The following is a 121896-nucleotide window of genomic DNA, read 5'->3' on the forward strand; positions in this document are numbered from 1 at the left end:
CTGTAACTTTAATTTTTTCTTATGTTCCGAAAGTGTAAGATGGCTTTAAAGATGCTATGTCAGATTTTTGGCCACAAACATTAAACAATAGATTTGTTTGAGTGAATGGTATTTCAAAGAGTATCAGCCGCTTTAACGAAAACAAGTTTTTAACTTTTACTTTTAATGGTCAGGAACCATGACAACAATTTAAACGGTTCTTATAAAACACATGAGAATTTTTGAGCACTTTATTTCACTGCTACTAATAATTGGCGGACTTTTTCGAGCAATGGCTCAAATGAAAGCTTGTAACTTTCTCGACCCCCATCAAAATACCTATTGAATTTTAAATCAAATCGGCAAAAAATCTGACATAGCATCTTTAACCCAAACACCGATTTGTGTTAGCGCTGTATATTGTGTACTTTCCAGGGGAGATTCATTACCAAATGAATTCAAACCCACATTATGCTGCTTTCAATACTTGTCTTTGGTAAATATTTAGAACAAAAATGTTTGTTTGTAAAAAATTGACTTTGGATCTTTTCTGTTTATAATTCAATTGACCACCAAAAACACCCTACAATATAAATTCTTATTGACAAATGTTGTAATCTAAAAATTTAAACAAGCGATATACAAAAGTAAAGGAACTAGTAGTTAAATTGTGTTCATGGATATTGTTTGTCCCATGAATATAGTCTGTGTAGTTAACCATAAATAATACGCCTATTGACCTCGTGTTAGCGTAGTTTCAGCGGTTTAATATTTTTTTTATGGAAGATGCACTATTACAAATAAATTATTATTATTAATTTATTAGTTGGAGTAATTATTTATGTTGCAACAGTCACTCAGTAGCTGTGTAGTTGGGAAATAATTGTTGTGTTGCGTGAGTAAATAAGCGTAGCAGGATGCGGTGCATAATTGGCTAAACTTAACTACTTAATTGTCCTTTTGAACGAGTGCAGTAATAACCATTCCGTCTTGAAACGATTAACGTGTGCTCTAGGGCGATATCCAGTGCTTCCGTAGCTGTGTAATTGGGAAATAATTGCTGTGACATGTTGCGTGAGTAAAATAGCGTAGCAAGATGCGGTGCCTAATTGACTAAACTTAACCAAGTATTGCCCTTTTGAACGAGTGCAGTAATAATCATTGAGTGATAAAACGATTAACTATAGTAATAATAATGTACATTTATAGGACGCTCTATCCATTTAAAATGCTCCAAGGAAGCCATTATAATGAAAAAACAAGTATCGTGTGCTCTATGGCGTGCACGCATCACTGAATCTTTTGAGGAAAAAAAATTGTATTAATATGTTAAAGTAGCTTTTACATATAAAATAATAAAATTATCAGCCAGCAACGACTTAAAATTTAATTAACGTTTCTATGGTTACCGTTTTGTTGTCATCCAAAACACCAAATGACTTGCGTGGTTGGAAACAATCTGAAAAACAAACACTCTCTTTTTGCCAGTGTCACAGAGTGGATCAACTGAAACGGAGCTCCTGTTTAAACTTAATCTTGCTTCGCAGACGATTTGCATTGACGAAAACTTAAATATTGACAGCTTATGTGTTTAATAAGATAAGCAACTGTGACTGACAACATTACCAGCTTCTTTAGCAAAGTTCTCTATTTTCGTTTGGTATCCGAAACCTTTACTACGTACAAGTTCATCATGGGAGCTCTTGTCTTTGCTTCGTCTCTGTTACTCATGGTACTTTATGGTCAGAGTGAGAATCCACAGAGATTAATCTCAACCATGTATCAAGCTACCAACCGAGCCTTGGAGAATCATGTGTTTCAGTGGAAGACTGTATCTTCTCCTGTGATCTGTGGGCGAGACTGCTCTATGGATCCACAGTGTGTGTCGTTCAACTACCAACTATGTAGCCATGTTTGTGAATTCAACAATATCACCAGAGCAAACAGCCCTGATGACTTTATCGAATCGCAAGGAAGTGTATACTACGATGAAAAGGTTGACACTCTTTTATTTGGTATTCCGGACCTGAAGAGGTATAGCAGTTGGATGGAGTTGCATCAAGCCGGTTACTGTGTCAATGGCATATACACAATCTACCCTACAAGCCTAGCTGATGAATTACATGTCTACTGTGATATGAAGACAGATGAAGGAGGCTGGATCGTGTTCCAGAGGAGACAAGATGGCTCTGTTGACTTTTACCGTAACTGGACTGAATACCAATCTGGGTTTGGTGATCTAGAGAATGAGTTCTGGTTGGGGAATGATATCCTGCGTGACCTTACTGGATCGGGTGAATGGCGATTCACAGTAGATATTGAAGATTGGGAGTCCAACACAGCTTGGTCTTCTTATGGTGAGTTTGCTGTTACAGGTGACGAGTACACTCTCCGGGTTGGTTTATATGATGCTCAGAGTACAGCAGGTGATTCCTAGTCAGGTCATGACGGCTACCCATTCACAACAAAGGATCAGGACAATGATGTTAGGTCTAATGCCAATTGTGCTGAGCAATATGAAGGCGCCTGGTGGTTTAAAAGCTGCTTTCGGGCTCATCTGAATGGTAAATACTATCGACAGGGAAACGTGTCATATGGACATGGAATACAATGGTATGACTGGAAAGGATTTAAGTACTCCCTGAAGAAATGCAACATGAAAATACGCCAAGTCTTGTAACTCTCGACCATAGAGTTATATATAAGAACTAGAGGGCGCACGAGTGATGCTTCGTGCACAAACGCCACGGGACTGCAAGATGACAAGCGCGTCATTCTGCACGCGCGTTGAATATGAAATACACATTTCAGTTTTTTTTTATTGAACGCTCACGCGATGCTGTTTGTTCAACTTACAAAATGGCCGCACAAACACACGCTGTGAGATGCCATTTTCTTAGTTTCTGTAACTAATAAATGCTCCGAGACTCTCCATATGAACACACAGTTTAAGATAACAACAATGGTAAGCCATTTTAACCACGTTTAACATTATCAACTTAAAAAACAAACAAAGGAAGAAAACAAACTCGCTAAAGACTACAATTAAAACAAATTCCAAAAAAAATCATTGTGAAAGATCAACTAAAAAAAAAGATTTTAAATATGAAGGCTAAAATGTAGTTGACGAACGAACTGTCAACTGCTTGTTTGTGATGGAAGGGATATTACGGAACGTTCACATTGGTATATTTAACCATCATTCAACAACAAATTGACCGTTCAATCACAACAAAAGATCAGGACAATGATGATTAAAGTAGCTACAATTGTGCCGTGTATTATGAAGGCGCCTGGTGGTTTAAATAACGGAATCATTGTGTGATGAAGAGGTGTTCAACTAGTGGTTTAAACCCAACGAGGCCTGGTTCTTGATAATTTTACCGAGACGAGGTAAATTATCAAGAACTAGGCCTCGGCGGGTTTCAATCGATAGTTGAAAACCGATTCAACACACTTTGATTCCCGTTCCTAAATACCTTTTCGGTCAAGTGAAAGCTGTGCGCGTCGCGCATGTCGCATGATGTGACACAACTGTTCCAGCCGTTGTTCTCTTGAACACTATAACACTAACACTAACACTTGCTTGCTTGCTTGCTTGCTTGCTTGCTTGCTTGCTTGCTTGCTTGCTTGTTTGTTTGTTTGTTTGTTTGCTTGTTTGTTTGTTTGTTTGTTTGTTTGTTTGTTTGTTTGTTTTTTGTTTGTTTGTTTGTTTGTTTGTTTGTTTTGCTTGTTTTTTTTTGTTTTTTATATAAACTTTAATGATTTTTACTTACATTAAGGTTATTGTTTTATGTAGTATTGTGGTAATTCTTGTGCAATTTTACATTTTAATATTTTATATGTTGCTGTACAATAGGATTTTAAATTTCATGTATTTTTTAAATACTTCACGAAAAAACCATTCAATTCAATTCAACCTCTGCATTGTGTGTCCAATGCCACGCCCCAAGTTTGATTGAAGATAAATACGACCTCGTTGGATATGAGACGCTGCCGTCGATTTCACAAAGAGTTAGGACTCGTCTTATCTCGAGTTAGGACGAGTAACTTGTCCTAATTTAGGAATAATCTTCAAGTCTGCATGCTAAAGTGCAAGGTTGGGACTCGTCCTCAGTCCTTAGATTATTAGTCTTAAGTTAGGAAGAGTTTTGTGAAATCGGCGGCTGAAGTGCCAATTTTCCGTATTCCACTCGCGCTGGTGTGTTAATTTTTAATGTCATTGTCAAATAACTAGAGCACAAAAGGTACGAAAATAATTTATTAGTAACTTGGTTATAACATAGACACTCACCTGGAAAATATAGAAGAAGGACTAAGGACAAACCAGCCAGGAATCCCGTTCATTTCAATGCATTGTCCAGTTGTTTTTTACGTAAAGGATACAAATTAGATTTTCTGACTTTTTGGTGTCATTTGTAGTTGAATCCATAAGCTATCCATACATCTAAACATTTTACCCCATAATCATGTACTTTGTATTCGTCAACCATTTCAAAAGTGTATAGAACTTTTTTGAGACACGGTAAAAATTTCACGTTCGAAAGGCGACGCGCGGAAATGAAAACGGGATACAGGCCTTTGACGCGCTAAATGTCACGTGCTGACGGCAAAAAATCACGTGCTGACGGCAACGCACAGAAAATGTACACGGGAGATAGACAATGGCGGCCCCATGCCAGAACCCGCGTATGTATGCGCGGCCGATCTAGTTATTCTTTTCTATATTTAGGGCATGGCCATGCTGTAAACATAGAATAGGACAACTACGTTTAAATCGGCCGCGCGTACATACGCGGGTTCTGGCATGGGGGCTGCCATAGCCTATCTCCCATGTACATTTTCTGTGCGTTGCCGTCAGAACGTTACTTTTTGCCGTCAGCACGTAACATTTAGCGCGTCAAAGGCCTATCTCCCGTGTTCATTTTCGCGCGTAACCTTTCGAACGTGAAATCTTGACCGCCTCCATGGCGAACCAAAACTTGTTCTACACCATATAATATAACGAATTAAAAAAACTAGATCGGCCGCGCGTACATACGCACAATTGCCCGCGTCAATGTTTTTGATGCAGCTCGTTGGGAAGTTGGACGTTCTTGGACTTTGAATATTTTTCGAACTATTTTGTGCATACGTTGGCATACGTTCAGGCGATACGCCATGGTGTGACAGGGCCTTTAGCTGCATGTTTTCCGCGTAAACGTGAACGTCAGGATCTTGTGTCGTTAGTCTCACGTTTTTAGCGTACGTGAAGTAACCATTTTTCACGTTAGGTACGTACGTGCGCGCAGACGTTATACATGAGCATGCACAACCCCCGAAGTGGTGACGTCACCCAGAAACAAACAATATTTTGACGTTCACGTTCACTTTTTTGGCTGCGTAACGTGCAGCTTAACCGCGCTTTTTGGGGGCAGCAGGAATATTGGCAAGTACAATCACTTGTTTGCCAATTAATAGTGCCATAGCACTACAGAGCATCTAGGAAACAAAAGCTTCCCACGTGGACCCGCAACCCACGCCGCTGTGCTCTGCGCATGTGCCTATTGTCTGTGCAAAAAGCACTGCTTTTTCCGAAAATGTGTACTAAACATGTAACACGCAAAGTGTATAGTGTGTATTTAACTGCTGTGCGTAGATTTAATCACTCAGTGCAGGGAAGGAAGCTGTTGATCAACACAGATCAAAATCTCGCCTCAGTTTAAGATTCGCTGTCTGCATCTGTTGGTAAAATTGCTACTTTTTTTCAAAAGGATTCAGGAACTCTGACTGTCTCTGGTGAAACAGAGAGTTGTCGTCAGTGTAGAGGACAAGATGGGTCTCTTTCTATTCCTGGTTCTTGGTGGTGAGTCCATTGTTTGTTATTTTTTTTAATTTGTTTCTTCTGAAGTCACGACGGAATGTTCCTTCATCTGGAATTCAGTTTAATTTATCACAAAACTAATATTAATTGTATTACCTTTCCTTGTGACTCTATCTACCTTCGATATTATAACGAATGTAATTTGACTGCATTTACTCGAGACTTTTTTTTCTTGGGTTAAGTAAACTGAATGAGACCAACAAAAATGTAAAAAAAAAATATATATAGTTCCCAGATGTTAAGCGTTTAGAAATCTGAAGAGGGTTTGTTTCCATTCAAACGTTGTGTGCGCGATGTTTCGGATTGGAGCTCGATCCTAAAGTTATTGTAGGTGAAATAAAACATGTGATTGACATATTTGTATCTTTACTAATATTAGTAGGAAGCTGTGACTGTATAACAAACAAGTTCACTTATTCTAATTGCCGCGTACAATTTTCTCGAACCTTAATAAACCAAAATTCAAAATGCTGATACAAAATTGCGGGTTGTCAATCAGGTCAAACTGCTGTGCATCACTCGCAGTAGGGGCGTTGACAACAGTTCTGAGTGATTGGCTATTTTACAGCCGTAACATTTAATAACAGCTCCTTACACCCGCTTGCTATTCTTGTTATTTTGTAAATCTATTTGACACTCACTCACTCACTCAGTCGACCTAAGTTGTCGCGTTGCCGCATGTTTGAGTCGGGCTCTATGTCTGACACGCCACACAACTCTATCTTGCATACAGCTGAAAAGCTCCTCCTTGCCTACTCCTGCATCCTCGATCAGGGTCTTGAGCATGGTCTTGTTGGGTCTTCCGGGGCAACGCCTGCCGTGAGTGGGCTCCCACACGATGGCTTTATGGGCTGGTAGCTCTGGGTGCCGTAGACAGTGACCAGCAAGGCGCAAGCGGCGCTCCTTGATCTTGTCACTCAGTTGGGGGATGTTGCCATAGAGCTGCAGGTTCGTGCTGTGATCCCTCCGGAGACATTATGTGCCATCCGTAGCATCCAGGGGCCAATTTCATAGAGCTGCTTAAGCAAAAAAATTGCTTAAGCACGAAAATAGCTCGCTTATTTTACACATGTTACTGGCCAAAATTTCCTGCCATATACATTGCTTATGACTAGTATTATGCTGTTGTTTACTTAGCATTACAATTGAGTGGAGTCTTGGCCGGTAATCTGATTTTACTAGGCAATGAATTTTTTGCTTAAGCCAAATTTTTTGCTTAAGCAGCTCTATGAAATTGGGCCCTGGTGTAGCAACCATTGATGGATTTGGTCATTGCCTTTGTGAGAGTCCAAGACTCACACCCATACAGCAGGATGGTTTCTATTGCGGCATGAAAAAATCTCATCTTTAAACCCTTGGGGAGCTGAGATGTCCAGATCTTCTTCATGTCATGGAGGGCTTTCTCTGTACTCAGCATCCTGGAGCCGAGGTACTTGAAGTCGTCTACCTCCTTTAGTGATGAACCTATGTTGTAAACCATATACTCCGTCTTCTTGGCAATGAGATGGAGACCAACCTTCTCACACTCCGACTCAACTCTGCTGAGTAGCTCTTGTGCCTCTATGATGTTGTCAGACAGTAGGTCTATATCATCTGCGAAGTCTAGTTCGGAGAGGGTCATTGGGCCGATTCTTCTAGACTTTCTTGTGGTGATGGTGAAGCCTAGATCCTCGTGTTCTTTGAGGGCTTGTCTCAGGGCGAAGTCAAGTACAATGATGAATAAAAATGGAGCCAGCGTGTCGCCTTGCAGAACTCCTGCCACAATTTCGAACACATCGCTTTCTCCGTCCGGGGTGATGATTTTGGCAGTGGTATTGGTGTACATGGCTTCGATGGCTCGAAGAAGCCGGGGTGGGATTGCATACGCCTTCAAGATTTTGATCATGTTGCCTCTATTGATGGAGTCGTAGGCCTTTTTGAAATCTATAAAAGTCAGTACAGCCGGCGGTTTGTTGTTCTTTACTTCCTCGATAATACGGCGGAGGGCTAAGATTTGTGCGACAGTAGAACGTTTTTCTCTGAAACCGTTTTGATTGTACCGGTTATAGACTTTGGCCATGGTGTAGGTGAGACTGATTCCACGGTAGTTGTCTGGTGAGGACAGGTTTCCAGGTTTAGGGATTGGGATGATGTTGGACAGGGACCACTGGGTGGGCATGTTGTTCGCCATCAGGACCATATTGCAGAACAGCATTAATACATCAAGCTCACAGTTTCTCAACACTTCCGGGGGAATGTCATCTGGGTCTGCCCTTTTTCCCCTGCTTGAGGGAGCATTTGACTTTCCTTAGCTCTTCCATCGAGAGAAGGGGCCATCATCAATGCCAACGTTCGTGAGTACGTCTGCGATCTCCAAATCCTCACCAGTCACAGAAGGATGATCTCCCAGCAGATTTCTGAACTGGGTGAACCATGACTTTACGCGGTTTCTCCCTTGACTTGTCCTGCTTTTGACCTCCTCCTGCCACTGACCCCATTGACTATTCTCCATGCCTCATTGCTTGCCCTCAAGAGCTACCTCTACCTCCTCGATTCTAAATGCAAACTCTTCCTCGCTCAGCCTTTCATACACGTCCAATAGCTGTATATTCTTGCTCCGGATTTAGGCATCATGTTGTTCCTCAACTATCTTTCGTGCTGCAACAACTTCTGGGTGATCAGAATTGTGACTTCTTTTTACTCGATTCACCTTAGGCAAGCTCTTCTTTGCCTCTAAGTTGGCCACGATGAAGTGCTGGTAAGAAGTTGTTGCATCCTCCTCTCTTCTTAACTCTCCTCGCTCGTTCTCTTCCTCCCCTTCTCCTTCGTCTTCTCGTTTACTCCCAAGCACATGGAAGCGATTAAGCACTACCACTGTGTACTTTGCCTGTAGATCAGGACGGGAGGAAAATTCAAACAACCTTCTCCTTGAAGGCTGTGGTCTTGGGTTGTCTTAGGCTAAGCCTAACTTGCATCGACACAACCCTGTGATCGGAGGCCACTGTCCTGAAGCTGCTGTATGCCACAGCGTTAAGAATACTGTTGCGCCACTTTCGTCGAACAAGGATGAAGTCCAGTTGGCGACGGTCTTCTGTGGCTCTGTCTTCAAAAGTCCAGAGTTTGCCTCTTCGCTTCTGGAACAAGGTGTTGGCTGCAAGGAGGCTGTTTTCTTGGAGAAAACTGAATAGAAGTTGACCATTCCGGTTTGACCAATCCCCAAGCACAGCCAGCAAGTTGTGCGCTGGCACCTGCCCAACAGCAACTCGGAGATTGTTTAAGCATTGCTCGACATCTGTCTCGCTGCTGCAGTTGTGTGGAAAGTAGCATACAATAATTGTTGTAACAGGGTTGCCATCAAACTCTGCTACAAGAACTCGTGGACTAACAGAGTGTTTACCCTACCATTTCTGGTGTTCCTCCGGTCAGATGAGGTAATTAAGTCCATCCCGCCTGTCTTGCTATACCTGATGTCTTCATGGACATCAATACATCAATTCTCGCTACATGCTGCCATCTCCTCAGACCTTGACTCATCTCTTATTGTGAAGGCATTGAACATTGATAGAATTATCGACTTCTTGCACTTCAAAGGGTGCGCAGTAGCCTTGGCACCCTCATGGAGCCCAAAAGGGCCAGGACCTTGGCCAGCTGCTAATAAGTTCCTGCGGACTCCCGCCGCTGGAAGTATAGGTTTTGCAGTCGTGTGTGTATTCATCATGTTACCTTCAATGCTGTAGTAACCTGGGGTCGCCGTCCTCCAGGCCCACTGAGCCGTTGGGGTGGAGAAGAGCCTCATCCGCCCTAAAGACGCAAGTCACGCCTGCCGGAAAACCGCCCCGCCACGGTGTCACCATTTAACCCTTAGCTGGAGGGGATTGGCTAACGGGTTCCGCCTGCCGTTAATATTAGGTGAATGTGCTTACGAATGAAAATATTTGGCAATCGCTCATACTTCGCAACATTCGCCGTGTCTTCGTAAGCGTTCGTAACAAATTCGGAACGGTTACCCGTCACGCCCCATCTCCTTACGAAGATCGGTCAATTAACAAACCGGCTTGTTAATTTCAGCGAATGTTGCGAAGACGGTCATTCGCCTCGGCATTCGTTAGCGTTGATAAGCCATTGTTAACGTTTGTAAAGCATGCGTAACCGTTGGCAACGTTCGTAAAGGCACCTGTATTGCGTTTGTAATCTTCGCGGGTCCCCTTTCTTACAAAAGTGGTGTTGCTGTTTGTCAAACGAACAGGTGGCCAGAGCGAGATTCGCCCGGTATTGATAGCAATCGCGGCCGCGTAATCCATTGTTCGGAAATTAGTCAGAAAATGGCAAGACATTGGCAACGATGGTAAGACACTCGTAACATTCCTAAAAGCATTTTAACGTTTGTAAGCCATTTCGGCGTTCGAAAACATTCGCTAGCAATCACTTTATTTGTTTGAAATTGCTAGTAAGCTCAGTCGCGACGTGCGCAACGTTCGTTGCCTATTTGTAAGGCATTGGCTATAGCATTAACAAGCGTTGGTTACTATTCGACATTATTGTTAAGGAGAGGTCGAGGGCCAAGGACGACCGAAGGGTGACCAAAATTAAAATGTTCACCATCCAGTTGCAATTGTTTGACGAATTTACCGTGAATGTAAACGTTTTTATTCGCAAGAATTTATTCATAATCGCAAGAATATTCGCCACATTTTGATTTAGTGATCTTCGAAAAGAGGTGGAGAATGACAGTGAACGTTCCGAAATTGTTACCAACGCTTACGAAACACGGCGAATGTTGGGAAGTTTTAGCTAGCATATTTTCCCTAGTGTGAGAGTAGCATAAGCGTTTACACCATAACGACCTAATGCTACTCTCACACTAGGGATAAAATATGCTAGCGAATGGGCTTACAACACTTATAACTAAATTACAGATAATATAACAAATTACAAGAGTAAGAGGATTGGTTCACACAAGAGCTTCTAATGTTTTAACATAAACATCAACCACTACATGACATGTACAGTCTATCGCACATTTATGTTTTACTCATTATTTTCTCAGATCAATATCGCTTTTCAAGATTCTTGACTTTTCTGTTAAGCCCCAATGATTTATGAACTAGTGCTTCAGTAGCCTCAAATCACACGTCAGTAACGGTATCTTTTTGCTCCCTACACAATAAATGTTCTTTTCACTTTGTTTCACACACCTTCTCGTGATAAAAGTATCTTTCCTTTGATCAATATTCCTAGCCGTCATGGATGTTTTGCATGTTTCATATTTTTAATAGTTTTGTTGAATTCGTCGATAAGTCACCTTAAATTCGGCTTGGTATCCCCGATTTTCGGATTCAGCACCCCAAAATTGGGTAAATGCTGCTCACTCCATTAACAAGAGCCTTTTTGTTCTTAAATCTGGTCTAGACTATAGGTCTAACATCAATAAGTACCAATGAGTACAATTGAAAACGAACGCTTGAGCGATTATTAAAAATAAAAATAAATACACGAACATATTACAACTCTCTTTGGATGTTTCTGCGTTTGGCCTTGTTTTTAAAGAAGAAGAAAAAAGCTTTTCATTTAAACTAGAAAGAATAGCACATTAAAGTATTACCTCTCTCTTCAAATAAATCTGTAAAAACACAAATTTATTGTTTAATATAACAAAGTACAAAATATTTTTCAAGGAGTAAGTACGGATGTTGGCCCAATAGTCACTCCTGTTGCATCATAAACATCTACTGACAACCTGTAGATCAATACCACTCGTCAAGGTTCTTCACCATTCTAGATGTTATGTTCACTTGGCACCACTCGCTCCTCGCTTGATTAATTTGTCTCTCCGTGTATCAATATTTCTAGCCACAATTATTTAACAGTTGCATCAGTAGTTTTTTTTTTTTTTAATGACACGTCAGCATCGGGTTTTATAGTAAAACTGCTTAATACCTATACGAAGCCATAGCTTCAGGTACCGGAGATACTGAAAGCACTATAAACCCAGACCGGTTCCCAATTTACCTTTCTAGTCTGAACTTTTACAAGTCTAGAAATAAAATACTACTTTCCAACTAACTCTCTGCCAGATTGTGATACCTGATTTGAACCTTTGACTTTGGAATTGACATGAAGGTCCTTACCAACTTAGCTAATCAAGCAATTGTTGGTAGTCTAACTTCTTCGCCAATGTCGGTATTCCCGATTGAATAAATTCCACTTTACTTAATGTTCTTAAGCATTTACACCATAACGATTTAACTGCATGGGTACACTCAAATTGTCATTGTTACAAGTTTATTTGCAAACCACGTTAATGAGATTATCAACCCATGACTAAGTTGCCCAATTGATAGAACACATGTATGTAAGCCAGTTAGTTCCAGTTAGAAATCCCAATGAACTTTAGTCTGCTTGCATATTAATTTGTTTTATCTTCCAGTACGCGCTGATCCACCAATCAGATGCTCGAACTACTAGGGGGATAAATACATAATCTACGACCTCTGTTTTATATCCTACCTCCTCTGTTTTTATTACACAGTGCGTATTTCGGCTTCGTTGGATATGGGAAGCAGAAGCGCTATAATTTTCCGTATTTCGATCGCGCTTGTGTGTTAACTTATAATTATCTTCCACTACGCGCTAATCCACCAATCAGATGCTCGAACTACTAGAGAGTATTATATGTTTATAACTTTACTTCAGAAATCGCTTTTTGTTATGAAAGTCGTGTTCCATTAATATGCCCTTGTAGAACCAATATCTGTAAAAATCACACAGTACAATAACAGCAGCGTAAAGAATTATATAACAAATGATACAGGAGTTTGAAGATTGGTTTACCCAACAGCTTCTCATGTTTCAACATAGACATCAACCACTCTAATGTAAAGTCTTTTGCAAACATAGTATTTGACTCTTTCTTTTCCATGGTTTTAAGAACGGGATTTGAACCACTGACTTTCGGTTTGTCAGCCACAAATAAGTGACAGGTTCAAATTCCAAACTAGTTATCTTGTCACATATTCAACCAAGTGTTTCCCGGGTTGCATCAAATAAATTATACATCAACCGCTACCGGTAGATCAATATCGCTCTTCAAGATTCTTGACTTTTTTTGTTTGTTAATATCGCTTTGATGCACACACTCGTCGCATGCAAACTCTCTCACTTTTCTATCAATATTTCTTGCCCCAATGATTTCTGAACTAGTGCTTCAGTAGCCTCAAATTACACGTCAGTAACGGTATCTGTTTGCTCTCTACACAATAAATGTTCAATTTGATTCACACACCTTGGTTTGTTATTATTATTATTGGCTTATTAAAAGTCACAGCAAAACGTTGATTTGTATTTGGATTACAAACATTACAATAACTATGTTAAAAAATATAGACAATTGTTAAAGGCACAAATGCCACAAAAGACCTACGACAAAAACACGGAACACCAAGAAAACAATTATAATTAATATAGGTTACAAAAGAAATACAACAAGGTGTTACCGAGGTGTTATCAAGTCATTTGGGTTTAGAATCCAACACTGACATTTTACATTATATGTCTGGACACTGGAAACAAGCTAGCCTGGTCAGGGAAAGATTGTGTCTGGCCGTTTAAATAAAAATAAAAACATTGTAACTCCAACAGCTTTAAGCTACGAGGGAACGCTATACGAGGGAATACTTTCACAAAAACCTTTCAAATCGCTGATCTCGATTGATCATCAACTTCTGTCACATTCGATGTGCACTTGTGCCTTAATTGTAACTTTTTTAATTAAGATCTGCACTAGCCCTATATTGGATTCTTCCTCTGTACACAGATACAACACGAAAGTGTAAGGCCGCCAGGGCTAGATCCGCACCTATCAATAATTGTTGTGTAAGATTTCATTGTATTGGTGTTAATTGTATCGATATATTATTGGTAAAACAAATTTATCTGAGAGACCATTTAAAAAAAATAACTAACACATTTTATTCAAATTTTAAAACATGCATGCTGCGATTGATCAGTAAAATAATTAGAATTTCAAGATTTTTAGTAAAGAATCTCTTCAAACAAAAACAAAAAAAATCAGAAAGAGAGAAAAAAAAAAAAAACGAAATAGCCTTGACAAACGTTTTAAGTTTTACCAAATTGTTGGTAACAAGCTATTTTTTAAGAATGGTTTCTGATTTAAAGTGTTGTAATTTGATTGTAACTGATTTGAAAAGCTCCTAAAGTTGTACTAAATCATATGTTTAAATTAAGTGGTACTTGTCGTTAGTTATTTAATAAATTCAGTGGCTAGGACAATGGGGTGTGGGTTCAAATCCTGATCGCTTGGTATGTATGGTTAGATGAGAGATAATTCTGGTGACTGTTTGGAGTTTGATAGTGACTTAAGTGAGAACATGGACTGTTTGCTCTCCAGGGAGCTGAATTGGGTTATAGGGAATAAACAAAATGGGCCACAAAACTAATGGAAATTGACACCCAAAACAAAGTCAAACAGCCAACAATATTGGTGTCATGTAAAAAAAAGCATCAGACAAGAGTATCATCGCCACTTTCAAGAGTTGTTCCATATTGAAGTGTGATTTACAATTTATGTAAATTGTTTGCTGTTCCTTCTAGATGGATTGCAATACGCGTCATTTACCACCATCTTTGATGTAATAATACGTGCACTTGTCCCTTACAGGTCACAGCAAACTTGTGGTTTTAACAAAATTCAAAAATTCCTTTTTGGTTTAATCGAACAACAGATGGGGACAAGCAAGACAACATGCTACCAACAAGATATTCACAAGCGTATATCAAAATTTACATTTATTTGTGAAGACGACTACTGGTAAAAGGTAAAGACACATGAAGCTAATGAGCCTCAACTTGTACTTGTTTTATAGTTTGCTATGGTAAACAATGGAGTCCAATTACATCTGGTGACCCGGCAGGTCTTATCAATATCACATACGGTTTGTTCAAGTTTTGAATTATGAAAAAATCGCAATCAAAATATGGAATCAATAACTTTTCTTTATACAAGCTAGTTATTCAATAGCATTTCAAACATGTTCAACATTTGTTGAGTTATTATTCAATTATTTATCGGTGTATGTATTAATGATAATAAGATAATAATGTTGTAGTTGAAATCATTTTTAAATACTATGATTCTCTTTTGTTTAGATTAAACAAAACAAAAAAACAAAACGAAAAAGCAAACGATCTTGAAAATTGACAGGTTTGATTCTAATAGATTCTGTTATAAGTAAACAAGTAATGTATTTGAAAAACAAACAAAAAACGAAAAACAATTTGCAAAATGCATACAACATTTTTCTAAAAATGATGTTCCCAGAGTTCAAGCTTTAAGAATGATTTCTGTTTTTAGAACATCCTTTTTAACTGTAATTCTGTGTACAGCTCAACAAAAAAATATAAAAATTTTAACTTTTAAATTTAGAACGTGTAAGATTTTAAATCAATGGCAAGTTATGATTAAAGGTTTTTTTTTCACTGGCAGGATTCAAAGTATAGTTGCAAGAGTTGGTGGTGTGTTCGAACCCTGGTCGTCTCAAAAGTCTAATCGGCCAACACATAATGACCAGGGGAGTGGAGCTGTAAAATTTGACCGAAAAAAAATTGTTTAGGAATAATGGTACCACTAAACAACTAACAAGTAAGGGTCAAAACTGCTCTTTAACATTCAAAAAAAGGGACTGCTACTTCGGTGCGTTGTTAAAATATCAAAAACACTTGTCATTGCCACTTTTAAAATTTTACACTATGTGCCTCGATTGTGAGTTGTAGAGTAAAGTAAACTTGTTGGTAGTTACAAATATTATTACACTCTAAAATCTCCCGGGTCAGAATTGATCCGGATTTTGGTCTCAGGGGGGGGGTGGGGCCATACCCATTTCTGGGTCACTTTGACCCGGAATCCCTGTCAACGAGTCTCGGAATCCGAGTCAAAATCTCCGCTTTAACCAAATTTCTGGTCACAATGACACGGATTCCGGGTCACATTGAAACGGATTCCGGGTCACATTTAAACGGATTCCGGATCAAACAGACCCAGAAATGGGTCGAGCCCCCTGGAACCCAAATCCGAGTAATTTCTGACCCGTGAGTTTTTTACAGTGTAGACTGTGTAAGTCTCACGATGAAAAGGTCACTATTGAGCTTTCGGGTACCTGTGAGTCAAAAGCTATGATAATTACGCCTGAATGCAAGTTCGTAAAAGTTTAATGCTTTGGTCACATCACTGTTGCCATACCATGTAATGATAATCTCTAAATGAGTTTTGATGGTTCTGAAAAGAAACGTTGGTTTCACTGTTCAATACACAAAACTAAATTGTGGAATTATTTCTCTTTAAAACTTACAACGAATAATTGTTAAAATTAATGGTTGATAAATGTGTTCTTATTACGATAGGCCCTATTCAATGGAGGAATTTTATTATAACAACACGATACAATTACAAAAACAGTTCCTAATACACGCTGTAGCTGCTTTTCGAGGTTCCATAAATGTCAAATTCTCTCGAAGTCGACTTACACAGTCTATCGATATTATTTATGTTTAGTGGTATTGTTTGTACAATATGTAGTGTCTTGTTCAAAATTTAAATTAATATTCTGTCTTGTGCATTGCTGGGGTCTATTACTATTATAAAAACTGTTTGTTAAACCAAACCCATTACTAAAATCTATGAAGAATACGCCTTTGTTGAAATCAAAAGGGGTGTACGAAGTGTCTAAAATGTGAGAAAAAAAAATATCGTACTTAAGGAGAGTAATTAATAAAATAAATTGATGTCAAACAGACCTTCACCATTATTGAGGTTTGCAAATCCACGTATTATACGATAGAGAAATCTTACAAAATAACGTTCAATTGTTTAGCTTCGGTACAAAAATACCAACAGTTAAGAGGGCAAAAAAAAAAACATTTTTGGGGGGCTTTCGCTGTCATTTTGTTCTAAAAGATTTTTTAAATGAAAAACTTAATTTTCACTGACTAAACTAATAACTAATAACTAATACTAAAACTTGTTGGTTTAGCACTAACCATTGATAAACCTGCATGCGCGCCCCGGTTGTGTAAAACTAAAGAATTGTGTTAAATCGTCCATCACAAACACAACGTTTAAACCTCAGCAACTTTAAACTAGATTAAGTACCCGATGTTTGTTTTATCCGATGGGTCACTAAAAAATAGAACATTTCAGTGAAAATGTATTCACATGTTATCTTAAAGGAGGGTTTAAATAAATTACTTTTAGCTCCACTGGTAAAATGTCGAACTATTGCTATGTATTGTTGTAGAAAGAGGACATAAATAAAAGATGTAACATCAACTGCTAGTCTTAAAAATAGTACTTATTTCTTGCTGAAAACTGTTTATTGGTAAAAGGACCACACTCACAAGTAAATGTCTGTATCCCACCAACGAACTAATGAACAACATTCACTCTGTAATTCCCTTATTGCAAACTATGATGAATGACTTAATTACACATTTCTTGATTTACAACATTTGGCTGAAAATGAAAATAATTATGGGAACCTAATATTGGTATTCTTGCAGTTTCAACCCAAACAAACATTTACCATTAACCTGACCAAATTACATCGAAGATAAATGATCCTCTCTGTATAAACAACAGTTGTTGACCAAACTGTTGGTATCTAAAAGCTGAGTTCAAAACTGCACAAATAATTCTACAAAATTTATATTATTAACCAAAATAATAGGCAACGACAAGATATACCGCCATCAATAATTAAAGAAATTGAAGGTAGTTTTAACAGGCACAGTTACACGCTCGATGAGATTGTATGACGTCACTCACTAAACCACAATCCAAATCAACACTGGTTCATCTACAATTAATCCATTTAGCCACTTGTATACCGCTCAATACAAATACAAATGTAAAACCGACAGAGGGCGCTACGCAAATGTAACCCAACTAATTTCAAAGCGATCTGGCGTGCTATTCGCAATGCAGAAACAATTGCTATTTTTGAACTGCGTTTTAATTTGAGGTGACGTAAAGCGGAAAGTCTAAACAAAAAATGTTGAATGGAGTGGAAGGCCGTCTGATGAGGATAAATATTAATTGAAACATCGGGTGCTATGAATAAAAAGGAGTAATTACTAACAAGTGCTAGCAAAAAGTAAAAGCATAAACTTCCGAGTAGAAGCACTCAGCAAAAGCATCTTCTGGATTCCGTATGAATAAACTTATTCTTCAACAGGAAAGTATTCACTGAATACTTAGGATTACATACTTCTGATATCAAGCTGTCTGCCATTGCTGAATGGCTCTAACAAAATGGTTTCCTTTGAATTACAACTTCCATTCACACACACAGCCCAAGCAGCATTTGATTCAGCCATGATATTTTTGTTCTGACAACATCTTGATGAAGACGACTCATCTGGACCAGAATCAAAACGTTTTTGTTAAGCTTCTAAACTTCATAGTGACCAAAGCACAACAATTGAACTAAATGTTACGGTTCGAAAGGAGAATCTCGTCTCTGCTATATTAAAATATTAAACTTACCACAAAATCCATAAACACTTTGATAGCCAAGCATTGTAAGTCCTCCATTGTGAATTGGTCACCAACATTCATAAAATTGTTCGTCGTACTCCTGTTAAAAAAAAAAAATTAAACAACTTATTATTAATGTGATGCCAATATTAGTCATGACTGAACTTTCAACAGAGCCTGGCCGTAAGAAGTTCATTGTATAGTTGAATACTGAGGTGGGGGTCAGGGGTTAGTGACCTACCTGGACTCAAGGTCGTGGTTTTTGTAGCTAAGACATCTGTTCAGAAAGAGCAAACTTGACGAGGTAAGGATGAAGGTGATTGCGTACAAACTTGGTAGGAATGACGCAGTTATCATGGAGATACCAGCAACCTATCCACTCACTGTCACCACAGTCCTAGCGCCAAATCTCTCCTTTAGTGGCGTAGCTAAGACACATGTTCAGAAAGAGCAAACTTGTTATAGAACAAGGGTAAGGATGAAGGTGATTGCGTACAAACTTGGTAGGAATGACGCAGTTATCAGGGAGATACCAGCAACTTATCCACTCACTGTCACCACAGTCCTAGCGCCAAATCTCTCCTTTAGTGGCGTAGCTAGGATGCCCGTTAAAGACACTGGACCTTATTGGTAATTGTCAAAGACCAGTCTTCTCACTTGGTGTATCTCAACATAATTATGTACAAAGTAACAATCCTGTGAAAAATTGAGCTCAATCGCTCGTCGAAGTTGCAAGATAATAATGACAGACAAAAACACCCTTGTCACACGAAGTTGTGTGTGTTTAGATGGTTGATTTCGAGACTCAAAATATAAATCTGAGGTCTCGAAATCAAATTCGTGGAAAATTACTTCGCTCGAAAACTATGTCACTTCATAATGAGCCGTTTCTCACAATGTTTTATACCATCAACCTCTCTCCATTACTCGTCACCAAGTGGGGTTTTATGCTAATGATTATTTTGGGTTTGAAGGGTTAACACAGTAAGGTCACAATGTACATTATGACCGTTGCATAACAATACACATTGTGAAACAGGCTTGCATGTGTTGCCAAATACCAGATGTTCTTACAGGCCATCAAATATGTCATAACAAAAGTAACAGGTACTGGGTATAGAAAGAAATAGTTTAAAGCCATTTGACACTTCCGGTAAACAGTATTGTCCAAAGGCCCACACTTCGTGTATCACAACCTAATTATATGATAACAAACCTGTGAAAATCTAGTCTTATTAGTGATCATTCGTTTTACACGTTCAAAGCACCGTCGCACGTCCAGATCTTGCCAATGCCCAATCACAAGCTGGATACTGAAGGCTCCACCCTACTCGGACCGTTGTCTTTGTTAAACGCTATACATATTCATGTTATTCAGTAGAGCAGGAGAGCTGGAGGCATGTGTGTAAGCCCCAGGAAAGTTAACTTATTGTCTGCTCCTTGTAAAGCATGCAGGTAGCGGACAATCACTCACAAGGTGATGTTAGCATTCATTGCTAAGCAAGCAGTGTGTGTAAAAAACATGCAACAATAGCCTATACAGTATAATACCACTACTTGTGAGCTCAATCCAACATGTGCAAGTCCCTTTGGTTGTGCAGTTGGAGTCTAACAATGTAGGTGTGCTCAACTTGTAAAGAGAAAGTCTGCTGTTCACATTCAAATAAGATTACGTTCGTCTGTGATGAAATTCAGGTCGACTGTTCACATTCTAATAAGATTACGTTCATCTGTAATGATATTCAGGACTGCTGTTCACATTCAAATAAGATTACGTTCATCTGTAATGATATTCAGGACTGCTGTTCACATTCAAATAAGATAACGTTCATATGTAATGATATTCAGGACTGCTGTTCACATTCAAATAAGATTACGTTCATCTGTAATGATATTCAGGACTGCTGTTCACATTCAAATAAGATTACGTTCATCTGTAATGATATTCAGGACTGCTGTTCACATTCAAATAAGATAACGTTCATCTGTAATGATATTCAGGACTGCTGTTCACATTCAAATAAGATTTCGTTCATCTGTAATGATATTCAGGACTGCTGTTCACATTCAAATAAGATTACGTTCATCTGTAATGATATTCAGGACTGCTGTTCACATTCAAATAAGATTAGTTGGTCACTTACAAAATTATATTCCTTTTTTCTTCTCTTTTTAAACCTTACTTTGTGTGATCACTACTGGATTTTGGAGATTCAATCCAACATCTGAGTGATATGAATATGGTGTTAACATCTGAGTGATATGAATATGGTGTTTTTGTGTTTGCACATAATAACAGTAAGTAAAGGACGCTGGAGTATTAGCCCTATATAGGACTCTTTCTCTGTACACAGGAACAGAGTCCTAACTATTGAGGCCCGTTTCTGGGGCGGAAAAATTTCACAGCTTCATAACTTAAATCTTACCTGCAAGAAAGCACCAATTTCAACAGATTCACATTCCATGGCAGCATATGTTTTTCTGCGGTGGGTTTTGATCGTAAGTTATTCTTCATAAATCCGTCAATTTCATGAAATAATGCAGCTCCCAACGTTAAGGAATTCCCATTTTTGTTGTACTCCTCTCACAGTCTGCCGTGTGTAGGCAAGACACACGACGCACAAATTTTGAATTGTGTTGTATGTTAAAGTTGTGCAGTCAAGATACGGTGACCGAGAACTCATGCGTCTAGGCTTGCGTCATGCGTCTTGCACGCGAATGTATACGCGTACGCACGACAACAGCATCACTGTGAGAAAACGATCGAAACGGGAATTTTTTAACGTTGTAGCTGCATTATTTCACGAAAATGACAGATTTGTGAGGAATATATGAGGACCAATAACCACCGCAGAAAAATGTATGCCGCCATAGAATGTGAATCTGTTGAAACTAGTGGTTTCTTGCAGGTAAGATTTGAGTTATGAAGCTGTGAAAATTTTCCGCCCCAGAAATGTACCCTGATGTCCAGGACGTCACTGTAGTACAAAACGAAAGTGTAAAGGCCGGTTTATAGTCGGTCGCTGAGGTCTCGACGATGACTATAAACTATAAACCGACGTCGGTCGCGCGACGGTCGCGCGATAGAAATCTTGACGCGCGATCCTCAAAAACACAGTTTATAGTCATCGTCGAGACCTCAGCGATGCTTAGCAATGCTCAACGATGCGTCGCTGAAAGGCGCTGGCGACGTCGCTACAGAGTTCAACTAATTGAACTTTGACACGATCGCTGACCTCACTTTTTATCTGTGAACCAATAGAATCGTTGGATTACCGAGAAACGATGAATATGCAAATTTATCAAGAGGCCGCTTACAAAAAAAACAAAATGGACGACCGTAACTTTATTCGCTGAGCGGTGTCCTAAAAAGTTAGTTTTTTCTTGTTTACGTTCGATTTTTGGAGCTGGTAAAAGTTACGAACATGTCGACAGGAAGGAAACTGCATGGGCAATCTTTACAGTAACTTTGCAGTCAATGTGTAAGTATTTTAAACAGTAAAATTAACAAAAAAACGTCTACCGAGTGGGGCAGTTTTGGTGTATGCGTAGCCGTATGCACACAGAATACCGATCACACTAAAAACAAAAAACCTCAATACAAACACACACGTACCCCCACTACTACTATTCAAATGTATTGTAATACATTGTTTTTCATCGAACAAAACTGGGTGTTACTGTATGTCATACGATAGCTTTGGTTTATGCTGCATGTTCTTGCTTTACCCTTCTTATCTTAATTAAACTTTCTTTAGTCGAGTTGACTTGACTGATCTTACGGCTCATCACTTGACATTACTTTAACTTAGCAACAGCAGTACAACTTAGTTGTTTGATAATAAACACGAGTAGCTTGTTTGTAACATAGCAGAAACAGTGTAATCCAAATTTACAATTGAACACACAGACGGTCGGACGGTATCTTGAAACATATGTGACCCTCTCAAATATGGTAAGAGTCGTAACTAAAGGATAGAGAGGCTAACGGCAAGTTTTTATCTTTACAATCGGTGCACCATTTTATTTCCTGTTGTAGTGTAAGCAGACGAAGACAAATACATATGCTGCAAAATGTTATGTTACATAAAAAAAAATTGTTCCGTTCCAACCCAAGTCAAAACAACTCTTGGTACTTTACTGCTTAGTAATAGTAGTAGTAACTAGTATTTTGGTAAACAGGTAAATGTTCATTAAAAATGCTACATACATGTGATATACTGATTTTTCTGTCCATTGTTTTGGTCTACTTAAGGTAGTACTCGTTTTAGTTGTATGAAGTAATTTTACTAATTTAATTTCTGACCGCAACTCCCCCGAATAACTTTCGTCTGACTCTTGAAATGTTTTCTTCTTGTTGCCCATACCAAGACTAGAGCCCTTTTTGGAGTGAAATTGCACATTATTATTATTGTTTTTTTCTCAGTTTAGTGAGGAACAACTAGTGTTTTTAAAAAGTTAAAAGGGCCCCGACAGTGGAACAAAAAACAGTGTGCTGTTTTTATAAATTTTATACTGAATATGACTTGGATCCCATGTTTACCGATTCTAGTTCGTTTGCAGATTGTTAGGTATTACGGATACTTGTATTTTTCAAATTAATATAAAGCTAAATTTTACATGTTCAATTGTTAACTTTTGTATTTTGAACAGCATAAAGTGGCAAATGCTATGGGAGATTGATGTACACATCCCTTTGTGAAAAGGAGCAGGCCATCAGAGGTTCAGGGAAAACCAACAAGTATTGAGTTGCCAACTGATCAGCATCATATAGAAACAGGTATGATGGTTACATCCAGGGACAATGGCATTGCTTGATGTATTCTGGACACACAATTAGTAGAATATGCATAAAACAATTCCAACTCATACAATAATTGATTGTGTCGGTTTTCAGGGCTCGAAATCAACACTGGACCACAGGCCAAGTCCAGTGGTTATAGCGTTGGGCCAGTAAACTTACGACCGTACAAGTCCAGTGGTATTGTGTTTTTGAATTTGAATAGTAACACCTCATTGCATTTTAGTACACATATCTATTGAATGCCAATATATCTTCTTTTAGTGCTTGTTCCAACAGCAGTTTCAATGTAGTGTGTAGAAAGTGTTCTCCTCATATCGATCCCAGTCTTGTCAAATTCTCTGGTCCAGTATTAAAAGTCTTGTGATTTTTTCCCACAAATTGAGCCCTGGTTGTATTTTAAACCATGTAAACAAACTGTTGGAAAACTCTTCGTGAAGATAGGGCTATGTAACATAATGAATTTGTTTTTTTGCAAGTTTGCAGATGAAGTTTGTATTTTGTACAAGTCCCAATCTTAGGTCAAATTGAAAAAGAGTATTATGTTAACAATTGAAGGATTTTGTTACAATGTTTTTGTTTGTTTTTGTCTCCCTGTATTAGAACAGTGGGCATACTTTCTACACACAACAAAACTTCAAGTTTGCCAGCCACACTTGCAGCATCTGTGATGAAAACAAATGGACACAAGAAGGACATCCTTTGACACAGACATCTGATACATCAATGATAATAATGTTGAAGGAAAGCTGCGATGAAATCCTAAACTTTAAAACTTTACTTTAACAATGATAGCCCATCAATTTAAATTTCCTTTTGCAATGTGTTTACTACAAACATTTTACAGCTACTCAAGTCATTTTTGATGATTTAAGCATTTGCTTTTCTAAAAAAAAACATTATTTAAAATATAATCTGTAAAAATTGATTAATTTGCCGCTGCATTAGTTATGCAAAATTATAGCTTAATGTTCGTTGTCCTCTTCTGTACATAGTGTGACCCCTCTGACTGTATTCAAGATTGACACGGCTGTTCAGTTGTTAGCTTTCCCGTATTTTATTTACACTCATGAATCTGTTGACGAAGATAAATACGGTGTGATGAGATCTTCGTCTAAGGATCTTATGAACTTTTACAATACTAATTATGAATATTAAATTAACACTAATAAACAAACAAACAGTTCTCCCTGCGGTTCACGCCATAAATCTATGCGTCGTCCGCCATCTTGGAAATCAAAGGAAAATATAAACTAACAGTAAGCTGGATACAAAACAGAGCTTACTTAATAAATGCACTAAAGATATATTTACACTAAAGGGACTGACTTGTCCAGATGTAATTTACAAAACGAATACATAACTTGTCTTAAGGCATGAACATGACCTAAGGGTAACTCTCGTTTGACTCCGTTATACATGGCAAACAAGTCAACAAATCAAAGATTTAAACAGTAAATATATACAACTTAGACTCTGACGGTAAACGGAACATAGTGAATGATTTAGTTAAACAATATTAACGCAAAAGGTAAGCATTGAACAATATAAAAACATAATTACCTGTTGACGAAGATAAATACGGTGTGATGAGATCTTCGTCTAAGGATCTTATGAACTGAAAGCCCGCGAAAATGAGATCGCTGGAGGGCGCTATACGGAGGTATTACGTAAGAGGGTGAAGTTAAATTAAAAATAGACTGTGGGCATATGTAATAGTTCATGACCGTCACACAATGTATTTACTACAAACATTTTACAGCTACTCAAGTCATTTTTGATGATTTAAGCATTTGCTTTTCTAAAAAAAAAAATTATTTAAAATATAATCTGTTAAAATTGATTAATTTGCCGCTGCATTAATTATGCAAAATTATAGCTTAATGTTCGTTGTCCTCTTCTGTACATACTGATCACTCTCTTGCTCGCTATGTTTAATAAGTAAATTGTACATTTAATTTCATTATAAGTTGATTTGAAATAAATAAATGAACAAGTTAAAAAACAGTAGTCTGTTTCTTTTCTCTTGTTGAGTTCACAAAGTTCAATAGTTAAATTCTGGACACTTTATTGATTTGTGTGGCACGATCTTTTTCAAACCAATATTGACACAAAGTGATTCGGAAGCAGTGGTATGGCTATGACTTTTCATGGGGAGGGCTAGGGGTTAGTAGTTTTAACATGTGGGCAGGGGTTGCTTTGTTAGTCGGGAAGGAGTATGCTGTGCGGAGGGGGTGCTTATGGCATTTTGTGGCTGCGTGTGCATTTTCCCTTTTTCAGGGGGGGGGGGGTATTTTATTTGTTTGGGGTAACCACTCCCCCCTCCCTGCTGACTGCACCGCTGATTCGAGGTGTGGGAATTGTATTTGTAAAACCGAACAATTTAATGCATGTCATGTTTGAACAGAACAGCAATGGTTGAGAAAACATAACGGAATTGTTGCTATACAATATATAACGCTTCACATCGATGTTCCCTCAGAGAAAAGAAACCCAAACATGTTTTTCAAATAATACTATGCTGTTTCCAGAATACTAAGTAAACACTTAATTTCAAAATTCATTGAAACAACTTCCAAAACAATTCTTTGTATGCTCGCAGACTTAATAATTTGATATCTGATCTGGTTACGTGACATTATTGAGATTTTTTTCACAAACTTAACTTAATGAGTACGTGGCTGCAACGGGTTTTTCAGGTTTGTTATTTTATTAAATTGGTTGAATGTAAAAACATGGAATACAAAGCGAAAATGATGTGTTTTTGTTTATCCCCGAGTGAGTCCAGTCTAAAGGAAAATTCATATCAAATAAACTAAAATTCTTCGTTTTGGTTGTTCATAAAGTGATAACAATTTGAGAACGATGATTTTCTTTTAAACATAATTAATTGGGTATGTGTATACTGTACAAACTGCATCCCATCGTGCGACGACTATAAACTGTGCAAAAAATGCCAGCGTCCAGCGATCCTAAGCGTCCGACGATTTCCATCGCGCGACCGTCGCGCGACCGACTATAAACCGGCCTTTAGTTTCATTGCAACTTCGCGCACTTCGCGTACGCGCGCTAAAAATTGTATCAATTTTGAGTGCGCGCGTGTAACATGTGCGCGCGTATAAACTGACGCCGAGCTCATGCGCACGTTTTAATGCACAAGGAACAGCTATCGTCCAATTATTTGCCTCATTTGACCCCAGTGAAGGCGCTGAACAGATCATTATTTCAAAGAGTCACTGGTCTCAAAGATCAGTAATATGATTAACGCACGAAAGAGATGGGAACCATCAAAAGCTCAAATATGGCCCCTGAACATGTCTGGAAGTACCGCCGAGAGAAAAGTCACAAATTTTAGCCGTGCACTCAAAATTGATACATTTTCAGCGCGCGTACGCGAAGTGCGCGAAGTTGCAATAGACCTTTTCGCAAATACTGGGGCGCGCGCGTAAAGCTTGGAATTAGGTGCATTGTGGTCTAGCTGATTACAAATTTGATTCATATATATCCCACAATGCACCTCATTCAACAGTCTGCGCTTGCGCATTTGTATTTGCGAAAAGGTCTATGAAACTAACAGGGATATAAATAAGCGTGCGATACAGTGCAACGCCGAAGTTGACACAATGTATGCTGATTTAGTGGCCACTTATTCGCTATTTTCCAAAGCCGGTCTTTATACCACCGTTAACACTCCCACACGTGACCGGGTTTTGACCAATCAGAGACTTGAAACCGCCCAAGGTATTTATTAATACAAATTAGTAATGTGTACACATTTGCCTTACGTTTTAATGTGCGTACAGTGTCACAATTGGTTATAGACAATAACAACGATTATATATTATAAATAATATCTGAAATTGTGGTGCAACTAAGCCAAATGGGAAACTACTTTCATTTTTTACAGCAAACAAATTAGGGCATAAGTTTCATTGAATGATTTCCTCAAACATATTATTCGAAACCCAGTTAATGTACAGCTGTCTTAGCAATGTAATAATATAGGGGCAGATTTCACAGAACAATAAGGTTCACCGCAAGACATATTTTCAGACCATACTGATTTGTATTGTGACATCACACTTTACTTAGCAACAACGATTGATTTGCAGTGACCATCAATCTGAGATCTTTGTGAAATCGGCCCGGTCACACTTGCGTACAATCAATTGTGTTTTGTTTGTACGTATAGTTTTGTGTTTAAATGTGATCACATAATCAATGTCATGTATGCCTACTTGTCCCTACCTTTTGTTTTGGGGCATGGGAAATAGATTTCATGAAGGATTGCACAGCCTTTTGGTTATAGACAACAATCGGTTAAAGACAACAATGGGTTATAGACAAAAATGGGTTATAGACAACAATAGGTTAAAGAAAAAAAATTGGTTATATAATACCACAATGGGTTTTTAACCAGTCACACTTGCGAACAATCAATTTGACTGGTAAGCTTCTTTTTTGGGGGGGGGGGGGGGGGGTTGCATAAATTGGTGTTTTAGCGTGATCGCATAATCAATGTCATGTACTTGTCCATTCCTTTTGTTTTGGGGCATGGGAAATAGATTTCATGAAGGATTGCACAGCCTTTTGGTTATAGACAACAATAGGTTATAGACAACAATCGGTTTACAGACAGCAATGGGTTATAGACAAAAATGGGTTATATAGACAACAATGGGTTAAAGACACAATGAGTTATAGACAACAATAGGTTAAATAAATTAATTGGTTTTATAATACCACAATGGGTTTTAGACAACAAAGGAATATGGGATGCAGGTTTGGTAAAACGATAATATATGTTTTTGTGTCACCGCAATATGCTGGTGTTTGGCATAAGTGTAAATGAGTGAATTGCTTGATCAAAATGATTAATGGAAACCCAGTTATGTACGGCTGCTTTATAGCATTGTTCTCTTAAAAAAAGAGTAGGATACCAGTCACAAGCATGCGAACAATCATTTTACTTGCTACGGCGTTTCACATATCAAGGTTATCTGCTTGTTCGTAAGTTTGATTTTGGGCGTAATATATTTTAAGAATGATTGCATCAACATATGAATGTGTGCTGCTTCATCATTGGACTGCTGCTAATGTAACTTTGTACAATTCACCAAGAAACTTTGTTTAGCCAAGAGGTGGAGATTGGCGGCGTATTTTGATTTCAGTCTTTGCAATACGAGAACCATTCCATTCAGTAGCTCTAATAACTCGTTTGTATGGACCCATAGTATCACCAGGTTGGATATATTCAGCAATAAGGTTATTGTCTACACCAGGTATACCAGAGCATCTATTAAACCACCATCCTCCTTCACTATTCCGACTTGGGCAGTTTGTTTCGTCTTGGTTATTATCTGTGCGATGGTGAATGCTGAAGGCTTGATTGTTGGCAGTCTCAAGAATATCATCTGAAAAAGCAAAATGAATAGTGAATTATATAACTACTTCCAATCATTAATGGTAGTTTGTGTTCCGGCTGTTTTATATGACGAAGAAAACTAAAGTAAGTGTCTAAACGAAGCCCATGCATGTTCTTGTGTTAAAGGGAAGGTTAGGTATACACCTTCGGTAATTGTTAAAAACCAGTTGTCTCACTTGAGGTATCCCAACAAAAGCATAAAATAACAAGCCTTTTGGAAATTTGAGCTCAACTGGTCATTGAAGTTGCGAGAAAGTAATGAGAGAAACAACACCCTTGTTGGACGGATTTGTGTTCTTTCAGAAAGGAATAAAAGACTTCTAGCTAGAAGTCTGTTTATATTTTAGTGAGAAATAACATCTTTCTCAAAGTCTGGGCTACTTCAGAGGGAGCCGTTTCTCACAGTGTTTTATACTAACAACAGCTCTCCAATGCTCATTACCAAGTCAGTTTTTAAGTTAATATTTGTTTTGAGTAATTACCAAACGACCTTCCCTTTAAAGTGATGTGGATATACATCAGCACCAGTCTATGGCGCAATCGAACATCGTTTGAAACCTGTGGTCAGTTTCAGGGTGTTTACACATGTAGGCCTACATCTGTTCGTGTCTGTTGATCGTCAACAAGTTAAAACAATTAAAACAATGAGCCCCATCCAGAAATAAAGGTTTGATTTATAAACGAGTTCTTAACTTACTTCTGCACCCAATGAGTTCGATGCGCAGATCCTGATGCACGTAGTCGATTGATGTGATATGGATGAAACGTGCTCTGATTGGTTGCTCAAAGTTTATTGTTGTGGATTGATCAGTTTGAGCACGGAATATCTGTAAGATAATAAAGCAACACGATTATATTTTGTTTTATGAATCATTTACATTGAAAACAGTTGTGTTTATGTTTGGTCGAAAACAGTTGTGTTTATGTTTGGTCATGGCTATTGTTCCTCCTAGAGGAGTTTCTATCATTATTTTGTTCTGTTGGTTGAGTAGTAAAAGCTACTTAACTTAAAGTACATGTATAACATTGACAAACTAATTTTGTTATTTCAATGACGGAAACATTTACCTGAGGTTCTCCATCAGGTGCTCTCGTCTTGCTCACGCTGACCCAGATGACATTGTCAAGGCTGTATTCTACTTGAAATGACGTTTCATCACTACTTTGTGCTGCGACTCCCTCAACTAGAGTGACTACCAGTAGATCAATCTGAAGCCTTGACTCTTTGTCAGGAATGATATGGTCGTCCTTTTCAAGACGTTGTCCACATACCCAGTTGACTGTAAAAATAAAAACACAACATTGAATTTGATGCGTCGTTTGTTGTTATTGTGTTTAAAGGCACGGACACTATTGGTAATTGTCTGCAGTGACCTTCATCAGTAGACGATGGTACGATACTTTCAGCAAGGATACTACCATCTTCCATTCCAAGACTCTGACCACAAACTCTGTCAACTGAGAACACATTCAAAAATATGTACATCAGACATGTAAGGCACGCTGTGGTCATCATGTTAATCCACAAGTTTAGTTTGCAGTGCCCCATAAACAATGTTGAATTCTGTATCGTGTGAAGCTACAACTTTAGGTGATGAAGAAGAGAGCAAGCAGCATTTGAAACAATCTTATTGTGTCCCGACTAAATGGTATGTGTCATTTAGCCTGTTGTTTGAGAAAATATAGAGTGGGTAGCACCTGACATCACATAATTTGTACACTTTACTGTCATTACATACGATTTCTTTGGTCTAAACTTGAAATCACTCGCTTGAATGTTCCCGACCAAACACATTTCTGTCAAAAAGCTGGCAATGTTGCTTGGCCAATGATTTGGAACAATCTCCGTAATGTCATTAGGGAGTTGCTCGTATCTGCATTTCGTAAAGCCCTGAAGACTCACCTTTTTCCCTTGTTAATTGCTTTCTAGCGTAACCAACTGACTTGGAGTACCCAGTCAATTGTTTACGTAGTTATTTTAATTCACCGAATATCTTTCCTTATACTTCAATTTATAAAGAATACTTGCAGTTCGCTGAGGCGTTAAGGGGTGGCGCGATTACCATTGCACTTCCATCGACCAGCCCTGATTTCAAGGAGCATCCCCTGCCTGCGTAAAATGACACGCCTGATCCCTCTTAAAAATACACGCCCAGTCATACATTTCCGGCGTAACAATGTAAAATGATATACAGCGTCGTAAAAACTGTTTTTATTGTTTTCTTCAGTTATTCATAATAAGTGACCCTGTTAACAATTTTATGTCTGAAAATGCAAGTATTTTGATACCGCAATTATAAAATGGCAAAGCATTGATCGCCACCGACCTGCAGGGTCAGCAGATTGGAGAAAAACTAGCCCCCAAATTGGTCCAATTCACCCTGTATATCAAAGGTGCTATATATATATAGCACCTTTGATATACAATTATTCCGTGTTTTTGTTTTAAAGGAACACGTTGCCTTGGATCGGACGAGTTGGTCAAAACAAAAGCGTTTGTAACCGTTTTTTATAAAATGCATATGGTTGGAAAGATGTTTTAAAAGTAGAATACAATGATCCACACAAGTTTGCCTCGAAATTGCGTGGTTTTCCTTCTACTGTGCGAACTAACATGGTCGGCTATTTATGGGAGTCAAAATTTTGACCCCCATAAATGGCTGACGTGTTAGTCGACGAGGTAGAAGGAAAACCACGCAATTTCGAGGCATGTTTGTGTGGATCATTGTATTCTACTTTTACAACAGCTTTCTACCCATATGCATTTTATAAAAAACGGTTGCAAAGGCTTTTCAAAGACCAACTCGTCCGATCCAAGGCAACGTGTTCCTTTAAGATCAAAGGTGCTGGGGCCAAGGATACGGAGTGGATGGGTCTAGGGAAAAAAACATGACATTCACGGTACATTCTTACAGGTCTACCAGCATTCATCCATAATCAAGACAGCTTAACCCTTCAAACACACACAAGATTGTTCACTCATTTAGGCTTACTAAATTAATTTTGTCACCAAAGCGAAATCACAATGGCCGGCGGTGTGGGTTTTTTTCTTAAGCAAAATAAGTACACTATTATGTGATGTGCAATCCATAGAAAACTTGTGTTCAAATTCTCTCAGTTAACAATCCTTTATTTTTATTATTTTTAAATCATGGCTAATTAGTTGTTGGTGTCTCAGTCCCCATGCAGCTTGACCGTAACGTGGAGTAGCCAAACGCGCATATAACTATCCCTGCTTATCCGTGGAATATACGCTTGACGTAAGCGCGCTTTCGGCGTTTGCGATGACCAAAACGCTTTAGTGAAATCGACTCCTGAGCCATTAAATTTTGCCCTGCACATGCCTGGCGGAAACTTTGTGACTTTTTTTTTACGGATTTTTTTTTTCTTTCCTTTTTTACCGATTTTAAAATAACAAAAACAACTTCCACTTGAAAGCCTTACGACAGTGGCAATTTCGAAGTAGAGAAACAAAAATGCTGCCTGGAGATGGCGCGGTCTTTCATTCTGAAAAAAATAAATAAAATAAAACAATCACGCCACCCCCCCCCCCCCCCGTTTGGAAAAGCCTAGATCCGCCCCTGAATGCGCTATGATTTTAATGGAGTAGCGTATTTTGTTAATTGTTTGGTTATGAAAATCATATAACCACTCACCACGGCAGCCTAGGAGCTCAATACGTATGCCAGGTTCACTATACCAGTCGGTAGGTCTGATGCGGATGTACCGTGCTTGAATAGGCTGCTGGAATATATTGGTAACTGGGGTGTTTCTATCAGTGTTGCCAATGAAAGTCTGTCAATCAAACATAGGTGTATAGTATAAGTATAATGAAGAGTGTTTACATTGTTTCAAAATTGTTGTTGCACAGCAGCTTTATTGAAATGTCTTTGTTCGTAAGGAACACATGTTAGGTATGAGGGTGTCTTGCTGAGTACTCTTACCTGTGGAGAAGAGGCCCCATTCACGTACAGCCATGCAGTGCCATCAATGCTGTATTGTACCTGGTACTGTGTCACCCAGTAATAACCGTATGGATTGCCCTGTGTGATGACACCCTCAATATGCACGGGATTTATACCCATATCTATTTGAAGCCATGAATCAACAAATGATCCACTAGCTGGACACCAATTCCGGTTCAGGTCCAGTCGTGCATTACTCGGCTGAAAATCTGAACTCCGCTGACTAGATGCTGTAATTCTATCATCAGGAATACTTCTGTCTTCCATTCCTAGTTTATGCCCACAGTATCTGCCAACTGGCAACAAAACACAACGTTTAACCTTTAAGTAAGTGATGACAATGATTTAAGACACTGGACACTGTTGGCCGTTACTCAGGTAAAATAGTTTTGTCTCAGTTAAAAAAAAAAAAAACTTTCCCGAAGCATTATATTATGGATGCATCTGAAAACACACATTATTTGTTTTCTTCTTTTGTTTTCCCTTCATTTTTCTCTTGTAATTTCCATGACAGGCCCTAATTGATTTTTTTTTATATACAAGTTTGTTATGCATAATTATGTTGGGATACATCAATGAGAATGTTGGTCTTTGGCAATTGGCAATAGTGTCTAGTGCCTTCAGGATATTACAACAATTTTCTGTTGCCATAATTCAAAGGAAAACAATTCACTTAATTGTTGTTTGCAATAACTCGAATTTCACATCAAGCAAACAAGTTTTCTAAAATAAATTAATTGTCGACAGGCCTTTCAAACAGCGTGTGCAATTCATAATTAATGCTTACAAACTAATAATATTTTGAGGTGATATCAAAGGGTTCGCTGGTGGAGATTATGAAACCTATTGTTTACTTACCAGTTTGTTGTATCTCGGAGTGCTCCAGAAACATGGTGTAATCGACAGGTCCGACGTGAAACTGTGTCTTCAGCAAATGACCCGTGACGTTATCTTCATTGGTGAGGTCAAGACGGATTGTCCAGTTCCCTTTAGCATCAGTCAGGTTATGTAGAATCTCATTGCCAAGCCAGAACTCATCATCCATTGACCCAAAGCCTTTCGTGTATTCTGCCCAACTGCGGTTGAAATTGACTGATCCATCGTAACGCCGCTGGACGACCTTGCAGTAAGAAAACAATACAAATATACTGTAGTACTTTTGGACATAATGGTTCTCGTATAGGTTAATCTAAATTCATTAATTTTAATTTCATTCATTAAATTAGGTAAACAGGTTATTATTTCAAGACAAATCTAATTCTGACATAAGGTATTTTAAACTTGACTAAAATACGACCAAATAGGCCTATAGGCCAAAGCCTACACTTGTTGTTCAATATTGAAGTTCTGGTATAATTATGCAGACATCAAATAGCAATAATAAATAAATATGGGCAATGTTTGTGTCCTTCCAAGTAAACTACAGTTAACCAGTTAAACTTTTAAGTGGTGGATGACTCCAAGTCGAGTTTGCATCGCCGACTATTGCTAATTAGCATCAGAACCGGCGCTCCTATAAACAATTCTGGCAGGAAACTTGAATAATAGTTATCCGGTATTTGGAGGGTAACAGCTGAGGTATGCGTTTGTATCCCCATTTTTAGTTTGTAACGTCATTGATAATCTCAATGGACTAGTTTTGTAATAACTGCGGTAGAAATAAATGAAAGCAAAAAGAGAAAGCAAGAAATGGGTGAAAAAAGAGTAGATGGGTAACAGAAAGGGTGCTTGGGAAGGGGTTCTTTGACCACATAAGGTATGAGGTTGTTTAACAGACAAAACAATTACGGATAGTAAAAATGAAAGTTATTTTTTTTTAATGATTTAAATGATATTATATATATTTGTTAGGTTTTTTTTCTCTTTTTTTTGGGGGGGGGAGAAGACAAAAAAATGTGGTCGTCATTTGGGTATTTTATTGTTTTTAATCCTAAAACTAAATAGTAGTCCCAGCCAATGTTCTGCACCTTCCGCCCATGCAAGTTAAAAAGCAGGACAGTTCTTTTCAGAACTGAGAAGTCTCCCGAACATCCGATAAATCTACTCCGCGGTAAGTAGAATAAAGAAAGACAGTTCTCTTAGAACAAACTCTACCTGGCAAGTAGATACACACACGGTGTTACCTCGCCCCTAAAGAATAGTTCCCAGACGCGTGTCCATATGTTTGTACACAAAGTGCGGATTGGGTATCTTTTCTTCCCAGGACGAACGTGTGCAGATAATTGTACACGTTTGTCCTGGGAAAAAATTACGCGCACGGTCGGGGACAATCGGCATATCGGCATTTAGCGGTAAAAGAGCGGTAGTTGAGAACATTTTTACTCAAAATTCATTTGACTTTTGCTCAAAACCTGTGATGCCTATTTGAACAATTCCAAGTGTAGGGCTATCTGCAACTTCGGAAGCATTAGATCGGTAAGTTTTATGATGCAGATCGTTGCAGATGGTTTTAAAAAAAAAAAAAACCAAAGATTTTGATATCAGTGGTGCTGGGGCCAAGGATACGGAGTGTATTGGACCGATTTTTGGGGCTAGGTGTTACCGTAAACCAAATATAAACTTATTCATGTACTTACAATCCAGCCGGTCTGCTTCGTCATATCACAAAAGACTTTAATTCCTTTATCATACTGGTAGGGATAAATAGTGTAGATACCATTGTGTTTGTATCCAGCATCCAGCAAATTCTGACAGTCTGAATGAACAAAGAAATCATTATGCACTTTGAATATTGGATGCGTTCTTGTAGCTCCCCTGCGTCGACCCCACGGTGGTCACTCGGATGAGCCCCTGACAAGAGCTAATCGAACGATCACACTCGCCCTCTCGTGGTGACGGCATGCACCTCAGGTCACCCCTAAGTGACCAACTCCACAAGCAGGGCACTGGGGGCTGACCCGGGTGAGCCCCGTCAAAGCTATTCGAACGATCACTCATCCACCCCCTCGTGGTGACGTCATGCACCTGGGGCCAGTCCCAAGTGACCCGTTCCACAAGCAGGGTCTGGGTGAGCCCCTGGAATGACGTCCAAGTTATTCGAACGTACCGGCGGGCAGACCGGGGTCGACCCGGGGAAGCTTATGGAACGCACCCATTGTATAGTATGGAGTTACATGGTTTATAAACATTGTTATCAATGGGTGCGTTCGTTTAGCTTCCCTGGGTCGACCCCGGTCTTCCCCGGTACGTTCGAATAGCTTTGACGGGGCTCACCCGGGTCAGCCCCCAGTGCCCTGCTGGTGGAGTGGGTCACTTGGGGTGACCTGATGTGCATGCCGTCACCACGAGAGGGCGAGTGTGATCGTTCGATTAGCTCTTGTCAGGGGCTCACCCGAGTGAGCACTGCGGGGTCGGGGAAGCTTATCTAACGCACCCAATGATGGTGGGTCTTTTAAGCCACACTCTTTTTAGCGTAGTAAACGTAATATTTAACTAGAAGACACTAACTGAGAAGCGTTATAGCTGGAACGCTTTTCAGATTCGAGCTTTCGTAAATAAAAACATGGCATAGGAGCATCATGGTTATAAGCGTCTTGCTTATACGGACAAGTGTCATGGCTGGAAATCGAACCTACACTCTGCTGAACAGAAACATTGCTAAGTTTTTGAATCCGGTGTTCTTATTCGACCAGGCCATGACACGCCATGCTTTAATTTTAGTATACTTTTTGTTACACTACTTGTTATCATCACCGATCATTCTAATATGCAAAAGTCACACAAAGTCAGAGTTAATTTACCTTAAACAGCGGCTACAAAATGCTCAGAAATATAGTTGGGACTTTTTTTTTTGTATTATAGATGTAGTCCACGAGAAACAGAAAACTTCACGTTAAAACATGGTAAAAATGTTTTTTTTTTCTCTAAGTACTCCGAGCCAATATTATGAAAACGTGATGCCAAACAAGCCCGCGCGACAAAGGAATCGTGATGTCAGTGGCGGCTATTTGATGTGGACAATGGCACCCTCAGTTTGCCAACGCTGGAGAACTGTGTTCAAACCCAATTAGGGGAAAATCGTCACTGGCGTCAAGGGGACATTACAATAGATAAGCCGTTTTTGACTCTCGGCTGAAAAAGCCTCGCAGAGAGTTGCATTTTTGACTTGAATTATTTATTACCAAATGCAAATTTTAAGCGTAAAATGGTTATAAATCGGTATCTACGATGTCTGTTTGGCCAAAAAAAGGTAATAGTTAAAATATTGAGATTATCCTGTAGCCGCTGTTTAAGTCTTGAAGGAAACTTACCCTTGAAATGGCATTCATAATGATCATGTATCTCTTCTTGGTCATCAGTGAAGATTGGTTCATCAGTGTAGCTGGGTTTAGTCTTTCTCTTTGGAGCTACTTTAAACAGCCCTCCTGGTCGGATTGAGGTACAGGAACACATAACCTCAAATGGTTGGATCCATCGTAGTCGGTTTCCTTTATCTGGATCAGGTTCTTGGGTCAAGTAGCACACTTTAGTACCAGCTGCTTCACCAACATTCAGCAAATAAACTGCAACAAAAGGAACAAATCATCAATGTTAAGTTTCGATGTGGGTTTAAAGGCAGTGGACACTATTGGTAATTACTCAAAATAATTCATGGCATAAAACCTTACTTGGTAATGAGTAATGGGGAGAAGTTGATGATATAAAATATTGTGAGAAACCACTCCCTCTGAAGTGACGTAGTTTTCGAGAAAGAAGTAATTTTCCACGAATTTGATTTCGAGACCTCAAGTTTACAATTTGAGGTCTCGAAATCAAGCATCTGAAAGCACACAACTTCGTGTGACAAGGGTGTTTTTTCTTTCGTCGTTGTTATCTCGCAACTTCAGTGACCGATTGAGCTCATATTTTCACAGGTTTGTTATTTTATGCATATGTTGAGAAGACTGGTCTTTGACAATTACCAATAGTACCCACTGTCTTTAAGTCTTGTTTGGTTTTATGAACAGAGTTCCCAAGCCAAGGTAAGACACTGTTTCAAAATAGAGCTGTTTGGGAATCTAATAGCAGAAGCTGCTTCACTGGCACTCAGCAAATTATCTAGAACAAAATAAACCAATCATTAATATCATGTTATGCTGTTGGTTAAAGTCTTGTTTGGTTTTACGGACAGAGTTCCCAAGCCAAGGTAAGACACTGTTTCAAAATAGAGCTGTTTGGGATTCGGATACTTATAGTAGAAGCTGATTCACTGGCACTCAAAAAATTAAATTAGAACAAAAGAGGCAAATCATTAATATTTTGTCTTGTTTTGTTTATGGACAGAGATCATAATCATACCCAGCCAAAGTATATTCAGAATTTACCAAGCTTGAACTAAAAACGAAGTCTTATGGGTAGCACACGTACCACCAACGAGGTGATGAAGGCGCTTATAAAAACTTGAAGAAAAAAAGGTGATGGAAGTGAAGAAATTCTGATACCCAATTATGTAGCATAGTATAGGGGTTTACAATGTGATACGACGCATAGCAGCCACAGCCAAGAACACCTGGGCGAACCACCTTCTCTAAGCGATAAGTATTACTGGGATATTTTACGTACATTACACATCGCACGGGACCAATGGCTTTACGTCCCATCCGAAGGACGAAGTATCATGGTTAAGTGTGTGGCTGAAGAACACATGTGTCACGTGACGACTCTCGAACCCACACCATGCTTTAATATTCAACCCAGTGATCTTAACCGCTAACCATGACACACATATGAAATGCAATATTAAACAAATTCAATCATTTTTACTTACCGCAGACAGCCAGCGGGAGCAGAATGGGACCCATCATGTCACCTCCACTGGCAACAACTCCCTGTATCAGCTGAGACTAGAACCCCGTCAAAATAAGAAAAAATAATAATTTCAAAATATGTTCCGAAATTCCTGAGTCGACTTGATACAATGGGTGCGTTCGATCAGCTTCTCCGTGTCGACCCCGCGGTGCTCATTCGGGTGAGCCCCTGACAAGAGCTAATCGAAACGACCACTCACCCTCTCGTTGTGACGTCATGCACCTCGCGCCAGCCCCAAGTGACCCGTTCCACAAGCAAGGCACAGGGGGCCTACCTGGGTGAGCCCCTGGTATGACGTTAAAGCTATTCGAACGTACAGGTGGCAGATACCGGTGGCAGATCATGGTCGACCCAGGGAAGCTAATAGAACGCACCCAATATTGTACTTTGATTGTCTGTATATAGTTCAGACCAAATTTGAAAAGAAAAGAGCGGCATTTGTTAAGTGCAAGTTGGTATCGTAGGCTATACCCAATTAAACAAATGTTGGGTGCTGATTCCGAAAATGATGGATACCAATGCTATTTTGAATCTCTGTCGCTAAAAAATCACATCTAAAACAGTACATACAACCTGGGAGACGACAGTACTTTACATGCAAAAATATTCAGATGCTGTAGTTCCATACAGATGTAGTCAGGTTACCATACTTGTGTCTGAAAACTATACACTTTTGAAATGGCTGCCGAGTAAAAAAAATATAATTCTTGGGGGAAATGTTTAGTTGTATGAATAGCTTATGGATTCGACTTCCATATGACACCAACAATGCCGAAAATAATTGATGTTTGGGTAAGCAATGTCCGCTTTCGTGAAGGGTATGAAAATTAGGTTGCGCAGTAATAAGCCTTTCAATTTGTGAGTGGTATTAAAGTGCCTTTGTAGCTTATACATAGTTCACTCCTGGATGTCGGCTACTTATTCTTCAATGAGTCACCCAAGCATGAACTATTTTCGGACTTTTTGGTGTCATATAACAGTTGAATCCATAAGCTATTCATACATATGTAAATAATTGAACCCATAATCACAATTTTTTTATTCGGCAGCCATTTCAAAAGTGTTTCTAATTTTTTTTTTTTTTGAGACACGGTACAATCCAGGTATTCTGTTGGTAGAGTCCGGTTCAGAGTTTGAGTGTAATTCACACCATTCATTTACATTCGTTTACGTCCTTAACTGGCGCCCTTTTTAAAATCTGGTTTAGCCTAGTCCGTTATGCTTTACGATTGGTAACGACTCTAAAAAAAAATAAAAAAAAAACCGAAAAAACAAAAAACAAAACACGTAACTAATAGTTACCTTTCTAGAGCAGGCTTGTCGAAGGCGTCGAAAGTGTAATAGTTTTGGATCCGCTGAGTTAACCTTACACTCACGAGCCACCACCACAGCAGAATATTGTGCTCATCCAAACACTGACTTCAGTTGATATGACAAAACTGGGTTGTGCATCTACAGTTTAACTACGATCAAATTATAATCAAATTATATACAACTACAAACGAGCTGGTGTCGCGAGGCGGTTGTGACCAAATAGTTAATTCAATTATTGTGTTAAAGACACTGGAAACGTTCGGTAAAATGGCAAAGACCAGTATATAACACGCCTGTGAAACTTGGGGCTGAATTGGTCATCGAAGTTGCGAAGTTTTCAACAAAAATGTACTTTTAGGTGCATTGAAGCCGTTTAATATTCGTGAATACAACATTTTCTCAAAAACTATGTTTTTCATTCATAGGGAGCCGTTTCTCACAATGTTGTATACAATCGTCAGCTCTCTATTGCTCATTAATTACCCAAATAATACGATTGTATGCTAACAATTTTGAGTAATTACCAATAGTGTCCTGTGCCTTTAACAGTGTAAGTTTCGTATACGGGGCTTGCTTCATTGTTAGTGAATACATCTTCCAAGGTAAACGGGCGGGGGAAACAATTAATTGAAAATTTTATCCAGTCACTGGCGAAACGTTAACTATCGGCGTGTGTGAGTAGGCCTACATGTAGAAGGTACATGTTGTATAACGCCTGTGGGAGTTAATTGACTACCATCGGCAAGATCTCGAACGTGACTCTCAAACACAATTTACAACAGAGAACTGTTGCATTATTGGTCTTGTTTCTGTTTAGCCTTTTAGTTGTTATTGTTAGGCGCATAGAGGAATTTTTTTATTCATAATGCGCCTTATAAATGTTGTTTATTATTATTATTTATTATTAAGTTTCGTAAATGCCAAGGTGACTCCAATTCGTATGCCTAGTATACAAATATTGACTGCTTCGAGTGCTATGGTTAAAACTATGACTCTACGGGAAAATAGAACGCTACGGGGATCACCGAGGGAGTCCTAGTTTTTAACCATTGCACGAGTAAAAGCAGTCAATATTTGTTTTATAACACCCAAACATTTCTAAATACTGTACTTTTATTATTAAGTTACAGACCTGAATGCTACAATCCACGGACGACGCGAATACAGATTGCATACACTTTTACAAACTGTGTTGCATGTAGTGTCGTGCAATCCGAAGTGGTTACAGACTATTAATTTTTATAACACCCCTTGCAGGTATTGTGCCTGCTCATTGGTTTAGAGCGCGTCACATGACATGTCTTAGTTTTGCTAGACGACGGCCGTGTGATAGAGCGTCGGTTTGCCATGCGCTAGTCCGAAGACTAGCACATGGCGCCGTGCGCTAGTCCGACAGACTAGCACACGGCGTGCAGTACCCAGACGTCCGTTGCGTGTACGAGGATGATAAATTAATAGTCTGTAACCATTTCGGATTGTCCGACACTACATGCAACACAGTAGGTAAAAGTGTTTGCAATCTGTGTTCGCGTCGTCCGTGGAATGTAGCATTCAGGTCTGTAACTTAATAATAATAATACAGGTTTTAGAAATGTTTGGGGTGTTATAAAACAAATATTGACTGCTTTTACTCGTGCAATGGTTAAAAACTATGACTCCCTCGGTGATCCCCGGAGCGTTCTATTTTCCCTCGGCTTCGCCTCGGGAAAATAGAACGCTCCGTGGATCACCTCGGGAGTCATAGTTTTAACCATAGCACTCGAAGCAGTCAATATTTGTATAATAACTCTCGTACACGCACAGGACGTCTTGGTACTGCACGCCATGTGCTAGTCTGTCGGACTAGCGCATGGCAAACCGACGCTCTATCACACGGCCGTCGTCTGGCAAAACTAAGACATGTCATGTGACGCGCTCTAAAACAATGAGCAGGCAGAATACTTGCAAGGGGTGTTATAATACGATATACTGTATAGCGAGACTACCAAGCTTGTAATACCTCAACATATTAGGATAAGATAAGAACTTTATTATCCCACACTGGGGAAACTATAAAACTGGCCATGATTCAAACAGCACAGAAAAAAAACAATAAAACATGTATAACAATAAACATACAGATCAAAACATTAATTAAGAATATCATGTATACAAATATGTGATTATTGAGTGTGTCACGTGACTCTTAAAGACACTGGACACTTTTGGTAATTGTCAAAGACCAGTCTTCTCACTTGGTGTAACGTATGTAAAAAATAACAAACCTGTGAAAATTTGAACTCAATTGGTCGTCGAAGTTGCGAGATAATAATGGAAGAAAAAACACACTGTCACACAAAGTTGTGTGCTTTCAAATGGTTGATTTCGACACCTCAAAACCTAATTCTGAGGTCTCGAAATCAAATTCGAATATTTTAGTGGAAAGTTACTTCTTTCTCGAAAACTTACTTCGGAGGGAGTCGTTTCTGACAATGTGTTGTACAATCAACAGCTCTCCATTGCTTGTTACCAAGTGAGTTTTTTTATGCTAGCAATTATTTGGAGTAATTACCAATAGTGTTCAGGGCCTTTAAGTGGTGCTCTCCGCATTTCCATTTTCTAATTGAAGTGCGGCACACTATTTAACCATAATAAGTTTTACACCTGTTATAGATTCATTCTATTTTCCACACTTTTGCGGTGTGAAAATTTCTTGAGTTTGACACACCAAAGGTGTGATATTTAACGCAGGCACTCCGATTGACGGTCAGTTTTTCACAACTTGCAGAGTTTTGTTCATTCATTTGGGTATCTTAAAATCTGCCCATGGTGTTTCCCCAGTGGATTAGCGCACTTTCAAAGAGTTTACCCAGTAGTGAAATTTATGCAAGGAGTATTGGAATGTACTCAAAGACGAGGCAAATCATATTCTCACGTATTTATTATGCTTTATGCAAGCCATCAACGTTTGCATGTGTGATTTTCTATGCATGCTAGTAAGGTATGCATGATGAGTAGTACCGGTATTTGTGTAGGACAACCTGAGTTTATTGGGTCAAGCAACATTTGGCCTTTAACTCGACTCACGGATCAGCATTACAAACATTATTTTGGTGGTGGCACTACAACTGGTCTGCTTTCATAATCATTTTTTTTATTTTTATTTTTCTACTAAAGCAGGAACTGTCGGTAAAACCAGTTGATAAAACGTACACAAACCTTCCAGTTGCTTTCAAATAATTAATTGAAAGGATTGTGCTGTCTGCTTGAACGTCTCAATTTGGAAGGCAATTTTGAAATTCAAAGGCAAAGATATTGATGTTGCTGTCCAAGCCATCAACTCAGGTTGGGAAGTGAAGGCGAATGATGGTAAAAGATAAACACCTTCGCACAACGTTGGCCAAGATTTGGGTCAAATCATCAGAACTGGTAAAGAGAGTATACAAAAAACAACTCTCGGTCAAGGTTTCCAACTGACAAAGGAGTATGAGTCTAGAGTCGTTACAACTGAATTTTGTATATCGTTTTATGATGAGCGGGAGTCAAAAACAGTGTCCATTACTGAGCGTGTTTAGTTGTTATGGATTAAACCTTAAAAGAAAAAGAGTAGACTCAATTATTTTTAAATTTTATCCGGTCACTGACGACAAATTTGCTGGTGGAGTAGGCCTACGTGTAGAATGTAACAAGTCGTATCACGCCTCTGGGTTTTAATTGACTACCAAGGCAAGATCTCGAACGTGACTCTCAAACACAGTTTACAACAGAGAACTGTTGCATTATTAAGTTTCGTAAATGCCAAGGTGACTCCAATTCGTATGCCTAGTACGATATACTGAACAGCGAGACTACCAAGCTTGTAATACCTCAACATATTAGGATAAGATAAGAACTTTATTATCCCACACTGGGGACATTAAAACTGGCCATAATTCAAACATTACAGACAAAACACAATAAAAACTGTGTAACAATAAACATACAGATCAAAACATTAATTAAGAATATCATGTATACAAATATGTGATTATTGAGTGTGTCACGTGACTCTTAAATACACTGGACACCTTTGGTAATTGTCAAAGACCAGTCTTCTCACTTGGTGTAACGTATGCACAAAATAACAATCCTCAATTGAACTCAATTGGTCGTCGAAGTAGCGAGATGACAATGGAAGAAAAAACACACTGTCACATGAAGTTGTGTGCTTTCAATGGTTGATTTTGACACCTCAAAACCTAATTCTGAGGTCTCGAAAACAAATTCGATTATTTTAGTGGAAAGTTACTTCTTTCTCGAAAACTACGTTACTTCGGAGGGAGTCGTTTCTCACAATGTATTATACTATCAACAGCTCTCCATTGCTCTCCGCATTCCCATTTTCTAATTGTGAATGATACAAAAACAAACAAAAAATTACCTTCGGCTCGGGCCTTTATCACACAGCCACGAAAATGCCGGTATTAAGGCCGAGTTACAGCCGGTTTATAACTCGGCCTTCACGCTGCAGCGGTAACGACAACGATAACGATCACGACGCAAAAAAAAAACACCGCGCGTTGTATTGGTTGAATTGCTCCACGCAGAATACGTCCACGCTCATTCAGCCAATCGAGGGCGTGCATTTTTATCGTTCTCGTTTTCGTTCTCGTTATCGAGACCTGTGTGACCTGGCCTTTTAAAAGGCCGGTTGCAACAGACCATCACCGATGATTAAATGTCTCTTTGGCATTCCAAAGAACGTGTGGTGCAATTTATGAAACCGTTTTCGAATAATGTATTTGTGCGCGCATTGCATCCTCGTATCCATGGGCTAAAATGGCGCGGCGAGATCCATCACTCCCCACAATGTGAACGAGGTTTTGGGTTAACCCGCACAAACGGTTTAAAAAACAACCGGTTTAAAACAGCCCCACAAATAGGAATAGCAAAACTGCCTGGGTATTATTTTATGAATACGTACTTATTTAGTGATATACATGTCAAACAAATTTGTTTTAAAATATGTTAATAGAAGCCAACGTGCGAAATAAGACCAAACAGTACCATGCCAGCTATAATGTTTACTCGACATTTGTTGACATTATGCGAGGGGTTCAAGTTTAGATATCAGCGATGAAGGCTTGCTGTCTTTAAAGACACAGGACGTCATTGGAAATTGTCAAAGACCACTCTTCTCACATGATCTCAACAATATGCACAAAATAACGAACCTAAGCAAATTTTAGCTCGATCGGTCGTCGAAGTTGCGAGGTAATAATGACAGAAAAAAAACACCATTGTCACACGAAGTAGTATGCTTTCAGATGCTTGATTTCGAGACCTCAATTCTAAATCTGAGGTTTCGAAAACAAAATAATTCGTGGAAAATTACTTCTTTCTCGAAAATGATGTCACTTCAGAGGGAGTTGTTTCTCACAATGTTGTATATTATCAACAACTCCCCAATACTCGTCACCAAGTAAGATTTTATGCTAATAATCATTTTGAGTATTTACCAATAGTGCCTTTAACACACATAGCTTTGTCAAATGTTATGATCAGTTTAGAGCTTGGCTCTACCGTGCGTCGGAAGTAAAATGTTTAGATAAGAAACACCATCTTGTAAAGATTCACAGTCCTTCAGCGTGCTATTTTCATCTCTTAACCATTTAGCCACTGGACCGCCCAGCCACCTTAAGCGATACACTGTATTATGTGGTAGGAGGAAACCTCGCTATAGCTTTTGTTTGTAGAAAATTAGAAACATCAAAATAAAACTATAGGTAGTCAATAGTATGCCTACGCATTGGTGAATCCATCTAGTTGTTTTTATATCATTATTCATTTTTCTCTTCACAGTTGACTTGACGAAGCTATTGATGATGAAATAATTTAGCACTTACCCAACAAAACGCTTATTAATAAACACAAAGGAAACTGTATTTATCATTCATGGTGATATTTTCGAAAACTTATGCCTTCGCAAATAATCAGCATTGAGCCAGATAAAAGCCTTGAAAAGCTATTGTATCCATTTTATCATTATACAAAAATAATCGCCATAAATATTAACGTTGGGGGTTTTTATTGTTCCCCAATGAGGACTTGTACAAATATTACCGAAAGGGTCAAAAATTGTGCGTTTAACTATAAATAATAAGCCTTGGCTATCTTTAAAAAATTTGAACTACGATTTCAGTAAAGTTACTGCAAGAATCTTGAAAAGAAAAACAAAATTATTTCGGCAAACTCGGGCGGTGCAGGGACTAGAGGGTTAATTAAAAGTGGCAACAGACTGCCATATAGCTTGAACATCCGACGTCATACTCAGGCTCAAGAATCACGCCATTATAGTTGCCTCGAGCCTAGGTCAATATATTGACGGTGATGTGCCGTTCATCTTGCCTTCATTCCGCAGTCAAATTCTACGAACATGTTTGTTTGTTAAAAAAACATTATATGAATGTACATGTATTGTAATACATGTTCGTTGTGTCCAATGATATGATTTGCAACTTAAACCACGATTCGGTTTAGTTACTGTTCGAATCTTAAAAACTAGACATCTTTTCAGCGACAAATATCCGTACCTAAAGGTATTCGGACAATGATCTAGTACCAAGGAGTAGACTACATATACCCTGTGTTGGCATTCAATAGACTGGTGAGTCTCGCTTCATGGCACCCATCAGCTATTGGTAGATACATTTGGGTGCAGTTTTTGTTCCCAACTCAATCATAATGTTTGAATTATTGTTAAACAACACTGGAAACCCTTGGTAATAATTGTCAAATATCAGTCTTCTCTTTTGGTGTAGCTCAACATCATGCATGACAAACCTGTGAAAATTTTAACTCAAATAATCATCGAAGTTGCGAGATAATAATGGAAGAAAAAACACCCTTGTCACGGGAAGTTGTGTGCGTTTAGATGGTTGATTTCGAGACCTCAAATTCTAAATATTGTGAGGTCTCGAAATCAAATTCAACTATTGTAGTGGAAAACTTCTTTCTCGAAAACTAAACGTTACTTCAGAGGGAGCCGTTTCTCAAAATGTTTTAATATACTATCATCAACTCTCGATCTCCGTTGCTTGTCAAGTAAGTTTTTATGCTAACAATTATTTTGAGTAATTAGCAATAGTGTCCATGCAGTGCCTGTTATACCAAAATTGTCATGTACAACTTAAATAACATTTAGATACTTATAAAAATGAAGATATCAAGCTCAACAACCATTAAAGCATAGACGTGACGAGTCGTTTGTCAGTGTGCAAGTGTTCTCTAGCGCTGCTTAATACAGGCGCCATGCACCCCGTATACACAATCCCGGCTGTTCATGGAACAGTCGCAGTACGTTACATACACATGTAACGGTCGTAGGTAGCGCGTGGCATGGCCATGCTGTAAACATAGAATAGACCTTTCTTTTGTTGATAAACAAACCGCCTTGGTTGGCATGGTCGGCCGAATGTTAGTTAAATACCCAATCGTAAAAACAGATGTTTTAACCAAATTCAGCATTTTCTGCAAACTTTCAATTAAAAAAAATACCTCTCACAATTATTTGTTTTGTTTTTAACAAAATCAACAAGTTTTGTTACATTGTTACCAAAAATAGCGATCTTTTCTCAATTTGCACTTACGTCTTTCCATAGTTTTCCAATCTGGGTTGGCAAAAACTCGGGCTGTGACGTTGCAAAAGAAAGGTCTATAGGACAACTTAGTCTGGTTCCCAGACCCCAAAATCTCCGACTAGGCTCTGTCGAATCTAGGGTCCGGTATCACCCAAAATCACGTGACCAAAAAGAAGGAATTCCTCCTCTTTCGAAGTTATCCGAAATGTTCCGAACGTGTTTTCGTTAACATTCGGACGGTATCGTCGATGTTCGGTACGGACTCGTAATGTCAGTCCTGTCGGCCGTAGATCCAGGAGTTTTTATGTCAGTTATTGCCAATGCAGGCGTTGTGCCTAAATAAAGCGTTTGCAAAGCGATGCGACAAGTTCAAAATATATAAACCTGGGAAATCGCTCCGGGATCTGTGAAGTTTTTGTCCTTTTCTTCAAAAATATTTTTTCAAAGGTGTTTTGACTTGTGAGTGTTCATTAGACATTGCTTGAGGATTAAGTTTCATGACTTTTAAAAGTGGTAAAAATGGGGCAAAATCTGGTGAATAGCTGTCGAAATTATACGTGTTGAACCAGATTGTAATTAATTGACGATCAAAATAATCTCGTAACCCTCCGGCCTGGCGGCCGTTGGGAGGAGGGTTACATTATCGCAACTAGTAGTACGTGCAGACATGGTTTCCCTGGAGATGACCCCCGACCCTGACAAGTTGCGTCATGGTGTGATAGTTAACGCAGGCACTCCAATTGACGGTCAGTTTTTCACAACTTGCAGAGTTTTGTTCATTTATTTGGGTATCTTAAAATCTGCCCATGGTGTTTCCCCAGTGGATTAGTGCACTTTCAAAGAGTTTACCCAGTAGTGAAATTTATGGAAGGAGTATTGGAATGTACTCAAAGACGAGGCAAATAATATTCTCATGTATTTATTATGTTTTATGCAAACCATCAAAGTTTGGCCAAGAATTGAGTCAAATCATCAGAACTGGTAAAGAGAGTATACAAACAACAACTCTCGGTCAAGGTTTCCAACTGACAAAGGAGTATTAGTCTAGAGTCGTGACAACTGAATTTTATATATCGTTTTATGATGAGCGGGAGTCAAAAACAGTGTCCATTACTGAGCGTGTTTAGTTGTTATGGAGTAAACCTTAAAAGAAAAGGAGTAGACTCAATTATTTTTAAATTTTATCCGGTCACTGACGACAAATTTGCTGGTGGAGTAGGCCTACGTGTAGAAGTAACAAGTCGTATCACGCCTCTGGGTTTTAATTGACTACCAAGGCAAGATCTCGAACGTGACTCTCAAACACAGTTTACAACAGAGAACTTTTGCATTATTAAGTTTCGTAAATGCCAAGGTGACTCCAATTCGTATGCCTAGTACGATATACTGTATAGCGAGACTACCTAGCTTGTAATACCTCAACATATTAGGATAAGATAAGAACTTTATTATCCCACACTGGGGAAATTAAAACTGGACATGATTCAAACATTACAGACAAAAAACAATAAAAACTGTGTAACAATAAACATACAGATCAAAACATTAATTAAGAATATCATGTATACAAATATGTGATTAATGAGTGTGTCACGTGACTCTTAAAGCCACTGGACACCTTTGGTCTTTGTCAAAGACCAGTCTTCTCACTTGGTGTAACGTATGTAAAAAATAACAAACCTGTGAAAATTTGAACTCAATTGGTCGTCGAAGTTGCGAGATAATAATGGAAGAAAAAACACTGTCACACGAAGTTGTGTGCTTTCAAATGGTTGATTTCGACACCTCAAAACCTAATTCTGAGGTCTCGAAAACAAATTCGACTATTTTAGTGGAAAGTTACTTCTTTCTCGAAAACTACTTTACTTCGGAGTCAGTCGTTTATCACAATGTATTGTACTATCAACAGCTTTCCATTGCTCTCCGCATTCCCATTTTCTAATTGTGAATGATACAAAAACAAACAAAAATTACCTACGGCTCGGGCCTTTATCACACAGCCACGAAAATGCCGGTATTAAGGCCGAGTTACAGCCGGTTTATAACTCGGCCTTCACGCTGCAGCGGTAACGACAACGATAACGATCTTGACGCAAACAAAATAAACCGCGCGTTGTATTGGTTGAATTGCTCCACGCAGAATACGCCCACGCTCACTCAGCCAATCGAGGGTGTGCATTTTTATCGTTCTCGTTTTCGTTCTCTTTATCGAGACCTGTGCGACATGGCCTTTTAAAAAGCCGGTTGCAACAGACCATCCTCGATGATTAAATGCCTCTTTGGCGTTCCATAGAACGTGTGGTGCAATTTATGGAACCGTTTTCGAATAATGTATTTGTGCGCGCATTGCATCCTCGTATCCATGGGCTAAAATGGCGCGGCGAGATCCTACACTCCCCACACTGTGAACGAGGTTTTGGGTTAACCCGCACAAACGGTTTAAAAAACAACCGGTTTAAAACAGCCCCACAAACAGGAATAGCAAAACTGCCTAGGTATTATTTTATGAAACCGTACTTTAGTGATGTACATGTCAAACAAATTTGTTTTAAAATTTGTTAATAGAAGCCAACGTGCAAAATAAGACCAAACAGTACCATGCCAGCTATACTCGAAGCAATCAATATTTGTTGACATTATGCGAGGGGTTCAAGTTTAGATATCAGCGATGAAGGCTTGCTGTCTTTAAAGACACAGGACACCATTGGAAATTGTCAAAGACCACTCTTCTCACATGATCTCAACAATATGCACAAAATAACAAACCTATGCAAACTTTAGCTCGATCGGTTGTCGAAGTTGCGAGATAATAATGACAGAAAAAAACACCATTGTCACACGAAGTAGTAAGCTTTCAGATGCTTGATTTCGAGACCTCAATTCTAAATCTGAGGTCTCGCAAAACAAATTCGTGGAAAATTACTTCTTTCTCGAAAATGATGTCACTTCAGAGAAAGTTGTTTCTCACAATGTTGTATATTATCAACAACTCCCCAATACTCGTCACCAAGTAAGATTTTATGCTAATAATCATTTTGAGTAATTACCAATAGTGCCTTTAACACACATAGCTTTGTCAAATGTTATGATCAGTTTAGAGCTTGGCTCTACCGTGCGTCGGAAGTAAAATGTTTAGATAAGAAACACCATCTTGTAAAGATTCACAGTCCTTCAGCGTGCTATTTTCATCTCTTAATTAAAAGTGGCAACAGACAGCCTTGGCAGTTATTAAACCTGCTTAAGAAATACTCATTTTTATTCTTAGATGTATGACACCTCTCGGGTGACATGTTTTAGCGTTTGATGAAAAGAGGTGTTACTGCTGATTAATGTTGCTAATATTCTTTAAATGATTAAAGAACTATTACATAATTGGTTTAGCAAGCAAACAAAATGCAGGCAGTGTAAGCACTTTATGTAATCCACCGTATACATAAACTGACAAACCTGTAGAAGTTCGAGTTCGATCGGCCATCTGGGTCACGGGAGAAAAGTGAAAAACCGATTACAAACTTTGCATTGCATCGACGCCAAAACAAAAAAAATGAACAAAACGCTCATCTATTTCTCATCAAATATGAAATTTCAGACAGAAATATTCTAAAGGAACGTTTTCTACTGTCATCATCATGATACCGTGTAAGTTTTGTGTGAATCTGTGATCTCCACCAATTCTGTAACGTTCATTTATTTGCAAAAAACTCATGAACAGTTAACAGTCAAGTTTTAGTTTTAGCTGCTATTAAAAGTCAATCTACGTCGAAGTTTTAGGACTTGGTAAATAGTCGTGCAAAGGCTGGATAAATTACCTGTGTAATTGATTAAATCGCTTATTGACTGTTCCTAATGATTCACACTTCTGGACCAGAATTAATTTGTTATCCAACGGCATCATTCATGAAAAGTACGATAACTCTACGTTAAAATATCAAGCCTATGTATATTTTGAAATGAATTTAAACCACGTTTCTTGCAATTTACTGCAAGAGTCTAGAAAATTAGGACGACAATTTTCACAGGTTTGTTACTTATGCATATGATTGTTGAGATACCCCAAGTGAGATGACTAGTCTTTGACAATTACCAATAGTGTCCATGGTCTTTAACTGGCACTAGTACCGCGTGGGGGATCGGAGCTAGTCAAACCAACATCACCAACCAATCATTACGTTGTTATCAAACATAACCATTTCGGCCCTTGAATTATAAAGCCAAGACTGCCATATAGCTTGAACATCTGACGTCATACTCAGGCTCAAGAATCACGCCATTATAGTTGCCTCGAGCCTAGGTCAATATATTGACGGTGAAGTACCGTTCATCTTGCCTTCATTCCGCAGTCAAATTCTACGAACATGTTTGCTTGTTAAAAAAACATTATATGAATGTACATGTATTGTAATACATGTTCGTTGTGTCCAATGATATGATTTGCAACTTAAACCACGATTCGGTTTAGTTACTGTTCGAATCTTAAAAACTAGACATCTTTTCAGCGACAAATATCCGTACCTAAAGGTATTCGGACAATGATTTAGTACCGAGGAGTAGACTACATATACCCTGTGTTGGCATTCAATAGACTGGTGAGTCTCGCTTCATGGCACCCATCAGCTATTGGTAGATACATTTGGGTGCAGTTTTTGTTCCCAACTCAATCATAATGTTTGAATTATTGTTAAACAACACTGGAAACCCTTGGTAATAATTGTCAAATATCAGTCTTCTCTTTTGGTGTAGCTCAACATCATGCATGACAAACCTGTGAAAATTTTAACTCAAATAATCATCGAAGTTGCGAGATAATAATGGAAGAAAAAACACCCTTGTCACGGGAAGTTGTGTGCGTTTAGATGGTTGATTTCGAGACCTCAAATTCTAATTATTGTGAGGTCTCGAAATCAAATTCAACTATTGTAGTGGACAACTTCTTTCTCGAAAACTATACGTTACTTCAGAGGGAGCCGTTTCTCAAAATGTTTTAATATACTATCATCAACTCTCGATCTCCGTTGCTTGTCAAGTAAGTTTTTATGCTAACAATTATTTTGAGTAATTAGCAATAGTGTCCATGCAGTGCCTATTATACAAAAATTGTCATGTACAACTTAAATAACATTTAGATACTTATAAAAATGAAGATATCAAGCTCAACAACCATTAAAGCATAGACGTGACGAGTCGTTTGTCAGTGTGCAAGTGTTCTCTAGCGCTGCTTAATACAGGCGCCATGCACCCCGTATACACAATCCCGGCTGTTCATGGAACAGTCGCAGTACGTTACATACACATGCAACGGTCGTAGGTAGCGCGTGGCATGGCCATGCTGTAAACATAGAATAGGACAACTACGTTTAAATAGGCCGCGCGTACATACGCGGGTTCTGGCATCGGGGCCGCCATAGCCTATCTCCCATGTACATTTTCTGTGCGTTGCCGTCAGCACGTGACTTTTTGCCGCCAGCACGTGACATTTAGCGCGTCAAATGCCTATCTCCCGTGTTCATTTTCGCGCGTAACCTTTCAAACGTGAAATTTTTACCGCGTCCATGGCGAACCAAAACTTGTTCTACACCAAAGATATAGAATTAAAAGAACTAGATCGGCCGCGCGTACATACGCACCATTGCCTGCGTCAAAGTTTTGTATGCAACTCGTTGGGAAGTCTTTTGCAATTCAAGTGCAAATCATTTCCGCCCAAAAGGGACTTTTTTGCCAATTAATAGTGCCCTAGCACTACAGAGCATTGAATAATGTCTTTTGCAATTCAGGTGCAATTTTTTGTTGTATACACCACTTAAAGCAAATCCCGCCCAAAAGGGACTTATGTGCCAAATAGTATCATAGTATCTTTCATAGCACCACGAGCATCTAGGAAACAAAAGCTTCCCACGTGGACCCGCAACCAACGCCGTTGTGCTCTGCGCATGCGCCTATTGTCTGTGCAAAAAGCACTATTTTTTTCTTCTTTTTTTCGGAAATGTGTACATGAACATGTAACACGCAAAGTGTATAGTGAGTACTTAACTGCTGTGCGTAGCTTAAATCACTCAGTGCAGGGAAGGAAGCTGTCGATTAACACTGATCAAAATCTCGCCTCAGTTTTAGATTCGCTGTCTGCATCTGTTGGTAAAATTGCTACTTTGTTTCAAAAGGATTCAGGAACTCTGACCGTCTCTGGTGCTACAGAGAGTTGTCGTCAGTGGAGAGGACATAATGGGTCCATTTCTATTCCTGGTTCTTGGAGGTAAGTGACAAGTTTTTGTCCTCTGCATATCAGTCTAGGTAAACATTTGTCAACTGTTGCAGCCTGTTCCGTCATCCATAATGCAGTTGACTTGACCCTTAGATATTTTGATTTTTCGTAATCTCAAACTGAAAAAAGGAAATGCCTCCTGAAAAAAAAAAATACGGTCTACCAAATTGCAAAACAGGCTATATTAACATCACAATTTGTATAAGTTGCCAGTTGGGTGTTGGGAGTGTTTTAAAACTGGAGAGAATGGTGCAGATTTATTTTAAGATGAACAATCATTTCAGATCAATTTACTGATGCCTTTATAATCCTGGAGAAAGTTTAAATGTTTCCAATGGTTTCATATCTATAAAGAGCGCGCGTGTCAGTAAAACAAAAAGGCCACAGACCTGCTTTAGTCATTAGTTAACTGCCTTCTTAAGTCGATCACTGTTGCTGTATTTCCTTTTTGTTTTCAGGTGTGTATTTGTCGTCTTTGTAGAAATAAAAACTTAGTAGGCAGCTGTTATTTGCTTAATGAAACAAGTCCGCTAGTTTTTGGTTCCGCGTAAAACTTTTTGAATATGTGCTAATCGAAAAACCTGCTCATATAAAATTGCGTGTTGTCAATCAGGTCAAGCTACTGTGCATCACTCGCAGTAGGGGCGTTGGCAACATTCCTGAGTGATTGGCTACTTTTTAGCCGTAACATCAAATAACAGCTTCCTACAGTTGTTGCTAATATTGAATGTTTGTAAAAAATATGTTATGATTTGTCTAATAAATGTTGTGTTTTACAAACAAACAAGATTTGTATTATTGAACCGGCAAAGAAACCAGAGAGGGACTAGGGGACGGGATTCAATAGTTCAAATACACTTTATTACCACTGAATATGTTACTTCCCAACTGTTTAAAGACAGTGGACACTATTGGTTATGGTCAAAGACCAGCCTTCTCACCTGGTGTATCTCAACATTTGCATAAAATATCAAACTTGTGAAAATTTGATCTCAATTGGTCGTCGAGGTCGCGAGATAATAATGAAAGAAAAAAAGACATCCTTTGTCACACGAAGTTGTGTGCTTTTAGATGGTTGATTTCGAGACCTCAAAATTCTCAATCTGAGGTCTCAAAATCAAATTCGTTGAAAACTTACTTCTTTCTCAAATAACTATGTCACTTCAAAGGGAGCCGTTTCTCACAATGTTTTATACTTTCAACCTCTCCCCATTTCTCGTCACCAAGTAAGGTGTATAATAATAATAATAAATATTTTGAGTAATTACCAATAGTGTCCACTGCCTTTAATATGACATAATATGCAGTTAACCGCGGATTTTCTGATTTTGTATTTACATGGGACATTTTTGAGGATCGCTTTTTGAAAAGAAATTTTCATGGAATTTGCAAGTAAGAATCGTATTGTACAAAATTAACATTTATTTATAGGATTACATTAATATGTATATCAAAGTATTGAGTTCACCTTTCATATTGACTTGTATACGAGCCATTTCGCATATATACGTCATCATGTTTACCATTGCACATTTCTCACATGTAATAACCTTTTACTCAAAATGTTGTAAAGACCATTTTGGACTGTAAATCTGGATGAAACTGGAGCGCGTATGTACACTGCACGTGTAGGTTACAGTTCGTAAAGGTGTAGAGCTGTATGACGACATGCATAGCTTCTACAATGTAGTTTAGAGCTGTATGACGACATGCATAGCTTCTACAATGTATTGTTGCTCAGGCAAACATATTTATTTAATTTTAGAAAAAATGTAAAACCTTCTGAACCACACACTGGATTCCCACAATTCTAAAAGGTTTCAAGAACATTTTGTGATTCCTTTGGACCTTGGGTTCTGGTTCAAACTGGACGTTGAAACCCAATTGTTCAAAAACTTATAATTTCTGAACCATACATTGGAGATTCACAATTTGTACACCACATATTTGCAACTTAAGAACCAAAACACATAATTTGACCCCATTAACCTTGACTGCTGATACAAACCATTCCATGAATTTTGCTATGCAGTCGTGCAGTGCAGAAGTGCTCACTGTTATTTTATTGTGTTCGTTTTATTGTTCTGTTATTTTTGTGCTTGTTCTCTGTTTTTGGAAGAGCTTTACAAATTTCAAACAACCACTTCCCTCAAACTCTGGTGTTCTGATCATCAATTGTCGTTTCATCAGAAACAAACTGATCGAAATCTTGAACATTTTGCATACCGCCAAACCCTGCATTGTCATTTTAGCAGAATCATGGTTAAATCCCAAATTGTAAATAAAATCGACACTTTCCCGACTAATTAAATTAGACATTGAGGTGTTTGAGGGACAGATCATTACAGTCGTGGTGGAGTCGCCATTGGCTTAGAACATGGACTTGAATAAACATTGCTCCTGGCAGCCAAAGATTGTTGTCTTTTTTTTTGGAGATCGATATGGAATACAGTAGTAATAGCCAAAAAGCAACCCGGTGAATCAATAATTGGTGGCGCTGTATACCCCCACCCCCCCAACAGGGGTAAACACATTTTTGGGTGAAGGGTGATTGAGCCACTTCTAAAGCATGTAATGTCCCATTATGATCAGCGTCTCAAATAGCCTCTCCTTATTAAAACACATACTGCCCGGTTTCACGTGCCGATCCATGTTTAGAACTGTGGGCAGAGGTGACAGTGTGATAGCCCCGGTCAGCTGGAGCTCGTTATTATCCATGGAACCAAGTTCACCTCTCAGACAGTAGCCCTGATTACAAACTCAGGTGGGGCTCGAGGTCTTGGTTGGTAACCCACTCTGCCTGATAGGATGGTCTCGTGCTGAAATCCAGTTTGTTTCTGGTCACCAATTCCAGTCAAAGTTATTCATAGCTCGGCAGCAGGGGCTGGAAGCTACATTACTGACACGACCACGTTGGAGTGTTCCGGGGGAATGTAGCCGTCCGACAAATGGATGAGAAGGACAACTCTGATGTCAAACCCCAGCTCATACTGTGGAACTCTGCCTAATACTGTTACAATGAAAACGGGTCTGGAATCAGCAGATTTTAAGTTGGGGGTTAGAAAGGCTTGGGAAACCAAAGTGATTTGAGGACATCATTCTACCTCAGCAAGTAAGCACTGTTGAAATCCAGTTTGTTTCTGGTCACCAAGCAATTCCAGTCACAGTTGTACATGTCAGCTCGGATGCATGGGCTGGCTAGCTGGCTGCTACATTACTGGCGTACGGATGTCGGTAACTCAGTATGTTGGATGGCACTCCTGGAGCTCCGTAATGGCATGCCTGGAACGCCTATCTTGCCGAGCAATGAAGGCCCCTTCATTGGAGTGTTGGACTTCTGTGTGTTCCAGGTGTAGCCTTCCGACAAGTAGATGAAACTTTTATTTATTAACAGATGGCGGTCATCAAGCATAGTTGAATTGCTACTGCGGGACAACCTTCTCTCATCCTAACTGTCGATGGTGTGTGCTTCGCATGTCCCATGGACAAGCATCCGCTCACAATGCTTTGCTCCGGCGTTCGGCGACCATGATGGTACAACCTACTCAGATTCAGTTACCGGCAACTCATGGTCGTCCAATGAAGGGGCCTTCGTTGCTCGGCAAGATAGGCGTTCCAGGCAGGCGCATCTGGGTCGCCATCTTGCTAGTGCCTCCATAGTTTTACCTTGCTGGTATATACCTTCCCAATATTATTAGTACAAACTCGCAATCTTCTTCCCTAAGGCATGCAACAATCATTTGCTTGAATTAACTTGACTTGGCATCGGTGTTTCTGCCCTCGGCGAGACGTGGCTCACTGGATGTGGCTTAATCCGGGAGGCTAAGTTTAACTTTTTTCGGAGTAGTTACCTTAATGCCTCATGTCCTTCCAGATGTGTCTAAGTCGCGGATTTATTACCATCATTTCTGCCTACGCTCCTTATTATGACATCTGCTTTGGAGTCTCAGGATGAATTCTACCGACAGCATCCCAGCTGGTGACAGCATTGCCCTTATAGGGGATTTCAATTATTGCATTGACTCTGACTGCAATGTGGGGTGATTGGAACTTATGGTCTGGGAAAAAAATTAACAACATTGGTCAACGGTTTCTCGAGCTCTGTGCTGGTCTCCACCTCGGAATTGCTAGCACCTTCTTTGCTTGCAGGCTCATCTTGATACAAGGTCACCTAGATGCACCATCACTCGCTTTGAAGTGGTTTTTAAGTCTTTTCTGTCCAGTAGATCACAACGTGTGCACATCAATCAAGAGTTCTCTGCACCACAGCACTTGCAATTCGGGTTTTCTCATGGATCAGCACTCGGTCCACTCTTGTTTTTTACTCTACCACTAAGTCACATCATCCACAGGCATGACATGGAGCTGCACATGTTCGCTGACGACACACAGATCTACATCTCAATCTGCTCTGTTACACCTGATGAGGTCTCACAGGGTGTGTCTAGAGTAGAGGGTTGTATCATAGATGTACATGACTGGATGCCCCTCAAACTTAATCAAACTAAACGCTGACAAGACAGAGGTATTGGTGGTTGGTTTCAGGGCTCAACTTGCCAAGTTCAACCTGTCATCTCTTCAAGTTGCTGAAACTGATGTCCCTGTCCAAGCTAAACCAGTTAGGAATATTGGGTTCATGTTTAACTCTTGATTGACTATGTCTCCTCAGGTGTCAGGTATCATCCACCTAATCAACACTAGTAGGGCCCGTAAGCTGCTGACTGTGGAGGCAACCGAGTCAGCAGTACACACTCTGGTGACATCCCGATTGGACGATTGTAACACTCTGCTGATTGCTGCACATACAATGCTCTTGTTCGGTGTAAGCTGCGAATGCTCGCTAAACGATTCCACCAAGCTCAGCCGAGCCCTTCACCTGCAATTGGAGGAGATGGAGACAGCTTTGGGATGGCAATCATTGCCGTAGCGTGCACTCTGCTGATTGCTGCACAGACCATGCTCTTGTTTGTTTTATGCTTTAGTTGAATGAGAGAAGTGGGCAGGGTTGGTAACTATTGCCAAACATGCACAGACCAAGCCTGTTCGCTCTGAGCTGATATTGCTCTCTAAATGGTTCCACCAAGCTCAGCCGAGCCCTTCACCTGATATCGCCACTGCTGTTACTAAGGACATACTCCGCGTTGCCCAGTTGGTCATTGGTTAATTCAGCTCTTCCTCTTTGCCAAATAGCTCTGAAGATGCTAAGACCATGTTCCACTCTGAAGTCAGGGACAGCTAGTTGTCTCATCGCCAACGACAGCAGCATGACTGGTTCCGTGACAGTGCTGAGATACTACTTAACAACATTTACAAGAACTAAGGAAGTCAGCTGCCTATGGGGATCTCTCTTCTTAGCTGAGCTGGGCAGGTCCTATATACTGTGTGCTGTTTAGCCTGCAGGTCCCAACAAGATCAGCATTTCATCATTTCAACATCAAATTTTATACTAAATAATGTAATATAGAGTTGGCAATTTTGCAACATGAACACTGTCCGCATCACGAATTACTGGAAAGCAGATACTGTAGCACACAAACATCTTGATCAAACGAACATCTTGGATATTTAGCCCTGAGACCCCGCCAAAAAAAATTTGCATTCACTGTCTATGAATTTAATTGGATTGATTTCAATACTTTCTTGATGGTATAAATGGGAAGATTGTGTTCTTGAACGATCATCGCCAGTCGTTCAATAAACTGTGAATGCTGTTGTTCATCATAATGAAATGGTGGAGACGACTGTGTTTTGTGACTCGGTAGTTAAACATCACAAAATGATTCAATGGCAAGTTAATTTATTTTTAAAATCGAGTGTACTTCTTGCACATTTGAAATATTGCGCTGTGAGTCACAACACAGGCAGGGAAAGTTTGAGCTGTTGTTTCTGTTCGAGCTGTACTTAAAAGCGTACCCCACCTTGCGATAGGGGTGGACAACGCTCCAGTACCAATTAAGAGGGCTCAGTTTCAAGGCTCTGCTTTAAGCAAAACAATCTGCGCTTGCGGAAGCAGGAAATTCCGCGCTTACGTCAATCAGAACGTTTGCTTAAGTGCGTGCGCAGATACTCTACCTATCCACAGTAAGCAGAGATTGGTGATCGTTAGCGAAAACACCCCTTCTCAGGGGTCACTCAGGCAGGGTCAGTTGTGTGCATGGAATTGCCAACCATATGCCAGAAACACCAGGTTCAACCCTTTCCCTTAACGATAAAGGATCCGCAGGCTTTTAATAATTAAGTGTCTTGCTTCAGGACACCAAGTGTCAAGGCCAGTTCCACAATCTGCTGATCAGAAACACTAGAGCTTGAGGCTTGTGCACTTGACAGCCCAGCTATGACAACCAAGAAAAAAAGCTAATGGAGGGACCACCAACAAAAATACTACAAGCAGCCAGAATAACAATTAGTGCAAAATATTTGAATCATTTATGTACTAAAGTCCAACAAAACTGAGTCAACAGAAACTGAGTCAACAGAATATGCAATACAACTTGTAATCACTTTAGGTGCTGTCATTCTGCAGAATACTCACATGGGCAAAATGTTTGTATCATTTTTGTATTAAAGTCCAATGTTGATAAACTGAGCAAACAGAAAATGTCAAACAAATCATTTTAGATGCTGTCATTCTGCAGAATAATCACCATGGGTTATTGATTTTGCTGCATTTGACTTTCTCAGTAGGTCTCGTTCTACAAGTAAATAAATTCAAACGATTTATAAAAATAAAAAGGTGAGAAACAAAGAAAGTCGTATCTGATATAAAGATGAATGCCTTCAAGTCAGTCCGTTTCTTTACATTTAACCTAGGTTAACTGTTTTTACGGGGAAACAAAGATTACAAAAAACAGAAACAAAATTAATTAAGCAATAATAGTATGCCTTTACATAATACATCGTACTTCTCTGATCAACCAATAGTTGATACATGCCTCTTAGAGCGACCATCCTAGAAAAACCACCCCCTTAGGGTGACCAATATAATATAAACTATATAAAAACATACATGTATTAGATCAACAATCCAAAGTATCTAACAGATCTCTAAAACAACAGTCTGAAACAAATTTTGACTGACCCTCAACATGACAGAAATTCAACTGAATACACTATTTTGAGGCCTCAGTGATTGTGACTAGTCTTGTCTTCTTGTCAGGCAGATTAACATTTAGTGCAACATTTTTGTATCATTAGCTGTTTCGTAGCGAAGCGCAGCGAAACAGCTCTTGTTTTTGTTAAAGTTTCTTTTAGCTGTTTCGTAGCGAAGCGCAGCAAAACAGCTCTTGTTTTTGTTAAAGTTTTTTTAGCTGTTTCGTAGCGAAGCGCAGCGAAACAGCTCTTGTTTTTGTTAAAGTTTTTTTAGCTGTTTCGTAGCGAAGCGCAGCGAAACAGCTCTTGTTTTTGTTAAAGTTTTTTTTATTATTATTATTACTATTATTATTATTATTTTTTTTTTTATTTGTCATCTTCAGAAAAATTTCATATAAGTGCTGATTTGCAATGTTCCCAAAGAGCAATTGCAATGAAATTTTCAGGGATGAAAGGTATTGGTGCAATGATCATTGCGAAACAAGGATGTCATTATGACATAATCAGAAGTCACGTGACGTCATCTTAAAGGTGTTGTATTTTAAATGTTTGAAAATTTATAACAAATCAGCCACAAGAGACCGTAGGTTTCTGTTTGCGGGATTGGGGAGGAATAAATAAGGTCTTCATTTTGTTTCGTGTGCGTGACCTCACATGACCTCTACCGGAAGTGGCCCTCTAATTCCAAATTGGAAAAAGATATGAAGTTGCTTTTAACGATGTTAGTGCGTGGCAAGGGTGGGCAGTTCAAAAAAAATACCAATGACGTCACAAAATGCAACGGCGCCCTCTAGCGGCAGGTTGAAAACTCGTCAAAATGGACTTTTTGAAGATGTGTGTGGTGAAGTTTTTTGTAATCACTTCAAATTTTACACACATGTTAACTGTCAGGCAGCCATCATATGTGTGAAGTTTCAGATCAATGACGTCATTGGGGGTCACGTGACGCGGCCTTAAAGGTGCACTTTTTGAACTAATATAACTCTCTAAGTAATTATGCGATTATGTTGAAACTTGGTAGGTTGTTAGATATTGGCAAACTCTCGTGAATTGTGAAACGACGTCATAGTGACGTCATCACACGATATTTTATGATTTTTTCAATTTTTGCACCTTTAACGAATAAATTGCTATCCGAACATGGTATAATCCAAATTCTTTTTTTTTTAATAGCCTGGATTAGTCATAACTGCTTTAAAAAAAGAATAAATTTCAAATTCAGTTGACAAAATTTAAATTGTTATTAACGAAACAGCTCTGCATTTGTGCACAAATGCAGTCATGTCTAGTTTATTATTTTTTTTATTTGTCATCTTCAGAACTAATTTTTTATAAGTGCTGATTTGCAATGTTCCTAAAGAGCAATTGCAATGAAATTTTCAGTGATGATAGGTATTGGTGCAATGATGTGTCTAAAACAAGGATGTCATTATGACATCATTAGAAGTCACGTGACGTCATCTTAAAGGTGTTGTATTTTAAATGTTTGAAAATTTATAACAAATCAGCCACAAGCGACCGTAGGTTTCTGTTTGCGGGATTGGGGAGGGATAAATAAGGTCTTCATTTTGTTTCGTGTGCGTGACCTCACATGACCTCTACTTCCGGTCGAAACGGGCCAAAAACGGAAGTGCCTTGTAACTCAAAAGTGGCAAAAGTTATGAAGTTGCTTTCCAAGGACGTAAGTGTCTAGCAAGAGTGGGCAGTTAAAAAAAAATATCGATGACGTCAAAAATTGCAACAGCGCCCTCTAGCGGCAGGTTGAAAACTCGTCAAAATGGACTTTTTGAAGATGTGTGTGGTGAAGTTTTTTGTAATCACTTCAAATTTTACACACACGTTAACTGCCAGGCAGCCATCATATGTGTGAAGTTTCAGATCAATGACGTCATCGGGGGTCACGTGACGCGGCCTTAAAGGTGCACTTTTTGAACTAATATAACTCCCGAAGTAATTATGCGATCATGTTGAAACTTGGTAGGTTGTTGGATATTGACAAGTTCTTGTGAATTGTGAAATGACGTCATGATGACGTCATCACATGATTTTTAAAGATTATTTTAATTGTTTGCACCTTGAAGTCATAAAATGCTATCTGAACTTGGTATAATCCAAAATATTGGTTTTAAATAGGCTGGACTGCTTTGATGCAAAGAGAATTTCAAATTAAGAGGGAAAATTTGAAAATTTTATTAACGAAACAGCTCTGCATTTGTGCACAAATGCAATCATGTCTAGTTTATTATTAGCGGTTTCGTAGCGAAGCGCAGCGAAACAGCTCTTGTTTTTGTTAAAGTTTTTTTAGCTGTTTCGTAGCGAAGCGCAGCGAAACAGCTCTTGTTTTTGTTAAAGTTTTTTTTATTATTATTTTTTTTATTTGTCATCTTCAGAACAAATTGTTTATAAGTGCTGATTTGCAATGTTTCCAAAGAGCAATTGCAATGAAATTTTCACTGATGATAGGTATTGGTGCAATGATCATTGCAAAACGAGGATGTCATTATGACATCATCAGAAGTCACGTGACGTCATCTTAAAGGTGTTGTATTTTAAATGTTTGAAAATTAATAACAAATCAGCCACAAGAGACCGTAGGTTTCTGTTTGCGGGATTGGGGAGGGATAAATAAGGTCTTCATTTTGTTTCGTGTGCGTGACCTCACATGACCTCTACTTCCTGTCGAAACGGGCCAAAAACGGAAGTGCCCTGTAACTCAAAAGTGGCAAAAGTTATGAAGCTGCTTTCCAGGGACGTATGTGTCTAGCAAGGGTGGGCAGTTCAAAAAAAATATCGATGACGTCACAAAATGCAACAGCGCCCTCTAGCGGCAGGTTGAAAACTCGTCAAAATGGACTTTTTGAAGATGTGTGTGATGAAGTTTTTTGTAATCACTTCAAATTTTACACACACGTTAACTGTCAGGCAGCCATCATATGTGTGAAGTTTCAGATCAATGACTTCATTTGAGGTTACGTGACGCGGCCTTAAAGGTGCAATTTTTGAACTAATATAACTCCCGAAGTAATTATGCCCTTATGTTACAACTTGGTAGGTTGTTAGATATTGGCAAGCTCTCGTGAATTATGAAATGACGTCATGATGATGTCATCACACGATATTTTATGATTTTTTCTATTTTTGCACCTTTAACACATAAATTGCTATCCGAACATGGTATAATCCAAATTTTTTTTTTAAATAGCCTGGATTAATCATAACTGCTGTAAAAAAAGAATGAATTTCAAATTCAGTTGACAAAATTTAAATTGTTATTAACGAAACAGCTCTGCATTTGTGCACAAATGCAATCATGTCTAGTTTTTAGCTGTTTCGTAGCGCAGCGCAGCGAAACAGCTCTTGTTTTTGTTAAAGTTTTTTTTATTATTATTTTTTTTATTTGTCATCTTCAGAACAATTTTTTTATAAGTGCTGATTTGCAATGTTCCCAAGGAGCAATTGCAATGAAATTTTCAGTGATGATAGGTATTGGTTCAATGATTAGTGCAAAACAAGGATGTCATTATGACATCATCAGAAGTCACGTGACGTCATCTTAAAGGTGTTGTATTTTAAATGTTTGAAAATTTATAACAAATCAGCCACAAGAGACCGTAAGTTTCTGTTTGCGGGATTGGGTAGGGCTAAATAAGGTCTTCATTTTGTTTCGTGTGCGTGACCTCACATGACCTCTACTTCCGGTCGAAACGGGCCAAAAACGGAAGTGCCCTGTAACTCAAAAGTGGCAAAAGTTATGAAGTTGCTTTCCAAGGACGTAAGTGTCTAGCAAGAGTGGGCAGTTCAAAAAAAATATCGATGACGTCAAAAATTGCAACAGCGCCCTCTAGCGGCAGGTTGAAAACTCGTCAAAATGGACTTTTTGAAGATGTGTGTGGTGAAGTTTTTTGTAATCACTTCAAATTTTACACACACGTTAACTGCCAGGCAACCATCATATGTGTGAAGTTTCAGATTAATGACGTCATCGGGGGTCACGTGACGCGGCCTTAAAGGTGCACTTTTTGAACTAATATAACTCCCGAAGTAATTATGCGATTATGTTGAAACTTGGTAGGTTGTTAGATATTGGCAAGCTCTCGTGAATTGTGAAATGACGTCATAGTGACGTCATCACACGATATTTTATGATTTTTTCTATTTTTGCACCTGTAACACATAAATTGCTATCCGAACATGGTATAATCAATTTTTTTTTTAAATAGCCTGGATTGGTCATAACTGCTGTAAACAAATGAACATATTTCAAATTCAGTTGAAAAAATTTAAAATGTTGTTAACGAAACAGCTGTGCATTTGTGCACAAATGCAATTGTGTCTAGTTTTTTTTTTTATTTGTCATCTTCAGAAAAATTTCATATAAGTGCTGATTTGCAATGTTCCCAAAGAGCAATTGCAATGAAATTTTCAGGGATGAAAGGTATTGGTGCAATGATCATTGCGAAACAAGGATGTCATTATGACATAATCAGAAGTCACGTGACGTCATCTTAAAGGTGTTGTATTTTAAATGTTTGAAAATTTATAACAAATCAGCCACAAGAGACCGTAGGTTTCTGTTTGCGGGATTGGGGAGGAATAAATAAGGTCTTCATTTTGTTTCGTGTGCGTGACCTCACATGACCTCTACTTCCGGTCGAAACCGGAAGTGGCCCTCTAATTCAAAATTGGAAAAAGATATCAAGTTGCTTTTAACGATGTTAGTGCGTGGCAAGGGTGGGCAGTTCAAAAAAATACCAATAACGTCACAAAATGCAACGGCGCCCTCTAGCGGCAGGTTGAAAACTCGTCAAAATGGACTTTTTGAAGATGTGTGTGGTGAAGTTTTTTGTAATCACTTCAAATTTTACACACATGTTAACTGTCAGGCAGCCATCATATGTGTGAAGTTTCAGATCAATGACGTCATTGGGGGTCACGTGACGCGGCCTTAAAGGTGCACTTTTTGAACTAATATAACTCTCTAAGTAATTATGCGATTATGTTGAAACTTGGTAGGTTGTTAGATATTGGCAAGCTCTCGTGAATTGTGAAATGACGTCATAGTGACGTCATCAAACGTTATTTTATGATTTTTTCAATTTTTGCACCTTTAACGAATAAATTGCTATCCGAACATGGTATAATCCAAATTTTTTTTTTTTTAATAGCCTGGATTAGTCATAACTGCTTTAAAAAGAGAATAAATTTCAAATTCAGTTGACAAAATTTAAATTGTTATTAACGAAACAGCTCTGCATTTGTGCACAAATGCAATCATGTCTAGTTTATTATTATTTTTTTTATTTGTCATCTTCAGAACTAATTTTTTATAAGTGCTGATTTGCAATCTTTCCAAAGAGCAATTGCAATGAAATTTTCAGTGATGATAGGTATTGGTGCAATGATCATTGCAAAACAAGGATGTCATTATGACATCATCAGAAGTCACGTGACGTCATCTTAAAGGTGTTGTATTTTAAATGTTTGAAAATTTATAACAAATCAGCCACAAGAAACCGTAGGTTTCTGTTTGCGGGATTGGGGAGGGATAAATAAGGTCTTCATTTTGTTTCGTGTGCCTGACCTCACATGACCTCTACTTCCTGTCGAAACGGGCCAAAAACCGAAGTGCTATAACTCAAAAGTTGCAAAAGTTATGAAGTTGCTTTCCAGGGACGTAAGTGTCTAGCAAGGGTGGGCAGTTCAAAAAAAATATTGATGACGTCACAAATTGCAACAGCGCCCTCTAGCGGCAGGTTGAAAACTCTTCAAAATGGACTTTTAGAAGATGTCTGTGATGAAGTTTTCTGTAATCACTTCAAATTTTACACACTCGCTTACGGTCAGGCAGGCATCATATTTGTGAAGTTTCAGATCAATGACGTCATCGGGGGTCACGTGACGCGACATTAAAGGTGCACTTTTTGAAGTCGTATAACTCTCGAAGTAATGACGCGATTTTGTTGAAACTTTGTAGAATGTTAGATATTGGCAAGTTCTCGTGAATTGTGAAATGACGTCATGATGACGTCATCACACAATTTTTTATGATTTTTTCTATTTTTGCACCTTTAACACATAAATTGCTATCCGAACATGGTATAATCCAAATTATTTTAAATAGCCTGGATTAATCATAACTGCTGTAAAAAAAGAATGAATTTCAAATTCAGTTGACAAAATTTAAATTGTTATTAACGAAACAGCTCTGCATTTGTGCACAAATGCAATCATGTCTAGTTTTTGTATTAAAGTCCAATGTTGATAAACTGAGCAAACAGAAAGTGTCATACAAATTTTTATCATTTTAGGTGCTGTCATTCTGCAGAATACTCATCATGGGTATTGAACTTTTTTGACTGCAATTGAGTTTCTCTCAAAGTCTTATCATCAAAATCGAAAAAATGACAAAGGAACATACTAGCTTCAGTGGGCTATTTAGGCTACAAAATAGATCCAAACAAAGAAACCATCAAATTTGCGATTTTAAAGCATTTTTCAAAAAATTAAGGTCACATGATTTTATCAAAACTAGACTTTTTTATTTGGATAAATCATGTCATCTTTGGAGTTAGTTTAACTTCCAGCCGTACTGCACCAAATCCAACAGACTGTTTTTCTACAAGTATTTGACAAAAGAGGCTTTGTATTCAGATTATATCAAGTTATGAATAAAACTAGACTTTTTTATTTGGATAAATCATGTCATCTTTGGAGTTAGTTTAACTTCCAGCCGTACTGCACCAAATCCAACAGACTGTTTTTCTACAAGTATTTGACAAAAGAGGCTTTGTATTCAGATTATATCAAGTTATGAATAATATTGAAAAATCAAACGTAGATTTTAGTTCAGAGAGTCCATGCATTGGAAGCCAGCGTGGGACTAGTCAGACGTAAATCTCAAGGCAAAATCAAAAGTAGTCAAGGATATTCCATAAAAAAAAAAATAAAAAAAAACCCTAATCGTGTCAACATAGAGAAATAGAGAGATCCTTTAAGGTTTAGTGCCGTTATTTCTTTCTAGTCATTTCAGTTTTTGTACAAATATTGAACATTTACTTACCCATAGCTTTTGACTGTCTCATCTGTTCACAGTTTGACTGAATAATAAACCATATACAGGATAACAAATTAAGACACATGTCATGAAGTACAGGTCCAATTTAAATTATCGTGTACATGCTCTTGTTTTGTTTATTTTAATTGTCTTGTTTTTCCTTTGGCCAATATCAATGTGTACCGTAAAATGAGATCGTTTTCCGCAGTTTCTTGAGAATATGAAACAATATCGCAGTAGGACTATAATTAGTTTCGCTCCTCAAAGATTTATAACTGTCACTGTTAATATTTATGAAATACCAATGATGTATTATATCATGTGAGGGCAATACCGAAATAAATGTTTATTGAATTGAATTGAATTGAATTGAAGATTGACATAAAGAAAAAATGGTAAATAGTAGCACGACTGCATCTTGCCGTCTCCAGTATTTACCCCAAAATAGTTTTAAGAACAAAACCTTTTGAGCCTGTTAAAGTTTTTAAATTTCTTAAAGGTAATATTAACCGTGTAACTGTCACAAGCTTACTTTTTGCCATGGGAGAAAGGATCCTTAAATAAAACGTTACACATATAAAAATATGAACAATGTTTACCGTTCTTAAACCACAAAAAGACAAACAATCAAGTGGGTCAAGTGGAGGGTCATTTGGAGGGTCCACTGGTGGGTCCACTGGTGGGTCCATTGCAGGGTCCAATGCAGGGTCCATTGCAGGGTCCATTGGTGGGTCCACTGGTGGGTCCATTGGTGGGTTCACTTGAGGGTCCATTGGTGGGTCCACTGGTGGGTCCACTGGTGGGTCCATTGGTGGGTCCACTGGTGGGTCCACTGGTGGGTCCATTGCAGGGTCCATTGCAGGGTCCATTGGGGGGTCCACTGGTGGGTCCATTGGTGGGTTCACTGGAGGGTCCAGTGAAGGGTAGACTGGATAGACCTTTGGCAATTAATTTTTAGCTTGCTTTGGGGTTATTTTCTGGTAGAAAAATGTGAAAGTGATAATAGTCAATGACAGAATTGGCAATGCCAATAGGAAGTGAATAAATGTTCAAACAATCGACAGCACTGTTTACAAGTAAGAAATAATAGACAATTCTTATGAGGCACTTTTTTCTATATTAAACATATACGTCACAAATCTAAAAGTAAAACAGCTGAACATTTTTCTGTTATGATTTTCCTTATTTTGACCTATGCAACTTAAAGGAACACGTTGCCTTAGATCGGACGAATTGGTCTATGAACAGCGTTTGAAACTGTTTAAACATGGTTAGAAAGATGTTTTAAAAGTAGAATATAATGATCCACACAAGTATCACTCAAAATTGCACGGTTTTCATTTTACGTCGTGAACTAACTCGGTCGATTATTTATGGGAGTCACAGTTTTGACTCCCATAAATGGCCGACCGTGTTTATCGACGAGGTAAAACGAAAACCACTCAATTTTGAGGCATATTTGTGTAGATCATTGTATTCTACTTTTACAACATCTTTCTAACCATAACAAGCGGTTACAGGACGCTTTTCAAAGACCATCTCGACCGATCCAAGGCAACGTGTCCCTTTAATGGTGGTCCATTCATTGGCCATGGATTTCATCAAAATAAAAACCACAACACATCATTTGATTTTTTTTAGCAGATTACAGATGCACCAACACTACAAATTATGTCTTTTAAAATTACCTTCGCCATGTTTGTAGACACTGTCTCAACAGTATACAGTATACTGTTGAGACAGTAAAAGAATTGCATAAAAAAACGTACACAAATTGCATCCATTTTGTGAACTTCTGGTTTTATACTGTACTGCAATGGACCCTGCAATTGAACCACCAGTGAAACCACCAATGGAGCCTGTGATGGACCCACCAATGGAACCTCCAGTGAACCCACCAATGGACCCTGCAATCGACCCTGCAATGGACCCTCCAGTGAACCCACCAATGGACCCACCAATGGACCCTCCAATGGAACCTCCAGTGAACCCACCAATGGACCCACCAATGGACCCTGCAATTGACCCACCAGTGGACCCACCAATGTACCCACCAATGGAACCTTCAGTGAACCAACAATGGACCCTGCAATGCACCCTCCAGTGAACCCAACAATGGACCCACCAATGGACCCTCCAGAGGACCCACCAATGGACCCTCCAGTGAACCCACCAATGGACCCTCCAATGGAACCTCCAGTGAACCCAACAATGCACCCTCCAGTAAACCCACCAATGGACCCACCAATGGACCCACCAGTGGACCCACCAATGGACCCTCCAATGGAACCTCCAGTGAACCCACCAATGGACCCTCCAATGGAACCTTCAGTGAACCCACCAATGGACCCTCCAATGGAACCTTCAGTGAACCCAACAATGGACCCTCCAGTGAACCAACCAATGGACCCTGCAATGCACCCTCCAGTGAACCCACCAATGGACCCTGCAATGGACCCTGCAATTGACCCACCAGTGGACCCACCAATGGACCCACCAATGGACCCTCCAGTGAACCCACAATGGACCCACCAATGGAACCTCCAATGGAACTTCCAGTGAACCCACCAATGGACCCACCAGTGAACCCTCCAGTGAACCCACAAATGGACCTTCCAATGGACCCATCAATGGACCCACCAGTGGACCCACCAATGGACCCACCAATGGACCCACCAATGGACCAACCAATGGACCCACCAATGGACCCACCAATGGACCCACCAGTGGACCCACCAATGGACCCATCAGTGGACCCACCAGTGGACCCACCAATGGACCCTCCAATGGAACCTCCAGTGAACCCACCAATGGACCCTCCAATGGAACCTTCAGTGAACCCACCAATGGACCCTCCAGTGAACCAACCAATGGACCCTGCAATGCACCCTCCAGTTAATCCACCAAAGGACCCACCAATTGACCCTCCAGTGAACCCACCAATGGACCCTGCAATGGACCCTGCAATTGACCCACCAGTGGACCCACCAATGGACCCTCCAGTGAACCCGACAATGGACCCACCAATGGAACCTCCAATGGAACCTCCAGTGAACCCACCAATGGACCCACCAGTGAACCCTCCAGTGAACCCACAAATGGACCTTCCAATGGACCCATCAATGGACCCACCAGTGGACCCACCAATGGACCCACCAATGGACCCACCAATGGACCCACCAATGGACCAACCAATGGACCCACCAATGGACCCACCAGTGGACCCACCAGTGGACCCACCAGTGGACCCACCAGTGGACCCACCAATGGACCCACCAATGAACCCACCAGTGGACCAAACAATGGACCCACCAATGGACCCAACAGTGAACCCACCAGTGGACCCACCAGTGGACCCACCAGTGGACTCAACAGTGAACCCACCAATGGACCTTCCAATGGACCCATCAATGGACCCACCAGTGGACCCACCAGTGAACCCTCCAGTGAACCCACAAATGGACCTTCCAATGTACCCATCAATGGACCCACCAGTGGACCCACCAGTGGAACCACCAATGAACCCACCAATGGACCCACCAGTGGACCCACCAATGGACCCACCAATGGACCCAACAGTGAACCCACCAGTGGAACCACCAGTGGACCCACCAATGGACCCACCAGTGGACCCACCAGTGAACCAACCAATTGGCCCTCCAGTGAACCTACAAATGGACCTTCCAATGTACCCATCAATGGACCCACCAGTGGACCCACCAGTGGAACCACCAATGAACCCACCAATGGACCCACCAGTGGACCCACCAATGGACCCACCAATGGACCCAACAGTGAACCCACCAGTGGAACCACCAGTGGACCCACCAATGGACCCACCAGTGGACCCACCAGTGAACCCACCAGTGGACCCACCAGTGGACCCACCAATGGACCCACCAATGGACCCTCCAATGGACCCTCCAGTGAGTGCGACAATGGACCCACCAATGGAACCTCCAGTGAACCCACCAATGGACCCATCAATGGACCCACCAATGGACCCACCAATGGACCCAACAGTGAACCCACCAGTGGAACCACCAGTGGACCCACCAGTGGACCCACCAGTGGACCCACCAATGGAACCTCCAGTGAACCCACCAATGGACCCAACAGTGAACCCACCAGTGGAACCACCAGTGGACCCACCAATGGGCCCACCAGTGGACCCACCAGTGAACCCACCAGTGGACCCACCAGTGGACCCACCAGTGGACCCACCAATGGACCCTCCAGTGAACCAACCAATTGGCCCTCCAGTGAACCTACCAATGGACCCACCAATGGACCCTCCAGTGAACCCACCAATGGACCCTGCAATGGACTCTGCAATTGACCCACCAATGGACCCACCAATGGACCCTCCAATGGACCCTCCAGTGAGTGCGACAATGGACCCACCAATGGAACCTCCAGTGGAACCACCAGTGGACCCACCAGTGGACCCACCAGTGGACCCACCAATGGAACCTCCAGTGAACCCACCAATGGACCCACCTGTGGACCCACCAATAATAATAATAATAATAATAATACCATTTATATAGCGCCTTTTCCTAAGGTTACAAAGCGCTCAGAGAATGACAGGAAAAAACAAAAAAGGGAATGCAAACAAAACCAAGAGGAAAACCACGACTAGGCAAAGCTAGCAGCATTTAGCCAAGAAAGTCCCGCGCAAAGCCGGTCTCTCTTTGACTAAAACCGCAGGCCAAGCATGCGAGATTTACTGATTGAAAATGAATGTTTTCAGAGACCTTTTGAACAAGGTAACAGAGCTAGAACCTTTGGTTGAGTTTGGAAGGGAATTCCACATCCTAGGGCCTGCAACTGAAAATGCTCTGTCTCCTGATTTTCTGGTGGTTCGAGGAATATACAAGTTGCCCTGTGAACGTAAGTTGCTCTTTGTAGCCCTGGTTTCTAATGAGTTGGAAATGTATGTGGGAAAAGTACCAGACATACACTTAAACATGTTTAAGGCCAATTTGAACATTATTCGTTTTTCTACTGGGAGCCAGTGCAGCTGTTTGATCAGTGGTGAAGTGGGGACATGGTTTGGGTAGGAGAAGATGATACGGGATGCTCTGTTTTGTATCTTTTGTAACTTGCTTAAATCAGATTGCTTGAGACCACATAACAAAGAGTTGCAGTAGTCCAATCTGGAGAGTACAAGTGCCCTAACAGCGGCGTGACAGGCTTCAGCGTCAATGTACTTTCGGATTCTACCAATATTTCGGAGGTGGTAGTTAGCTGATTTGCAGACTGATGTGACATGATCACTCATCGACATAGTATTGTCGAAGACAACACCAAGATTCCAGATGGAAGTTGATGGGTGGAGTGTGCTGTTGTTTATAGGGAGAGTCAGATGGGCAAGATGTTTGTAGTTACAGCTTGAAGAGGCAATGAAAAATTCAGTTTTCTCTTCGTTTAGCTGAAGCTTGTTGCTTTACATCCAGTGTTGAACGTCACTGATGCACTTCGAGAGCTTGAACAACCCGCATTCTGCATCATTGGGGATTTTGGGGTCAAATTCTACGTAGATTTGGATGTCATCTGCATACATGTGAAACTTGACCTGATGCTGACGAAGAAGATCACCGATTGGGGACAGGTACATGGTGAAAGCCTGAGGACCTATAACAGATCCTTGCGGGACACCCAAACGAAGAACAGTTTCATCGGAGGTGACACCGTCAGGTAGGATAACCCGACTCTTGCGATTGTTGAAGTATGACGTGAACCAGTCGAGCGCTGTGTCGGTTATACCAAATCTGTCATGGAAGCATTGCAGGAGGGTTTGGTGGTCTAGGGTATCGAAGGCGGCGGAGAGGTCCAGCATGACCATGAAAATGGCATTGTTTTTGTCGATTGCTCTAAGGATGTCATTTTGTACATGAAGCAGAGCAGTCTCGGTGCTGTGATTGGGCCTGTATGCTGACTGTAGAGGCTCTGCTAGCTGATGTTGAACAATATGTCGGGATAGTTGTTCGCAGGCGATCTTTTCCATAAGTTTGGCTAGGTACTGGAGATTAGAAATGGGGCGATAATTTTTGAGTACTTCTTTAATAAGAGATTGTTTTTTCAGGCTAGGAGTGATGACGGCCTTTTTGAATAGCTCTGGGAAAACACCTGATGTCAGTGAGGTATTTACAATCTCCGTTAGCTTCGGTAAGAATGTAGCCGTATGCTTTTTGAATACCCAAGTTGGAACTATGTCGAGCTGGCACGATTTTGTCGCCGAGTTTTTGATCACTTTATGAAGGTAATCTTTGGTGATCGGCATGAAATGCGCGAACTGAGCACTTGGGGGGCATGTATGCAGATCAGCCGATGAAGTTGAATCAAGTTGAACGTCATCCATATGAGCTCGGATATTTTTAATTCTGTCAGTGAAAAATTTACTGAAAGCTTGAGCAAGAACTGTGGGCGAGTCCTGGATTGATGGGGTTAACCGGGGTTTACCAGTGAGGTTATTGACGATGCGGAAGACTTCATTTGGACTGGATCCTATCAACGACTCTCTATAGAAGACAGATTTAGCTTTGACAAGCACTTCTGCAAGTTTGCGTTTGGATTGTTCGTAGTTCGTGCGATCACTGGGTAGTCTGGACTTTCGCCACTTGCGTTCCGCTTGACGACGTCCGCGTCTCGCGTCATCAACATCGTTGTTGTACCATCTTGGTTTAGCGCGTTTGGGCTTTGGTTTAGAAGTCAACAACGGTGCATAGATGTCTAGAGCACAGTTAACTGCAGAGTTAAATTCCACGACTGCCGTGTCAACGTCGCCTTCACAGGTGACATCGTGGAGACGTTCTGTTAGTTCACGAGCAAAAGCATCATGGTCAATCTTACGAAAATCACAGAACTTTGATGCCATGAGCACGGGTTGAGGTTTAATGAAGTGAAGTTTGCAGTTGACAACACCGTGGTCAGAGATGTCATTCATGTCAACTGTGCAGTCACTGACCAGTTCATCATTATCAGATTTTACGATAATGCCGCCTAAAGTGTGTCCAAGTTTGTGGGTAGGGCCAGTAACAAGTTGTTTGAATCCATAGGCTGTTAGTGTAGTGTGGACGTGAGATGTATCAGGTTTGTGAGGACAGTCAAAGTGAACATTAAAATCACCAAGGCAGATTAGTTTTCCAGGTAGCTCATCAATGTATTCGATGAACCGATCGAAGTCACTGAGAAATGTAGATGTCTTAAGTTTGTTTCTTGCAGACGGAGGAGGTCTGTAGATTACTGCTAAGTGGAGGTGATGCGTGGTATCAGATATAAGAGCATGCTCAAATGTACTAGTTTCAAAGATGTCACATGGAACATGTATTAAGTGAAGCTCGTCACGAAAGATGACAGCAATACCTCCATGCTTGTCCCCGGGGCGCGGAATGTTAATGCACATGAACCCAGGTGGGGTTATCTCGTTAATGATTACTTGATCATTAAAGTCAAGCCAAGTTTCTGTTAAAAACATTATATCAATGTTCTGGGATATAATGTAGTCGCAGATGATCAGGGATTTGTTGCAGGCAGAGTGGACGTTCCAGTGAGCTACATTAAGATAGCTTGATTCATTGTCTTGCGAGGGTTGTGACATAGATGGTTGCAGACCATTTCGGACATTGGAATAGTGCTCTTAATTTTACGGTGGCGGATATGAGAACCAGCCCGCCGACTTCGTAGATGAAGCAGTCCCAGGTCCTTAAGATTTTGGAATACATGGGTTGGCAATGTACACAAGTTGTTGCTAGGTTTTAGAGCAAGAAGTTCAGATCTAGTGTACAGGAGAGATGGCATTGAGTTTGTTTGTTCAAGCTGTACACTTTCATTCATAGTGACGTAATAAGCAGAGTCAAGCATTGTTGTGTCCATGGTGATAACAATGCCCAACGGAGTATAGGCAGACAAAGCGTATACAAGACTTACTGTTAGCAAGGTGACTGGAAACATCCTGCAAAACATCCAGAATATTTCAGCAACAGTGAACCCACCAATGGACCCACCAGTGGACCCACCAATGGACCCTCCAGTGAACCAACCAATTGGCCCTCCAGTGAACCTACCAATGGACCCACCAATGGACCCTCCAGTGAACCCACCAATGGACCCTGCAATGGACCCTGCAATTGACCCACCAATGGACCCACCAATGGACCCTCCGATGGATCCTCCAGTGAACGCGACAATGGACCCTGCAATGGAACCTCCAGTGAACCCACCAATGGACCCTGCAATTGACCCACCAGTGGACCCACCAAGGGACCCTCTAATGGAACCTTCAGTGAACCCACCAATGCACCCTCCAGTTAACCCACCAATGGACCCACCAATGGACCCTCCAGTGAACCCACCAATGGACCCTGCAATTGACCCACCAGTGGACCCACCAAGGGACCCTCTAATGGAACCTTCAGTGAACCCACCAATGCACCCTCCAGTTAACCCACCAATGGACCCACCAATGGACCCTCCAGTGAACCCACCAATGGACCCTGCAATGGACCCTGCAACTGACCCACCAGTGGACCCACCAATGCACCCAACAGTGGACCCACCAATGGACCCTGCAGTGAACCAACCAATGGACCCTCCAGTGAACCTACCAATGGACCCACCAATGGACCCTCCAGTGAACCCACCAGTGGACCCACCAGTGGACCCACCAGTGGACCCACCAGTGGACCCAACAGTGAACCCACCAGTGGACCCACCAGTGGACCCACCAGTGGACCCACCAATGGACCCTCCAGTGGACCCACTAATGGACCCAACAGTGAACCCACCAATGGACCCAACAGTGAACCCACCAATGGACCCACCAGTGGACCCACCAATGGACCCTGCAGTGAACCAACCAATTGACCCTCCAGTGGACCCACTAATGGACCCAACAGTGAACCCACCAATGGACCCAACAGTGAACCCACCAATGGACCCACCAGTGGACCCACCAATGGACCCTGCAGTGAACCCACCAATGGACCCAACAGTGAACCCACCAATGGACCCTACAGTGAACCCACCAATGGACCCACCAATGGACCCACCAGTGGACCCACCAATGGACCCTGCAGTGAACCCTGCAATTGACCCACCAGTGGACCCACCAATGGACCCACCAATGGACCCACAAATGGACCCACCAATGGACCCACCAATGGACCCACCAATGGACCCACCAATGGACCCTCCAGTGAACCCACCAGTGGACCCACCAGTGGACCCACCAATGGACCCTCCAGTGAACCCTGCAATTGACCCACCAGTGGACCCACCAATGGACCCACCAGCAGTGTTTTAGCTAGGACATTTTTAGTGGTGGGCGCAGCTAAATTTAAATTTGGTCAGAAATTGCGAGCAGTGCGCGCGTACTTTGTTGTAAGGATTGTTTTCAGGGCTAAATATTAACATTCCAATTGTGCCAAATGCACATTATGTAAGATTCAAGAATCACAATTTTTAAGTATAATGACAATTGTTATTACAAAAATGTGTTAATACAAAATAACTGTGATGCATTTGTTGTGAACAGACTGTTTTTGAAATAGTTTCTGCTGTTTGCTTGTTGTAATCCCGCCGCGATAAAGTTGAACTTGAACTTTGAAGGTGGAGTAACTGTCTCGATAGTCTCAGGTACAGTTTCATTCTCAGCACTAACTGAAGCTGCACGAGATACTTTTATATCATCTTCCTATCTTTTTGCGTTTTCCAAAAAAGTCGTCCAGCTTACCGTACGTTGCGAGGCCATCTTAAAATTTACACAGATCTCATTCAAGTTAAAAACCCAGCGCGCTGTCACACGTGTGGGCGAAGCGAACGTGTTTACATGCCTACATCCAGGACGCGCGAACTCGTACACTAGACTTTACACAGCCCTTGTACTGTTGTGTGGCGATACTGTTTGTGTGTACATGGAATGCGTGAAATCCCCGCGAAAACCTCACGACTAGACTTGTAGTGCACTCTAGGGTCTACCACAGCGCGCGCTAGTGTACACCACATGTACACACATATCGTGTACATGTGCACGATACCAGCACTGCTGTCAGCCTGGTATAGACGGTACGCCTTCTACACTGTAGTATAGTTCGTTCAATAAAAACGTCAGGGCACATTTCACGAAGAAAACTTCACAAGATGGCAAGAGGCAAATTACATGGGAAAACACGTTTGAGGTTTTTATTGCTCATAATTCTGGCTCAAAAAAATTACAAACTGCATTTAAAATGACAAAACATGAAAAAACATGACATTCTAGTCTTGAAATGTGATCAAAATCAGTAGAACTTTTAATTTTTTATTAATTTTGGGGGAAATTTTGTGGTGGGCGGCAGTCTATTTTTCAGCTGAAGTGCCGGGCGGAAATTGTCAGTGCTGGGCGGGCCCACCTACCGCCGCCCACCGTGGCTACAACGCTGCCCACCAGTGGACCCACCAATGGACCCTGCAGTGAACCAACCAATGGACCCTCCAGTGAACCTACCAATGGACCCACCAATGGACCCACCAGTGGACCCACCAATGGACCCTGCAGTGAACCCTGCAATTGACCCACCAGTGGACCCACCAATGGACCCACCAATGGAACCACCAGTGGACCCACCAATGGACCCTCCAGTGGACCCACCAATGGACCCACCAATGGACCCACCAGAAATTCACAAAATGGATGCAATTTTTGTTTTGTTAATCAAAATCAAGAATTCAAATTTGTCAGAAAATAAATAAGATTTTATAGTGATTAGTATCTGCAATACATACCAATTTTCTCCAAGAGAGGTTGGGTTCACCGTAGTCGTAACGAAGTTCTGTACCAGGACTAATATCTTTGGTGGCAAACAAACATATTCGGACTCCACCTGGGAATTTGTCAAACTTTAAGGCCTTGCAGTTTGCAAATGGAGCCTTTGCATCATTTACAAAGCGCCCCATTTGCTTGTCCATTGTAGCGTCAATACTACACATAAATTAAAAACATTTTTTTTTTTAATTTACTTGATGAGTCAGTATGTTTGGTTTTTTTATTTTGTGACAAAACAAATGAACAAATCAATTGTTGAAGTAAAATTGCAAAGGTCTGGTAAATACCACCGCCCTGACTCTCTGAGTCCAACCAGGAAGTGAATTTCGTAATATTAAGTTTTTTGGACGATTTTTCCCCCTAATTTCTGCCCTTAATAATGACGTTTCCATCAACAGCAATTTTCATGGATTCGTAATTTGAGGATCGGTTTTATAGAAGTTCCTTGCACTGAAATCTTCGTGTTTTAACAATCGGTCGCGGATGCACATTGGAAAAAAAAAAAGTGAGGCGAGAGCGATGTGTTTATGAGTACGAGGTTATAACTTTGCATAAAATATATCAGAAGCGAGGTTGAAACTAGACTCCACACAGCACGTCTTCCGACCCTGGAAATTTGAGTTGTGTGTTTCCCTACTCGCCTACGTATTATTGTATGGAACATGCGATCGCGGCCACATTAGATCTACATGTAGCAAATATCAAGACTTGTCAAACCATCTTTCGAACTTACAATTAATCTTTGGGATTTTACTGCCGTATCCCTCATTTACTGTGAAAAGGAACACCTTTTGGACTCGCGCGGCGGACTCATAAAGGAAGGGTCTTGACTTGTCCGCCGTTATTTTCACTCGCATGGCGACCGGGCGATCGACCGCGCTTTTGCGAACCCTGCGGTCCGTAGCCTTTATTCAAGGCGCACCGCAGCACCCCCAGCCCAGATATCACGCACGAAGAAAAAAAAAGACCAGTGGCCGCGAAGCGCCTTTACCAACTCGTTTTGCTAATCAGTCATTCATGATCATGAAATATTTATATATGCAATTTCTTGTAACCAATCACCGTCAGCTAGATATTGGACTCTTCTATATTGAGGTGTCTAATACAGTCTGGCAATTAATTATGTCACGCAATTGTGAGTAAATTGCGCAAGAGTTGTGTCTTATTATAATATTGGCCAACATCAAAGCGAGCTATTACATTATGGAAACATTTCTCCTACCAAAATCGGTGGCAAAAAGTAAAGAAAAACATAAAGCCCCCAAACGAGTTGGTAATATTAAAAAGACGCTTCGCCGCTCGCGCTGGTATTTTTCGTCGTGATATCTGGGCTGGGGGTGCCACGGGGTGCCTTGATTAAAGGCTATTGCCGTCCTGAGATAGACGGAATCAGTACGAAAATTATTCGGTGTACGGACTGGTAGCCAGTCCATACAAGAGAGTAGTCTGGTGCCTTGTTTTTGATAGTAAACAACTCTGCTACGTTTAATATGGTTGCCATGCCACGTTCTCAACTGCAAGGTCTAATTCTTGCGCGATGCAACGGCATGCTGCATTAGAAAACTAACTTGTGTGCGGGATCGGAGCGTACGCTACGTATGTATGTCTGGAAACAATTTGATCTTCATAATGAGTGACAACGTTAACATTATTTTTAGTAATGCTTTCGAATACATAATGAAATGGAATCAATAGAAAAACACATACCTTACGGCCAAGTGGCCGTAAGGTACGTGTTTTTAGAGGGGCATCATGGTAATTCGCTGGGGCATCGCGGCAATGGCCGCTGGTGGCCGCTGTAAAGGTTGAGGCCTGATCTGAAGAATCATGAATAGCAATCCGTCACAATTCACCGTAAAAAAAAATAATAATACACAATGTTATAAGTTGTCAAAACTTGTAATCAATTTTAAAGTTTGCACAAAGCTATCCTTATTGTCTCAAAGCATGTCAGACAACACAATTTCCCTTGAGTCTTCAAAACATAAAAACTTATATTAATAGTTTATCCAAAGCGAAAGAATGATCACTAAGGTCTTCTCACTTAAAATGTGTATACATGTACACAAAAATGAAAATATAAACTTGTAACTAACCAAAGTGTCTTGGCAGCATGTTTAAAATAAAACATGAAACTGCCATAGTGTTTGCGCTCGTACAACTTCTCCTTTCTTTCTGCCTCCTCTGCTTCAATCTTCTCCCCTGCATACTCGAGGAGGAAGTCATTTTTTTCCCATTTCTTTAAAGTAAACACGCCACGTCCTATGGGTAAAAAGTACACAAGTAATCATAATCACCCGTAACTAGGGCATTTGAAGGTGACCATTTCATCGGGGGGGGGGGGGGGGGGGGGGGGGGGGGGGGGGGAGGGGGGGGGCACTTCTGGCCAAGTTTACATTTGCCTTTTTCTTAAACAAGCCCCTTCCCAGCACAGTTTTTATGCCATTTCCTTTTTTCCGTAAGATAATCTGACACGAGTGTAAAAACATATACGTTGTCTGTGTGTAAATGGAAACGTAGTTTAAAAACACTAAACTATCACATTAAAGCACATAAAGTGTAACATTTTACTCTTAAAAATTCCAAACCAGATTTCAAATGGGTGGAGGGCACCCAGAGAGGGGGAAGAGGGTTCCGGGGGTGGGGGGGGGGGGGGTGGGGACATGTGCCCCGAGTTACATCACTGATGTAAATGTATAAAGAGTTAGAAGAATCCACGCCCAAATACACACTTTCCATAATTTGTGCTTTAAAGGGACACACCAGCTTGGTTAGGCTGTTTAGGTTACAAAATAGACCCAAACATGCTACTCAATATTATCATTCAAAGTGATTAAAACATAAATATCTTGTTCCGCACATTTCAGGATGAAATCAGTCCCTGCTTACAAACACCAGTCTCTCAATTATCGACAACAAAACTCATACATTGTATTTGCAAAATACGTGCACCATTTTTATTTTTACTGAACAGTATTGAAATGGAAAAAAACCTGGTATAAACAAAGTTTTTTAAAAGTAAATAAATAAAACCTACACCTCACCAATGTTCTTATTGATATGCTTGACTTCAAAACCCTCCTGATCATATTTCTGCATGCACCTTCTTGCTTCCTCCAAAGGAATACTGATAAATGGGTTCCGCATGCAATCTCATTCTACATAAAATAAACATAATTTAAAGTTGTTATTAACGTCATCTCACCGCCGTACTAGGGACTGTACGAAGTTTCCAAAATGTTTCAGATCATATAGGCCTACAGATGGATGCGATAATCGTAACCCCCAATCCACGGTCGCAGACCAGTGGGTTATGAAGCAGAGTGCATAATAATCTTAACTTGATGCAATTTTGAACAAGTGACCAGATTTGCCAAATTATTACCACTTTCAAAAAACATAACACACATACAAGAACACAGGCATAATCTTCACTGTGTGTATTGAATTAATTTAGAATACTTAAAACATCATTGAGAAAATATTTGGCACAAAAACGACAAAAAACAGAGAATGGTCGGATTGTCCATGAATCAAATTGCGCTGTTGCATGTCAACATACATGACATAGAACATTGTCCTTCCAAAATCTCAACTAATCAGTGTAAACCAAACCCAGGGTACGAAATTAAGAAAATTTGCTGACTGAAAATAGGTTGCCCACAAGAAAAATAGGATAACTTTCCGTTATGGCGCCACCACCTTTTCACTCATTTTTACAAAAAGGGAAAAATCAATCAGGTTAATTAGATACTATATTATTTTATTTCGAATGAAAAGTGGTGGCGCCATACGGAAACTTTTCCGAAAAATAGGTTGCCCGAAAAAAAAGAGATAAAGGTAAGTCTTACTCTAACTCTTGACAAAACCAGCGTCGGTATCACTTCTTACATGTTTTGGGTTTTTACCCATTGAAAAACCAAACTTTAGGAGGCTCATTGTTATTCTTTGTGTCATGCAACTTTCGTAAAATATTAGAACTGTCAGTGTCAACCACGCAAATTAAAGTAGCGAGTGGATCTGCGCTCATACATGCTCGCTAGCTGTTCCCACACGCTTGTTATGCGCGCGTGCAGCATAACACGCGTGGCACCAGTGATCCCCGGAAAAGCGCAATTTCTAGAAAGCGCGTGTGCCCGCAGCCTCCATTCATCGTGTTTATCATTTGCAAGCTGGTCCCGCGCGCGGCACACTGTGCAGCATGACAACTGCGCGGCACCAGCGGTTGCTGGAAAGCGCGTGTGCGACCAGGATCAGCGGTGCAAACGTTCAGTCCCAACTATAGAAATGACCCAACTATGTGTTTTGCTACACAGCAAAGATGGTAAGTAAAGGCCCATATATCTGCAGTTAGGCTGATTCTATAGTTGGGACAGAACAATAACGTGAATTCCAATGGGAGACTTTTTGAAAGCTCTGCCACTAGAGGGCAGCAGACCTACCAGGTAAGGCTGCACAACTCCTATAGCAAACAATGGTAAATGCTAAACATTCAAAAATACTCAAAAAATATTTAGAAGTCTCTCAGCCTCTTGAAAATTAAATCAGATACAATGTCATACAACTAAACTTCAGATTTCTTCTCATTTTTTGGTAGGTCACCATTTTGGAATTTTTGCTAATTACCCCAGAAGAAATTTACACTCCCAAAACCTCATGCACACCGCTTTCTTTCATAGGGGAACTCGTGTCCAGTACGTCCTGTTCCAGAACAGTTTGGTTTATGCTGGCATTGTGTTATGAAAAACAAAAAAACAGTTTGGCTAAATCTAAATACAAAATCAAAAACACGCAAAACACAAGGTATTTGCTGTCAGTGACCGTCACTCATGCTTCTCCTATAGACTGTGCAAGTCTCGCGCAGATTTGAACTTCCGGGACCATTGTGGTCCCAACCTTATGGAGTTTTACGTTGGGGAGATTTTGTTTCGCCCACTACTTTAGTTTAATATAGTTTATGACCATAACAATGACATATGTTGTTAAAAATGTAATACTAATTAACAACATATATAAAAGTAAAAATTAGGTCAACATAATAACGAAGAAAAACAGATATTTAAACTTGACCTCAGGTCAGGTTACTTGTAAAAAATTAAGAATTTGTGCCCATCTCCGATCAAGAAACTTACGCAGACGCTTGTTTTTGCTTCTCCTATCCTAAGTTGTTGACATTACCTGGTGAAGAGCGCCCTCTCTTGGTGAATGGCAGATAGTGTAAAGTTTCCCATTTAAGTGCTGTACGTGTACCCTACGCACGTGCATTACTGTCCCGCTATTATTACACAGCACTGCAATTTTAACCGCGCTGTGCCATCGCATATTATTTAATACGTGAATGATGATGCTGGAAAGTTCTCACATGGCTCGCGGTACGGTTGACGTCGTGGAATATACAAAAATGGTTGAACATCACAAATATTTTTTTTGGGTGTGGAAAATTCAAACGATCTTTGGAGCTGGCACAATATAAGCAGGTTAGGCCTAACTTGTTGTTTTTCATAAGGTTGCCCGTCGGGCAACAGCGACACAATCACAGGTTGCCCGGATGATTTTTTGGTTGCCCCGGGCAACTGGGCAACCGTTAATTTCGCACCCTGAAACCGCTGCGTAGGAGTGGCACTCGTCTGTCTGCGTGCACTTAATATTTTTAACGGATTTGCACAATCATTTGTGACCCCGAGTTACATCACTGAATTAATCTTGCAAGTCAAGCTGATGGGATCGCTCTAAAGAAAAGAAGAGTTATAATGTTCAGGGTGTGTTTGTTCTCAACCCCTGGATGGATCATGCTGAGGAAAATTATTCAGTTTCAGTTGAATATAGCTTTAAGATTGTCTTACCTGTTTGAGTAGATTTGCGGGTTACACAGGAGTCAATGTCAAGCTGATGGGATCGCTCTACAGACAGGAAAGAGTTAAAATTTTAAGGCTTTGTTTGTTCTAACTACTGGATGGATCATGCTGAGGAAAATTATTCAGTTTCAGTTGAATATAGCTTTAAGATTGTCTTACCTGTTTGAGTAGATTTGCGGGTTACACAGGAGTCAATGTCAAGCTGATGGGATCGCTCTACAGACAGGAAACAGTTAACATTTTAAGGCTTTGTTTGTTCTAACTACTGGATGGATCATGCTGAGGAAAATTATCAAGTTTCAGTTGAATATAGCTTTAAGATTGTCTTACCTGTTTGAGTAGATTTGCAGGTTACACAGGAGTCAATGTCAAGCTGATGGGATCGCTCTACAGACAGGAAAGATTTTAAATTTTAAGGCTTTGTTTGTTCTTACTACTGGATGGATTATGCTGAGGAAAATTATTCTTCAGTTGAATATAGCTTTAAGATTGTCTTACCTGTTTGAGTAGATTTGCAGGTTACACAGGAGTCAATGTCAAGCTGATGGGATCGCTCTACAGACAGGAAAGAGTTTAAAATTTTAAGGCTTTGTTCGTTCTAACTACTGGATGGATCATGCTGAGGAAAATTATCAAGTTTCAGTAGAATATAGCTTTAAGATTGTCTTACCTGTTTGAGTAGATTTGCGGGTTACACAGGAGTCAATGTCAAGCTGATGGGATCGCTCTAAAGACAGGAAAGAGTTAAAATTTTAAGGCTTTGTTAGAATAGTCGTCCGAAACGGGTACGCGAGCTCATACACGTACGTTACAAACGGATACCGTTTTGTTGATTTTCGTTGTATTTTAGCCCTAGATTAACAACATTTTGCCCAATTTTACTGTTCAGTGTGTCATTCACGATATAGATAGAATTGTGTAAGTCATTTGTAAGCAAAAAAAAAGAAGAAAATTCAGTGTAAACAGGATCTCTATTTTTGCCATGCTTGCTGGAAACTTTCTTTACACGCGTTTAACATGTGAGTCTGAAAACGAACAGTTGAACAAAAATACTATTCAATCAAATTCTCCAACGTAACAAGAAAAATACAGAATGTTTTTGGATTTGTTTTGCTCGTAAAACTTTTGCCAAAGTGTATATAGGGGGGCCCTCTACTTTGTCCTAGGCCTGACGTATGTATCTATGATTGCGAAACAAAATTTGACACGCATCCAACGTGAATGGATACGGTTATCGTATCTGTATCTGTATCCGTACGCTTGCGAAACCTCTCTAATATCTCAAAAACGCTACCACCTTTTGAAATGAAATTTTCACAGGTTAGTTTTATGGTATATGGTATAATATACAACTATATAGGATTGAAACAAACAATAGGCTCCAATTACCAAACGTGTACGATGCCTTTAAGATTGTCTTACCTGTTTGAGTAGATTTGCAGGTTACACAGGAGTCAACATCAACAGATGGGATCGCTCTACAGACAGGAAAGAGTTAAAATTTTAAGGGTTTGTTTGTTCTAACTACTGGATGGATCATGCTTGGGGAAATATTCAGTTTCAGTTACACAGGAATCAATGTCAATCTGCAAGGAGTTTGGCTTATGCCGATTGGTCAATATGATGCATGTGCAGGGTTGAAAAACCTAGCATTCACGGTTAATGGACAATTCGGCCAGTCTTTGGTAAGCTTTTGGTTGTTTTTGTTTTCTTCCAAGTATTTTCTCGATGATGTAACGAAATAGTGCATATTAGAGGTACGTGATTGGCCCCCTTTTAGATATTCTAACAACACAAGTACATGTACATGTATAATTATATTCCCAATGTTTTAGGTTTCATTGAAATTATTTTGTCAGCAGGAACAGCACAATATACGTACCATGGTGATTGATTTTTATATGCCAGATGTTAAGCTTGCCTTCTTTTTTTAGCCTTCGAGAACTACACTCTGCTAAACATGAGGCAATTTTAACAATTTTTTTTTTAATTTACAGTTATACCATCCATAGGTCATTTTTGTTTTGTTTTCAACCGAGCTTATTCTACTATATAATTATAATATGAGGCTGACCAGTGCATTATTAGGCACTGGGCAGTATCACTATCAGTGCAGTGTAAGTAACCAGAATAATCTCCTTCAAATCATTTTCTAAATGATTGAGTGTTATGCAGGCCTCGACCTCTACAGCGGCCACCAGCGGCCATTGCCGCGATGCCCCAGCGAATTGCCGTGAAGCCCTTTTAAAAATCACGTACCTTACGGCCACTTGGCCGTCGTGCCCTTTTCCATTGATTCCATAACATTATTTATTCGAAAATGTTATTTAGTGTTAACATTGTGACCCATTTAATTTATATGGAGGTAAAATTCGGAACGTACGATCCCGCACACTAGTTTTCACAATGCTGCTTCTGTGCAACAAAAAATGTGTCGAGAACGTGGCATGGTAACCATATCAAACGTAGTTGAGCTGTTTACTACTAAAAATGCAGCACCAGACTACTCCAATGTATAAACTCGCTACAAGTCCCTACACTAAATTACGCACTTTCGCACGGATTTTGTCTATTGAGATCTGTATTTGTAGCGGATGGGGCGGGGGACGCGCGCGGCCGGAGGCTGGATACAGTTTATGTTTTCCCCCTGGCTATTTCGCTGGTGTCCAAGGCTTGTACTGGATTAATGTTTGTGACCCACCACTACCAGTGATCTGCCTGCCTTGCGACTTTGTTTTTATTGCTAAACACATGTGTTTGTGTACACACAACAAGCGTGGAATTGTAAAACGTCAATATCGGATTATATGGAGGTAACGGCAGAGCCCTAATTTTGGAAATCATTATACTCCATCAAGTTCATTATTGATTAATCAGCATGCCATCCCACAAAAGATGCAAAAATAAGCAGGAAGGCGAAAAGGCTGGAGTGGCAGCAAAGTGCCAACTTTAGAAGCATTTTTTAATTAGGTGCGTTTGTTTACATTTTTATAGTATTTATTTAGCGCAGTCTAGCGTGGCATAAACGCCGGCATTACAACTTTAGCTAAATGCTTGCTAGGCCAATTATTTTGTGCTAAGGGGTTGGGGGATCGTTTTTAATTCTCATAATCATGATAAATATAAAAAAAGAAGGAAAAAAAAATATATATATATTTTTCCAAATCATCGGATTTAGCTGAGCCTCCGAGTTGTTGGTAGGTTGTTGGCGCGGGGTGGGTGGGGCTCGTTTGTCTCGCAGAGTTGGGGTAGTGGTGAGCCAGAGACTAATTGATCTTTTTTCTTCAGATTAGCACGCAGGGAATTAATTTTCTTAATATTTTTTTCTGTATGATTTTTTCAACAATTCTTTGTTCTGGAGCAATTATTTGTTTTCAGATGAGCAGAAGGGAGTTTAATTAAGTCGATGAATAAGGGGAGGGGGTAAAATGGGGTAAGTTAATTACTGGGGTAATAGTTTGCAATTCGAGTGCTGCAAATAAATATGGGTTGGAAACGATCAGAAGAAATTATTGCAAAGATGTGTACAACAGCAAACATTCCTTTCTGGATTATCCAAAGGGTAGTTTAAAATTGACGAAGCGGATATTACATCAATGTGAACTGTAAATCTAAACTTCTGTTGTTGTCAGAGTGTTTAATAAAGTACATGCTGAAAAGGGTTAAATTTCTTGTAATATTATAATTAATATACTAAATTGCCTTAATCTTATTTTGTTTACATGTGTGGACCTTAGATTAGAAGAAAAACTTCATTGGTGTCTTTAATTATTTACTCATCCAAGGAAACAAAAATATGGATCCGAAGATATTTGTGTAAAGATCAGTACTACAACAATTATTCCGTTCTGGAATTTTCGTAGTGTGGTTTAAATTTGATAAAGGAGCTCTCAAATTTTAGAACTGCTATACTTTTAAACATTAATTATTGTTGTTTGTCGGAGTGTTTAAGAATGGAAATTGTGACGGATGTTTCTCTTTGATTTTAATGTTTTACTCTTAATCATATTTGTGTTAGCAGTAGACAAAAAACAACACTTTTTTGAATGAATATACAAACAATTCGTCATATTCATGGCGTTTTTCAGAACGAAAACAAATCATTGCCAGGCGGTCAAAAGCTTCGAACCTAAATCAAGTTATCAGAGTGTAGGTTTGAAACCCAGACGTAACTCATGCACTAAATAACCAGACAGTGTTGCTGTGGATGATAAGCAACAGTGTTAAGAAGACTTGACACAACTTTAAATCCGCTTACGATAAAACACAATATAATAGCGCCAAATCCAATTAACAATGCAAAACTATAACATTAATGGTAATTGTCAAAGACCAGTCTTCTCACTTCTCACCGGTCGAAGTTGCGAGATATGAATGAAAAAAAAAAAAAAAACACCCTTAGTCACACGAAGTTGTGTGTTTTCAGATGCTTGATTTCGGGACCTCAAATTGAGGTCTCGAAATCAAAGTCGTGGAAAATAACTTCTCAAAAACTACGTCATTTCAGAGTGAGTATAGTTTCTCACAATTGTTTATACTATCAACCTCTCCCCCATTACTTGTTACCAAGTTATGAGTTATGATTATTATTTTGAGTATTTACCAATAGTATCCAATGCCTTTAAAAAAAAAAAAAAAAAAATGAAATCATGAAAAGGGTAATATCATACGACACTTTCATTACTTTTGGCATGACGATGCTTTTTTCCTCAAATAGTGGCATTCCTGAGTTAAGATGCGTTAATAGCTGTATTTAACATGCTTTGCACAAAACAAAGATTTCATTGCATTTCGTTGAGCAATTTTTATAAGGCGCCAGTGCAATTTAATTTGTTATATACAATCAAATACTGTAAACTACAATGGACCGTGCAAGTGTCCAGTCAGTGCGCACCGTTCGGAAAAGTCCTTTCTTAAATTTGCAGCGTATGCAAGACAGTCGCAGTTTTGCATATATAATGAGCTTGGAGGGCACATTTTCAAAAAATCATATCTTGAAAACCCAGCCATGTACAAATATAACTACATGACAGTATGAACGAGGAATGCTTAATTGTAATGACAAAAACATAGGTGAATTTGAATTGTTCAGAAATAAGAAATTTCGGTCTAAAAAAATGACCATCGTTGTACAAAAATAAAGGTCTCCGAAAAAGTCCCTTTTGTAGCATTTAACGAAATCGTGCAGACAAACCTTATCATGTGTGTTCAGGTACATTATTCATCTACTCAGCCGCTACTGTCGTTGTTTCTGAATCCACTCGAAACAGTCGGGGGCACCCTAAGTATCCGTCGCCGTCAGCGCGAACTTTCTCGGTAAAAAAATCCACCATTACTCAATGGTATAATGTGAGCCCGAACGTGATTGGTCAGAATGTGCATCAAGCGTGCCAACTGACTAATCAGCTTCTACGTAACAAAACGCAAGGCACCTTTGGTTTGGCATGATTCCTTGCTCATGTCATGCAATCACGGGGGCTTGTTTTGACAACAAAGCGGTGCCCGACTATTATTCGTTATTATGGCGTTTGGCCGGGTTTAGCTTACAGTTATTATCTGATCTGTATCTTCACGTCTACGAAACCAAAACTGGCATAAACGCAACGGATAATTAAATTGCTATTCTGTGCCAAAATATGATGGCCTTCCAATCCAATCCTATGAATCCAAGTGTATTTATGTTTTAAAAAGAAATCCTTCTTTGCTGTTGTATTATATTTATTAAACTAAAATTAAAAAGTATTTCAAAACTAATTTGTTGTTTTCTTTTAACCAATGAAATGTTCAATTCTTGATCCTGGCCTTCTCCCTATTTATTAACTGTGAAATCTCAACTAAAAGCTGAAAGTTTGGTAAATATTTTCAATATACAACACACAATAATAAACCAGATGAAAAATCTTCTTTTAACTTTGTTAATTTTACAAAACATTTATTTTAAAGTCCCTTTCAGCTGCTAACATAAAATAACAACGACATTATATTGCGTTTCTGCACACACGACAAGTTGAAAAAACTTGAGTGACCACTGCAAAATACAAATTATAAATTACTGGGAAAGTACCTTGGTATATTAAAATAAAATAAACAGAAATATCAGTTTTGTTCAGTTTACAAAAATATCTTGTGAGGGAGTCTCCTAGGCGACTAGTGAAATTTATAACTCGACTAGTCGGGCCTCGGAGTCGCAACTTTTACTCTTGTTTTCGATGCACAAGATGCCTTACGTCATATTGTTTGGCACAGGCGCAATATATTACAGTTAACGCTAAATGGATTTAAAAATTGTGTAACTGGTGAAAAACAATCAGATTGTGTTCCGTAAAGTAAATTGAGACCCTTTTCAAAATCGCGGTTTCGGCATTGGATTAGGCTTCAGGCTCTGTCATGTCTGACACCCCACGGGGCATATGCAAAGCATGCGCAACCACGGGGCCAAGCTAGCCTTAGCCGAATCCAAAGTCAAAGCCGTGGTCTCGCAAAGGGCCTTTCGCTGTTGTGAATGGTCGCAAGCGATACAATAGCACTCAGCACTTATGACATCACTTTTGCTTAAAATACACCGCTGTCAGACAAACATTCCACTAATTTAGCGATCACGCCAAACGCGCCATGGCGCCTGTATGTAGTAGTACTGCGAGTAAACATAACGTTGACAAGTACGTGTGCATATGTTGTTAGTAAAATTGTGTACGTTTGTCTGAGATCCATGTTCTAAACTTGGTTTTAGCATTTAGTGCGGAGTGCTATTGGTTAACAAGCAGGTACATGTAGTTAGGTCTAGCGGTGGCACGATAACCTATTAGTTGAAAAATGTTAGTTGCAACTCGACTAAGCAATCAACAGTCCCGACTTCAACAGTAGTCGCCCTATGTAGTCGTCCAGGCTCGAGTCTCCCCGTCACTTTAAACCGTGGACAATTTTCAGAGAGCTGGGACTGTAAAAGGAATACAAAGAAAGCAAGTAGAGTTAAAAACATGCCCAAGAAGACCAAAATGTTTCAGAAACACTTTACACAGAGCAGAAAACTGACATGGACTACAGTTATTACCAATAAATTGCAATCCCAAAGTGAAATATTGTTGCTGTGTGAAATTAAAGTTAGACATGTTTGACCATTCCCTTTTTGATTAAGAGTTAACCAAGACTGTCTTAAATCAATATGATTTAACCCAGTATGAACTAGCAAAAGGTATTGACCACCTGATCAAATTGAAACTCAATCGATACCTGTATTATTTATTTTCTCAACAAGTGTCAACAAATATTGAATATACTTTCAGGTAATTTAAAAAATATTATATTTTGAATTATTAGTAATATACATGTAAAATAGACCTCAGATTCGAATCATAGAAATAGAAGACCAATAGAAGACTAATAGTAGTACTATTACTCTACACATGATTTCACAGAGTCTTAACAATACAGAGTCTTAACAATAACGAAGAAAACCTATAACAATTCCATATTCCAATCCTGCATCAAACTACCATGTTTTGTTATTATTGATGGAAAATTTAATTTTTGATATTATTGTTTTCATGAATTTTTTTTATTTCTTCATTATTTAATTTTGTTTTATTTTTTCACAACGATCGTCAAAAAACATGATAAAAAAGATCGCCGTACGAACAGTACACAACACAACAAGGCCTTTTTCTTACATGATGACGTCACGTAAGCTAAAACGCAGCGGCACAAACAGAGATTTTTGCACATTTTTGGCACTGAAAAACAATATCAACAGCCAAACCTGCAGAAGTATATGTGGTACCAAAAGAAAGAACGATCCTTCGTCTATCAGAATATGGACTCCGTTTGTCTCAACCGTGCTCGAAACAGTCGGGGGTACCCTAAGTGTAAAGCTTATCAACAAAAAGTGTAAAACTTACACCACATTTCAGACGAAGATTCACATGTATTTGGTCTCGAAAATCCGGTAAAAATGGCTTTGTTTTACGAGGAAAATGTTCAAGAAACTTACCACTCCATGCTTGACCCAACACTGCCCTCTTGCTGGGACCTATGGCCAATTTTGCACATCGTCTCCGAGTTCTCGCGCTGTCACACGAAATCTCGAAGGGTCCGAGTGCGCCGCGCGACTGCAAATGAAACCTGGAAAATATGCTAATTATCTCGCACTCTGCGCACGGACTGTGTCGCGCGTTTTCGAACGTTTCAAATATTAAAATGCGTGTTGGGTGGGTTTCACAAAGGTAGTCCTTACTTAGGACTAGTCCTAGACAATGCTAAGAGATAGGACTGGTCCTAAGATAGGACCAGTAACTCATCCTGACTTAGGACTGGTCCTATCTCTTAGCATTGCCTAGGACTAGTCCTAAGTTAGGAATACCTTTGTGAAATCCACCCTTGTTGAGATAGTGCAGTTACTATTTAGTTTAATGTTTTAAATTGAGCAAACCTAAAAAAAGAACATTTTACAGTTTGGAAGTGTTGAAATAAGCGCCGAACTTGCACGGTCTTGTAACTACTTATTTACTTGAACATATGTTGGAATGCGTATGATTGGAGACAATAAAACAAACCCAAATTGCAGCAACAACCGCTAGTGTTTGTAAACCAGCCATTATAATGAATGCCACGGTGTAGTCTCCAGTTAAGTCGTAAATCAATCCTGGTGGAAACAAATCAAGACAAAAATGTTAAAGTTGCATCCCTTCATTATTAGTTTTCCTTTCTTTCCTTCCTTCAAACATTATTAACTTCATTATTTTGGTTTCCTTCCTTCATTATTTACTTTAATAACATATCTTCTGTAAACGCACGGTAAACCAATGAAAAGACAGATTATTTTAGGGGTTAATTAAGGTAATATACAACGATTCTACATAATTTTTCGCTGGTTGAGAGCGCGTCACATGATATGTCTTAGTTTTACTAAAAACCCGTCGGCCGGGTGATAGTCGTTTGCCATGGAATAGTATACACATACTGACTGGCAACGAGGTAACTAGTGTAACCCTATATTCTCCAGAGTAACCAGAAGAGCGACCGCTTCCCGATGCAGAAGGCCCAGGGAAATGGGCCCCTCTTCTGGTCACTCACAGGCCCGATGGGGAATAGACGTACGCTAGTTACCGAATAATGCCAGTCTGTATGTGTTTTATAACACAGCTCGGTCTTAAATGTGAAATAAGAACAAAAATCTGGAAAAGAAAGGAAGTTTTGTTGTTGCTGTTCACGATTCAAGTCAAGAGAGGGCGCTGTAACCGGGCACTATTTCCCAAGACTAGTGCCCGCTCGGGAACTAGTTCTCGCAAACACGCGCGCGCGATCACTAGACTATATTATTAGCCCATCTCACGTGACCGTGTTTCAGTGCTATGTTTAAAGCTAAGGCTTCCGAGGTGATCCCCGGAGCATTCTGTTTTCTATGGAAAATGGAACGGTCCGGGGATCACCGAGGGAGTCGGAGTTTTAACCATAGCACTCGAAGCATTCAATATTTGTATAATATTGCTCTGCTTATATCACAACCTCTGCATTGTGTGTCCAATGTCACGCCCCAAGTTTGATTGAAGATAAATACGACCTCGTTGGATATGAGACGCTGCCGTCGATTTCACAAAGAGTTAGGACTCGTCTTATCTCGAGTTAGGACGAGTAACTTGTCCTAATTTAGGATTAATCTTCAAGTCTGCATGCTAAAGTGCAGGGTTGGGACTCGTCCTAAGTCCTAAGATTAGTCTTAAGTTAGGAAGAGTTTTGTGAAATCGGCGGCTGAAGTGCCAATTTTCCGTATTCCACTCGCGCTGGTGTGTTAACTTTTAATGTCATTGTCAAATAACTGGAGCACAAAAGGTACGAAAATAATTTAATTGTAACTTGGTTATAACATAGACACTCACCTGGAAAATATAAAAGAAGGACTAAGGACAAACCAGCCAGGAATCCCGTTCATCCCAATACATTGTCCAGTTGTTTTTTACGTAAAGGATATACAAATTAGGTTTTCTGACTTTTTGGTGTCATTTGGAGTTGAATCCATAAGCTATCCATACATCTAAACATTTTACCCCATAGTCATGTACTTTGTATTCGTCAGCCATTTCAAAAGTGTATAGAACTTTTTTGAGACACGGTAAAAAATTCACGTTCGAAAGGCGACCGAAAACGGGAGATAGGCCTTTGACGCGCTAAATGTCACGTGCTGACGGCAAAAAATCACGTGCTGACGGCAATGCACATAAAATGTACACGGGAGATGTACAGATGCCAGAACCCGCGTATGTACGCGCGGCCGATCTAGTTATTCTATTCTATATCTATGGGCATGGCCATGCTGTAAACATAGAATAGAACAACTACGTTTAAATCGGCCGCGCGTACATACGCGGGTTCTGGCATGGGGGCTGCCATAGCCTGTCTCCCATGTACATTTTCTGTGCGTTGCCGTCAGAACGTTACTTTTTGCCGTCAGCACGTAACATTTAGCGCGTCAAATGCCTATCTCCCGTGTTCATTTTCGCGCGTAACCTTTCGAACGTGAAATTTTTACCGCCTCCATGGCAAACCAAAACTTGTTCTACACCATATATAACGAATTAAAAGAACTAGATCGGCCGCGCGTACATACGCACCATTGTCTGCGTCAATGTTTTTGATGCAACTCGTTGGGAAGTTGGACGTTCTTGGACTTTGAATATTTTCGAACTATTTTTGTGCATACGTTGGCATACGTTCAGGCGATACGCCATGGTGTGACAAGGCCTTTAGCTGCATGTTTTCCGCGTAAACGTGAACGTCAGGATCTTGTGTCGTTAAAGTCTCACGTTTTTAGCGTACGTGAAGTTTTCACGTTAGGTATGTACGTGCGCGCAGACGTTATACATGAGCATGCACAACGCCCGAAGTGGTGACGTCACCCAGAAACAAACAATATTTTGACATTCACGTTCACTTTTTTGGCTGCGTAACGTGCAGTATAACCGCGCTTTTTGGGGGCAGCAGGAATATTGGCAAGTACAATCACTTGTTTGCCAATATTGGTGCCACAGCACTACAGAGCATATAGGAAACAAAAGCTTCCCACGTGGACCCGCAACCCACGCCGCTGTGCTCTGCGCATGTGCCTATTGTCTGTGCAAAAAGCACTTTTTTTTCCGAAAATGTGTACATGAACATGTAACACGCAAAGTGTGTAGTGTGTATTTAACTGCTGTGCGTAGATTTAATCACTCAGTGCAGGGAAGGAAGCTGTTGATCAACACAGATCAAAATTTCGCCTCAGTTTAAGATTCGCTGTCTGCATCTGTTGGTAAAATTGATACTTTGTTTGAAAAGGATTCAGGAACTCTGACTGTCTCTGGTGAAACAGAGAGTTGTCGTCAGTGTAGAGGACAAGATGGGTCTCTTTCTATTCCTGGTTCTTGGTGGTGAGTCCATTGTTTGTTATTTTTTAAATTTGTTTCATCTGCGTGTAAGTTTTGGGAAGCACTTCTGAAGTCACGACGGAATGTTCCTTCATCTGGAATTCAGTTTAATTTATCACAAAACTGATATTAATTGTATTACCTTTCCTTGTGACTTTATCTACCTTCGATATTATAACGAATGTATATTTACTGCATTTACTCGAGACTTTTTTTTCTTGGGTTAAGTAAACTGAATGAGACCAACAAAAATGTAAAAAAAATATATATATAGTTCCCAGATGTTAAGCGTTTAGAAATCTGAAGAGGGTTTGTTTCCATTCAAACGTTATGTGCGCGATGTTTCGGATTGGAGCTCGATCCTAAAGTTATTGTAGGTGAAATAAAACATATGAATGACATATTTGTATCTTTACTAATATTAGTAGGAAGCTGTTACTGTATAACAAACAAGTTCACTGATTCTAATTGCCGCGTACAATTTTCTCGAACCTTAATAAACCAAAATTCAAAATTCTGATACAAAATTGCGGGTTGTCAATCAGGTCAAACTGCTGTGCATCACTCGCAGTAGGGGCGTTGACAACAGTTCTGAGTGATTGGCTATTTTACAGCCGTAACATTTAACAACAGCTCCTTACACCCGCTTGCTATTCTTGTTATTATGTAAATATATTTGACACTCATGTTTGAGTCGGGCTCTATGTCTGACACGCCACACAACTCTATCTTGCATACAGCTGAAAAGCTCCTCCTTGCCTACTCGTGCATCCTCGATCAGGGTCTTGAGCATGGTCTTGGTGGGTCTTCCGGGGCAACACCTGCCGTGAGTGGGCTCCCACACGATGGCTTTATGGGCTGGTAGCTCTGGGTGCCGTAGACAGTGACCAGCAAGGCGCAACCGGCGCTCATTGATCTTCTCACTCAGTTGGGGGAAGTTGCCATAGAGCTGCAGGTTCGTGCTGTGATCCCTCCAGGAGACATTCTGTGCCATCCGTAGCATCCTGGTGTAGCAACCATTGATGGATTTGGTCATTGCCTTTGTGAGAGTCCAAGACTCACACCCATACAGCAGGATGGTTTCTCTTGCGGCATGAAAGAATCTCATCTTTAAACCCTTGGGGAGCTAAGATGTCCAGATCTTCTTCATGTCATGGAGGGCTTTCTCTGTACTCTGCATCCTGGAGCCGAGGTACTTGAAGTCGTCCACCTCCTTTAGTGATGAACCTCCGAAGGTCTTAAGCGGAGCATGATCCCCAATGTTGTACACCATATACTCCGTCTTCTTGGCAATGAGATGGAGACCAACCTTCTCACACTCCGACTCAACTCTGCTGAGTAGCTCTTGTGCCTCTATGATGTTGTCAGACAGAAGGGCTATATCATCTGCGAAGTCTAGTTCGGAGAGGGTCATTGGGCCGATTCTTCTAGACTTTCTTGTGGTGATGGTGAAACCTAGATCCTCGTATTCTTTGAGGGCTTGTCTCAGGGCGTAGTCAAGTACAATGATGAATAAAAATGGAGCCAGCGTGTCGCCTTGCAGAACTCCTGCCACAATTTCGAACACATCGCTTTCTCCGTCCGGGGTGATGATTTTGGCAGTGGTATTGGTGTACATGGCTTCGATGGCTCGAAGAAGCCGGGGTGGGATTCCAAACGCCTTCAAGATTTTGATCATCTTGCCTCTATTGATGGAGTCGTAGGCCTTTTTGAAATCTATGAAAGTCAATTCAGCCGGCGGTTTGTTGTTCTTTACTTCCTCGATAATACGGCGGAGGGCTAAGATCTGTGCGACAGTAGAACGTTTTTCTCTGAAACCGTTTTGATTGTACCGGTTATAGACTTTGGCCATGGTGCACGTGAGACTGATTCCACGGGAGTTGTATGGTGAGGACAGGTTTCCAGGTTTCGGGATTGGGATGATGTTGGGCAGGGACCACTGGGTGGGCATGTTGTTCGCCATCAGGCCCATATTGCAGAACTCAAGCATTATTACATCAAGCTCACAGTTTCTCAACACTTCCGGGGAATGTCATCTGGGTCTGCCCTTTTTCCCCTGCTTGAGGGAGCATTTGACTTTCCTTAGCTCTTCCATCGACAAGGGGCCATCATCAATGCCAACGTTCGTGAGTACGTCTGCGATCTCCAAATCCTCACCAGTCACAGAAGGATGATCTCCCAGCAGATTTCTGAAGTGGGTGAACCATGACTTTACGCGGTTACTCCCTTGACTTGTCCTGCTTTTGACCTCTTCCTGCCACTGACCCCATTGACTATTCTCCATGCCTCACCATATTGCTTGCCCTCACGAGCTACCTCTACCTCCTCGATTCTAAGTGCAAACTCTTTTTCTCTCAGCCTTTCATACACGTCCAATAGCTGTATAGTCTTGCTCCGGATAAAGGCATCATGTTGTTCCTCAACTGTCTTTCGTGCTGCAACAACTTCTGGGTGATCAGAATTGTGGCTTATTTTTACTCGATTCACCTTAGGCAAGCTCTTCTTTGCCTCTAAGTTGGCCACGATGAAGTGCTGGTAAAGAGTTGTTGCATCCTCTTCTCTTCTTAACTCTCCTCGCTCGTTCTCTTCCTCCCCTTCTCCTTCGTCTTCTCGTTTACTCCCAAGCACATGGAAGCGATTAAGCACTACCACTGTGTACTTTGCCTGTAGATCAGGACGGGAGGAAAATCCAATCAACCTTCTCCTTGAAGGCTGTGGTCTTGGGTTGTCTTAGGCTAATCCTAACTTGCATCGATACAACCTGTGATCGGAGGCCACTGTCCTGAAGCTGCTGTATGCCTCAGTCGAACAAGGATGAAGTCCAGTTGGCGACGGTCTTCTGTGGCTCTGTCTTCAAAAGTCCAGAGTTTGCCTCTTCGCTTCTGGAACAAGGTGTTGGCTGCAAGGAGGCTGTTTTCTTGGAGAAAACTGACTAGAAGTTAACCATTCCGGTTTGACCAATCCCCAAGCACAGCCAACAAGTTGTGCGCTGGCACCTGCCCAACAGCAACTCGGAGATTGTTGAAGCATTGCTCGACATCTGCCTCGCTGCTGCAGTTGTGTGGAAAGTAGCATACAATAATTGTTGTGACAGGGTTGCCATCAAACTCTGCTACAAGAACTCGTGGACTAACAGAGTGGATACCCCAGCATTTCTGGTGTTCCTCCGGTCAGATGAGGTAATAAAGTCCATCCCGCCTGTCTTGCTTTACCTGATGTCTTCATGGACACGGCGGTGCTCCTGAATGCCCAATACATCAATTCCGTACATCTCGCTACATGCTGCCATCTCCTCAGACCTTGACTCATCTCTTATTGTGAAGGCATTAAACGTTGATAGAATTATCGACTTCTTGCACTTCAAAAGGTGCGCAGTAGCCTTGGCTCTGAAGTCAGACTGATCCCTCCCCGAAGGGTTTAAGAACCCGTCGTCATGGAGCCCAGAAGGGCCAGGACCTTGGCCAGCTGCTAATAAGTTCCTGCGGACTCCCGCCGCTGGAAGTATAGGATTTGCAGTCGTGTGTGTAGTCATCATGTTACCTTCAATGCTGTAGTAACCTGGGGTCGCCGTCCTCCAGGCCCATTCAGCCGTTGGGGTGCAGAAGAGCCTCATCCGCCCTAAAGACGCAAGTCAAGCCTGCCGGAAAACCACCCGGCCACGGTGTCACCATTTAACCCATAGCTGGAGGGTATTGGCTAACGGGTTCCGCCTGCCCGGGTTTGAAATCAGAGTTACCTTCTCCTAGGTGGATTGCCTCCCATGGCTGATGAGCCCATCCTACCCATAGCTTTCTGGTTTTAAGAGAAGATGAGAAGATGAATGTTTGAAAATCGCGGTGAATTCGGCCAAAATTTGCGAATTGACAGTGAATATTTTCACAATCGCTCTCGTCACCCCTCGACCTGTCCGTACCAATATGTTACGAATTTTTACGAACGCTAAACAATGTTAGCCAATGATTGCTAATGCCTTACAATAGCTTACGAAAGTTGCCAAAGCTTACGCACGCTTTACCAACGTTACTAATGGCTACCAATGCTTACGACAATCTACGGCGAATGACAGCTTTGCAACATTCGCTGAAATTATAAAGCGCTTCCCAATGCTGTTTACACTGTTGCGAATAATATTAGGTGAATGTGCTTACGAATGAAAATATTTGACAATCGCTCATACTTCGCAACATTCGCCGTGTCTTCGTAAGCGTTCGTAACAAATTCGGAGTGGTTACCCGTCACGCCCCATCTCCTTACGAAGATCGGTCTATTTACAAACCGGTTTGTTAATTTCAGCGAATGTTGCGAAGACGGTCATTCGCCTCGACATTCGTTAGCATTGGTAAGCCATTGTTAACGTCTTTAAAGCATGCGTAAGCGTTGGCAACGTTCGTAAATACACCTGTAAGGCGTTTGTAACCTTCGCGGGTCCCCTTTCTTACAAATGTGATGTTGCTGTTTGCCAAACGAACAAGTGGCCAGAGCGAGATTCGCCCGGTATTGATAGCAATCGCGGCCGCGTAATCCATTGTTCGGAAATTAGTCAGAAAATGGCAAGACATTGGCAACGATGGTAAGACATTCGTTAACATTCCTAAGTACATTATTAACGTTTGTAAGACCTTTCGTAAGCATTCGAAAACATTCGTAACATTCGCTAGCAATCACTTTATTTGTTTGAAATTGCTAGTAAGCTCAGTCGCGACGTGCGCAACGTTCGTTGCCTATGTGTAAGGCATTAGCTAAAGCATTATCAAGCGTTGGTAAACATTCGTCATTATTGTATGGAGAGGTCGAGGGACGACCGAGGGGTGACCAAAATTAAAATGTTCACCATCCAATCGCAGAGGTGGGAATGACAGTGAACAATCCGTAATTGTTACCAACGCTAACGTAACACGGCGAATGTTGCGAAGTTTGAGCTACTGTCAAATAATTCAATTCGTAAGCCCATTCGCTAGCATATTTTCCCAAGTGTGAGAGTAGCATAATCATTTACACCATAAGGACATTAAATGCTACTCTCACACTAGGGAGAAAATATGCTAGCGAATGGGCTTACAACACTTATAACTAAATAAAAAATAATATAACAAATTACAGGAGTAAGAGGACTGGTTCACCCAAGAGCTTCTAATGTTTCAACATAAACATCAACCAACTACATGACATGTACAGTCTATCGCATATTTTTGTTTTACTCATTATTTTTTTAGATCAATATCGCTCTTCAAGATTCTTGACTTTTCTGTTTGTTAATATCGCTTTGATGCACACACTCGTCGCATGAGAACTCTCTCACTTTTATATCAATATTTCTAGCCCCAATGATTTCTGAACTAGTGCTTCAGTAGCCTCAAATTACACGTCAGTAACGGTATCTGTTTGCTCTCTACACAATAAATGCACTTTGATTCACACACCTTCTCGTAATAAAAGTATCTTTCCTTTGATGAACATTCCTAGCCGTCATGGATGTTTTGCATGTTTTATATTTTTAATAGTTTTGTTGAATTCGTCGATAAGTCACCTTAAGTTCGGCTTCGTATCCCCGATTTTCGGATTCAGCACCCCAGAATTGGGTAAATGCTGCTCACTCCATTAACAAGAGCCTCTTTGTTCTTAAATCTGGTCTAGACTATAGGTCTAACATCAATAAGTACCAATGAGTACAATTGAAAACGAACGCTTGAGCGATTATTAAAAATAAAAATAAATACACGAACATATTACAACTCTCTTTGGATGTTTCTGCGTTTGGCCTTGTTTTAAAAGAAGAAAAAAAACTTCATTTAAACTAGAAAGAATAGTACACTAAACTATTACCTCTCTCTTCAAATAAATCTGTAAAAACAAAACAATTTATTGTTTAATATAACAAAGTACAAAATATTATACAAGGAGGTTGGCCCAATATAGTCACTCCTGTTGCATCAACAACCTGTAGATCAATACCACTCGTCAAGGTTTTTCACCATTCTAGATGTTATGTTCACTTGGCACCACCCGCTCTTGGCTTGATTAATTTGTCTCTCTGTGTATCAATACTTCTAGCCACAATTAAACAGTTGCAGCATCAGTATATATATATATTTTTTTTTTAAATGACACGTCAGCATCGGGTATTATAGTAAAATTGCTTAATACCGATACGAAGCCATAGCTTCAGGTACCGGAGATACAATACTGAAAGCGCTATAAACCCAGATCGGTTCCCAATTTACTTTTCTAGTCTGAACTATTACAAGTCTAGAAATAAAATACTACTTCCTACTAACTCTCTGCCAGATTGTGTTACCTGATTTGAACCTTTGTTTTTGGAATTGAAATAAAGGTCCTAACCAACTTAGCCAATCAAGCAGTTGTTGGTAGTCTAACTTCTTCGCCAATGTCGGTATTCCCGATTGAATAAATTCCACTTTACCTAATGTTCTTAAGCATTTACACCATAACGATTTAACTGCATGGGTACACTCAAATTGTCATTGTTACAAGTTTATTTGCAAACCAGGTTAATGAGATTATCAACCCATGACTAAGTTGCCCAATTGATAGAACACCTGTATGTAAGCCAATTAGTTCCAGTTAGAAATCCCAATGAACTTTAGTCTGCTTGCATATTAATCTGTTTTATCTTCCAGTACGCGCTGATCCATCAATCAGATGCTCGAACTACTAGGGGGGTAAATACATAATCTACGACCTCTGTTGTATATCCTACTTCCTCTGTTTTTATTACACAGTGCGTATTTCGGCTTCGTTGGATATGGGACGCAGAAGCGCTATATTTTTCCGTATTCCACTCGCGCTTATGTGTTAACTTATAATTATCTTCCACTACGCGCTAATCAACCAATCAGATGCTCGAACTACTAGAGAGTTTTATATGTTTATAACATAACTTCAGAAATCGCTTTTTGTTATGAAAGTCGTGTTCCATTAGTATGCCCTTGTAGAACCAATATCTGTAAAATTCACACAGTGCAATAACAGCAGCGTAAAGAATTATATAACAAATCATACGGGAGTTTGAAGATTGGTTTACCCAACAGCTTCTCATGTTTCAACATAGACATCAACCACTATAATGTAAAAGTCTTTTGCAAACATAGTATTTTACTCTTTCTTTTCCTTGGTTTTAAGAACGGGATTTGAACCACTGACTTTCGGTTTGTCAGCCACAAATAAGTGACAGGTTCAAATTTCAAACTAGTTATCTTGTCACATATTTAACCAAGTGTTTCTTGGGTTGCATCAAATAAATTATACATCAACCGCTACCGGTAGATCAATATCCCTCTTTAAGATTCTTGACTTTTCTGTTTGTTAATATCGCTTTGATGCACACACTCGTCGCATGAGAACTCTTTCACTTTTCTATCAATATTTCTAGCCCCAATGATTTATGAACTAGTGCATCAGTAGCCTCAAGTTACACGTCAGTAACGGTATCTGTTTGCTCTCTGCACAATAAATATTCACTTTGATTTACACACCTTCTCGTGATAAAAGTATCTTTCCTTTGATCAATATTCCTAGCCGTCATGGATGTTTTGCATGTTTCATATTTTTAATAGTTTTGTTGAATTCGTCGATAAGTCACCTTAAATTCGGCTTGGTATCCCCGATTTTCGGATTCAGCACCCCAGAATTGGGTAAATGCTGCTCACTCCATTAACAAGAGCCTTTTTGTTCTTAAATCTGGTCTAGACTATAGGTCTAACATCAATAAGTACCAATGAGTACAATTGAAAACGAACGCTTGAGCGATTATTAAAAATAAAAATAAATACACGAACATATTACAACTCTCTTTGGATGTTTCTGCGTTTGGCCTTGTTTTTAAAGAAGAAGAAAAAAGCTTTTCATTTAAACTAGAAAGAATAGCACATTAAAGTATTACCTCTATCTTCAAATAAATCTGTAAAAACACAAATGTGTTTAATATAACAAAGTACAAAATATTTTACAAGGAGTAAGTACGGATGTTGGCCCAATAGTCACCCCTGTTGCATCATAAACATCTACTGACAACCTGTAGATCAATACCACTCGTCAAGGTTCTTCACCATTCTAGATGTTATGTTCACTTGGCACCACCCGCTCCTCGCTTGATTAATTTGTCTCTCTGTGTATCAATATTTCTAGCCACAATTATTTAACAGTTGCATCAGTAGTTTTTTTTTTTTTAATGACACGTCAGCATCGGGTTTTATAGTAAAATTGCTTAATACCTATACGAAGCTATAGCTTCAGGTACCGGATATACTGAAAGCGCTATAAACCCAGACCGGTTCCCAATTTACCTTTCTAGTCTGAACTATTACAAGTCTAGAAATAAAATACTACTTTCCAACTAACTCTCTGCCAGATTGTGTTACCGGATTTGAACCTTTGACTTTGGAATTGACATGAAGGTCCTTACCAACTTAGCCAATCAAGCAGTTGTTGGTAGTCTAACTTCTTTTCCAATGTCGGTATTCCCGATTGAATAAATTCCACTTTACTTAATGTTCTTAAGTATTTACACCATAACGATTTAACTGCATGGGTACACTCAAATTGTCATTGTTACAAGTTTATTTGCAAATCACGTTAATGAGATTATCAAACCATGACTAAGTTGCCCAATTGATAGAACATTTGTATGTAAGCCAGTTAGTTCCAGTTAGAAATCCCAATGAACTTTAGTCTGCTTGCAAATTAATTTGTTTTATCTTCCAGTACGCGCTGATCCACCAATCAGATGCTCGAACTACTAGGGGGATAAATATATAATCTACGGCCTCTGTTTTATATCCTCCTTCCTCTGTTTTTATTACACAGTGCGTATTTCGGCTTCGTTGGATATGGGACGCAGAAGCGCTATATTTTTCCGTATTCCACTCGCGCTTGTGTGTTAACTTATAATTATCTTCCACTACGCGCTAATCAACCAATCAGATGCTCGAACTACTAGAGAGTTTTATATGTTTATAACTTAACTTCAGAAATCGCTTTTTGTTATGAAAGTCGTGTTCTATTAGTATGCCCTTGTAGAACCAATATCTGTAAAATTCACACAGTGCAATAACAGCAGCGTAAAGAATTATATAACAAATTATACGGGAGTTTAAAGATTGGTCTACCCAACAGCTTCTCGTGTTTCAACACAGACATCAACCACTATAATGTAAAGTCTTTTGCAAACATAGTATTTGACTCTTTCTTTTCCTTGGTTTTAAGAACGGGATTTGAACCACTGACTTTCGGTTTGTCAGCCACAAATAAGTGACAGGTTCAAATTTCAAACTAGTTATCTTGTCACATATTTAACCAAGTGTTTCTTGGGTTGCATCAAATAAATTATACATCAACCGCTACCGGTAGATCAATATCCCTCTTTAAGATTCTTGACTTTTCTGTTTGTTAATATCGCTTTGATGCACACACTCGTCGCATGAGAACTCTTTCACTTTTCTATCAATATTTCTAGCCCCAATGATTTATGAACTAGTGCATCAGTAGCCTCAAGTTACACGTCAGTAACGGTATCTGTTTGCTCTCTGCACAATAAATATTCACTTTGATTTACACACCTTCTCGTGATAAAAGTATCTTTCCTTTGATCAATATTCCTAGCCGTCATGGATGTTTTGCATGTTTCATATTTTTAATAGTTTTGTTGAATTCGTCGATAAGTCACCTTAAATTCGGCTTGGTATCCCCGATTTTCGAATTCAGCACCCCAGAATTGGGTAAATGCTGCTCACTCCATTAACAAGAGCCTTTTTGTTCTTAAATCTGGTCTAGACTATAGGTCTAACATCAATAAGTACCAATGAGTACAATTGAAAACGAACGCTTGAGCGATTATTAAAAATAAAAATAAATACACGAACATATTACAACTCTCTTTGGATGTTTCTGCGTTTGGCCTTGTTTTTAAAGAAGAAGAAAAAAGCTTTTCATTTAAACTAGAAAGAATAGCACATTAAAGTATTACCTCTCTCTTCAAATAAATCTGTAAAAACACAAATGTGTTTAATATAACAAAGTACAAAATATTTTACAAGGAGTAAGTACGGATGTTGGCCCAATAGTCACCCCTGTTGCATCATAAACATCTACTGACAACCTGTAGATCAATACCACTCGTCAAGGTTCTTCACCATTCTAGATGTTATGTTCACTTGGCACCACCCGCTCCTCGCTTGATTAATTTGTCTCTCTGTGTATCAATATTTCTAGCCACAATTATTTAACAGTTGCATCAGTAGTTTTTTTTTTTTAATGACACGTCAGCATCGGGTTTTATAGTAAAACTGCTTAATACCTATACGAAGCCATAGCTTCAGGTACCGGAGATACTGAAAGCACTATAAACCCAGACCGGTTCCCAATTTACCTTTCTAGTCTGAACTATTACAAGTCTAGAAATAAAATACTACTTTCCAACTAACTCTCTGCCAGATTGTGATACCTGATTTGAACCTTTGACTTTGGAATTGACATGAAGGTCCTTACCAACTTAGCTAATCAAGCAATTGTTGGTAGTCTAACTTCTTCGCCAATGTCGGTATTCCCGATTGAATAAATTCCACTTTACTTAATGTTCTTAAGCATTTACACCATAACGATTTAACTGCATGGGTACACTCAAATTGTCATTGTTACAAGTTTATTTGCAAACCACGTTAATGAGATTATCAACCCATGACTAAGTTGCCCAATTGATAGAACACATATATGTAAGCCAGTTAGTTCCAGTTAGAAATCCCAATGAACTTTAGTCTGCTTGCATATTAATTTGTTTTATCTTCCAGTACGCGCTGATCCACCAATCAGATGCTCGAACTACTAGGGGGATAAATACATAATCTACGTCCTCTGTTTTATATCCTACCTCCTCTGTTTTTATTACACAGTGCGTATTTCGGCTTCGTTGGATATGGGAAGCAGAAGCGCTATAATTTTCCGTATTTCGATCGCGCTTGTGTGATAACATATATTATCTTCCACTACGCGCTAATCCACCAATCAGATGCTCGAACTACTAGAAAGTATTAACTTTACTTCAGAAGTCGATTTTTGTTATGAAAGTCGTGTTCCATTAATTTGCCCTTGTAGAACCAATATCTGTAAAATCACACAGTACAATAACAGCAGCGTAATATAACAAATGATATAGGAGTTTGAAGATTGGTTTACCCAACAGCTTCTTATGTTTCAACATAGACATCAACGACTACAAGTAAAGTCTTTTGCAAACATAGTTTATGACTCTTCCTTTTCTTTGGTTTTAAGAACGGGATTTGAACCACTGACTTTCGGTTTGTCAGCCACAAATAAGTGACAGGTTCAAATTTCAAACTAGTTATCTTGTCACATATTTAACCAAGTGTTTCTTGGGTTGCATCAAATAAATTATACATCAACCGCTACCGGTAGATCAATATCCCTCTTTAAGATTCTTGACTTTTCTGTTTGTTAATATCGCTTTGATGCACACACTCGTCGCATGAAAACTCTTTCACTTTTCTATCAATATTTCTAGCCCCAATGATTTATGAACTAGTGCATCAGTAGCCTCAAGTTACACGTCAGTAACGGTATCTGTTTGCTCTCTGCACAATAAATATTCACTTTGATTTACACACCTTCTCGTGATAAAAGTATCTTTCCTTTGATCAATATTCCTAGCCGTCATGGATGTTTTGCATGTTTCATATTTTTAATAGTTTTGTTGAATTCGTCGATAAGTCACCTTAAATTCGGCTTGGTATCCCCGATTTTCGAATTCAGCACCCCAGAATTGGGTAAATGCTGCTCACTCCATTAACAAGAGCCTTTTTGTTCTTAAATCTGGTCTAGACTATAGGTCTAACATCAATAAGTACCAATGAGTACAATTGAAAACGAACGCTTGAGCGATTATTAAAAATAAAAATAAATACACGAACATATTACAACTCTCTTTGGATGTTTCTGCGTTTGGCCTTGTTTTTAAAGAAGAAGAAAAAAGCTTTTCATTTAAACTAGAAAGAATAGCACATTAAAGTATTACCTCTATCTTCAAATAAATCTGTAAAAACACAAATGTGTTTAATATAACAAAGTACAAAATATTTTACAAGGAGTAAGTACGGATGTTGGCCCAATAGTCACCCCTGTTGCATCATAAACATCTACTGACAACATGTAGATCAATACCACTCGTCAAGGTTCTTCACCATTCTAGATGGTATGTTCACTTGGCACCACCCGCTCCTCGCTTGATTAATTTGTCTCTCTGTGTATCAATATTTCTAGCCACAATTATTTAACAGTTGCATCAGTAGTTTTTTTTTTTTAATGACACGTCAGCATCGGGTTTTATAGTAAAATTGCTTAATACCTATACGAAGCCATAGCTTCAGGTACCGGATATACTGAAAGCGCTATAAACCCAGACCGGTTCCCAATTTACCTTTCTAGTCTGAACTATTACAAGTCTAGAAATAAAATACTACTTTCCAACTAACTCTCTGCCAGATTGTGTTACCGGATTTGAACCTTTGACTTTGGAATTGACATGAAGGTCCTTACCAACTTAGCCAATCAAGCAATTGTTGGTAGTCTAACTTCTTCGCCAATGTCGGTATTCCCGATTGAATAAATTCCACTTTACTTAATGTTCTTAAGCATTTACACCATAACGATTTAACTGCATGGGTACACTCAAATTGTCATTGTTACAAGTTTATTTGCAAATCACGTTAATGAGATTATCAAACCATGACTAAGTTGCCCAATTGATAGAACATTTGTATGTAAGCCAGTTAGTTCCAGTTAGAAATCCCAATGAACTTTAGTCTGCTTGCAAATTAATTTGTTTTATCTTCCAGTACGCGCTGATCCACCAATCAGATGCTCGAACTACTAGGGGGATAAATATATAATCTACGGCCTCTGTTTTATATCCTCCTTCCTCTGTTTTTATTACACAGTGCGTATTTCGGCTTCGTTGGATATGGGACGCAGAAGCGCTATATTTTTCGGTATTCCACTCGCGCTTGTGTGTTAACTTATAATTATCTTCCACTACGCGCTAATCAACCAATCAGATGCTCGAACTACTAGAGAGTTTTATATGTTTATAACTTAACTTCAGAAATCGCTTTTTGTTATGAAAGTCGTGTTCCATTAGTATGCCCTTGTTGAACCAATATCTGTAAAATTCACACAGTGCAATAACAGCAGCGTAAAGAATTATATAACAAACGATACAGGAGTTTGAAGCTTGGTTTACCCAACAGCTTCTCATGTTTCAACATAGACATCAACCACTCTAATGTAAAGTCTTTTGCAAACATAGTATTTGACTCTTTCTTTTCCTTGGTTTTAAGAACGGGATTTGAACCACTGACTTTCGGTTTATCAGCCACAAATAAGTGGCAGGTTCAAATTCCAAACTAGTTATCTTGTCACATATTCAACCAAGTGTTTCTCGGGTTGCATCAAATAAATTATACATCAACCGCTACCGGTAGATCAATATCGCTCTTCAAGACTCTTGACTTTTCTGTTTGTTAATATCGCTTTGATGCACACACTCGTCGCATGAGAACTCTTTCACTTTTCTATCAATATTTCTAGCCCCAATGATTTCTGAACTAGTGCTTCAGTAGCCTCAAGTTACACGTCAGTAACGGTATCTGTTTGCTCTCTACACAATAAATGTTCAATTTGATTCACACACCTTCTCGTGATAAAAGTATCTCTCCCTTGATCAATATCCTAACCGTCATGGATTCATTTACTGAAGTTCGCTCCAGTAAAGTTAAATGACACGTCAGCAACGGTTATTGATGTCAATTTGCTCTCTCCGACGCCCTATTGTCTGGAACTAGACAAATCAAGTAAAAAATTTAGACATGCCTGCCTTCTTATAAGTAGTTTTGAATTATCCAATAGTTTCAAACAAACTTTAATTATACCACAGAAATGACCACCAAACATTTTGCCTGTTGTTAACATGGTTACTTACCAACTTTGAATTTGCACTCCGAACTGTCTTACCAACTGAGTTATCAAGTTGTATTGTAAAACTAACCTATGTCTGAGTGTTTCAATATTTCTAGCCACAATTTATTTTCATTACATTGTAGTTATACTTTCAATACATGTAATGATTATTTTCATTACTTGTATTTAAATTTTCAAAACATTGAATTATATTTTCATTACATGTATTTATATTTTCAATACATGTAATCATATTTACATTACATGTATTTATATTTTCAATACATGTTTTTACATTTATTTATGTATTTGTTTTCACACGGAGCTCTGCCATATTGCGCGGTCGGCCAACCCGGTGGGGCAACAACTACATGTACATGTGTTGAAAATATAAATACATGCATTGGAAATATAAATACATGTAATGAAAATGTAATTACATGTATTGAAAATAAAAATACATGTCATGAAAATATAATTACATGTTTTGAACAAATAAATGTTGTCATGCAGAAATTTGTCTGCGGAGTGTAGGTTTCTCGTATATGTAGCTCCATAAAATCACGTATACATGTACACAAGATAATGACCATCCATCGCCTTAAACACAAGCAAGCCAATGTTCTGCAACGTGTGCATTGATATGCTTGCGGACCATACCAATGTTGACAGAAATGTTGCTAGTAAGTCTCGTTTAAATTTGGTTTATTTGTGAGGAGCAACAAGGGCTTGTAATGGAGGTAAGTCCCGCATTCAAGCATGTCATGACCGCTTACAGTCGTGTCTTACAGTTAACACGGTTCATGGAAAACCCTAATATTAAATACTTAATGTTGGGAACATAAACAGACAAAGGCAACCCCGAGTGATGAGTGGTGATCGTATACTGTGTAGAAAGTCCAATCATCCATTTAAGTGAATGTAAAGAATTTCAACTAGAACATAATCATACATTCAAAATACAATGTTAATTTGTCTTTAGTAATCCTTGAATTGAGTGAGAGTAAGATGATAGTTCATCATTTTGGACCACCACCTGATGGTTATACTCCTGGTCAACACTGGGTCACACAAGTCATGAAACAGGTACCAAAACGGAATCGATGCCAGTCCACTAAAAAAGGTAAGCAAAAACGTTGTTTTAAGTTTATTGTTTAACTGTTGAACTCTAAAGGGTTATTATTTAAATACAGTACAAAAGGCTCTATAAGTCTCAAGTAATAGCGTAAGATACAACCTCACATCATATGCGCTTCAGCGATGTGTATAGTCCACCGTGTACTAAAACAGACAAACAATCACTCCAGAGGCAAACAACATGAGTGGGATTCAAACCCTTGACCCTTGACTATTCTAGAAAATATTGTTTTCAGAACCAGACCGCCGAACTACTCCAGTGACGAGTCAGTTCGGATCATTCTAGCACAGACTACCGACATACATGTTACTCCTACTCATAACAAACGCCAATTTCAATATAATTTTCTCTTGTCAAATCCAACAGATACATTTAGCGACTGTCAAGCTTTGCTGGATGCTGGGTTCAAAGAAGATGGTATCTACACTATCCATCCCTACCAGAATGATGAAGGAGTTAAAGTGTTTTGTGATATGACGAAGCATACCGGCTGGATTGTAAGTACAACTTGTGTTTATCCAATGTTAGAACCCTATTTTGCTTAGCAGACAACATGTATTCCCAAATATAAACTCAAATATATTACACAACAAGCAATTAATTAACATATGGTCCTCGAACAAACATAATGCCAACAACTCTGTCTTTGTATAATAGAACACTGACTTATATGTTTCGCGTTGCATATCGACTTGCACTTATTGACTACACACATTCTTTAAAAATTATACCGGGTGCAATACATTTTGTATCGTTTTCCAAGTTGTGAAAGTTCAGTGCTTTCATTTATCCCTAAAACACAGCAGTACTTCAACGATATAAGAGAAAAAAATGTAACTGGAATTTGTTTTTAACAAAGTAAAAAAAAACGTCTTGTAAAACTGATGTTTTTTTTTTATTAAGTGTTAATGTTGAAGGTCAGTCTGAAGTGTATGTGGACACTTTTTTCCTTAAGGTCGCAATGTCGGTTTGTATACACATAAACACGAGCTACTTTTATTATTATCTTCTAGGTTGTCCAGCGGCGCTATAATGGATCAGTCAATTTCAACCGCAATTGGACAGAATACAAGAAAGGCTTTGGGTCAACGGATGGTGAGTTCTGGCTTGGCAATGAGATTCTACACAACCTGACTGATGCTGAAGGGAACTGGACAATCCGTCTGGACCTAACCAATGAAGATAACGTCACGGGTCATTTGCTGAAGACACAGTTTCACGTCGGACCTGTCGATTACACCATGTTTCTGGAGCACTCCGAGGTACAACCAACTGGTATGTTAACATATCGCTGGTATATTATATATTGAGTAGGCTAGATGGCCTTAGCTTTTTTTTTTTTCAAAACCGGACCTTCTTCAGAGACATGTTTTGTTATAATCATAAACAAATACATTTTCCATCGCGGCCAATTGCCGAATATGGGAAAACCATAACAGTTTACAGGGGGAATGTACAAGATTTAGTTACAATAAAAAAAAAACAACGATGTTAAAACAAAACTTGAGGACACTAATTAATGGATGTAGGTCCTTCTGAACAGCGAACATTATTTTGTACTTATAAAAGCAAATCAAATCATTTCTTTTCAATATAATTCAATACATGGCATTGTTAAAACCATTACCAAGGCTCCCCTGATTATATTAAGATTCAAATTATAATAAAGGATACATTAATGTTTTACAGGAACAAATTGTTTAATATTAATTGTTTGTGAATCACGGGCGATGTTTTTACGGTAATCTGTTATTTTAAATGACACGTTTCAAAATCGTCAGTTAACATTAAATACAACAAAATTTTAAACCAGACTCCTGGCAAAAGTTGAAATGAAATTTACTATCTTTTTTATAAGCAGTTTGTTATTATTATTATTTTAATTTATTTGGCATAAAACACATACAAAATACAAACAATAACAAAACAAAAGCCATGGAAACCTGCCAGGAATTAAAAAGCTTTACAAAACAACACTGTAGGCCGAATTAGGGCTTTCAATGCCAATGCCCTTGGGCAAAATATTAACAATCTATAATTATTTACAATAAAAATCATAAACATTCAACAATAGAGATGCTAAAAAGTAAAAATGCAGAATGGGTTAAGAACGTTAACAATGCAAACAGGCAAATATTAATCCTACCCATCAAAAAGTAAATATAAATGTATATTTAAAACAAATGATTGAAGGCTTAATGCGATGTGTTTGGTTCCAGTTGATATACAGTGTGGACATAAACTTGGAATGGAAGACGGGAGTATTTCTGATGATAGGATCACAGCATCTAGTCAGTGGAATTCACATTGGCAGCCGAGTAATGCACGACTGAACCTGAACCGTTATTGGAGGCCAGCTGACGGACTGTTCGTTGATTCAATGCTCCAAATAGATGTGGGTATAAATCCTGTGCATATTGAGGGCGTCATCACACAGGGCAGTCCATACCGTGATAAGTGGGTGACACAGTACCAGGTACAATACAGCATTAATGGCACTGCATGGCTGTACGTGAATGGGGCCTCGACTCCACAGGTAAGAGTGCTCAGCAAAGACACTCTCCAACCTAACATGTATTCCTTATAAACTAAACACACTTCAATAAAGCAGTACAACCATTATTCAGGATTTATATATCAATTGTTATTACTTAATATATTTATCATCCTGACCACCTCTGATTCCTTTGATTCATTTCACAGACATTCTCTGGTAACTCCAATAACTACGCTCCAGTTACCAATATTCATTAACAACATAGACACTCCAATAATGCAGTACAACCATTATTTATAACCAAAGTGTTAATTATCATTTGTATTTATTATTGTTCCCACCTCTGGTTTACATTTATTTTTTACAGACATTCATTGGCAACACTGATAGAAACACCCCAGTTACCAATATATTCCAGCAGCCTATTCAAGCACGGTACATACGCATCAGACCTACAGCCTGGAACGGCAACCCAGCCCTACGTATTGAACTCTTTGGATGCAGAGGTATTGTTTCAGTCAATCACCACGTAATGTCAGGCTTATTGCCTAAAACTTAACCTGAATTAATATGCTAGCCTTTTCTTCTAATCTTAAAGTTAAAAGTAAACAAAATATTGCCAACCAGTGGATGTTATCAAAATGGACACCAATAGGAGTGACGAAACTGTCTGGGGTATTTATGAATATCCAATTCTATAAATAAGTTCATCTGGATTGTTGATAATCATGATTATAAAGATTTGCAAGTAACATCTACATAAACTTGGATTTGCAAAAACGAAACTTTTAATTCAAGATAAATGTCCATAAATAGATTACTGTATATTTCTTATCGAAAGGTTATTGTGAACCGTTTGACCACAAAGCAGTCATGTGAATCATTTAATCACCAAACGCACAATTTTGATATTTAATAGGGAAATCTGTCGAAAAAGTTTGAGCGAGAGCACTACCAACTCTATATGAATTAAACTAGTGTTGCTAAAGATCTCATTTTATTTTATGTAAAGTAAAATAGAGAAATGGAACTCTCAAAATCAAAATTATAGATCACTCGGTTTCGGATGCTGCATATCAAATACATTATGAAGGGGCCTCATTAAAGACTCTTTATCAACGTGCCTTCCAATTTACTGCACCCGAACTACGGAACAATGTACCACACCAAATCATAAACTGCCCCACCCTGGAACGATTTAAGTTGCAACTTAAAACACACCTGTTCACCCACCCAAGCGCATACAGACTTTATTGTATTATGCGCTTTAGAATAACCGTTTACTATTATTATTATTATTAGGCCTATTAACCCATAAATCATGAACTTTTGAACAAGTAACGACCTAACTTAAAAATGATATTCAAAGTTTGTAGCGAAAACTGTGTCCTTCAGCAAGACACTTAACCATTCGTCCTTCGGATGGGACGTAAAGGCGTTTGTCCCATATGTTGTGTAACGCATGTAAATTTAAAAGAACCCAGTGCACTTATCGAAAAGAGAAGGGGTTTGTCCCGGTGTTCCTGGCTGTGGCTGCTGTAAGCGCCGTAGTACCTTGTAAACCCTCGGTGCTAACTAGGTGGGTCTCAGAATTCATTACTGCAATAATCTATATCTCTGACGACCTGCGAAATTAACAATCATTGACTGGTTTGATACTCGGCAGGGGGTTCATCAAGGCTGTATTACATATTTGTATCCGTTTAAGATATACGCCCAATGCTTGATGCTCAATGCCTCAGCAAATTTTGAAGTTGATGTAAAATATTAGTGACCAAGTTGTAAGCAATAGTCGTTATGCAGATGATAGAAAGCCCTTGTCAATTTCTAAAGCTGAACTACACGATTTGATGGGACGTGAATTATGATTCAACGTAGACAAAGCAATGAGCTTGTCTGTCTGAAGGAATACTTTTATGAGCAGCTATATCAGCATTAAAGGTGGTAGTGAGGAGGTGGTACAGAAAGGGTTAGCACTTGGCAAGACAAACAACCATAGATCAATCGAAAGAAGCACCTTATTGTACGGTTAAGAGCAAGGTTAACGCATGGTAAGAAACCCCCAAAATACCAAGAAACGGATGCTAAATATTTAACGGCTAGTCTTGAGTGTCAGTATGTTGGAGAAAGTCCATACTCGAACATCTTTGGTTACTACACATATTAAATACTAAATACTAAATACTAAATACTAAATACTAAATACTAAATTGGTTGTGTTTGGTTCTAGTTGGATGTTGTGGACACTAGATGGGAATGATAGACGGAATTACTCCCGTTGAAAAATGAACTTCTTGGCTGCAGAGGTTTCAATCATTCACAACGTTTTCAATTGGCATGCTTAAAGCCGGTTTATACTCGCTGCGACAGCGTGCACGCACCCGACAGTTCGAACTTGGATTTAACGTTCATGCTTCGTCATCAAAAACAAGAATACGCATTCAATTTTATTGCACAAGAACTCACTTAATTGAGACACACCAAACTCATTGCATGACTTTGCATTATATAAATACTGGACATAACAAACTCGGTGCATCCGCAACAGACCAACAGCCTTGAATTCAAAACCATACTTACGTATTGAGCTCGTTGGCTTCAGAGGTAAGTGATGTAATTTATTGATGTATGCTGTTGACCACTTACCACGTTCTCCAAGTGCACAATGTCATCCAATTGAGACATTTCAAACTGTATTCAATTGTTAGTCGAGCACAGTTCAATTTTGTAAATGACAAAACATACAAATGGAGAAACAAAGTGTCGAAAAGTCATATTGTATCTGCACTATACCTCACTCCCCTTCAAAGTGTAAACAATTAGACTACACCTAAGCTGACATACTAGTTTGAGAATGTACTGTAGGCAAAATAAACGCGTTTCTAACGTTAATCAATGTCTCAATAAAAATTAATTAAAATCAAACTATTCTGAAGTTAACACGACCAGCTCCAAAATTCGCAATAAAGGTTTCACTATTAAGGTTGGCTTGATGGAAACACTTTAAATGTATTTTATTTTCTCAGCTCATGAAGTTTGTCGGCAGAAGCTTGGAATGGGAGATAAAACCATCCCTGATGGAAGCATAACGACATCGTCTACTGATGACCAGGAATGCAGCAGGAACACTTACGGACGGCTAGATGTGAAAGGTGGCTGGTGTCCCACATTGAATGACAGTGACAGTGCATGGTTCCAAGTGGATCTAAAGCACCCGGTATTGATTCAAGGTGTTGTTACACAGGCTAACTTGGACAGAAAATGGTGGGTCACAGAGTTTATCGTATCTTACGGTGACAATGAGCAAGACATGCGCTTCATAGGAGGGACTGATAAGGACAGTGCACAGGTGTGACGTCATACATAAAAATATTTCTTAAAAAAAACTCCAAAAATTCACTTGTATCATAATAATGTAATCTGTTGTATTTATACTTCAATTGGTCTGGCTCTTTACAACACGCTTTGATCTTGATGTAAAGGCGTTTTGTAAATATTTAGTTGTATGTATGTATGGATACATACAAACGGAAAACTGTTAATTACATAATATTATCAACACCATAAAAAGTAATTGCCTATGCAGTTAATATTGTTTATTAACATATTTTTCTCAAAGGGTATACAGGTGGCAGCATCTTTGAGAACAAAGAAACTGCAACAGTAAGCAGTAACGGATTGCTTATTAATCCCAACCTTGATAATAGACGAAGAGCTTCAAACGAATTTAGGGTATTAATGATTTATTGTTGTCATTGAGCATCGTTTATGTTTCCTTCCCAGAGATTCCCTGGAAATTCAGACTATAACACCAGAGTGACCAACATGTTCAATGAGGAAATCAGAGCACGCTACATCCGCATCACACCAACTGGGTTTCAAGGAGAACGTCCAGTGCTGTGTATTGAACTCCTTGGATGTAATGGTAAAGTCAATAAAACACCTATTGTATTTATTTATCAATTCTTTTGATTTGTACAGCAACAACAACAATAACCATACGTTATTGGTTTGTTTGGCATTTGTTGAAATATTAAAATAATGTCGAAGTCACATATTTAAAGCGGACACCTACTGCAGTCTTCCTGGTCTCATTTGGTTAAAATGAAAACTTTACTATAGACGATCGCTGTTAATACTGTTGCGTTTTATTAAAAGGTGTTTTACGTAGCATATGAGCCTAACTATGTTCATTTATAAATAATAGTTTTATTTAGATTAAGCAAAGAACAATCAAGTGCAAAGTGGCAAAAACACAATCTTGTGGCAATAATTTAATTACAACTATGTTAGTGGTAGTGTAATATTGACTTGCTTGTTTTGTTCTGAAACAGATTTGGGTTCGTTTTCAAGCCAGTTATTGTTGTGACCATTATGAAATCGAAATATGCACTGATATGAATGAACTTCAATACACCCATTAGTATGTTATTATATTGACTTTATTATTGCCTGCTATAGAACGCTTGTTTTGTTTGGATCGTCTCGGAATGGGAGACGGCAGCATTCCAGACTTCAGAATCACAGCATCAAGTAAACAGCAGAGGGAAGATGGTAACTGTCAACCAAGCAATGCACGACTCACTCAATCAGCAAACAACAATACTATTGGCTGGTGCGCTAATCCTATTGACATCAACCCGTGGCTACAGATTGATCTAGGATTTAAAGTGATAGTGGAGGGAATGATGATGCTGCAGGGATCTGATCAGGGAACCAGTGTAGATATAGGTTATGAGTACCAGCTAGAGTACAGTGATGACCAGAGCACGTGGCATACAAAGAATTCAACACAGGTAAGGAACTGTAATATTCACTCTGAAAAGGTTATTTCTGCGTCTTACAATCAAAACTGTATGTTCAAATACTGGTTTGATTATCAATAAAACAATGATTTTATCAATCAATTTAGTCCCACACTAAGAACTACGAAACTGTTTGATCTTGTTCAACTTGCTGATTGTCAAACCACAATGTCACTTGCTTCTATGGTTGCATTTCAGACCAACAATTCGTGAAGGATTTTTTTTCAATCAGACTTATGTTCTCGAATGTGAGACTTTGAAACGCTAGGTGGCAGCAGACTAACAGGTGAAGTATTAATGCTCACATAGTTCTGAGCGTGCGCACATTACCGACAACAATGATATTTTACCTGGTAAGTCTGCTGCCACCAAGCGTCCCGAAAGTCCCCCATTCAAATATTCTGTTGCAACAGGCCAATCGAATATTAGTTGGTGTAAAGTTGACTAGTCTAATGTGGCTAAGTTAATTTACAAGTTTAACTTACATGAATTGTTTTATTGTTTCTGAACAGATTATGCGAAGAAACACCGCAGCAGACTCGGTAGCTACCAGCATGTTCAATCCACCAATTATTGCTCGTTATATCCGCATCATACTAAACCAGACTGATGGCTCTCAATGGATACGTGTTGAACTATTGGGATGTAAAGGTAGGTTCCATCGAGATGTTTCATGCACATTGTCTTAAACAAAGTTATATTTTATCCGAATGGAACAGTGATCTGATCGTGAAATAATATCATATTATACACATATTGAATGTTTATGAGTGCAATGAGTAGAAAGATGGAATGCTCTATTCAACGAGGCGGAGCTGAGTTGAATAGAACATTCCAGCTTTCAACGAATGCAAATATTTGCACTATTGCACGAATGAAAAACATTGATTATTCGTTTCATCCAAGTAGATCTTTGTCATTTTGATTGGAAGATACAACTTTCAAAACAAACAAAGCGTAGGCCTACAACTTTTACGTGTGAAATTACACTCGTTTCTCTTTGGGTCGACCTGTTGGATTCAACAGTCACAATGTGCGTTCTGTACAGCTATTTTGAGACACGCAGAAGCCGAACGCTAGTAATTTTACTAATATGCCTTGCAGTAACACTGCTGCGTTACCAAAGACACGCGCACGCAGTGATGTTTTTACTCAGCTTTTTTCGTTCCATCCGAAAAATACTATTGCACACTGCAGCGTGCAATAGTACTTTTCGGATGGAACGAAAAAGCACGATGAGTGACTCAGCGTGCAATGGTTCTTTTATTTGCTATCACGTGACGGACAATCCTCCAATCCAATGACAAGGATCTGCTTGGGTGTTACGTAAAACCAAGTAACCAAATCAAACACAACAGAATGTTAAACATCAAAATGGTACATTCAATTGACAGAGTATACACTGATAAGTTTAAAGTGATCAGATTTGATCGAGTTTTTCCTTGCTTTTTTAAGCAACTCACAACTCTAAACTCAAGATTGTTCTTAAATAATACAGGCAAAATTCATGTTTGGTGAACTTTTTTGCTTCACGTGCTCTGGATGATCAGCGATTTCTTAAAAGCTAGGTGACCTTTAAAATTAGAATGTTCACAGGTTGTTTGTTAATGAAGTAAGTAGTTCTAAACTTCATTGATCAACAACACAAATTGGTTTATTTAACTCACGAAACAGAGCCCAGTTTGAGCCGTTTGTATTATTTAGAGAAGCCGTCTTATAATCGATCAAGTGTTTTATTTACAGTACGCTGGGTGTGTGAACAACGCCTTCTTAATGAAGCCCATATCATTCCGGACGGATCTTCAATTCTTCAAATTGACCTACTGTTAGTAACTCTAGTTGAGGGAGTCATAGCTCAAGGGAAAAATGAATCGTCATTTCAAGTAGAATACAGCCTTGACAACGTTACCTGGGTCTCTGTTAGCCACAAGGGAGCACCTGAAGGAGAACCTCAGGTAACTTAATGGTTTCGTCATTGCACAAACAAAATGGTTCTTCAAATTTACTATTTTATTCTGGTGGACTTGTTTCTCAACTTGTTTTAAACAGAGACAATCGGTAATCCCAGAAACTCGTACGTACAAGGAACATTGCAACATTATGAACATTTCATTGTGTATTACTTTGCATTTAAAACGAATTGTTTTCAAGTCAAATGTTGAAATAAACCAAAATTAGCCTTGATCATGGTGTTCTATTTCCTATGCTACAGATATTCCATGGTAACACGAATCAAACCGCACCGGTAAAGAACCCTTTTGAAGAGCCGATCCGAGCACGCTTCATCCGTGTGACTCAAACAGACGTCGGATATCCAGCTGTAAGCATTGAACTCATTGGATGCAGAAGTAAGTTTCTCGGTTTTAGTAACATAACAAAATTTCAAGTTCAACCGCCGACTTTGTTTTACTATTTGGTTTGCCTTTAATCGTAATGTATAAATAAAAACAAACGATCTAAAAAACATTTGTAAAACAAACGGTTAAAGTGTTTAGAAGTTTGACACAGTGTGTGGTGGAGCCATAGACGCGTCCTAATTCACTTTTAAAATAACAGAATTTCAAGTCGAACCGCCGTTTTAATTTGCCTTTTGGTTGTGGTTTGCCTTTAATCGTAATAAAAAAAAAATTTAAAAAAAAAATATAAAAAACTTGTGTAAAACAAACCTTTAAAGTAGATCATCAGAGCATACTGATCGAAACGTCGAGTTGAAACCAACGGTTCTTTTCAGAACCACCTCAACTCATTTAGAGATAGTCATTACATGGTGTTACCGTAAACCTTTCCATAATCTTTAAACAAGTTTGAAACAGTGTTTGATGGTGACATAGACGCGTGCACACTTTTTAATTTAACTATATTCTAGAACACGCTTGCAGTTTTTTGTTTTTGAATACGCAAATAAAAGCTTACCGCACATTTAAACGTTTTTAATTAAAAGAGCATCACAATGTTAGTAAGGGAATAAATGAGTGATGACGAGTTCTTCAACGGCTGTTTTAAACCGGTCGTGACTGTGCGTTGCGTTTCTTTGAGGCAGTTTTCTGATAGCATATGGCTTACCCAGACGAATGCTACTCGACAACGACCTGTTAAAAACAGTTCTAGCTATGCATTTATCGACTGTTTAAACACCCCACGTGAAATGTTCTCCGCCAATAGGAAAAGCCAAACTGTCTGAGGTATTTATGAATGTTGATTATTTTGTACTTTCTTATGTTTTCCAGATGATATTCTTGAGACTGCCAACAATCAAGCCTTCATCATTCACCATCACACAGATAATAACCAAAACGAAACAAACTGCCCAAGTCTGAATAGTGAAGGGGGATGGTGGTTTAATAAATGCTCTGGTATACCTGGTGTAGACAATAACCTTAATGCTGAATATATCCAACCTGGAGATACTATGGGTCCATACAAACGAGTTATTAGAGCTACTGAATGGAATGGTTCTCGTATTGCAAAGACTGAAATCAAAATACGCCGCCAATCTCCACCTCGTGGCTAAAAAAAATTGAGGATGGAATTTGCAATGTCCCTTGACAATCAAATGATAAGTCAACGCAGACTCGTATTATTGGTACAAATATCCATCAAATTTATTATCTATTCAGCTCAGACTTAAACAGGTAAACAAAACCGTGGTATGTGGACTGTTCAATCACAAAATAGAAGCTAAGCCGACAACTAACAAAAAAATGTTTAGCCTTTAAAGACACTGGACACTATTGGTAATTGTCAAAGACCATGCACTT

The 121896-nt window shown here is 39.4% G+C and overlaps 5 protein-coding genes and 1 pseudogene across 5 annotated transcripts; 2 read left to right on the top strand and 4 right to left on the bottom strand.

Annotated features, from left to right (window-relative positions):
* The first annotated feature begins 1672 nt into the window (after nt 1-1672).
* Nucleotides 1673-2659, top strand: LOC139942779 (microfibril-associated glycoprotein 4 pseudogene; annotated as a pseudogene).
* Nucleotides 2660-28299: 25640 nt separating this feature from the next.
* LOC139942472 (uncharacterized) lies at nt 28300-32691 on the bottom strand. The gene is made up of 3 exons (XM_071939262.1): nt 32539-32691; nt 32251-32389; nt 28300-28583 (listed from the first exon to the last, which is right to left on the bottom strand). The coding sequence occupies exons 1-3, from the start codon at nt 32677-32679 to the stop codon at nt 28300-28302; spliced, it is 564 nt and encodes a 187-aa protein (XP_071795363.1). The 5' UTR covers nt 32680-32691.
* LOC139942780 (microfibril-associated glycoprotein 4-like) lies at nt 32682-38369 on the bottom strand. The gene is made up of 6 exons (XM_071939565.1): nt 38306-38369; nt 36810-37061; nt 35136-35254; nt 33418-33679; nt 32757-32855; nt 32682-32713 (listed from the first exon to the last, which is right to left on the bottom strand). The coding sequence occupies exons 1-6, from the start codon at nt 38340-38342 to the stop codon at nt 32682-32684; spliced, it is 801 nt and encodes a 266-aa protein (XP_071795666.1). The 5' UTR covers nt 38343-38369.
* Nucleotides 38370-39457: 1088 nt separating this feature from the next.
* LOC139942985 (uncharacterized) lies at nt 39458-68606 on the bottom strand. Its single transcript, XM_071939800.1, has 3 exons — nt 68257-68606; nt 67664-67700; nt 39458-39809 (listed from the first exon to the last, which is right to left on the bottom strand). Exons 1-3 carry the CDS (start codon nt 68548-68550, stop codon nt 39799-39801), a joined length of 342 nt encoding a protein of 113 aa, XP_071795901.1. The 5' UTR covers nt 68551-68606; the 3' UTR covers nt 39458-39798.
* Nucleotides 53452-121649, top strand: LOC139942983 (uncharacterized). The gene is made up of 13 exons (XM_071939798.1): nt 53452-53505; nt 110681-110821; nt 111203-111333; nt 111850-112111; nt 113056-113372; nt 113701-113839; nt 116360-116682; nt 117117-117258; nt 117795-118129; nt 118651-118789; nt 119882-120093; nt 120351-120486; nt 121366-121649. Exons 1-13 carry the CDS (start codon nt 53475-53477, stop codon nt 121647-121649), a joined length of 2592 nt encoding a protein of 863 aa, XP_071795899.1. The 5' UTR covers nt 53452-53474.
* LOC139943399 (uncharacterized) lies at nt 77034-96823 on the bottom strand. Its single transcript, XM_071940211.1, has 12 exons — nt 96454-96823; nt 95858-95947; nt 92823-92957; nt 86579-86603; nt 85742-85797; nt 84990-85046; nt 84818-84874; nt 84650-84706; nt 84479-84535; nt 84308-84364; nt 80561-80726; nt 77034-78620 (listed from the first exon to the last, which is right to left on the bottom strand). Exons 1-12 carry the CDS (start codon nt 96821-96823, stop codon nt 78377-78379), a joined length of 1371 nt encoding a protein of 456 aa, XP_071796312.1. The 3' UTR covers nt 77034-78376.
* Nucleotides 121650-121896: the final 247 nt, after the last annotated feature.

This window comes from Asterias amurensis, chromosome 10 (genome assembly GCF_032118995.1).
Source record: "Asterias amurensis chromosome 10, ASM3211899v1".
NCBI lineage: Eukaryota > Metazoa > Echinodermata > Asteroidea > Forcipulatida > Asteriidae > Asterias > Asterias amurensis.

Excerpts from the sequence above, each read along its gene's own strand:
- LOC139942985 (XM_071939800.1), bottom strand. The coding sequence starts at position 68,550 with ATGGACCCACCAGTGGACCCCCCAATGGACCCTGCAATGGACCCTGCA. Across the intron at positions 67,701-68,256 it reads CTTTTTGTGGTTTAAGAACG|TCAAACTGTGAACAGATGAG; the intron begins GTAAACATTGTT and ends TTTATTATTCAG.
- LOC139942983 (XM_071939798.1), top strand. The coding sequence starts at position 53,475 with ATGGGTCCATTTCTATTCCTGGTTCTTGGAG. Across the intron at positions 118,790-119,881 it reads TGAACTATTGGGATGTAAAG|TACGCTGGGTGTGTGAACAA; the intron begins GTAGGTTCCATC and ends TTTTATTTACAG. Across the intron at positions 120,487-121,365 it reads TGAACTCATTGGATGCAGAA|ATGATATTCTTGAGACTGCC; the intron begins GTAAGTTTCTCG and ends TATGTTTTCCAG.
- LOC139942472 (XM_071939262.1), bottom strand. The coding sequence starts at position 32,679 with ATGGGTATAAATCCCGTGCATATTGAGGGTGTCATCACACAGGGCAAT. Across the intron at positions 32,390-32,538 it reads ATGGGGCCTCTTCTCCACAG|ACTTTCATTGGCAACACTGA; the intron begins GTAAGAGTACTC and ends TTTGATTGACAG. Across the intron at positions 28,584-32,250 it reads TGAGCTCCTAGGCTGCCGTG|ATGATATTCTTGAGACTGCC; the intron begins GTGAGTGGTTAT and ends TTGCTTTTTCAG.
- LOC139943399 (XM_071940211.1), bottom strand. The coding sequence starts at position 96,823 with ATGAGATTCTTTCATGCCGCAAGAGAAACCATCCTGCTGTATGGGTGT. Across the intron at positions 84,536-84,649 it reads CTGCAAATCTACTCAAACAG|AGCGATCCCATCAGCTTGAC; the intron begins GTAAGACAATCT and ends TCCTGTCTGTAG. Across the intron at positions 80,727-84,307 it reads CCGCAAATCTACTCAAACAG|GACGTGGCGTGTTTACTTTA; the intron begins GTAAGACAATCT and ends TTTTACCCATAG.
- LOC139942780 (XM_071939565.1), bottom strand. The coding sequence starts at position 38,342 with ATGATGGGTCCCATTCTGCTCCCGCTGGCTGTCTGCG. Across the intron at positions 37,062-38,305 it reads GCTCCCGCTGGCTGTCTGCG|TTTATTTGCTGAATGTTGGT; the intron begins GTAAGTAAAAAT and ends CTTTTGTTGCAG. Across the intron at positions 32,714-32,756 it reads GAGTTCAGATTTTCAGCCGA|TGGATCATTTGTTGATTCAT; the intron begins GTAATGCACGAC and ends GTGTCCAGCTAG.